The 144,179-nt window shown below is 43.3% G+C and overlaps 1 protein-coding gene and 1 long non-coding RNA gene across 2 annotated transcripts; both read right to left on the minus strand.

The window, feature by feature from the left end:
• Nucleotides 1-10,231: 10,231 nt before the first annotated feature.
• On the minus strand, nucleotides 10,232-77,131 carry LOC139180912 (uncharacterized). The gene is made up of 4 exons (XR_011565111.1): nucleotides 77,060-77,131; nucleotides 62,212-62,319; nucleotides 17,571-18,261; nucleotides 10,232-10,436 (listed from the first exon to the last, which is right to left on the minus strand). It is a non-coding gene; the product is annotated as an uncharacterized lncRNA (long non-coding RNA).
• A 62,249-nt stretch (nucleotides 77,132-139,380) lies between these two features.
• Nucleotides 139,381-141,232, minus strand: LOC109554802 (PWWP domain-containing DNA repair factor 4-like). The gene is given in 2 exon segments (XM_019955428.2): nucleotides 139,381-140,119; nucleotides 140,121-141,232. Coding segments are annotated over 2 exon segments (1,851 nt in total).
• Between the last annotated feature and the right edge of the window lie 2,947 nt (nucleotides 141,233-144,179).

A 144,179-nucleotide genomic window follows, 5' to 3' on the forward strand; every position in this document is an offset into this window, starting at 1 on the left:
CTGAAGGTCGGGTAGCAGGGCTTGATTCTCCAGCTCCTCTACCTCATCGGCATCTAGGTTTTCTGGGCACAGCAAAGCTTCCCCAGTTTCCAGGAGACCTGTGTGCAAAGACAGGACACAGAAGGAGAACAAGGTGATTTAAAGTCATGCCTGCTAGAGACTAAGAGGAAACCCAAGGTGAAGCGGGTCCCCTGGATGAGCATTTTCAGATGGGCTCACCGTTGGCGAAGGGAATTCGGTGCAAGGCCAAGCCAGGGAGGGAGTGAAATGAAAGGCAGAGGCCTGGTGCTTCCATGAACCCACCTGGCCATGGCCAGTTTCTCAGTCTGACCACTGCAGGCTGTAGGGACAGAGAAAGAGGGCTCTGGCAGGAGCCAGCAGCATCAGGTCCCCAAGGATTTACCAGCAGAGAGGTTTGCTGTGGGGCCTCACCCCTGGGGAATCATGGGTACTGTGCTCACGCTGGCTGCTGCAGTGTGGTTATTGAACCCAGGCTGGGTGCTTACTGCTGCTCTCACGGTCTCTGCCAGGCACACAGACATACGTGAGGACACACACACACACACACACACACACACACACAAAGTGCACTGTGCAGACCTAGACCCACCTCTGGCTCAGAGCACAAAATGGAGACTGACGCCAGGGAGGGGTCAGGCACCTCGTGCCATTGTCGACCCAGCCAAGTACCCTCGCTGTCCCTCTGAAGAAATCTTAGCCTCGCCCACCCCCCACAAACTGGTTCAACAGAAAACAAATGGACACAACCCGGCTGAGATCCAGGGCAGCACAGGGGGCCATTGCAGGCAGCATGGGGCAGGGCCTCACTTGCCCATGATCACTGAGGCTGAACTTGTCCCCATCCCGGCAGCAAGGCCTGGATCTGGGGCGAGGCTCATCCTCAGCCTCTGCCCCAGCAGCTCCCTCCAGGCCACATCCACCCAGTCCCAGTGTGCTATGTGGATGGCCAGGGTACAGTGCCAGTGGTCATGTAACACGGGCCGCCATTGCCTCTCCAGGGGCTTGACACCATTTAAGATGAAACCCACTTAAGGCTGTCAGGACAGACAGCTGAACTTCACCTCCCAGGGTTCCAAGGGCTTCACGTGGCTGTGGATACACAGAACCACAAAGGTCAGGAGCCTGACCCAGCAGCCTCCAAACTCACAGGCCTGGGCCGGACCTCCGCTCTACATGCCCGAGCACCCTCCAAGCCTGCTGACACAGAATGTGTGTGTGTGGGGGGTGGTCAGAGAGGTCTGGCTTTTTCCATCTGTCTCCATGGGGTCCACTGATGGGAGGGTTGTGCCCCAGAATACCCGTCCTTCACATGCAGTCTGTGGGGAAGTCAGCAAGGAGGGCAGGACAGCAAGAGAGAGGCACATGGTGAGTTCCAAGACAGAGGGCACCAAAACCCTAGGAGCACTGAGGAGGGAGGCTTCACTGGCTTCACAGTGCAGTGGGCAGGTTTTGGTCCTCTCCAGCATAGATGGGCACTGTCCTGGGCTTAGCTTACACCACCCCCAGCCCCTACCCCACCCCTCAGCTCCTGGGCCCATCCCTGCCCACGCTCTGCAGATCTACCATCTTAGACCAGGGTTGATGAGGGCAGATCTGTGCTAACCAACCTGGCTTCTGTCCTGGGGCTGCCCTGGACCTCAGACAGCCTTGCCAGGTATCTTCCCCATGCCTTTGGGAGCCACCTTCCTTGCAGCCCTTCCCACACCACGGCCTCCACTGTTATCAGATGCCCTGGCCCCTGCCCAGAGCCTAGAGAAAGAACAAAGAGAAGGAACCTCTGGGATGGGTGTGCTCCTGTACTTGCCAAAGTCTGGGACAGCACCACGCAGGGAAATACAGAATTCAAATAACCCGCTAGGTTACTGTCACCTCGTTTGACACCTGAGGAGGCACTGAAGGATAGAGAGATACCCCATAACTGCAAGGGACCTGACCACATGCACCTCTGTCCTCACTTCTTTCCTTATACCTTGGGAAGGGGGTCCCTGCTCATCTGGAGGGGTTGGAGGCAGAGGAGCATAGCAGAGGCGCTGGCCTGAACCTGTGCAGGGTCTCAGCACCTGGCTGGAAGCCTCTGTTTCCATGTGGCTGGTGAGGACGGGGACACGGGTCCGGAAGCACCCAGCCCAGAGCCTCCGGGGCATTTCCTTCCCGAGCACAGCAGCAGAGATGCAGGTTCTCACAGGCCCATCAAGGCCCCACATGATCTGGCTCCCACCCTGGTGGCCTGCTCTCCTCGACCCTGGATTTAACCGCCTGGTTGCCATGAAGGCCGTCCATCCTTGGAACATTCCATTGTGTTCCTTCCTGAGAGCCTTTGTAGGGTGTTGAGGAATCATATTGTGTCCCCTCAGAGTCAGGTGCTGGAGTCTCAATCCCAAGTACCTCGGTGTGATGTTACATACAAAGAAAAAGTCTTCACAGAGCTGATGGGGGTCAAGTGAGCTCAATAGGATGGATCCTCCTCTAACAGGATGGCATGTCCCCATACAAAGGACATATTTAGAGACAGACTGGCACACAGGAGATCCGGGGTGAAGAGGAAGGTGGAGATCTTCAAGCCCAGACATACCACCATGGCCAGCAATGCCCGGAAGTGAGGGGGGGAAGAGATGTGACAGACTCTCTCCACAGCCCTCATGAGAGCCAACGTCAGCCAACACCTCAACCTCGGCTGCTGGCCTCCTGAACCAACAAGGTTCATACTTTGAGCCACCAGGTGCCATCCTGATGCGACTGCCGGCAAAATGAAGCCAGACGATCAGCCTTGCCCTGACATCTCTCTGCCAGGGGAAATTGGGGCATGGGGGGATGTCCTTCTCTAGTCCCAGGACCTTAGGTACACTCCTCCTCTTCTGCACAACTTCATGTGCATGTTTTCATCACCTCACACGGTGTCTGTTTACATCTCCCAGTTTCAGGGATCCAACACAGTTACTGATGCTTCCCCCTGATGGAAGGGAAGGGAAAACTCATTCTGCCAATACAGCCACTCAAGATGACCACACACTCACTGAAGAAACCATGCAGGAGGAGGCCTGGGGCAAAGAACACACACCTGAGGTACTGACACACACCAGCAAATGGCCTTCTGCAAAGGCATCCCCCGTTTCCACTCCAGCAACAACAGGCAAGGGTGTTATGTCCTCACACCCTGGCTGGCCCTGAGCATCATCATTTGGTTGAAACTTTGCCCACCTGCTGAGTGACAAGGGTCACATTTTTCACTGGGTCTGGCTTGGTTCCCAGGTAGCCTGGCTGGCCCCCTGGGCTTGGTCATTGCTATGTCTTCTACTAGGGTATGTGACTGGATCCCAGGCTTGCCAGTTTCCACCATTCAGTTTTTTAGCCAACTCATCCCCTCCTGGGTGCCTCCAAATCTCATCAGTGTGGGTGGAATCCTGAGCAAAAAGGGGCTCAAGTACTTCTACCACTTGAAGCAGAGGGTGCCTGCTTGTTGGCCAGAGGGAGAAAACACACTTCTGCCTGCTTGACTGGGCATCTTCACTTGCACGAGGACCAGAGGAACAGGAAGGAAAATCATCAGTGACAATACCCAGTCTTGGACAAGCCACCACGGTCTTCTCCTCAGCAGATGCCTCAGACCACAAGGACACAGTAGGGCCCAACTGTGAGAAACACATGTGCATGTTCCCTTAGGGTTGGTTCTGCTCATCACAGCAGCTGGCCTGTCCTTATGTGGCTGGGTAGGGACCCCATCAATGCCTTAGTCAGCAGCACAGAAACCATCCCGCAGGAGTGATGGTGATTTATAGTCCAGGAGAACCCCCGCAAGGAACCAGAGAAAATGACTCCTCTCCTCACACTGCCACTCTGGAAGGATCCTGGGGTCACCATATTCCAACGGTCGGCCGCCCTCCATGGACTTGTGGTTGGGCCCCACCAGGAGGGGAACCATGAACAAGCAGCTGAGCCTGCAGGGTCAGGCCTGGGTGGGGGCTGCTCATAGGGGGAAGGTGGGGCTCGCTTGGGGTCCACAGTCTGGGGGTGGAGTATGAGGCTGGAAGGAGGTCAAGGATGCCTTCACACGTGTCCCAGGGCATCACCAGGACACACACATGGAAAGAAAGCAGGTGGGGACTGTGGCCATGGAGGGGACCTGAATGTGCTGCTCGGCCCGCATGCAGGTGCTCCTGGTCCAGAGCCTGGAAAGCCCTGTCTGGAGGTAACCTCCATGCATGAAGCAGGTCCCCCCTTCCTACAAACAGAGTGAGTCACGGGCACTTTGGGATGGCTGGACTGTGGCCGCCAGGCAGGACAGTGGTGCACCACCAGGACCGAGACTGCTGAGAGTGCTGGCTGGCCTCAGTTGCATGGCACCCACAAACACTGACACCTGTCATTTCTGGTGTGTACGGCTGCCTGTACACATGCAGGCACACATTTACATAGACACGCCCATATGCAGACACGCACATATGAACAAAGGCGCATTCCTTCACTGGCCTCTGTCTGCTAGGGAGATGAAACAGAATCCACCACACTCTGAGGGCACCTGGAAGGTCAGGCCGGGAGGAACCTGCAGATCAGCGGCCTGGAGAAGGACCCAGAGGAGGACCAGGAAAGTGAGCGGCTGGGAAGAAGAGAGGGGCGGAGGGCAGGAGGAACAGGGCAAGGAGTCAGAGGCTGAAGTGTGGGAAAGACCTGGGTGAGAAGGAGCTTCTGGAGAAGGAGGCAGGGTGGGGTGAGGGCTGGGCCTGGGTGGAGCCATCACAGGCGGGGTGAGGCTGACAGGATTGAAGTCCAGGGAACCCACGGAGAGTGGGTCTGTCCAGCTTCATGGCGGAGGCCAGACTGTGCCCTTTTGAGTCCTTGCCATAGGCGTCCAGTCCGTGAGACTCAGCCAGAGTCAAAGTGACTGCGACCCAGGGTCTTCAGCAACTGCATCTGAGCTTCAGAGTGGACCCCAAGGGCCAGGGAAGCAGGTAGAGGGGCAGCCTCTGGGCAGAGTTTTCCAATCTCTGGGCTGAAAAGCCCAGGCTGGCTCCCCTCCAAGCCAACCTGGGACTGGTGGCCAATGCTGAGCAACAGTCTATTTTTTTGAAAGGCAGAATAAAATCCTCACTGTGTTTCCTGCTGCCCCTGGGACCTGAGATGTCTCAGAGAAAGGCAGCTTCACCTTCAAACAGTTTCCTGTCTCTTCCTCTTCGTCTGGGGGCTCAGCCCACCAGGGCAGCCACCTGACTCTGCTCCTGACCGCCCCACCCTCCCTGCTGTGTCCCTGCCTCCCAAGTGACTGATCACAGTAAATACTCTTTTTCCTGTCCCACTGCTACTAGCTGAGCTCAGGCCTCATGGCCTGGGACTGGTGCTGTCAGCCTACAGCCCCCTATCAGTCTGGACCCCTCTTGTCTCTCCTCCTCCCAGACAGCATTGCACACACCACTGATTCTGTGTAACACCACAAGCACATCTGTCCTCAACCCTGGAAGGAAAGCACAGTGGAGCCCTCTCCTATTTAAGCCCCAACCCATCTGTTGGTACCTTGGGGGGCTTCCAGTAGTCCCAGGTCTCCTTCCTTGTCACCCAGCACTCTGTTAGCTGTGCTGGCCCTGGGCTCTGTACAGAGCTCATCTGGGCCCCCACACTTTCTCATGCAGTTCTGCCCCTGGACCATTGGCCAATCTTGTCCTGCCCCTGGACCTCTGGCTCCTCTTGTCCTGACCACCTACTGTCTTCCCTCCAGGCACGACTGTAACACCCCCTTTCTACATTTGCCCAAGTATCAGGCACTCTCATCTGGGAGTTCTGGGGCATCTTGCATCTTCCTGCTGCCCGCCTTTGTCCCCTACTTTCTCCCAGACTGTGGCAGTTGTGCACGAGTCTGGACCCCCACAGGGTCGCTGAGACCCAGGAAGGCAAGGCCAGGATCTCCTTGGTTCCTGTTAGCTGGGTACCCACACAACTGCTGCTGTGGGAATGTTGAAGTCAGCAGGCAGCCTGCTCTCTCCTTGCAGAAGCCTCCTGACCACAAGTTGAAGGGGCAGGGGGCTGCCTCCTGAATTTGAGGCCTCAGCACTGTGGGGACCCAAGCAATCAACACAAACTCCCTCATGCTGGCGCCCCACTCCTCGCCCCAAGGACTGGTTACCAGCTGCCTCCAGACACCCCAGACACATATGAAACCAGTAGTGGTTTCAGATCATGAGGGAGGGTCCTGTGAATAGTGGATGGGCTGCTGCTGTTCTTCCCACATCCTGGTTTTGAACTATACCTCGCCCAGCGAACTGGACACCCTATGAAGTGTGGCTGCTGATGGGTGGCAGCTGTGAGGCCCTGCTCCATGGCATTGCTCTGCACCTGTCCCTTCCCTGCTGCTGGCCCAGCTCTCCTCACGTGCCCAGATGTGAGGACTGAGCCATGTGGATTGCTGCCTCCGAACCCCACCTGGATCTCTGAGGCTTGATGAGGGTTCCATTTTGTCCCTGCTGTATGTTTGTGGGCAGCACTGACCTGGGACAGGCTCAACCCAGATTCTCGGTTTCCCTTGTGTCCTCCTTGGCCGATGTGTTTTCCTCTCTGAAATGCCTGTTACCCATCTCTCCGCTGAGCTCTGTGTCCTATCTGTACTGAGTTGTGGGCACTTCTTTCAGGGTGTGGGTGCTCATCCCGCCCTGGTGTTTGTATTGCAGATTCGTCCTCTTCTGTTTGGAGGCTAGCAGTGGACTCAGTATTTACCTAGTGTCTCGGAGCCATAGGTGCCCCACAGGTCAGCCTGTGTCTGTCAGGTCCTCCCACCGGGGGCCACCATCCACCCCAGGCTTGGCACCTGGAGTGAGCAGTCCCTGAGGAGACGCTGCCTTGGCATCCAGCACTCTGCCCGTGAGAGAGGGCTCCTTCACATCTGTTTCAGTCCCTTGGTACCTGCCTAGCTTTGGTTCTGGGCCTTAGACTCCCACATGCAGGACAAGCCCAGGGGCAGCCATGTAGCTTCAGGAGGTCAGCCAGACCTACTTCCCCTCTGTCCCCAGGGCAGCTCCTGTTGACTGCACCTCTCTCCATATGGCCCAGATGGAGGGGCCAGCCTGAGAACTGGATGCATTTCTGATTTAATCTCAGTTCTGATGCAGTTATTTGAGAAGATGTGGCACACATGGGACCTGTGGACATGGATGGCCACTCTGCTGCTGCTCCTCAGGGTGCTGACTGCCCAGGGGATGGGGCACCACCCAGGGGGGGCTGGGGGGTCTTCTGTGACCCTCTGACGCTGCCCTGCTTGCATTCACATCACAGGCTTTTATATCACGTCTGACCAGGGGATGGGAGATGCTGGTTTCCACATGTCCATCACTCCCAAGCTCTGGGGTCTATGGGGGCTTCACTGTCCTCCATCTGGGCAGGTTGGCCATGACCTGGGTGCCACAACCCTCAGCACTGGAGGGGGCTTCTGGACACCAGGCTGCGGCCCACAGAATGGATCCAGCTTAGTTTGTGAGAACGAGAAGCAGGGAGGGTGGACTGAAGTGTGCGTTGCCATCCCATACTCATGGTGAGAGGACTTCAGTGAGTAGACTCTCCTGCTCTGGGTGGGAGCCCCATCCAGCTACCTTTTGAATGCTGTGTGCCCACCATGGCGACTTGGCCAAGCACAGAGAGGGTGTGAGGAGTCAATAGCAGAGGATGCCCATAAAGTGTCACCATAAGTGAGAAGGTTTATCCAGTTCGTGAGTGGGGCGTGTATCCCCCCTCTTTTTCTATGCGTTTCTCTTTTAATCGATGGAGTTCACACAGGGTTTCCATTCGGCCTTACCATCTTTTCCTCACATCACATGTTCCCCCAGGTTCTGAAGGACTCCTCGACAGATGTCTCACTAAGCCCTGCACCTGGCTGTGGGGGATACTGCATTCCAGGTCCCCCAGCTCAAGACCAACTGACAAATCCTCAGGACTGGGCCCATGTCCCTTGCCCCTTGACCCCCTTATGCCCAGAAACCCCAGCCCAAGGGGTGGTCCAGAAGGGGTTGCAGAGTCAGAGTTAACAATGTTTCTCATGTTGTGTCACATTGACTGTGTGTCTGGCAACCTCCACCCCTCTGGTGGTCCCACCTCACTGTGTGGGTTCACCATCTCAGAGCCTGAGGTCCCTTTGGGAGGGGATGGGGTCATTCCCGTGTCTGTTTGCTGTGGTATGGCAGCATCCTTCTCCCGGGGTCCTGCCCCATTCCTGTTCCTCAGTTCCAGACCTGAGAACTAGCTCAGTGGCTGAACCTGGGCGAGGGATCTTGACCTGTTTACTGGGATGGCTGCCCTAGGCCTCAGTGTCATTTAGACTATACCTTGGTTGGTTACCCACCTATCTAGCTTCCAGGAGGCCGTGTTGTGTTGACTACTTGCCCTGCTCTGTGGGTCCGGCCTCCTGGGAGGCGGCAGCCTTCGTCATGGTCCCTGGCTCCTGGCAGCTCAGTGCAACCCATGACCTCTGCTGCAGCCCCTGGGCAGCAGGTATGGGGGAAGGGGGGTGTTGTCCATCTCCTCCATCACCCAGCCCGGAATGCCAGCCTGTGTTGCACAGTGATTTTGCTCTGCTTGGTGGCTGGGCAGTAGATGATCAGCTCTTCCCGCGCTTCCTTGGTTTTTGTGCTGGTAGTGCCGTGGGTCCTGCTGCAGATCAGGGCAGCCAGCTCCCCTGATTTCTGGGACAGAGGGGCACCTATGGTGGAGGACTCTGGTCCAGTTTGCTCCCTGGTGGGGGAACCAGCTCTTTATGGGGTGGGGAGGTGGGCTGCTCCTGCAGGCTCAGAAGTTCAGAGATGTCTGGGATGTCCCGGTCTTCTAGGGCCTGCCTCCCAGTCTCCCTGGCCTTCATGTCAGGGATGCATGTTTTCCCAAGAGGACATCCAATGCCAGTGGGTCAGGCCTGCCTTGGTGGAACATTCAGTGTCTTTGAGATTCAGCCACTCCTATTGAATCTTGGGCCGATGTTTGTCCACTGCCTGAAGCTTTGTCAGCTTCCAGGGAGACCCTGGCCACCATCCCACCTTGGTTCTCACTGTTCTTCATCCTGGGCTGGTCATCCGCCTGAAGACAGCAAAGATAAGAAGTCACTACCCTCTATTCACCCCACATTCCACATGCCTGGATCTTACTTGCTGGGGAATTCCTCTCCCCTTGCCAGCCCAGAAAAGTTCTAGCAGCTGGACTGTGGTCTTGAGCCCAGGTCTGAGTGCACATAGACTACCCCCAGGATGGGTCCTCATAACCAGTGGGACAGGGATGTCAACCAAGTACCGGGCCCATCTTGCCACTTCTACTTGGACCACTCCAGGGCCAGCCTTCTTGGTATGGGTCCTTTGTGAGGCTGTTCACACGGGTGGGGAGGGTGGGGAGTTGGTGCTGGAGGCTGGCTGGGGACTCACCACCAAGGGGACAGGGAGCAGGCATGGTTGAACAGGGCATCCCTTCACCTGTGATGTTGACCTGACAGTTCCTGCCAGCCCATCGGGAGGTGCATAGCACAGACAGGCATTGGAGGTGTCCACAGTGGGCCCTGGTGTTCAGGACCTCACAGTGCCTGAGGCCTCGTGATTGCTATTGACCGAGCAGGAAAACAGAAACCAGGATTTGGTGCCCAAGCAGTGGCTGTGTGTACACACAGGACACCAAGTGCTTTTGCCCAGGTGGCACCACACTCTGCCCTGCATGCAGCCTGGTGGGAGGGGCTCTTGGCATCTTTTGCATCAGACAACTGCTGGGTTGGGCAAGAGAACTGCTTCCAGTGTGCTGGTCACAAGCTGCCGAGGACCAGCCCCGGCTGATCCAGGGTACTCGAAGGAGAGACGGCGTCGGCGAGGGTCAGGATACGATAGCTTCAATTAGATATTAATTAGAGATATAAAGAGTAATAGAATAAGGATAGCTCAGTAGGAAAATTCAGTGGAGAAAAGAGGCTGAGTAGCTTGGTTTACGCGGGAGACCAATAAAACTTCAAGACAAGAAGCTTGCACCACTTACGTAGGCCGCAGGCGTCCTTCCGTTCTCCCGAAGGAGAGGAGACACTGAGGCCTCCCCGGTCGGATCTTAGAAGCCCAGGCATAATTAGTAAGCATGGTGGGTTCCGCGCTCCAGATGGAGACTCAGCCAGAGGGAGAGAGAGACATGGGGAGACCAGTATTTCGAGAAACTGATCCCAATTCTTTATTTTCCAGAGTCTGTTTTTATACACTAAGATGTTATACAAAAGTCACGTGGGGACAGCAGTCCTGACTTTTATTAAAGTCAGGTGCTTCACACAAATGTATACAGAGGTCTTAGGGGTGTTACATCATCTTCTGGCCAGGGGGGCCTGCTGACAATTTACGACCCTCTCCTTGTGACAGCGGTCAGTCAATCAGGACACTTATTTCTCCAGGGCTGATTATTCTCAAAACAGACGCCACCCAAATAAAGTTACATTCCTACAGGGTGAGGGTGTAGTGGGTTTTAGTTAAGGAAAGAATTTACTTAGCCTAAGGTCTAACGTGATTAATATCAAAGGTTAATTCTATATATTCATTAATGTGTGTAAGGGCAGGGGATGTGGAGACTTAGCAACAAACATTGGCTCAACAAATGAAAAACCCTTCACCAACACAATTTCTAATTAGCCCATTATACTTATACTAATAGTTTTCTAACTTTTCTAAGGAACCTGTTTTTAGAAGGTTTAAAGCATCTTGTGCTTCTCACGGTTGGGAGGCTGTGAGCGATCACATGTGGCCGGACAAGCCTGTCAGGCAGGCCAGAGAACCTTCAGAGGAGTTTGTAGGTTAAAACACTCTTATCACGCCCAGGAATTATTATAAACTGGAGCTCTAAGTTAACTCCTTCTCCAAAAGAGGTGGTGGGGGACAGCCCCCCGTAAAGTCAGAGGTGTAGGTGAGCACAAAGTAGTAAAGTAGGCAGGCTCTGGTTATGGGGGTAGATGCTCGAGGAGTTCCAGGGGGACTCCTGAGGCTCGATCCTGCCTTTGCGTATGTCGAGCCTCCTTCCTCATGACCTTTGTCACGGGCAGAGTACATCACTCTGGCCCCCAACATCTCCCCCTTTTTTATTTCTTAAAACAGCCAGATGCAGCTCAGTCGCGAGCCTCCGAATGCTCTGCCGGAGAATCCTGACAATACAAGGAAGAATGATTATGAGAAGTAGAATTAGAGACTAGGGATATTAGACAGAATATTTTTTCCAGAAAAAAAGTTAGAGAAGGTGTGAAAAAAGTCATTAGCTGCTCCAGTGGCGGTAAAATCCAGTCGAGAGTGTTCCAAGGTCTGTATTTGATTATGAAGTTTCCCTAAGTCCAGGCCAATATCAGAACTGTTCCAAACACCTGAGATATGATTTTTAATCTTTTCCCATTCATAATCTGTCTCGTTTACTTTCAAAGATGTCACGCATATCCACCTGTAATCAGCGTGGCATGTCAAAGCCATCTTCACCTTCAAAGCCTGTAACTCAGTCCCAATATGCATAATTGCTTCTTCTAAGGCGTTTACTCTCATCTCCAATTTTCTATCTATAGCTTCCTGAGTTGCTAGAGTTAAAGAAACAATTTTAGACATGGTATCAACATATTGGGCGGTATGCACTTGTTGAGTCAATGATATTGCTGCTGCAGTAACAGAACTAATTGCTGCTATTAAAGCTGCTATTCCTAGGATAAGCAAGACCACAAACCGTCGCGATCGCATTAAATCCTGCAGTTGTTGTAACACAGTAAGACCATAGCTATCATATAGGCACCATAAGATAGGGTGGGCGTTGTAACACCACAAAGGAGCAAACATTACATTGAGGGTTTAAATAAGATGAAAGCATACATTGTTCACAAGTCACTACGTTAGGTCCACCTGAATAATTCATGCCTACATTAAGTTTGTTGGAGTCATTAGTAAAAAGGAAAACATAAGGCAAGGGTGGATAAGCTAAAACAGAATAAGTAGAATTATTTTCTGGTTGGAGTTCACGCTGCAGCTGCCCTGTCAGTCTCGCCGGGATCTCGATGTTTATCTTGTCTTCCCTGCCGGCGGGCTCCTCTTTTGTGATCGAAGCAATGGGGGAACTGGGTGTCTGGGGGTCTGCAACATGGAGAATCAACCTGTCCCGGATCTAAATTGGAGAATTTGCTTCCTGTGGAAAAATACAAGCACATCCTCGACCGCTAGTTAATAATGGGTCAGGACCCTTTCATTGTCCTGAGAGGAGGTCCTTCCATTTAACTAATGGTTTTACATTTAATTGCTCCAGGCATCAATGACGAAGCATTGCAGTAGTTCCAGCGGAATCGGCATTTAAAATATTTATTACAAAAAGAGCATGTTGCAAGATTTGATGGGGAGAGCTATACTTAAACTCCCCTTCTTTTAATTTTTGAATTTGAAGCTTTAATGTTTGATGTGCTCTTTCCACAATGGTTTGTCCCCGGGGATTATAAGGGATGCCTGTATTGTGTTTAATTTGAAACTGTAAACAAAATTCCTGAAAAGACTTAGAAATGTAAGCAGGAGCATTGTCAGTTTTCAGAGCTTTTGGTAGGCCCAAATATGAAAAACAAGTAAAGAGATGTTGTATAACACCTTTAACTGCCTCTCCGGTACGAGAAGTTGCAATAATGACATGAGAAAAGGTATAACAAAGGACAGTTTTCCAAATGAAGAGACATGAGTTACATCCATCTGCCAGAGTACGTTAGGTTTGAGACCATGAGGATTAACTCCCGTAGGTAGACTATATTATAAACAGTGGGGCAGTGTAAGCAAGAGTGCACAATCTCCCTAGCAGTTTCTCTGGGAATTTGGAATTGATATCTTAAGGCAGTAGCATATTGATGATGAAGTGAGTGAGAGGCTCTGGCTTCCTCAATCACCGTAGCCACTGCATTTCTGGTTAACAAGTCAGCCAAGTCATTAAAGGCATTTAAAGGGCCGGGCAATCCGGAATAAGCCTGAATGTGTCCAGTGAAAAATATTTTATTTCTTTTCCAAATTTGTTGCTGTAATTTAGTTAACAAATGAAATATGGTAGTTTTATTTTCAGACAAAAACCGCAGTTTCAATGTGTGGAAACAACCTGACAATATACTGAGAATCAGAATAAAGGTTAAATTCTTCATCTGCAAACATAGCAAAAGCCTCTATGACTGCTGTTATTTCAGCTTTTTGAGCTGAAGTTTCCCGTGTTTCTAAAACCTTTTGGTGATTTTTAGTGACTATGGAGGCTTTACCATTTGCTGACCCATCAGTAAAAACTATTTGAGCATTTGGAATAGGAGATTGTTTACATCTGACAGGAAAAATAACTGGATGTCTGGATATAAAATTTAGCAAAACATGTGAAGGTAAATGATGCAAAAATTTTGACCAAAATAATTTCCTACGGCAATCTGCCAGTCCTCATCAAACATTAGAAGAGCATCAAGTTGTTCCTTATTATATGGAATTACAATTTCTGATGGCTCTTTACCAAATAATTCAATGCTCCTCTTTCTCCCTTTTAATATCAACGTAGCTATCAGTCCTGGATAAGAAGCCACTACTTTTTTAGCTTGGGCGGGGAGATGGACCCATTCTAGGGGGCCGTTTTGCCATAAAACCAATTTTTTGTCTGGCTACCCCAATTACACCTACGGGGGTTTTATGGTAAAAGAATTGTCAAGCAGTTGTCAATTTAATTTTTAAAATTTACATTTTAAATTTTGGGATATGTTAATTTAGGTCTAATGTTTAGTTTAGGTCTGTGTATAAATTTAAATAATAAATGTATAACCTCCTTATCTCATTTTGGTATACAGATATATCTAAATGCAAAATGTATTTATATATGTATTTATACATGGCAACAAGTATAAACTTATTGACATAATCAATATACTTGAATTAATCTTTATAATTAATGTTAATTAATATATATTACAGCAATACAACACGTACACAGCTAATACCAGCCAACACAAACCAATGTACTGCAATAGTACATGTCACACATATATAATTATACAGTATATAGAACATATATCATCACAGCACATCAAACCATACCAATTAATATCAACCACACACATTATATTACTGCAATATATATTTGATTATACGGTATATATATAATATGCATATACAGTATACATACCAATTTATATACAGATTAATTAAGTATAGATCCATAAATAGAATTAGGTATACCTCTATTATATTTTATTTATACCCATACCTAATTAGGCGAACTGCAATTAGGCAAATATATTTATATTATGTATTTATAATAATATATATAGTATTATTAATTGTACCGCCTGTTGATCACTAAGAAATTGAGAAAACCCTTCTCTGAGTACCTCCTATTTGAGACAGCATGTCCCTCCCCCATAGGGTAAAGGGGAGCGTAGGAACTACGTAGGGTTGGAAAGTTCCACAGGTATCTTCAAACTGCCAATCTAACATTTTTGAACTTTTAACTACTGTGGGGGCTTGAGGGCAAATGAAACAAAATTTGACCCCTGAAATTTATCAGGGCAACTTGCCAACCATCACTACTTTGTAAAAGACTTGTAGTTGATCCTTATTGGGAATTACTATATTTGCTACTTCTTTTCTAAAAAGTTCCACACTTCCTTTTTCCTCCTTTTATAATTAATTGTGCCACCAAGCTGGGATAAGATAAAACTATTTTTCTTGGGGTCACTGGTAGATGGAACCAATGGGCCTTTTTGTCACAAGCATCCTGTAGGTGTATGTTTTAGGGCAAGAATAATTTAATCTCATCTTTTGGTAATATTAACCCTAATTAACTGACCATTTAAAGTCTCATACACTTCAACAAGAGCTAACTCTGTCTCATTAGTCAACTTTCTCTTAGAACTGGAATTAGGATCAATTTTTAAGCAATCAAATAAAGGCTTTAAATCTGCAGTAGTCAGTTTTAAATGAGGGCATATCCAATTAATGTCCCCTAATAATTTTTGGAAATCATTTAAAGTTAGTAAACAATCTCTCCACAGCTTCAAAGGGGCATTATCAGTTTTTAAAACTTTTGGCACACCTAAATATGAGAAGCAAGTAAAGAGGTGTTGCACAACATCTTTATAAGCTTCTCCAGTTTTTGTTTTGTAACCTAAATCTGGTCTATAGCTTTTTAGATGACAAGCAACCATCTAATCTTTGCTTGAATACTTCCAGCAACAGGAAACTCACTACTCTTCAAGGTTTTAAACTCTCCCTCACCTTTTTTTTTTTTTTTTCTACAGCATTCTCACCCCACATATCACTTTCTCTAATCCCACCAACTCATTTTTAGTAGTATGTGTGGGCCAGGAACTGGGCCAGTCTTTTCCAGCAATGCTAAGAGACGTCTGTTCTTGTGTCTAATAGCCCTGACATTTTATTTTCTTGAATTAAAAGATCTTTTAAAGGCCTTGGAGCTGTAATTCCCTGCACCCAAAAGGCTAGATCACTAAATCCAAATGTTCTGTGGCTCCTAGCCTGAGAAGTCAAGGTTTTTCCTTGTCTGATAATAAGGTAAAAAGCAAAAGCTGTGTTACTCTTTGACCTTTATTAATTTGCACAGTTTTAGTAGGCGGTGAGAACAAAACTTTAATTTCTCAATATAATCAGAATCTACTACACCATGCACCACCGAAATTTTCTTTTTCTTTTTCTTTATTTATTTATTCTTTTTCTTTCTTTCTTTCTTTCTTTTTTTTTTTTTTTTTTTTTTAGAAAGCGAGCTACGCCCTAGCACAAGTCCTACAATGCCCTCAGGTAGGGGGCCAGCCACTCCCGTTGGAATTGGAGTAACCTCGTCAAGGGTTAATATTGTTGCTAAATCCCCTTACCGTTTGGCTTTTCTCTTAGCCTGGGTGAGACCCCCCTGAGGGGGTTTTCTCCAAGGAGCATATTGTATACGCAGTCTGTTTTAAAAGCTCCACTGTTTAAAAAACTTTTTATCTTTTTCAGGCTTAGGCAACACTTTGAGAGGCTTTGGGGGCAAAGTGGGGAACTCTTGGGCCCTGGAAGGCACAAACGGAGGCGGCGGCTATCGCCCCAAATCAGAAAGTGGTGGATAAGTTTTGTTTTTTTTTAAAAGTTTGCGCAGAGGGGGAGGTAGCTCGCCAGGGCGTCTGGCCACAGTGTCCTGTAAGTCCTCTCCTCTCCTCTGCTGATTTTTTCTTACTTCTTCTCTTTAAATCTTTCTCAAGTTTTCTTTCCCTCACTCTCTTTTTTCCTTCCTTTTCTCTTTTCTTTTACTTTCTATCATTTCCTTTTTGTTTCCCTCTTTCATTCTCCCTTCTTCCTTCTTACTACCTTCTCTTTCTTTAGTTTCGTTTCCTTTACCCTCTTTCTCTCTAACTTTTTCTTTCCTCCTCCCTCTCTTTCTCTCTGTATCTCTTTTTCTAACTTCCTTTTTTTTTCTTTTTCTATCTTGCTGCATTCCCTGATTCCTTCCTCCTCCGATCCTCTCTCCTTTTCACTCTTTAGTTCTTTTTCTATCTTTAGATCTTTCTCTATATTCTTTCCTTTTTTCTTTTTCACTTTTTTCTTTTTTCTTTTTATTTTTCTCTCTTTCTCTCTTTTTTTTTTTTTTGCTTGGGTGAAGCCCCCCTGAGGGGGTTTTTCTGCAAGGAGCAGGCTCTGTATATTGTGTATTTTTTAAAAGCTGCTTTGTTTAAAAATAAAACTTTTTTTATCTTTTTCAACCTTAGGCAATGCTCTGGGAGGCTTTGGATGTAAACTGGGGAATTTTTAGGCCCTGGGAGGTGCAAGCGGAGGTGGAGTAGTCGCCTTAAATCAGAAATTGTTGGATAAATTTTTAAAGGTTTGTGTAGAGGGGGAGGGGGCTCGCCAGGGCGCCCGGCCGCAGCGTCCTGTAAGCCCTCTCCTTCCTCCGGAGGTAGAGCACAGTCTCCCTCCTTTTCTTCGTCAATGGCAGAAAATATGATCTGCGCAGAAGGTGGAGACCCACTACCATCCACCGCTATAGCCTCTCCCATAGGCTATCCCACAGCCTCATGATGAGGATCCAGAACATTTTTAATCATATTTATAGGATAAGTGTTTAGTTGTTTTTTTCACCTTCACCCAAGTATCTAAATTAACAGTAGCTTTAACAGTTTCAAGATTAATTGTATAAAGAGTTGCCATTCTTAGTTTCAGTGTTATCCATGTCAGAAAGTTAAATATAATAGAAGATAAAGCTTTTAGCTTTCAAAAGATCAGGCTTTTCTTTGGCCTTTTAACTTCAGAAACCATTTTTTCTCTCTAACTCTAACTCTTTAACACTTTCAACACTTCCCACTCCTCTCGCCCTGTCTATCCTACAGGGGGGTCCGTGGCACCCTTGAGTGGGGTCCTAGCCGTCCCGAACACTGGAAGAACAATAGGGCTGATGGCCCAGATTGTTCCGGGGGAGGAACAGTAGGCTGATGGCCCAAACTGTTCCAAGAGAGGAGCAGTAGGGCTGGTGACCCAAACTGCTCCGTGGGGGAACAAGAGGGCTGGTGACCCAGTTGTTCCGAGAACGGGGAGCAATAGGGCTGATGGCTCTGATTGCTTTGGGGAGCTTACCTTCGAAAATCCCTGTCTCGGGCGCCACCTGCCGAGGACCAGCCCCGGCTGATCCAGGGTACTCGAAGGAGAGACGGCGTCAGCGAGGGTCAGGATACGATAGCTTCAATTAGATATTAATTAGAGATATAAAGAGTAATAGAATAAGGATAGCTCAGTAGGAAAATTCAGTGGAGAAAAGAGGCTGAGTAGCTTGGTTTACGCGGGAGACCAATAAAACTTCAAGACAAGAAGCTTGCACCACTTACATAGGCCGCAGGCGTCCTTCCGTTCTCCCGAAGGAGAGGAGACACTGAGGCCTCCCCGGTCGGATCTTAGAAGCCCAGGCATAATTAGTAAGCATGGTGGGTTCCGCGCTCCAGATGGAGACTCAGCCAGAGGGAGAGAGAGACATGGGGAGACCAGTATTTCGAGAAACTGATCCCAATTCTTTATTTTCCAGAGTCTGTTTTTATACACTAAGATGTTATACAAAAGTCACGTGGGGACAGCAGTCCTGACTTTTATTAAAGTCAGGTGCTTCACACAAATGTATACAGAGGTCTTAGGGGTGTTACATCATCTTCTGGCCAGGGGGGCCTGCTGACAATTTACGACCCTCTCCTTGTGACAGCGGTCAGTCAATCAGGACACTTATTTCTCCAGGGCTGATTATTCTCAAAACAGACGCCACCCAAATAAAGTTACATTCCTACAGGGTGAGGGTGTAGTGGGTTTTAGTTAAGGAAAGAATTTACTTAGCCTAAGGTCTAACGTGATTAATATCAAAGGTTAATTCTATATATTCATTAATGTGTGTAAGGGCAGGGGATGTGGAGACTTAGCAACAAACATTGGCTCAACAAATGAAAAACCCTTCACCAACACAATTTCTAATTAGCCCATTATACTTATACTAATAGTTTTCTAACTTTTCTAAGGAACCTGTTTTTAGAAGGTTTAAAGCATCTTGTGCTTCTCACGGTTGGGAGGCTGTGAGCGATCACATGTGGCCGGACAAGCCTGTCAGGCAGGCCAGAGAACCTTCAGAGGAGTTTGTAGGTTAAAACACTCTTATCACGCCCAGGAATTATTATAAACTGGAGCTCTAAGTTAACTCCTTCTCCAAAAGAGGTGGTGGGGGACAGCCCCCCGTAAAGTCAGAGGTGTAGGTGAGCACAAAGTAGTAAAGTAGGCAGGCTCTGGTTATGGGGGTAGATGCTCGAGGAGTTCCAGGGGGACTCCTGAGGCTCGATCCTGCCTTTGCGTATGTCGAGCCTCCTTCCTCATGACCTTTGTCACGGGCAGAGTACCTCACTCTGGCCCCCAACAACAAGCCATCTGCTAGCCATGGTGTAAGCACAATCTGATGGGAGAGGGCAGGTTTGGGTGCCAAGAAAAAGTGCATTCAAGTCCAAGGACACCTGTCCTGTAAGAGGCTCCTCCACTGTGCAGGCCCTCAGGTATTCCCTCACACCTGCATCACTCAGGGCTCGGGGTGGAGAGGTTGGAGCACATCTTCCAGGCAGACCTGTAAAGTGCAGAGCTTGATACGAGGCAGAGGTTGGGGAGCATGAAATGTGGGGGACCAAACACTGACTCACATCAAGGGACCATGGAGGGCTTTTTAGACGGGAGGGCCATCTTGGCTGGGTCTTGTAGTGAAGAGGGTCTCCTTCGCTGGGAAATGGAGGAAGGCCCGCCAAGAGTTAGACCCATGGAGGGAACTGAGCCCAGGTGTGTAGCTGGAGCAGGCGAGCTTGTGGAGGGCCTGCAGCCTGACACCATCTGTATAGGTCCTCTGAGGGATTTTTAGCAAAGGATTTCTAGAGACTTTGATGTGCTGTGAAGTTTCATCCATTGCCTGCAGAGGCAAGTCTGCGAGCAGGTATGTGCAGCAGCCAGGAAGGCTGGGGAGGCTATGGTCCTCCACAGAGGTGGTGTGCAAGAAAGAAGACACTCTGTTCTGCCATCTCAAACCTGGATTGGTCCCCAGCACCACCACTTCTGGAGTGTGAGTCTCAGCAAATCACTCCCTCTCAGAGTCTCCATTTGTTTATCTGAAGGATGAGCACAGTGTGAAATGTGCCCATTACTAGTAATACTATTTATTTGTGTATCTGATGGGAGTGAGCCAGTCACTGGATGATTCACACAAAAGCAGTCTGTAAACCAGAAAGCACCTACTATGAATACTGGTTGAAGAGGCATCTCTTTTGCCAAGAAAGCTTTCCCCAGAATGAGTGGGAATGCAGGCATGTACCTTGAAGTCTGCAGCTGGGAGACAGGGAGACAGCAAGGATCCTCAGATTAGGAAAGGGGGAAGAGATGGACACCATTGGCCCCCAGTGTCAAAGGTTCTATAGGATGTGGCCTGGTTTGGGGCTTGAGAGCCACTGGTGGATTTTGAGCAAAGATGTATATAGTGGCCCCTGGAGACAGGCATTGTGAGCTGAGTCAAACTGCAAGGATTTGTGAACTGGGGGGAACCAGTGCTAGGACCACAAGTTCCTAGCAGGACTAGGAATCTATGAAGCTGTGAGCCTCTTCCCTGAACTGTGCAGGAGTCAACATCTGCCTGCTGCCTCAGGTCCATAATCTGCTGTCCACCATTCTATCACCCAGAACACTTCAGCAGCCAAGTGTTTTCACCAGATTGACCTAAACACTTTTGGTAGTAAAACAAAAAATGGATGATACCAAGAAGCTATTTATAGTATCCCGAATTTTCTCTATGTAGCCCACTTGGTATTAACAGTCATATGGTTCACTGCAGTCGTGTCAGTGTGTTTGCATGTGCCTGCCTGGGTGTTGATCTCTGTGTCACTATTAATGATTTCTAAATCCCTAAACTCTTGTGGCCCCCAAAGGTTTTGGACAAAGCATTAGGCACAAGTCATCTTAGCCCCAATAAGAGCCAACACTTTCAGAGACTGACGGAGGCCCAGGGGTACTGGTTCTGTTACCTTCCTCCAACCTTTGGCCTAGAGGGATACCCTTCCTGGGACAGGCAGGACCGAGGGCCAGCCCCAGGTCAACCTGGATGAGTATACACCACACCATCTGCCAAACAGCCTCAGGATGTGGAATCTTTTGGTACCAACCATGGTCTTCTGTGGTATAAATGGGTGGAACATAGAGCTAAAAAGAAGACGGACACTTGGCAAACTCGTGTATTCACTAGTTTGTAATTCTGGACACCTGTCCACAATCTTGTTTCAGGACAAGAGCTGAAGGAGCCCTGTGTGGTCTCCCAGTACAGCCCCAAAAAACCTGGGTCCACCCACACAATTCTGGGGTGTTAATGTGATTCAGAAATCTCTGGTTTTGAGACATAGGCAATGACACCAGAAGCTCAGCAGCATTAGGCTCACCTTGTTGACTTGCTTTCATACCACACTTCTCAAGTGCCAATAGGCAATGCAAGTAGAGGAGATGAGGAGAAAGGTCATTGTGCTGCTGCTGGTGCTGCTTGCCTTGCTGGGCGCCCCCCTCTGTCTCAGAGAAGCCTGTGTGTTAGCTTTGGACAGGATGGAAAGCTGCCTTTAGGAAGTGGCACCCAGGCCTCACTTACTCCATGCTTGGTAGCTAATATTCTTAGGATTAATCTTGACCCTAAATTGCAAAGGCCATGTTTTCCCTGCGCAAAATTGTGGTTTCCAATCAGCCCAATATCTGGAGGCTGTCTCTTGTTTGCCCACCCCAGCTTCTGTGCCCTAGTGTCCCTCCAGGTACCCTGGTTACCCATGAAGGTGTATGACCATCAGCCTCACAGCGCAGGGCTGAGCAGCCCAGATCAGTGTCCTTGCCTGGGTTTGTCCTTGGCCTTGTGGTGTCATGGCTCATTGGCCAGGGTTTAAGATCTTGAGCCAGTGATGACCCTTTTCCAGCCTCAGGTTTCACATCTGTATGCTGGGTGTAGTAACAGTGCAAAGTCACTAGGTCAGCAAGGAGGGTTCCATGAGTTGAAAGGTTGGGATAAACTTGGTGCACAAAGATGATATTGGGAAGGGAACCAGGAAAATTATGCCGTGGTCTTTCATCTGCTTTTGGGACCTACCATTGGTTGACAAGGGCAGAAAAAAGTGCTCCAAGTCACCTTGTTGCCAGCCTGCTATTGTGTCCCTCTGGGGTTCTGGGGACTATCTTTAAGCAGCTTGCTGTTGGCATAGCAACATTGCTGGGAGAAATATCAATTACCTCAGATATGGAGATGACATCACCCTTATGACAGAAAGCAAAGAGGAACTGAAGCGTCTCTTGATGAAAGTTAAAGAGGAGAGTGAAATAGCTAGCTTAAAACTCAACATTCAAAAAAATAAGATCATGGCGTCCGGTCCCATCACTTCATGGCAAATAGATGGGGAAACAATGGAAACAGTGATAGATTTTATTTTCTTGGACTCCAAAATCACTGCAGATTGTGACTGCATTCATGAAATTAAAAGACACTTGCTGCTCGGAAGAAAAGCTATGATAAACGTAAACAGTATAGAAAAGGTCTGTGTAGTCAAAGTTATGGTTTTGCCAGTAGTCATGTATGGATATGAGAACTGGATCATAAAGAAGGCTGAAGGCTGAAGAATTGATGCTTTTGAACTATGGTGTTGGAGTAGACTGTTCAGAGTCCCTTGGACTGCAAGGAGATAAAACCAGTCAATACTAATGGAAGTCAGTCCTGAATATTCATTGGAGGGACTGATACTGAAGCTCAAGCTCCAATACTTTGGCACCTGATGCAAAGATCTGACTCATTGGAAAAAACCCTGATGATGGGAAAGATTGAAGGCAGGAGGAGAAGGGGGTGACAGAGGATGAGATGCTTGGATGGCATTACTGACTCAAGAGACATGAGTTTGAGCAAGCCCTGGGAGTTGGTGATGGACAGGGAAGCCTGGCATTCTGCAGTCCATGGGGTCACAAAGAGTTGGACATGACTGAGCAACTGAACTGAACTGATGGGTCCAGATGCTATGCTAAGAAAATTACACATACTGAGTGGTTGCTATAGATTTGAGTATACTGTTATGCCCACTTAACAGATGAGGAAGCTAAGGTAGCATGTAGTAAAGTCGTAGTGACAAGATTTAAGCACAGAACCTGTTGACCTTTTTAGTCCTCTGACTCAGCATGAGACTGAGCCAAGTGACAGAGTCCCTGTTGCTCCAGGGCCCTGGCAGGCAACTTGAAGAAGTGAGGTCAATGGGTACAAACCACAGGAAGCGAGGGGGCTGGAACACATGCAGAGAGCACGATCTAGCCCAGAAGGAGCTGCCACTCACAATAGGAGGGTGTGTGGGCCAGGTGCCAGGACTTTTGATTTATCTAGAATGGCCAAAAAAGCTGAAGTTCAGTAAGAGATCTCCCGCTTTTTGCATGTTGGATCCTCATTTTATAAAGGCACTCTCCACGCCAGCCGCCTATACCTGCCACTCATGCAGAGCCTACAAGTAGCCCTCTCCTTCCTCCACTGCACTGGATCTGCACAGTGTGCCCCTTGCCAGGGATTTGCTCTCAGACTTTGATCTTCTGTCTGAAAGTGCTCCCGCCTGGCTTAAATGGTCTGCTCAGCTTCATGAATGCATGCTGTTGAAGAATGGAGGGAGACTCGGGGAACCCGACTGCTTCCATGTCTCCTCCTGCAGTTTACTCAGCTCAGTATGAACTGCACCTCCAAGCTTTCCCACATCCTCTCTGTTGGGATCAGTGTCCTCTTGGCCAAAGTTCTCCTGAGGCGTTGCACTGCATCTGGATGTATCCTTTCTTCCTTTTACCTGGTCCATTTCTCCTCTCTCCCAGTTACAGAGTCAGCCTCTGGGGACAAGTCCAAAGTCTTACTAATTATCTCACTCTTCTGATCTTTCCCCAAGTCTGATCTCAGTGCTTAATAGGTTTACCTTTAAAATATTTGCTGAATTAAATATAAAAATTGCAGTAAATGTGAGGCTTGTCTTCATATTCTTATTAATGACAAGGCAGGTTCAGTTCCTTTAATAAAGAACTAAAAATAGAGTTACTTTGCATCTTGAATCCTGTTTTCTCATCTATTAAATATTATCAAACCTATAAGAATCACTTAATAGGTGTAAATTCCATAACACAGTGCCTGATGCATAGAAGGCACTCAGGAGAGGTCAATTCATCTTGTTGTTACAGCTTTCATGATTTAATGCAATTGTTGTTTAGACTCTGTTTGATCCCATGAACTGTAGCACTCCAGGCTTCCCTGTCCTTCACCATCTACCAGAGCTTGTTCAATCTCATGTCCATTAGTCGATGATGCCTTCCAAGCATCTCATCCTCTGTCGCCCCTTTCTCCTCTTACCCTCAGTCTTTTGCAGCATCCGGTTATTTTCCAATGTGTCAAATCTTGGCATCAGGTGGGCGGAGTATTGGAACTTCAGCTTCAGCATCAGTCCTTTTTATGAATATTCAGGGTCAATTTCCTTTAGGGTTGAGTGGATCGATGTACTTGCAGTTCGAGGATCACTCAAGAGTCTTCTCCAACATCACAGTTCAAAAGCATCAATTCTTTGGCACCCAGCCTTTTTTTCTGGTCCAACTGTCACATGCATACATGACTACTGGAAAAAGCATAGCTTTGACTAGACAGACCTATGTCAGTAAAGTAATGTCATTGCTTTTTACTATGCTGTCTAGTTTGGTCATAACTTTTCTTCCAAGGAAGAAGTGTCTTTTAGTTTCATGGCTGCAGTCACCATCTGCAGTGATTTTGGAGTCCAAGAAAATAAAATCTGTCACTGTTTTCATGCTTCCCCCATCTATTTCCCATGAAGTGATGGGACCAGATGCCACGATCTTAGTTTTTTGAACGTTGAGTTTTAAGCCAACTTTTTCACTCTCCTCTTTCACTTTTATCAAGAGGCTCTTTAGTTGCTCTTCACTTTCTACCATAAGAGTGGTGTCATATCTGAGGTTATTGGTATTTCTCCCAGAAATCTTGATTTCAGCTCAGGCTTCATCAAGCCTGGCATTTCACATGATGTACTATGCATATAAGATAACCAGGGTGATAAAATACAGGCTTGATATACTCCTTTCCCAAATTTGAAACCAGTCTGTTCCATGTTGAGTTCTAACTGTTGCTTGTCTCTCAGAATATGTGTCTCTCAGTGTGTTTCTGTCTCTCTCTCAGTGTGTGTGTCTCGTTCAGTGTGAGTGTTTCTGGTTCTTAGCATGTGTGTGTGGGTGTGTGTGTGTGTGTGTGTGTATGTGTCTCCCTCTCTGTGTATGTCTATCAGTGTGTCTGTGTCTCCCTGTGACTGTCTCTCTCTTGTGTGTGTCTCTCAGTCTGCTTGTGTCTCTCTTGCAATGTGTGTGACTCTCAGTGTGTGTGTATATCTCTCTCTGTATGTATATGCCTCTAAGTGTGTGTGTGTGTCTCTGTGCCTGTGTCTCACAATGTCTGTGTCCCTTTCTCACTGTGTATGTCTCTCTCAGTGTGTGTGTCTCTCAGCGTGTGTGTGTTTGTATCTCTCTCAGTGTGCGTGGATAACTCTCAGTGTGTGTGTGTCTGTCTTTCAGGGTGTGTGTCTCTGTGTGTGTGTGTCTCTGTGTGACTCCCACAGTATCTCTGTTCGTGTGTCTCCCATTGTGTCTCTCAATGTGTATGTGTCTGTCTCACTGTGTGTCTGCCTCAGTGTTGTGTGTCTGTTTTTAGTGTTTGTGTGAATCTCTCAGTGTGTCTGTCTCTCAGTGTGTTTGTGTCTCTCAGTGTCTGTGAGTCTCTCTCTCTGTATGTCTATGTCTCTAAGTGTGTGAGTGGGTGTCACAGTGTGTGTGTCTCACAATGTTTGCGCCTGTCACTCAGTGTGTATGTCTCTCTCAGTGTGTGTGTTTCTCAGTTTGTTTTCCTCCTTCTCAGTGCAGATGTCTGTCTCTCTCAGTGTGTGTCTCTCTCTCAGTGTGTGTGTCTCTCTCTAAGTGTGTATGTGTCTCTGTGTGTTGCGTGTTCCCTCTTTCACAGTGTGTGTCTCTGTCAGTGTGTGTGTGCTTCTCTGTGTGTGTGTCTCTGTGTGACTCTCAGTGTCTCTGTTCTTGTGTCTCCCGGTGTGTCTCTCTCTCTCAATGTGTGTGTGTCTGTCTCATTGTGTGTCTGCCTCAGTGTTTTGTGTCTATTTTTAGTGTCTGTGTGTGTCTCTCAGTATGTGTGTTTCTCCCTCCCAGGTGTGTAGGTGGGTATCTCTCTCTCAGTGTTTGTGTGTCTCTCTTAGTGTGGGAGTTTGTGTGTCTCTCTCTCTGTGTATATTTCTCTCCCTCAATGTGTGTGTGTGTCTCGCTCTCAGGAATGTGTTTGTCTTCCTGGATGTGGGTGTCTCTCTCAGCATGTATGTCATTCTCAATTTGTGTGTCTTTGTCTGTGTCTCTCAGTATGTGTGTCTCTCAGTGTGTTTTTGTCTCTCTCTCAGTGTGTGTGTCCCTTTCAGTGTGAGTGTTTCTGGTTCTTAGCATGTGTGTGTCTCTCAATATCTGTGTCTCTCTCTCATTGTGTATGTCTCTCTCAGTGTGTGTGTGTTTTTCTCTCTCTCACTGTGTGCGTGGCTAACTCTCAGTGTGTGTGTATCTTTCAGTGTGTGTGTGTCTGTGTGTGTGTGCCTCTGTGTGTCCCCACAGTGTCTCTGTTCGTGTGTCTCCCATTACGTCTCTCCCTCTAAGTATGTGTGTCGGTCTCACTGTGTGTCTGCCTCAGTGTTGTGTGTCTCTTTTTAGTGTTTGTGTGAGTCTCTCAGTGTGTGTGACTCTCAGTGTGTTTGTGTCTCTCAGTCAGTATTTAAGTCTCTCTTTGTGTGTGTGTCTCTGTGTGTGTTTCTCTCTCTCAGTGTGGATGTCTCTTTCTCACTCAGTGTGTGTGTATCTCTCCCTGATGTGTATGTCTCTAAGTGTATGTGTGTCTCTCTCAGCGTGTGTGTCAGTCTCAATTTGTGTGCCTCTGTGTGTCTCTCAGAATGTGTGTCTCTCAGTGTGTTTGTGTGTCTCTCTCAGTGTGTGTGTCTTGTTTAGTGTGAGTGTTTCTGGTTCTTAGCGTGTGTGTGTGTCTCTGTCTCTGTGTATGTCTCTCATTGTGTGTGTGTCTCCCTGTGAATGTGTGTGTCTCTCTCTTGTGTGTGACTCTCAGTGTGGTTTTGTCTCACTCTCAGTGTGTTTGACTCTCACAGTGTATGTGTCTCACTCTCTGATGCTGTGGGTCTCGGTGAGTGTCTGTGGGCATGTTCTCTCAGTGTGTGTGTGTCTGTTTCTCAGTGTGTGTCTGTGTGTGTGTGTCTCTCTCTCTCTGTATGTGTATGTGTTTCAGTGTGTGTTTCTCAGTATGCATGTCTATATATTGTCTCTCTGTTTTTGTGTCTCTCTCTCAGTGTTTCAGTCTTTATCCATGTGTGTTTCTCTATCTCAGTGTGGATGTCTCTCTATCTCTCAGTGTGTGTGTGTCTCTCTCTGTATGTATATGTCTCTAAGTATGTGTTTGTGTCTCAGTGTGTGTCTCACAATGTCTCTGTCTCTCTCTCACTGTGTATGTCTATCTCAGTGGGTGTTTCTCTCTGCTTGTGTGTGTTTGTCTGTCTCAGGGTGCGTGGATAACTCTCACTGTGTGTGTGTCTCTTTCAGGGTGTGTGTCTCTGTGTAACTCCCACAGTGTCTCTGTTCCTGTGTCTCCCATTATGTCTCTCAATGTGTGTGTGTCTGGCTCACTGTGTGTCTGCCTCAGTGTTGTGTGTCTGTTTTTAGTGTTTGTGTGAGTTTCTCAGTGTGTCTGTATCTCAGTGTGTATGAGTCTCTCTCTCTGTAAGTCTGTCTTTAAGCGTGTGTGTGGGTGTCACAGTGTGTGTCTCACAGTGTTTGTGCCTCTCACTCTGCGTATGTCTCTGTCAGTGTGTGGGTCTCTCATTGCATGTTTCTCCTTCTCAGAGTGGATGTCTGTCTCATTGTGTGTGTCTCTATCAGTGTGTGTGTGTCTGTGTGTGTGTGTCTCCACAGTGTCTCTGTTCGTGTGTCTCCCATTATGTCTCACTCTCTATGTGTGTGTATCTGTCTCATTGTGTTTCCGCCTCAGCATTGTGTGTCTCTTTTTAGTGTCTGTGTGAGTCTCTCAGTGTGTGTGACTCTCAGTGTGCTTGTGTCTCTCTCTTAATGTATGTGACTCTCTCAGTCCGTGTGTCTTGCTCTCTGAGTGTGTGCGTGTGACTCTGTAGGTCCCTGTGTTTTTGTCTCTCATAGTGTGTGTCTGTGTCTCTGTGTGTGTGTCTCTCTCTGTATGCATATGTGTTTCAGTGTGTGTCTCTCAGTGTGCGTGTCTCTATGTTGTTTCTCTGTTTTTGTGTCTCTCTCTCAGTATTCTTTCTCCATGTGTATTTCTCTCTCTCAGTGTGGATGTCTATTTCTCAGAGTGTGTGTGTCTCTCTCTGTATGTATATGTCTTTAAGTGTGTTTGTGTGTCTCTGTGTGTGTGTTTCACATTGTCTGTGTCCCTGTCTCACTGTGTATGTCTCTCTCACTGTGTGTGTTTCTTAGTTTGTTTTCCTCCTTCTCAGTGCAGATGTCTGTGTCTCTCAGTGTGTGTGTGTCTCTCTCAGTGTGTGTTTGGCTCTTTCAGTGTGTGTGTGTCTCTTTAAGTGTGTGTGTGACTCTTTAAGTGTGTGTGTGTCTTTGTGTGTTGTGTGTTCCTCTATCACAGTGTGTGTCTCTGTCAGTATGTGTTTGTTTCTCTCTGTGCTTCTCTCTGTGTGACTCTCAGTGTCTCTGTTCTTGTGTCTCCCAGCGTGTCTGTCTCTCAATGTGTGTGTGTCTGTCTCATTGTGTGTCTGCCTCAGTGTTGTGTGTCTATTTTTAGTGTCTGTGTGTGTCTCTCAGTATGTGTGTCTCTCCCTCCCAGGTGTGTAGGTGGGTCTCTCTATCAGTGTTTGTGTGTCTCTCTTAGTGTGGGAGTTTGTGTCTCGCTCTATGTGTGTATGTTTCTCTCCCTCAATGTGTCTCGCTCTCAGGAGTGTGTTTGTCTTCCTGGATGTGGGTGTCTCTGTCAGCGTGTGTGTCACTCTCCATTTGTGTGTCTCTGTCTGTGTCTCTCAGTATGCGTGTCTCTCAGTGTGTTTTTGTCTCTCTCTCAGTGTGTGTGTCCCTTTCGTGTGAGTGTTACTGGTTCTTAGTATGTGTGTGTCTCTCAATACCTGTGTCTCTCTCTCATTGTGTATGTCTCTCTCAGTGTGTGTGTGTTTTTCTCTCTCTCACTGTGTGCGTGGCTAACTCTCAGTGTGTGTGTATCTTTCAGTGTGTGTGTGTCTGTGTGTGTGTGCCTCTGTGTGTCCCCACAGTGTCTCTGTTTGTGTGTCTCCCATTATGTCTCTCCCTCTAATGTGTGTGTCGGTCTCACTGTGTGTCTGCCTCAGCCTTGTGTCTCTTTTTAGTGTTTGTGTGAGTCTCTCAGTGTGTGTGACTCTCAGTGTGTTTGTGTCTCTCAGTCAGTGTTTAAGTCTCTCTTTGTGTGTGTGTCTCTGTGTGTGTTTCTCTCTCTCAGTGTGGATGTCTCTTTCTCACTCAGTGTGTGTGTGTATCTCTCTCTGATGTGTATGTCTCTAAGTGTATGTGTGTCTCTCTCAGCGTGTGTGTCAGTCTCAATTTGTGTGCCTCTGTGTGTCTCTCAGAATGTGTGTCTCTTAGTGTGTTTGTGTGTCTCTCTCAGTGTGTGTGTCTTGTTTAGTGTGAGTGTTTCTGGTTCTTAGCCTGTGTGTGTGTCTCTGTGTATGTCTCTCAATGTGTGTGTGTCTCCCTGTGAATGTGTGTGTCTCTCTCTTGTGTGTGACTCTCAGTGTGGTTTTGTCTCACTCTCAGTGTGTTTGACTCTCACAGTGTATGTGTCTCACTCTCTGATGCTGTGGGTCTCAGTGAGTGTCTGTGGGCATGTTCTCTCAGTGTGTGTGTGTCTGTTTCTCAGTGTGTGTCTGGGTCTGTGTGTGTATCTCTCTCTGTATGTATGTGTTTCAGAGTGTGTCTCTCAGTATGTGTGTCTCTATGTTGTCTCTCTGTTTTTGTGTCTCTCTCTCAGTGTTTCAGTCTTTCTCCGTGTGCGTTTCTCTATCTCAGTGTGGATGACTCTCCATCTCTCAGTGTGTGCATGTGTCTCTCTGTATGTATATGTCTCTAAGTGTGTGTGTGTGTCTCAGTGTGTTTCTCACAATGTCTGTGTCTCTCTCTCACTGTGTATGTCTATCTCAGTGTGTGTGTCTCTCTGCATGTGTGTTTGTCTGTCTCTCACAGTGTGCATGGATAACTCTCACTGTGTGTGTGTCTCTTTCAGGGTGTGTGTCTAGGTGTGTGTGTGTGTCTCTGTGTGACTCCCACAGTGTCTCTGTTCCTGTGTCTCCCATTATGTCTCTCAATGTGTGTGTGTCTGGCTCACTGTGTGTCTGCCTCAGTGTTGTGTGTCTGTTTTTAGTGTTTGTGTGAGTCTCTCAGTGTCTGTATCTCAGTGTGTGTGTCTCTCTCTCTGTAAGTCTATGTCTCTAAGCATGTGTGTGGGTGTCACAGTGTGTGGCTCACAAAGTTTGTGCCTCTCACTCAGTGTGTATGTCTCTCTCAATGTGTGGGTCTCTCAGTGCGTGTTTTTCCTTCTCAGGGTGGATGTCTGTCTCATTGTGTGTGTCTCTGTGTGTGTGTGTGTCTCTGTGTGTATGTATCTGTGTGTCTCCACAGTGTCTCTGTTCATGTGTCTCCCATTATGTCTCTCCCTCTATGTGTGTGTGTCTGGCTCACTCTGTGTCTGCCTCAGTGTTGTGTGTCTCTTTTTAGTGTCTGTGTGAATCTCTCAGTGTGTGTGACTCTCAGTGTGTTTGTGTCTCTCTCTCAGTGTGTATGACTCTCTCAGTATGTGTGTCTTGCTCTCTGAGTGTGTGTGACTCTTTGGGTCCCTGTGTGTGTGTCTCTCTCAGTGTGTGTCTGTGTGTGTTTGTTTCTCTCTGTATGCATATGTGTTTCAGTGTGTGTCTCTCAGTGTGCATGTCAATATGTTGTCTCTCTGTTTTTGTGTCTCTCTCCCAGTGTTTATGTCTTCCTCCGTGTGTGTTTCTCTCTCTCAGTGTGGATGTCTATTTCTCAGAGTGTGTGTGTCTCTCTCTGTATGTGTATGTCTCTAAGTGTGTGTGTGTGTCTGTGTGTGTGTGTCTCACAATGTATGTGTCCCTCTCTGACTGTGTATGTCTCTCTCAGTGTGAGTGGATAACTCTCTGTGTGTGTGTGTGTGTCTCTTACAGGGTGTGTCTCTGTGTGACTCCCACAGTGCCTCCTTTCGTGTGTCTCCCATTGGGTCTCTCAATGTGTGTGTGTCTGTCTCACCGTGTGTCTGCCTCAGTGTTGTGTGTCTGTCTCTAGTGTTTGTGTGAGTCTCTCAGTGTGTCTGTCTCTCCATGTGTTTGTGTCCTTCATTGTCTGTGAGTCTTTCTCTCTGTATGTCTAGGTCTCTAAGTGTGTGTGGGGGTGTCACAGTGTGTGTGTCACAATGTTTGTGCCTCTCACTCAGTGTGAATGTCTAAGTGTGTGTTTCTCCTCCTTAGTGTGCATGTCTGTCTCATTGTGTGTGTCTCTCTCAGTGTGTGTGTCTCTCAGTGAGTGTGTGTTTGTCTCTTTCTCTCAGTATGCATGGATAACTCTCAGTGTGAGTGTGTGTCTCTTTCAGGATGTGTGTCTCTGTATGTGTGTCTCTGTTTGACTCCCACAGTGTCTCTGTTCGTGTGTCTCCCATTGTGTCTCTCTCAGTATGTGTGTCTCTCAGTGAGTGTGTGTTTGTCTCTCTCTTAGTGTGCATGGATAACTCTCAGTGTGAGTGTGTGTGTCTCTTTCAGGGTGTGTGCCTCTGTGTGTGTGTCTCTGTGTTACTCCCACAGTGTCTCTGTTTGCGTGTCCCCCATTGTGTCTCTCAATGTGTGTGTGTCTCTCTCACTGTGTGTCTGCCTCAGTGTTGGGTGTCTGTTTCTAGTGTTTGTGTGAGTCTCTCTGTGTGCCTGTATCTCAGTGTGTGTGAGTCTCTCTCTCTCTGTATGTCTATGTCTCTAAGCATGTGTGTGGGTATCAAAATGTGTGTCTCACAGTGTTTGTGCCTCTGAGTGTGTATGTCTCTGTATGTGTGTGTGTCTTTCAGTGTGTGTTTCTCCTTCTCAGTGTGGATGTCTGTCTCATTGTGTGTGTCTCTCTCAGTGTGCCTGTGTCTCTGTATATTGTGTGTTATCTCTTTCACAGTGTGTGTGTCTCTCTCGTGTGTGTCTCTCTAAGTGCTTGTGACTTTGTCTCTCTCTCTCAGTGTGCATGGCTAACTCTCAGTACGTGTGTGTCTCTTTCGGTTTATGTGTGTCTCTCTCTGTGTCAGTCTATGTGTGACTCTCACAGTGTCTCTGTTCATGTGTATCTCTGTGTGTCTGTCTCTTAATGTGGGTGTCTTTCTCATTGTGTGTCTACCTCAGTGTTGTGTGTCTATTTCTAGTGTTTGTGTGTATCTCAGGATGTTTGTGTCTCTCTCACAGTGTGTGTGACTATCAGTGTGTTTGTGTGTCTCTCTAACTGTGTATGTCTCTCTCAGTGGGTGTGTCTCTCAGTGTGTGTTTCTGTCTCTCAGTGTGGATCACTCTCTCTTTCTCTCAGTGTGTGTGGGTCTCTCTCTGTATGTCTATGTCTCTATGTGTGTGTGTCTCTCACAATGTTTGTGTCTCTCTCACAATGTTTGTGTCTCTCTCTCAGGGTGTATGTCTTTCTCAGTGTGTGTTTCTAGTTTGTTTTCTCCTTCTCAGTGCAGATGTCTGTCTCTCTCAATGTGTGCATGTCTCTCTCAGTGTGTGTGTCTCTCTCAGTGTGTCTGTGTCTCTCAGTGTGTATGTGTCTCTGTGTGTTGTGTGTTTCCTCTTTCACAGTGTGTGCCTCTGTCAGTTGTGTGTGTTTCACTCTGGTGTGTCTCTGTGTGACTCTCAGTGTCTGTTCTTGCGTCTCCCAGTGTGTCTCTCTCTCAATGCATGTGTGTCTGTCTCATTGTGTGTCTGCCTCAGTGTTGTGTGTCTATTTTTAGTGTCTGTGTGTGTCTCTCAGTATGTGTGTCTCTCCCTCCCAGGTGTGTAGGTGGGTCTCTCTCTCTCAGTGTTTGTGTGTCTCTCTTAGTGTGGGAGTTTGTGTCTCGCTGTCTGTGTGTATGTTTCTCTCCCTCAATGTCTGTGTGTGTCTCACTCTCCAGAGTGTGTTTGTCTTCCTGGATGTAGGTGTCTCTATCAGTGTGTGCGTCACTCTCAATTTGTGTGTCTCTGTCTGTGTCTCTCAGTGTGTTTTTGTCTCTCTCAAAGTGTGTGTGTCCCTTTCAGTGTGAGTGTTTCTGGTTCTTAGCGTGTGTGTGTCTCTCAATATCTGTGTCTCTCTCTCACTGTGTATGTCTCTTTCAGTGTGTGTGTGTTTTTCTCTCTCGCACTGTGTGCGTGGCTAACTCTCAGTGTGTGTATATCTTTCAGTGTGTGTGTGTGTCTGTGTGTGTGTGTGTGTGCTTCTGTGTGTCTCCACAGTGTCTCTGTTCGTGAGTCTCCCATTATGTCTCTCCCTCTAATGTGTGTGTCGGTCTCACTGTGTGTCTGCCTCGGTCTTGTGTTTCTTCCTAGTGTTTGTGTGAGTCTCTCAGTGTGTGTGACTCTCAGTGTGTTTGTGTCTCTCAGTCAGTGTTTAAGTCTCTCTTTGTGTGTGTGTCTCTGTGTGTGTTTCTCTCTCTCAGTGTGGATGTCTCTCTCTCACTCAATGTGTGTGTGTATCTCTCTCTGTATGTGTATGTCTCTAAGTGTATGTGTGTCTCTCTCAGCATGTGCGTCAGTCTCAATTTGTGTGTGTCTGTGTGTCTCTCAGAATGTGTGTCTTCAGTGTGTTTGTGTGTCCCTCTCAGTGTGTATGTCCTGTTTAGTGTGAGTGTTTCTGGTTCTTAGCGTATGTTTGTTTCTCTCTCTCTCTGTGTATGTCTCTCAAAGTGTGTGTGTCTCCCTGTGAATGTGTGTGTCTCTCTCTTGTGTGTGACTCTCAGTGTGGTTTTGTCCCACTCAGTGTGTGTGACTCTCACAGTGTGTGTGTCTCGCTCTCTGACGGTGTGGGCCTCAGTGAGTGTCTGTGGGCATGTTCTCTCAATGTGTGTGTGTCTGTTTCTCAGTGTGTGTCTGTGTCTGTGTGTGTGTGTCTCTCTCTGTATGTGTATGTGTTTCAGTGTGTGTCTCTCAGTGTGCGTGTCTCTATGTTGTCTCTTTGTTTTTGTGTCTCTCTCTTAGTGTTTAAGTCTTTCTCTGTGTGTGTTTCTCTCTCTCCGTGTGGATGTCTCTCTATTTCTCGGTGTGTGTGTGTCTCTCTGTATGTATATGTCTCTAAGTGTGTGTGTGTGTGTCTCAGTGTGTGTCTCACAATGTCTCTGTCTCTCTCTCACTGTGTATGTCTATCTCAGTGTGTGTGTCTCTCTGTGTGTTTGAGGTTTTCTGTCTCTCTCCATGTGCATGAATAACTCTCAGTGTGTGTGTGTCTCTTTCAGGGTGTGTGTCTCTGTGTGTGTGTCTCTGTGTGACTCCCACAGTGTCTCTGTTCCTGTGTCTCCCATTATGTCTCTCAATGTGTGTGTGTCTGGCTCACTGTGTGTCTGCCTCAGTGTTGTGTGTCTGTTTTTAGTGTTTGTGTGAGTCTTCAAGTGTGTCTGTATCTCAGTGTGTGTGTCTTTCTCTCTGTAAGTCTATGTCTCTAAGTGTGTGTGTGGGTGTCACAGTGTGTGTCTCACAATGTTTGTGCCTCTCACTCAGTGCGTATGTCTCTCTCAATGTGTGGGTCTCTCAGTGCGTGTTTCTCCTTCTCAGGGTGGATGTCTGCCTCATTGTGTGTGTCTCTCTCAGTGTGTTTGTGTCTCTGTATGTGTGTGTCTCCACAGTGTCTCTGTTCGTGTGTTTCCCATTATGTCTCTCCCTCTATGTGTGTGTGTGTCTGTTTTATTGTGTTGCTGCCTCAGCATTGTGTGTCTCTTTTTAGTGTCTGTGTGAGTCTCTCAGTGTGTGTGACTCTCTCAGTCTGTGTCTTGCTCTCTGAGTGTGTGTGACTCTTTGGGTCCCTGTGTGTGTGGTTCTCTCAGTGTGTGTCTGTGTCTCTGTGTGTCTCTCTCTGTATGCATATGTGTTTCAGTGTGTGTCTCTCAGTGTGCATGTCTATATGTTGTCTCTCTGTTTTTTGGTCTCTCTCTCAGTGTTTAAATCTTTCTCCATGTGTGTTTCTCTCTCTCAGTGTGGCTATCTATTTCTCAGATTGTGTGTGTCTCTCTCTGTATGTATATGTCTCTAGGTGTGTGCATGTGTCTCTGTGTGTGTGTCTCACAATATATGTGTCCATCTCTCACTGTGTATGTCTCTCTCAGTGTGCGTGGATAACTCTCAGTGTGAGTGTGTGTGTCTCTTTCAGGGTGTGTATCTCTGTGTGACTCCACAGGGTCTCTGTTTGTGTGTCTCCAATTGTGTCTCTCAATGTGTGTGTGTCTGTCTCACTGTGTGTCTGCCTCAGTGTTGTGTGTCTGTCTCTAGTGTTTGTGTGAGTCACTCAGTGTGTCTGTCTCTCTGTGTGTTTGGGTCTCCCATTGTCTGTGAGTCTCTCTATATATGTATATGTCTCTAGGTGTGTGTGTGTATGTGTCTCTGTGTGTGTGTCTCACAATGTATGTGTCCCTCTCTCACTGTGTATGTCTCTCTCAGTGTGTGTGGATAACTCTCAGTGTGAGTGTGTGTCTCTTTCAGGGTGTGTATCACTGTGTGACTCCACAGTGTCTCTGTTTGTGTGTCTCCCATTGTGTCTCTCAATGTATGTGTGTCTGTCTCACTGTGTGTCTGCCTCAGTGTTGTGTGTCTGTCTCTAGTGTTTGTGTGAGTGTCTCACTGTGTCTGTCTCTCCGTGTGTTTGTGTCTCTCTTTGTCTGTGAGTCTTTCTCTCTGTATGTCTAGGTCTCTAAGTGTGTGTGGGGGTGTTAGTGTGTGTCTCACAATGTTTGTGCCTCTCACTCAGTGCGTATGTCTTTATCAGTGTGTGTTTCTCCTCAGTGTTCATGTCTGTCTCATTGTGTGTGTCTCTCAGTGTGTGTGTGTCTTTAGTGAGTTGTGTTTGTCTCTGTCTCTCAGTGTGCATGGATAACTCTCAGTGTGAGTGTGTGTGTCTCTTTCAGAGTGTGTGTCTCTGTGTGTGTGTCTCTGTGTGACTCCCACAGTGTCTCTGTACCTTTGTCTCCCATTGTGTCTCAATGTGTGTGTGTCTCTCTCACTGTGTGTCTGCCTCAGTGTTGTGCGTCTGTTTCTAGTGTTTGTGTGAGTCTCTCAGTGTGTCTGTCTCTCAGTGTGTGAGACACTCTCTCTCTGTATGTCTATGTCTCTAAGTGTGTGTGTGGGTGTCACAGTGTGTGTCTCGCAGTGTTTGTGCCTCTCAGTCTGTATGTCTCTGTGTGTGTGTGTGTCTCTTAGTGTGTATTTCTCTTTGTCAGTGCGGATGTCTGTCTCATTGTATGTGTCTCTCTCAGTATGCCTGTGTCTCTATATATTGTGTGTTCTCTCTTTCACATTGTGTGTCTCTCTCAGTGCTTGTGTGTTTGTCTCTCTCTCAGTGTGCATAGCTAACTCTCAGTACGTGTGTGTCTCTTTCCGTGTATGTGCGTGTCTCTCTGTGTCAGTCTATGTGTCACTCTCACAGGGTCTCTGTTCGTGTGTCTCTCGGTGTGTCTGTCTCTTAATGTGGGTGTCTTTCTCATTGTGTGTCTACCTCAGTGTTGTGTGTCTATTTCTAGTGTCTGTGAGTATCTCAGGATGTTTGTGTCTCTATCACAGTGTGTGTGACTATCAGTGTGTTTGTGTGTCTCTCTGTGTATGTCTCTCTCAGTGGATGTGTCTCTCAGTGTGTGTGTTTCTCAGTTTGTTTTCCTCCTTCTCAGTGAGGATGTCTGTCTCTCTCAGTGTGTGTGTGTGTCTCTCTCAGTGTGTGTGTGTCTCTCTCAGTGTGTGTGTGTGTTTCTCTGTGTATGTGTCTCTGTGTGTTGTGTGTTCCCTCTTTCACAGTGTGTGTCTCTGTCAGTGTGTGTTTGTTTCTCTCTGTGTGTGTCTACGTGTGACTCTCAGTGTCTCTGTTCTTGTGTCTCCCGGTGTCTCTCTCTCAATGTGTGTGTGTCTGTCTCATTGTGTCTCTGCCTCAGTGTTGTGTGTCTATATTTAATCTCTGTGTGTGTCTCTCAGTATGTGTGTCTCTCCCTCCCAGGTGTGTAGGTGGGTCTCTCTCTCAGTGTTTGTGTGTCTCTCTTAGTGTGGAAGTTTGTGTCTTGCTGTCTGTGTGTATGTTTCTCTCGCTCAATGTGTGTGTGTGTCTCGCTCTCAGGAGTGTGTTTGTCTTCCTGGATGTGCGTGTCTCTGTCAGCATGTGCGTCACTCTCCATTTGTGTGTCTCTGTCTGTGTCTCTCAGTATGTGTGTCTCTCAGTGTGTTTTTGTCTCTCTCTCAGTGTGTGTGTCCCTTTCAGTGTGAGTGTTTCTGGTTCTTAGCATGTGTGTGTCTCTCAATATCTGTGTCTCTCTCTCACTGTGTATGTCTCTCTCAGTGTGTGTGTGTTTTTCTCTCTCTCACTGTGTGCGTGGCTAACTCTCAGTGTGTGTGTATGTTGCAGTGTATGTGTGTCTCTGTCTGTGTGTGTGTGTGTGTCTGTGTGTGTGTCTGTGTGTGTGTGTCTCCACAGTGTCTCTGTTCATGTGTCTCCCATTATGTCTCTCCCTCTAAGTGTGTGTGTCAGCCTCACTGTGTGTCTGCCTCAGTGTTGTGTGTCTCTTTTTAGTGTCTGTGAGAGTCTCTCAGTGTGTGTGACTCTCAGTGTGTTTGTGTCTCTCAGTCAGTGTTTAAGTCTCTCTTTGTGTGTGTGTCTCTGTGTGTGTTTCTCTCTCTCAGTGTGGATGTCTCTCTCTCTCACTCAATGTGTGTGTGTATCTCTCTCTGTAAGTGTATGTCTCTAAGTGTATGTGTGTCTCTCTCAGTGTGTGTGTCAGTCTCAATTTGTGTGTCTGTGTGTCTCTCAGAATGTGTGTCTCTCAGTGTGTGTGTGTTTGTCTCTCTCTCTCAGTGTGCGTGCATAACTCTCAGTGTGTGTGTGTGTCTCTTCCAGGGTGTGTGTCTCTGTGTGTGTGTGTGACCCTGTGTGACTCCCACAGTGTCTCTGTTCCTTTGTCTCCCATTATGTCTCTGAATGTGTGTGTATCTGTCTCACTGTGTCTGCCTCAGTGTTGTGTGTCTGTTTCTAGTGTTTGTGTGAGTCTCTCCGTGTGTCTGTCTCTCCGTGTGTTTGTGTCTCTCAGTGTCTGTGAGTCTCTCTCTCAGTATGTCTATGACTCTAAGTGTGTGTAGGGCTGTCACAGTGTGTGTCTCACACTGTTTGTGCCTCTCACTCAGTGTGTGTGTCTCTGTGTGTGTTTGTGTGTCTCTCAGTGTGTGTTTCTCCTTCTCAGTGTGGATGTCTGTCTCATTGTGTGTGTCTCTCTCAGTGTGCCTGTGTCTCTGTATATTGTGTGTTCTCTCTTTCACAGTGTGTGTCTCTCTCGTGTGTGTCTCTCTCCGCACTTGTGTGTTTGTCTCTCTTTCAGTGTGCATGGCTAACTCTCAGTACATGTGTGTTGCTTTCCGTGTATCTGTGTCTCTCTCTGTGTCAGTCTATGTGTGACTCTCACAGTGTCCCTGTTCATGTGTCTCTCGGTGTGTCTGTCTCTTAATGTGGGTGTCTTTCTCATTGTGTTACTGCCTCAGTGTTGTGTGTCTCTTTCTAGTGTTCGGGTGTATCTCAGGAAGTTTTTGTCTCTCTCACCATGTGTGTGACTATCTGTGTGTTCATGTGTCTCTCTATCTGTGTATGTCTCTCTAAGTGGATGTGTCTCTCAGTGTGTGTTTCTGTCTCTCAGTGTGGATCACTCTCTCTTTTTCTCTGTTTGTGGGTCTTTCTCTGTATGTCTATGTCTGTCTGTGTGTGTGTGTCTCAGTGTGTGTGTCTCACAATTTTTGTGTCTCTCTCTCAGAGTGTATGTCTTTCTCAGTGTGTGTGTTTCTCAGTTGGTTTTCCTCCTTCTCAGTGCAGATATCTGTCTCTCTCAGTTTGTGTGTGTCTCTGTGTGTTGTGTGTTCCCTCTTTCACAGTGTGTGTCTCTGTCAGTGTGTGTGTGTTTCTCTCTGTGTGTGTCTCTGTGTGACTCTCAGTGTCTCTGTTCTTGTGTCTCCCAGTGTGTCTCTCTCTCTCAATGTGTGTGTGTCTGTCTCATTGTGTGTCTGCCTCAGTGTTGTGTGTCTATCTTTAGTGTCTGCGTGTGTGTCTCAGTATGTGTGTCTCTCCCTCCCAGGTGTGCAGGCGGGTCTCTCTCTCAGTGTTTTTGTGCCTCTCTTAGTGTGGGAGTTTGTGTCTTGCTGTCTGTGTGTATGTTTCTCTCCCTCAATGTGTGTGTGTGTGTCTCACTCTCAGGAGTGTGTTTGTCTTCCTGGATGTGTGTGTCTCTGTCAGCGTGTGCGTCACTCTCAGTTTGTGTGTCTCTGTCTGTGTCTCTCAGTATGTGTGTCTCTCAGTGTGTTTTTGTCTCTCTCTCAGTGTGTGTGTCCCTCAGTGTGTTTTTGTCTCTCTCTCAGTGTGTGTGTCCCTTTCAGTGTGAGTGTTTCTGGTTCTTAGCGTGTGTGTGTCTCTCAATATCTGTGTCTCTCTCTCACTGTGTATGTCTCTCTCAGTGTGTGTATGTTTTTCTGTCTCACTGTGTGCGTGGCTACCTCTCAGTGTGTGTGTATCTTTCAGTGTGTGTGTGTGTGTCTCTGTGTGTGTGTGTGCCTCTGTGTGTTTCCACAGTGTCTCTGTTCGTGTGTCTCCCATTATGTCTCTCCCTCTAATGTGTGTGTCGGTCTCACTGTGTGTCTGCCTCAGTGTTGTGTGTTTCTTTTTAGTGTTTGTGTGAGTCTCTCAGTGTGTGTGACTCTCAGTGTGTTTGTGTCTCTCAGTCAGTGTTTAAGTCTCTCTTTGTGTGTGTGTCTCTGTGTGTGTTTCTCTCTCTCAGTGTGGATGTCTCTCTCTCACTCAATGTGTGTGTGTATCTCTCTCTGTAAGTGTATGTCTCTAAGTGTATGTGTGTCTCTCTCAGCGTGTGTGTCAGTGTCAAATTGCGTGTCTCTGTGTGTCTCTCAGAATGTGTCTCTCTCAGTGTGTGTGTCCTGTTTAGTGTGAGTGTTTCTGGTTCTTATCATGTGTTTGTTTCTCTCTCTCTCTGTGTATGTCTCTCAAAGCGTGTGTGTCTCCCTGTGAATGTGTGTGTCTCTCTCTTGTGTGTGACTCTCAGTGTGGTTTTGTCTCACTCTCAGTGTGTGTGACTCTCACAGTGTGTGTGTCTTGCTCTCTGATGGTGTGGGTCTCGGTGAGTGTCTGTGGGCATGTTCTCTCAGTGTGTGTGTGTCTGTTTCTCAGTGTGTGTCTGTGTCTGTGTGTGTATCTCTCTCTGTATGTGTATGTGTTTCAGAGTGTGTCTCTCAGTATGTGTGTCTCGATGTTGTCTCTCTGTTTTTGTGTCTTTCTCTTAGAGTTTAAGTCTTTCTCTGTGTGTGTTCCTCTCTCTCTGTGTGGATGTCTCTCTATCTCTCAGTGTGTGTGTGTGTCTCTCTGTATGTATATGTCTCTAAGTGTGTGTGTGTGTCTCAGTGTGTGTCTCACAATGTCTCTGTCTCTCTCTCACTGTGTATCTCTATCTCAGTGTGTGTGTCTCACTGTGTGTGTGTTTGTCTGTCTCTCTCAGTGTGCATGGATAACTCTCAGTGTGTGTGTGTCTCTTTCAGGGTGTGTGTCTTTGTGTGACTCCCACAGTGTCTCTGTTCCTGTGTATCCCATTATGTCTCTCAATATGTGTGTGTCTGTCTCATTGTGTGTCTGCCTCAGTGTTGTGTGTCTGTTTTTAGTGTTTGTGTGAGTCTCTCAGTGTGTCTGTATCTCAGTGTGTGTGTGTGTCTCTCTCTGTAAGTCTATGTCTCTAAGTGTGTGTGTGGGTGTCATAGTGTGTGTCTCACAATGTTTGTGCCTCTCACTCAGTGCGTATGTCTCTCTCAATATGTGGGTCTCTCATGGCGTGTTCTCCTCAGGGTGGATGTGTGTCTCATTGTGTGTGTCTCTCTCAGTGTGTGTGTGTCTCTGTGTGTCTCCACAGTGTCTCTGTTCATGTGTCTCCCATTATATCTCTCCCTCTATGTGTGTGTGTCTGTCTCATTGTGTTTCTGCCTCAGCATTGTGTATGTCTTTTTAGTGTCTGTGTTAGAGTCTCAGTGTGTGTGACTCTCAGTGTGTTTGTGTCTCTCTCTCAGTGTGTGTGACTCTCTCCGTCTCTGTGTCTTGCTCTCTGATGTGTGTGTGAATCTGGGTCCCTGTGTGTGTGTCTCTCTCAGTGTGTGTCTGTGTCTATGTGTGTCTCTCTCTGTATGCATATGTGTTTCAGTGTGTGTCTCTCAGTGTGCATGTCTATATGTTGTCTCTCTGTTTTTTTGTCTCTCTCTAAGTGTTTAAGTCTTTCTCCGTGTGTGTTTCTCTCTCTCAGTGTGGATGTCTATTTCTCAGAGTGTGTGTGTCTCTCTCTGTATGTGTATGTCTCTAAGTGTGTGTGTGTGTCTCTGTGTGTGTGTGTCTCACAATGTATGTGTCCCTCTCTCACTGTGTATGTCTCTCTCAGTGTGCGTGGATTACTCTCCGTGTGAGTGTGTGTCTCTTTCAGGGTGTGTGTCTCTTTGTGTGTGTCTCTGTGTGACTCCACAGTGTCTCTGTTCCTGTGTCTCCCATTGTGTCTCTTAATGTGTGTGTGTGTCTCACTGTGTGTCTGCCTCAGTGTTGTGTGTCTGTCTCTATGTTTGTGTGAGTCTCTCAGTGTGTCTCTCTGTTTGTTTATGTCTCTCATTGTCTGTGTGTCTCTCTCTCCATATGTCTAGATCTCTAAGTGTGTGTGTGGGTGTCATAGTGTGTGTCTCACAATGTTTGTGCCTCTCACTCAGTGCATATGTCTCTCTCAGTGTATGATCCTCCTTCTCAGTGTGCATGTCTGTCTCATTGTATGTGTCTCTCTCAGTGTGTGTGTCTCTCAGTGAGTGTGTGTTTTTCTCTCTCTCTCAGTGTGCGTGGATAACTCTCAGTGTGAGTATGTGTGTGTGTCTTTCAGGGTGTGTGTATGTATGTCTCTGTGTGAGTCCCACAGTGTCTCTGTTTGTGTGTCTCCCATTGTGTCTCTGAATGTGTGTGTGTCTCTCTCACTGTGTGTCTGCCTCAGTGTTGTGTGTCTGTTTCTAGTGTTTGTGTGAGTCTCTCAGTGTGTCTGTATCTCAGTCTGTGTGAGTCTCTCTCTCTGTATGTGTATGTCTCTAAACATGTGTGTGGGTGTCAGAATGTGTGTTTCACAATGTTTGTGCCTCTCAGTGTATATGTCTCTGAGTGTGTCTATCAGTGTGTGTTTCTTCTTGTCAGTGTGGATGTCTGTCTCATTGAATGTGTCTCTCTCAGTGTGCCTGTGTCTCTATACTTTGTGTGTTCTCCCTTTCACATTGTGTGTCTCTCTCCTGCGTGTCTCTCTCAGTGTTTGTGTGTTTGTCTCTCTCTCAGTGTGCATGGCTAACTCTCAGTACGTGTGTGTCTCTTTCTGTGTATGTGTGTCTCTCTCTGTGTCAGTCTATGTGTGGCTCTCACAGTGTCTCTTTTCATGTGTTTCTCGGTGTGTCTGTCTCTTAATGTCGGTGTCTTTCTCATTGTGTGTCTACCTCAGTGTTGTATGTCTATTTCTAGTGTCTGTGTGTATTTCAGGATGTTTGTGTCTCTATCACAGTGTGTGTGACTATCAGTGTGTTTGTGTGTCTCTGTGTATGTCTCTCTCAGTGGGTGTGTCTCTCAGTGTGTGTTTCTGTCTCTCAGTGTGGATCACTCTCTCTTTCTCTCAGTGTGTGGGTATCTCTCTCTGAATGTCTATGACTCTATGTGTGTGTGTGTGTCTCAGTGTGTGTGTCTCACAATGTTTGTGTCTCTCTCTCAGTGTGTGTGTTTCTCAGTTTGTTTTCCTCCTTCTCAGTGAGGATGTCTGTCTCTCTCAGTGTGTGTGTGTCTCTCTCTCAGTGTGTGTGTGTCTCTCAGTGTGTATGTGTCTCTGTGTGTTGTGTGTTCCCTCTTTCACAGTGTGTGTCTCTGTCAGTGTGTGTTTGTTTCTCTCTGTGTGTGTCTACGTGTGACTCTCAGTGTCTCTGTTCTTGTGTCTCCCGGTGTCTCTCTCTCAATGTGTGTGTGTCTGTCTCATTGTGTCTCTGCCTTAGTGTTGTGTGTCTATATTTAGTCTCTGTGTGTGTCTCTCAGTATGTGTGTCTCTCCCTCCCAGGTGTGTAGGTGGGTCTCTCTCTCAGTGTTTGTGTGTCTCTCTTAGTGTGGGAGTTTGTGTCTCTCTCTGTGTATGTTTCTCTCCCTCAATGTGTGTGTGTGTCTCGTTCTCAGGAGTGTGCTTGTCTTCCTGGATGTGCGTGTCTCTGTCAGCGTGTGCGTCACTCTCCATTTGTGTGTCTCTGTCTGTGTCTCTCAGTATGTGTGTCTCTCAGTGTGTTTTTGTCTCTCTCTCAGAGTGTGTGTCCCTTTCAGTGAGTGTTTCTGGTTCTTAGCGTGTGTGTGTCTCTCGATATCTGTGTCTCTCTCTCACTGTGTATGTCTCTCTCAGTGTGTGTGTGTTTTTCTCTCTCTCACTGTGTGCGTGGCTACCTCTCAGTGTGTGTGTATCTTTCAGTGTGTGTGTGTGTCTGTATGTGTGTGTCTCTCTGTGTGTCTCCACAGTGTCTCTGTTCGTGTGTGTCCCATTATGTCTCTCCCTCTAAGTGTGTGTGTCGGTCTCACTGTGTGTCTGACTCAGTGTTGTGTGTCTCTTTTTAGTGTTTGTGTGTGTCTCTCAGTGTGTGTGACTCTCTGTGTGTCTGTGTCTCTCAGTCAGTGTTTAAGTCTCTCTTTGTGTGTGTGTCTCTGTGTGTGTTTCTGTCTCTCAGTGTGGATGTCTCTCTCTCACTCAATGTGTGTGTGTGTATCTCTCTCTGTATGTGTATGTCTCTAAGTGTATGTGTATCTCTCTCAGCGTGTGTGTCAGTCTCAATTTATGTGTGTCTGTGTGTCTCTCAGAATGTGTGCCTCTCAGTGTTTTTGTGTGTCTCTCTCAGTGTGTGTGTCTTGTTTAGTGTGAGTGTTTCTGGTTCTTAGCGTGTGTGTGTGTCTCTGTCTCTGTGTATGTCTCTCAGTGTGTGTGTGTCTCCCTGTGAATGTGTGTGTCTCTCTCTTGTGTGTGACTCTCAGTGTAGTTTTGTCTCACTCTCAGTGTGTGTGACTCTCACAGTGTGTGTGTTTTGCTCTCTGATGGTGTGCGTCTCAGTGAGTGTCTGTTGTCTTGTTCTCTCAATGTGTGTGTGTCTGTTTCTCAGTGTGTGTCTGTGTCTGTGTGTGTGTCTCTGTATGTGTATGTGTTTCAGAGTGTGTCTCTCAGTATGTGTGTCTCTATGTTGTCTCTCTGTTTTTGTGTCTCTCTCTCAGTGTTTCAGTCTTTCTCCGTGTGTGTTTCTCTCTCTCAGTGTGGATGTCTCTCTATCTCTCAGTGTGTGTGTGTCTCTCTGTATGTATATGTCTCTAAGTGTGTGTGTGTGTCTCAGTGTGTGTCTCACAATGTCCCTGTCTCTCTCTCACTGTGTATGTCTATCTCAGTGTGTGTCTCTCTCTGTGTGTGTATTTGTCTGTCTCTCTCAGTGTGCATGAATAACTCTCAGTGTGTGTGTCTCTTTCAGGGTGTGTGTCTATGTGTGTGTGTGTGTCTCTGTGTGACTCCCACAGTGTCTCTGTTCGTGTGTCTCCCATTGTGTCTCTCAATGTATGTGTGTCTGTCTCACTGTTTGTCTGCTTCAGTGTTGTGTGTCTGATTCTAGTGTTTGTGTGAGTCTCTCAGTGTGTCTCACCATGTTTGTGCCTCTCACTCAGTGTGTATGTCTCTCTCCATGTGTTTCTCAATGTTGTTTCTCCTTGTCAGTGTGGATATCTGTCTCATTGTGTGTCTCTCTCTCAGTGTGCCTGTGTCTCTGTATATTGTGTGTTCTCTCTTTAACAGTGTGTCTCTCTCTTGTGTGTGTCTCTCAGTGCTTGTGTGTTTGTCTCTCTCTCAGTGTGCATGGCTAACTCTCATACCGTGTGTGTCTCTTTCTGTGTATGTGTTTCTCTCTCTGTGTCAGTCTTTGTGTGACTCTCACAGTGTGTCTGTTCATGTGTCTCTCGGTGTGTCTGTCTTTTAATGTGGGTGTCTTTCTCACTGTGAGTCTACCTCAGTGTTGTGTGTCTATTACTAGTGTCTGTGTGTATCTCAGGATTTTTGTGTCTCTCTCACAGTGTGTGTGACTATCATTGTGTTTGTGTGTCTCTCTGTGTATGTCTCTCTCAGTGGATGTGTCTCTCAGTGTGTGTTTCTGTCTCTCAGTGTGGATCACTCTCTCTTTCTCTCAGTGTGTGTGGGTCTCCCTCTCTGTATGTCTATGTCTCTATGTGTGTGTGTGTCTCAGTGTGTTTGTCTCACAATGTTTGTGTCTCTCTCTCAGTGTGTATGTCTCTCTCAGTATGTGTGTTTCTCGGTGTGTTTTCCTCCTTCTCAGTGCAGATGTCTGCCTCTCTCAGGGTGTGTGTCTCTTTCAGTGTGTGTGTGTCTCTCTCAGTGTGTGTGTGTCTCTGTGTGTTGTGTGTTCCCTCTTTCACAGTGTGTGACTCTGTCAGTGTGTGTGTGTTTCTCTCTGTGTGTGTCTCTGTGTGACTCTCAGTGTCTCTGTTCTTGTGTCTCCCAGTGTGTCTCTCTCTCTCAATGTGTGTGTGTCTGTCTCATTGTGTGTCTGCCTCAGTGTTGTGTGTCTATCTTTAGTGTCTGTGTGTGTGTCTCAGTATGTGTGTCTCTCCCGCCCAAGTGTGCAGGCGGGTCTCTCTCTCAGTGTGTTTGTGTCTCTCTTAGTGTGGGAGTTTGTGTCTTGCTGTCTGTGTGTATGTTTCTCTCCCTCAATGTGTGTGTGTGTGTCTCGCTCTCAGGAGTGTGTTTGTCTTCCTGGATGTGTGTGTCTCTGTCAGCGTGTGCGTCACTCTCAGTTTGTGTGTCTCTGTCTGTGTCTCTCAGTGTGTTTTTGTCTCTCTCTCAGTGTGTGTGTCCCTTTCAGTGTGAGTGTTTCTGGTTCTTAGCATGTGTGTGTCTCTCAATATCTCTGTCTCTCTCTCACTGTGTATGTCTCTCTCAGTGTGTGTGTGTTTTTCTCTCTCTCACTGTGTGCGTGGCTACCTCTCAGTGTGTGTGTATCTTTCAGTGTGTGTGTGTCTGTGTCTGTGTGTGTGTCTGTGTGTCTCCACAGTGTCTCTGTTCGTGTGTGTCCCATTATGTCTCTCCCTCTAAGTTTGTGTGTCAGTCTCACTGTGTGTCTGCCTCACTGTGTGTCTGCTCAGTGTTGCGTTTCTCTGTTTAGTGTTTGTGTGAGTCTCTCAGTGTGTCTGTATCTCAGTGTGTATGAGTCTCTCTCTCTGTATGTCTATGTCTCTAAGTGTGTGTCTGGGTGTCACAGTGTGTCTCACAATGTTTGTGCCTCTCAGTGCATATGTCTCTCTCAGTGTGTGGGTCTCTCAGTGCATGTTTCTCCTTCTCAGTGTGGATGTCTGTCTCATTGTGTGTGTCTCTCTCAGTGTATGTGTGTCTATATGTGTGTTTGTCTCTGTGTGTCTCCACAGTGTCTCTGTTCATGTGTCTCCCATTATGTCTCTCCATCTATGTGTATGTGTCTGTCTCATTGTGTTTCTGTTTCAGTGTTGTGTGTCTCTTTTTAGTGTCTGTGTGAGTCTCTCAGTGTGTGTGACTCTATTGTGTTTGTGTCTCTCTCAGTGTGTGTGACTCAGTCTATGTGTCTTGCTCTCTGACTGTGTGTGACTCTGTGGGTCCCTGCGTGTGTTTCTCTCTCAGTGTGTGTCTGTGTCTCTGTGTGTGTCTGTCTCTCTCTGTATGCATATGTGTTTCAGTGTGTGTCTCTCAGTATGTTTGTCTCCATGTTGTCAATGTATTTTTGTGTCTCTCTCTCAGTGTGAATGTCTATTTCTCAGACTGTGTGTGTCTTTCTCTCTATGTATATGTCTGTAGGTGTGTGTCTCACAATGTCTGTGTGTCGCTCTCACTGTGTATGTCTCTCTCAGTGCGTGTGTCTCTCAGTGTGTGTGTGTCTCTCTCTCAGTGTGCGTTGATAACTCTCAGTGTGTGTGCCTCTGTGTGTGTGTGTGTGTGTGTCTCTGTGTGACTCCCACAGTGAGTCTCTTCGTGTGTCTCCCATTGTGTCTACTGTGTGTCTGCCTCAATGTTGTGTTTCTGTTTCTAATGTTTGTGTGAGTCTCTCAGTGTTTCTGTCTCTCTGTGTGTGTGAGTCTCTCTCTGTATGTCTATGTCTCTAAGTGTGTGTGTGGGTGTCACAGTATGTCTCTCACTGTTTGTGCCTCTCTCTCACTGTGTATGTCTCTCTCAGTGTGTGTCTCTCAGTGTGTGTTTCTCCTTCTCAGTGTGGATGTCTGTCTCATTGTGTGTCTCTCTCAGTGTGCCTGTGTCTCTGTATAGTGTGTTCTCTCTTTCACAGTGTGTGTCTCTCACATGTGTGTCTCTCTCAGTGCTTTTGTGTTTGTCTCTCTCTCAGTGTGCATGGCTAACTCTCATACCATATGTGTCTCTTTCAGTGTATGTGTGTCTCTCTCTGTGTCAGTCTATGTGTGACTCTCACAGTGTGTCTGTTCATGTGTCTCTCGGTGTGTCTGTCTCTTAATATGTGTGTCTTTCTCACTGTGAGTCTACCTCAATGTTGTGTGTCTATTTCTAGTGTCTGTTTGTATCTCAGGATGTTTGTGTCTCTCTCACAGTGTGGGTGACTATCAGTGTGTTTGTGTGTCTATATGTGTATATCTCTCTCAGTGGGTGTGTCTCTCAGTGTGTGTTTCTGTCTCTCAGTGTGGGTCACTCTCTGTTTCTCTCAGTGTGTGTGGGTCTCTCTCTCTCTGTATGTCTATGTCTCTATGTGTGTGTCTCAGTGTGTGTGTCTCACAATGTTTGTATCTCTCTCTCAGTGTGCATGTCTCTCTCAGTGTGTGTGTTTCTCAGTGTGTTTTCCTCCTTCTCAGTGCAGATGTCTGTCTCTCTCAGTGTGTGTGTGTCTCTAAGTGTGTTTGTGTCTCTGTGTGTTGTGTGTTCCCTCTCTCACAGTGTGTGTCTCTGTCAGCGTGTGTATGTTTCTCTGTGTGTGTGTCTCTTTGTGACTCTGTGTCTCTGTTCTTGTGTCTCCTGGTATGTCTCTCTCTCAACGTGTGTGTGTCTGTCTCATTGTGTCTCTGCCTCAGTGTTGTGTGTCTATTTTTAGTGTCTGTGTGGGTGTCTCAGTATGTGTGTCTCTCCCTCCCAGGTGTGTAGGTGGGTCTCTCTCTCAGTGTTTGTGTGTCTCTCTCAGTGTGGGAGTTTGTATCTCGCTGTCTGTGTGTATGTTTCTCTCCCTCAAATGTGTGTGTGTGTGTCTCGCTCTCAGGAGTGTGTTTGTCTTCCTGGATGTGCGTGTCTCTGTCAGTGTGTGTGTCACTCTCAATTTGTGTGTCTCTATCTGTGTCTCTCAGTATGTGTGTCTCTCAGTGTGTTTTTGTCTCTCTCTCAGTGTGTGTGTCCCTTTCAGTGTGAGTGTTTCTGGTTCTTAGCGTGTGTGTGTCTCTCAATATATGTGTCTCTCTCTCACTGTGTATGTCTCTCTCAGTGTGTGTGTGTTTTTCTCTCTCTCACTGTGTGCGTGGCTACCTCTCAGTGTGTGTGTATCTTTCAGTGTGTGTGTGTGTCTGTATGTGTCCCCACAGTGTCTCTGTTTGTGTGTCTCCCATTATGTCTCTCCAAGTGTGTGTGTCGGTCTCGCTGTGTGTCTGACTCAGTGTTGTGTGTCTCTTTTTAGTGTCTGTGTGAATCTCTCAGTGTGTGTGACTCTCAGTGTGTTTGTGTCTCTCAGTCAGTGTTTAAGTCTCTCTTTGTGTGTGTGTCTCTGTGTGTGTTTCTCTCTCTCAGTGTGGATGTCTCTTTCTCACTCAGTGTGTGTGTGTATCTCTCCCTGATGTGTATGTCTCTAAGTGTATGTGTGTCTCTCTCAGCGTGTGTGTCAGTCTCAATTTGTGTGCCTCTGTGTGTCTCTCAGAATGTGTGTCTCTCAGTGCGTTTGTGTGTCTCTCTCAGTGTGTGTGTCTTGTTTAGTGTGAGTGTTTCTGGTTCTTAGCGTGTGTGTGTGTCTCTCTTTGTGTATGTCTCTCAATGTGTGTGTGTCTCCCTGTGAATGTGTGCGTCTCTCTCTTGTGTGTGACTCTCAGTGTGGTTTTGTCTCACTCTCAATGTGTGTGACTCTCACAGTGTGTGTGTCTTGCTCTCTGATGGTGTGGGTCTCGGTGAGTGTCTGTGGGCATGTTCTCTCAGTGTGTGTGTGTCTGTTTCTCAGTGTGTGTGTGTGTCTCTCTCTCTATGTGTTTCAGTGTGTTTCTCTCAGTGTGCATATCTCTATGTTGTCTCTCTGTTTTTGTGTCTCTCTCTCAGTGTTTCAGTCTTTCTCTGTGTGTGTTTCTCTCTCAGTGTGGATGTCTCTCTATCTCTCAGTGTGTGCATGTGTCTCTCTGTATGTATATGTCTCTAAGTGTGTGTGTGTGTCTCATTGTGTGTCTCACAATGTCTTTGTCTCTCTCTCACTGTGTATGTCTCTCTCAGTGTGTGTCTCTCAGTGTGTGTTTCTCCTTCTCAGTGTGGATGTCTGTCTCATTGTATGTGTCTCTCAGTGTGCCTGTGTCTCTGTATATTGTTCATTCTCTCTTTCACAGTGTGTGTCTCTCTCGTGTGTGTCTCTCTCAGTGCTTGTGTGTTTGTCTCTCTCTCTTAGTGTGCATGGCTAACTCTCAGTATGTGCAGGTCTTTTTCCTTGTGTGTATGTCTGTCATTGTGTGTGTCTATGTGTGACTCTCACAGTGTCTCTGTTCATGTGTCTTCTGGTGTGTCTCTCTTAATGTGTGTGTCTGTCTCATTTTGTGTCTGCCTCAGTGTTTTGTGTCTGCTTTTAGTGTTTGTGTGTATTTTAGTATATTTGTTTCTCTCACTGTGTGTGTGACTATCAGTGTGTTTGTGTCTGTCTCTCACTTTGTATGTTTCCCTTATTGGGTGTGTGTCTTAGTATGTGTTTATCTCTCAGTGTGGATCTCTCTCTTTCTCTCAGTCCACGTGGGTCTCTCTCTCCATATGTCAGTCTTTATGTGTGTTTGTCTCAGTGTGTGTGTCTCACAATGTTTGTGTCTCTCTCTCAGTGTGTATGTCTCTCTCAGTTTGTGTGTTTCTCAGTGTGTTTTTATCCTTCTCCCTTTGGATGTCTCTTGTGTGTGTGTGTGTCTCTCTCTCTGTATGTATATGTATCTAAGTATGTGTGTGTGTCTCAGTGTGTGTGTCTCACAATATTTGTTTCTCTATTGCAGTGTGTGTCTCTCTCAGTGTTTGTGTTTTTCAGAGTGTGTTTATCCTTCTCAGTGTGGATGTCTCTATCTCAGAATGTGTGTGTGTCTCTCTCTGTAGGTGTGTGTCTCTCTCTATATGTGTGTGTCTCTCTCTGTATATGTGTATGTCTCTAAGTGTGTGTGTGTCTCAGTGTGTGTGTCTCACAATGTTTGTGTCTCTCTCTGTGTGTATGCCTCACTCAGTGTGTGTTTCTCAGTGTGTGTTTCTCCTTCTCAGTGTGGATGTCTGTCCTTCTCATTGTGTGTGTGTCTGTCTCATTGTGTGTCTGCCTCAGTGTTGTGGGTCTCTTTCATAGTGTCTGTGTGTTTCTCTCAGTATGTGTGTCTGTCCCTGTATGTTCTGTATATGTCTTTCTAAGTATGTGTATGTCTCTAGGTGTATGTGTGTATCTCAGTGTGTGTCTCTCTCAGTATGTGTGTCTCTCTTTCTCTGTGTGTCTCTGTGTGACTTTCACAGTTTCTCTGTTCGTGTGTCTCCCGGTGTGTCTCTCTCTCTCAGTGTGTGTTTATCTCAGTGTGTTTTTTCTCTGTCTCAGTGTGTCACTCTCAGTGTGTCTGTGTCTCCCTCTCAGTGTGTGTGACTCTCTCAGTATGTGTGTGTTGCTCTCTGACTGTGTGTGTCTCTGTGGGTCTCTTTGGATCTCTCTCTGTGTGTGTGTGGTGTGTCTCTCTCTGTATGTGTATGTCTATAAATGTGTGTGTGTCTCACAATGTTTGTGTCTGTCTCAGTGTGTATATCTCTCTCAGTGTGTTTGTCTCTCAGTGTGTTTCTCCTTCTCAGTGTGGATGTCTATCTCAGTGTGTGTGTGTCTCTCTCAGTGTGTGTGTGTCTCTGTATGTTGTGCATTAACTATTTCACGGTGTGTGTCTCTCTCATGTGTATGTCTCTCTCAGTGTGTGTGTGTCTCTCAGTGTGTGTGTCTCTGTTTGACTCTCACAGTGTCCCTGTTCATGTGTCTCCTGGTGTGTCTCTCTCTCAATGTGTTTGTGTCTGTCTCAGTGTCTGTGTCTATTTCAGTGTGAGTGTTTCTGGTTCTTAGCATATGTGTGTGTCTCTCTCTGTATGTGTATGTCTCTCAGTGTGTGTGTGTCTTACTGTATATGTGTGTCTCTCTCTCTTGTGTGTGTATCTCTCAGTGCATATGTCTCTGTGTGTCTCTCAGCGTGTGTAACTCTCAATGTGTTTGTGTCTCTCTCTCAGTGTGTGTGACACTCTCAGTGTGTGTGTCTCACAATGTCTGGGTCTCTCTCTCACTGTATATGTCTCTCTCAGTATGTGTGTCTCAGTGTGTGTGTGTGTCTCTTTCAGGGTGTGTGTCTATGTGTGTCTCTGTGTGAGTGTGTCTCCCATTGTGTTTCTCAATGTGTGTGTTTCTGTCTCACTGTGTCTGCCTCAGAGTTGTGTGTCTGTTTTTACTGTTTGTGTGAGTCTCTCAGTGTGTTTGTGTCTCTCAGTGTGTGTGAGTCTCTCTCTCTGTATATCTGTGTCTCTAAGTTTGTGTGTGGGTGTCGCAGTGTGTGTCTCACAATGTTTGTGCCTCTCACTCAGTGTGTATGTCTCTCTCAGTATGTGTGTCTCTCAGTGCGTGTTTCTCCTTTTCAGTGTGGATGTCTGTCTCATTGTGTATGTCTTAGTGTGTGTATGTGTCTGTTTCTCAGTGTGTATCTGTGTCTCTCTGTGTGTGTGTCTATCTCTGTATGTGTATGTGTCTCAGTGTGTGTGTGTGTCTCACTGTGCATGTCTCTATGTGTCTTTGTATTTCCTCTCTGTGTTTGTGTCTCTCTGTCAGTGTTTAAGTCTCTCTTTGTATGTGTGTCTCTGTGTGTGTGTTTCTCTCTCTCAGTGTGGATGTCTCTCTCTCTCAGTGTGAGGGTTCTCAGTGTGTGTCTCTTGTGTCTCTGTGTTGCCTCTCTGTGTTTTTGTCTCTCAGTCTGTGTTTAAGTCTCTCTTTTTGTGTGTGTCCATGTGTGTGTTTCTCTCTCTCATTGGGGATGTCTCTCTCTCTCTCTCTGTGGTGTGTCTCTCTCTCTATGTGTATGTCTCTAAGTGTGTGTTTCCCATTGTGTGTGTCTCACAATGTTTGTGTGTCTCTCTCAGTGTCTGTGTATTTCTCAGTGTGTGTGTCTCTCAGTGTGTGATTTTCTTTCTCAGTATGGATATCTCTCCCTCAGTGTGTGAGTGTGTTTCTCTCTGTATGTATATGTCTCTAAGTGTGTGTGTGTGTCTCAATGTGTGTGTCTCAGAATATTTGTGTCTCTCTTGCAGTGTGTATGTCTCTCTCAGTGTGTGCATCTCTCAGTGTGTGTTTCTCCTTCTCAGTGTGGATGTCTGTCTTTCTCAGTGTTGTGTCTCTCTCAGTGTGTGTGTGTCTCTGTATGTTATATGTTAACTATTTCACAGTGTGTGTCTCTCTCATATATATGTCTCTTTCAGTATGTGTGTGTCTCTGTGTATGTGTCTCTGTGTGACTTTCACAGTGTCCCTGTTCATCTGGCTCCCAGTGTGTCTCTCTCTCAATGTGTTTGTGTCTGTCTCAGTGTCTGTGTCTATTTCAGTGTGAGTTTTTCTGGTTCTTAGCATATGTGTGTCTCTCTCTGTATGTGTCTGTGTGTCTCTCTCTGTATGTGTCTGTGTGTGTGTGTCTCACTGTGTATGTGTGTGTCTCTCTCTTGTGTGTGTTTATGTCTGTGTGTCTCTGTGTGTCACTCAGTGTGTGTGACTCTCTCAGTGTGTATGCGTTGCTCTCTGTGTGTGTCTCTGTGGGTCTTTTTGTGTGTGTCTCTCTCAGTCTGTGTATGTGTCTGTTTCTCAGTGTGTGTCTGTGTCTCTCTCTGTGTGTGTCTCTCTGTATGTTTATGTGTCTCAGTGTGTGGGTTCTCAGTGTGTCTCTATGTGTCTCTGTGTTGCCTCTCTGTGTTTTTGTCTCTCAGTCAGTGTTTAAGTCTCTCTTTTTGTTTGTGTTTGTGTGTGTGTTTCTCTCTCTCATTGGGGATGTCTCTCTCTCTCTCTCAGTGTGTGGTGTGTCTCTCTCTGTATGTGCATGTTTCTAAGTATGTGTTTCCCATTGTGTGTGTCTCACAGTGTTTGTGTGTTTCTCTCAATGTGTATGTATTTCTCAGTGTGTGATTCTCTTTCTCAGTGTGGATGTCTCTCTCTCCCTCAGTGTGTGTGTGTGTCTCTCTCTGTATGTATATGTCTCTAAGTGTGTGTGTGTCTCAGTGTGTGTGTCTCAGAATATTTGTGTCTCTCTTGCAGTGTGTATGTCTCTCTCAGTGTTTGTGTTTCTCAGAGTGTGTTTCTCCTTCTCAGTGTGGATGTCTCTGTCTCAGAGTGTGTGTCTGTCTCTCTCTGTATGTGTATGTCTCTAAGTGTGTGTGTGTGTCCCAGTGTGTGTGTCTCACAATATTTGTGTCTCTCTCTCAGTGTGTATGCCTCACTCAGTGTGTGTTTCTCAGTGTGTGTTTCTCCTCAGTGTGAATGTCTGTCTCTCTCATTGTGTGTGTGTCTGTATCATTGTGTGTCTGCCTCAGTGTTGTTAGTCTCTTTCTTAGTGCCTGTGTGTTTCTCTCAGTATGTGTGTCTGTCCCTGCAAGTTTTGTATGTGTCTTTCTAAGTATGTGTATGTCTCTATGTGTGTGTGTGTCTCAGTGCATGTCTCTGTCAGTGTGTATGTGTCTCTGTGTGACTCTCACAGTGTCTCTGTTCGTGTGTCTCCCAGTGTGTCTTTTTCTCAGTGTGTGTGTATCTCCGTGTGTTTGTTTTCCTGTCTCAGTGCGTGTGACTCTCAGTGTGTTTGTGTCTCTCTCTGTGTGTGACTCTCTCAGTATGTGTGTGTTGCTCTCTGACTGTGTGTGTCTCTGTGGGTCTCTTTGGGTCTCTCTCTCTCTCAGTGTGTGGTGTTTCTCTGTATGTGTATATCTCTAAGTATGTGTGTGTCTCATTGTGTGTGTCTCACAATGTTTATGTGTCTCTCTCAGTGTGTATGTCTCTCTCAGTGTGTGTCTCTCAGTGTGGGTTTCTCCTCAGTGTGAATGTCTGTCTTTCTCAGTGTGTGTATGTCTCTCTCAGTGTGTGTGTGTCTCTCTCAGTGTGTGTGTGTCTCTCAGTGTGTGTTTCTCCTCAGTGTGAATGTCTGTCTCTCTCAGTGTGTATGTCTCTCTCAGTGTGTGTCTCTCAGTGTGTGTTTCTCCTCAGTGTGAATGTCTGTCTTTCTCAGTGTGTGTATGTCTCTCTCAGTGTGTGTTTCTCCTCAGTGTGAATGTCTGTCTTTCTCAGTGTGTGTATGTCTCTCTCAGTGTGTGTGTGTCTCTCTGTGTGTGTCTCTGTCTGACTCTCACAGTGTCTCTGTTCATGAGTCCCCGTTATGTCTCTCTCTCAATGCGTGTGTGTTTGACTCATTTTGTTTGCCTCAGTGTTGTGTGTCTTTTTAGTGTCTCTCTATTTTTGTGTGTCTCTCCATATGTGTCTCTCCCTCCCAGTTGTGTGTGTGTGTGTTTCTCTCTCAGTGTTTGTGTGTCTCTCTCAGTGTGGGAGTGTGTGTCTCACTCTCAGGAGTGTGTTTCTCTTCCTGGAAGTGGGTGTCTCTCTTAGCATGTGTGTCACTCTCAAATTGTGTGTCTCTCAGTATGTGTGTCTCTCAGTGTGTTTTTATCTCTCTCTCAGCATGTGTGACTCTCTCAGTGTGTGTGTCTCTCTCTCTGAGTGTGTGTTTCTCTGTGCATCTCTGTGTGTGTGGCTCTCTCATTGTGTGTGTGTCTGTTTCTCTGTGTGTGTCTGTGTCTGTGTGTGTGTGTCTCACTCTCTGTATGTGTCTCAGTGTGTGGCTTTCAGTGTGAATGTCTCTATTTGTCTCTGTGTTGTCTCTCGGTATTTGTGTCTCTCTGTCAGTGTTTATGTCTCTCTCTCTCTGTGTCTCTCTGTTTGTGTCTCACTATCAGTGTGTATGTCTCAGTGTGCGTTTCTCCTTCTCAATGTGGATGTCTCTATGTGTCTCTGTGTTGCCTCTATGTGTTTGTCTCTCTCTTTCAGTGTTTAAGTCTCTTTTTGCATGTCTCTGTGTGTGTTTCTCTCTCTCAGTGTGTATGTCTCTCTCTCTCAGTGTGTGTGTGTGTCTCTCTCTGTATGTGTATGTCTCTAAGTGTGTGTGTCTCAGTGTGTGTGTCTTACAATGTTTGTGTGTCTTTCTCAGTGTGTATGTCTCTCTCAGTGTGTGTGTGTCTCTGTATGATGTTTGTCCACTCTTTCACAGTGTTTGTCTCTCTCATGTGTGTTTCTATCTCAGTGTGTTTGTGTCTCTGTGTGTGTGTGTCACTGTGACTCCATAATGTCTCTGTTCTGTGTCTCACATTGTGTCTCTCTCTCGATGTGTGTGTGTCTGTCTCATCATGTGTCTTCCTCAGTGTTGTGTGTCAGTTTTTAGTAGTAGTCTCTAGTAGTCTCTCAGTGTGTGTGCCCCTCAGTAGGTTTGTGTGTCTCTCTCAATGTGTGTGACTCTCAGTCTGTTGGTGTCTCTCTCTCAGTGTGTGTATATCAATGTGTTTGTTTCTCTGTCTCAGGGTGTGGGACTCTCATTGTGTTTGTGTCTCTCTCAGTGTGTTTTTATTTCAGTGTGCATTTCTCCTTCTCTGTGTGGGTGTCTGTCTCAGTGTATGTGTCTCTCTCAGTGTTTTTGTCTCTCTGTTTGTTGTGTGTTCACTCTTTCACAGTGTGTCTCTCTCGTGTGTGTGTCTCTCTCAGTGAGTGTGTGTGTTTGTCTCTATCTCTCAGTGTGTGTGGCTATCATTGTGTGTCTGTCTCTATCAGTGTGTGTGTATCTTTCAGTGTGTGTGTATCTGTGTGTGTGTGTCCCTGTGTGTCTACACAGTGTCTCTGTTCGTGTGTCTCCCATTGTGTCTCTCCCTCTATGTGTGTGTCTGTCTCACTGTGTGTCTGCCTCAGTGTTGTGTGTCTCTTTTTAGTGTCTGTGTGAGTTTCTCAGTGTGTGTGACTCTCAGTGTGTTTGTGTCTCTCTCTTAGTGTGTGTTACTCTCTCAGTTTTGTGTCTTGCTCTCTGAGTATGTGTGTCTCTGTGGATCTCTTTGTGTATCTCTCTCTCTCAGTGTGTGTGTGTGTCTGTTTCTCAGTGTGTATCTGTGTCTCTGTGTGTGTGTCTCTCTCTGTGCGTGTCTCTATGTGTCTTTGTGTTGCCCCTCTGTGTTTGTGCCTCTCTGTCAGTGTTTAAGTCTCTCCTTGTGTGTGTGTCTCTGTGTGTGTGTTTCTCTCTCTCAGAGTGGATGTCTCTCTTTCAGTGTGTGGTGTGTCTCTCTCAGTGTGTGTGTGTCTCATTGTGTGTTTCTCACAATGTTTTTGTATTTCTCTCAGAGTGTATGTCTCTCTCAATGTGTGTGTCTCTCAGTGTGTGTTTCTCCTTCTCAGTGTGGATATCTGTCTTTCTCAGTATGTGTGTGTCTCTCTCAGTGTGTGTGTCTCTGTATGTTTTGTGTTAACTCTTTCACAGTGTGTATCTCTCTCATTATTGTGTCTCTCTCAGTGTGTGTGTGTCTCTGTGTGTGTGTGTCTCTGTGTGACTCTCACAGTGTCTCTGTTTGTGTGTCTCTGGTTGTGTCTCTCTCTCAGTGTGTGTGTCTGTCTCATTTGTGTCTGCCTCAGTGTTTTGTGTCTATTTTTAGTGTCTCTCTATATTTTGTGTCTCTCAGTATATGTGTCTCTCCCTCCCAGTTGTGTCTGTGTGTCTCTTTCTCAGTGTTTGTGTGTCTCTCTCAGTGTGGGAGTGTGTGTCTCACTCTGTGTGTGTGTTTCTCTCCCTCAATGTGTGTGTGTGTCTTGCTGTCAAGAGTGTGTTTGTCTTCCTGGATGTGGGTGTCTCTCTTAGCATGTGTGTCACTCTCAAATTGTGTGTCTCTGTGTGTGTCTCTCTGTATGTGTGTCTCTCAGTGTGTTTTTGTCTCTCTCTCAGTGTGTGTGACTTTCTCAGTGTGTGTGTCTCGCTCTATGAGTGTGTGTTTCTCTGTGCATCTGTGTGTGTTTGTGTCTCTCATTGTGTGTGTGTCTGTGTCTCTGTGTGTGTCTGTGTCTCTGTGTGTGTGTCTCACTCTCTGTATGTGTATGTGTCTCAGTGTGTGGTTTTCAGTGTGCATGTCTCTATTTGTCTCTGTGTTGTCTCTCGGTGTTTGAGTCTCTTTGTGTTTATGTCTCTCTCTCTCTGTGTCACTCTGTGTTTGTGTCTCACTCTCTGTGGATGTCTCAGTGTGTGTTTCTCCTTCTCAGTGTGGATGTCTCTCTGTGTCTCTGTGTTGCCTCTATGTTTTTGTCTCTCTCAGTGTTTAAGTCTCTCTTTGTGTGTGTCTCTTTGTGTGTGTTTCTTTCTCTCAGTGTGGATGTATCTATCTCTCTCAGTGTGTGTGTGTGTGTGTCTCTCTCTGTATGTGTATGTCTCTAAGTGTGTATGTGTCTCAGTGTGTCTCACAATATTTGTGTCTGTCTCTCAGTGTGTATGTCTCTCTCAGTGTGTGTTTCTCCTTTCAGTGTGGATGTCTCTCTCTCTCTCTCAGTGTATGTGTGTGTCTCTCTCTGTATGTGTATGTCTATAAGTGTGTGTGTGTGTGTGTCTCTGTATGTGCCTCACAATGTTTGTGTGTCTCTATCAGTGTTCATGTCTCTCTCAGTGTGTGTGTGTCTCTGTATGATGTTTGTCCACTCTTTCACGGTGTGTTTCTCTCATGTCTGTGTCTCTCTCGGTGTGTGTGTCTCTCTCTCTGTGTCTCTGTGTGACTCCACAGTGTCTCTGTTTGTGTGTCTCCTATTGTGTCTATCTCTCAATGTGTGTGTGTCTGTGTCTGCCTCAGTGTTGTGTTGGATTTTAGTGTCTAGGAGTCTTTCAGTGCGTGTGTCCCTCAGTGTGTTTGTGTCTCTCTCTCAGTGTGTGTGACTCTCAGTGTGTTTGTGTCTCTCAGTGTGTGTGATGCTCTCAGTGTGTGTGTGCTGCTCTCTGACTGTGTGTCTCTGTGTGTCTTTTTGTGTATCTCTCTCAGTGTGTGTGTGTGTCTGTTTCTCAGTGTGTATCTGTGTCTCTCTGTGTGTGTGTCTCTCTCTGTATGTGTGTCTCAGTGTGTGTGTCTCTCACTGTGCATGTCTCTATGTGTCTTTGTGTTGCCCCTCTGTGTTTGTGTCTCTCTGTCAGTTTTTAAATCTCTCTTTGTGTGTGTGTCTATGTGTGTGTGTTTCTCTCCCTCGGTGTGAATGTCTCTCTCTCTCTCAGTGTGTGGTGTGTCTCTCTCTGTATGTGTATGTCTCTAAGTGTGTGTGTGTCTCATTGTGTGTCTCACAATGTTTGTGTCTCTCTCTCAGTTTGTATGTCTCTCTCACTGTGTGTGTATCTCAGTGTGTATTTCTCCTTCTCAGTGTGGATGTCTTTCTCAGTGTGTGTGTGTTTCTGTCAGTGTGTGTGTATGTCTCTGTATGTTGTGTGTTAACTCTTTCACAGTGTGTGTCTCTCTCATGTGTGTTTCTCTCTCAGTGTGTGTGTCTCTCTGTGTGTCTCTGTGTGACTCTCACAGTGTCTCTGTTGGTGTCTCCCGTTGTGTCTCTCTCAATGTGTGTGTGTCTGTCTCATTTTGTCTCTGCCTCAGTGTTTTGTGTCTATTTTTAGTGTCTGTCTATTTTTGTGTGTGTCTCTCAGTATGTGTGTCCCTCCCTCCCAGTTGTGTGTATGTCTCTGTGTGTTTGTGTGTCTCTCTCAGTGTTGGAGTGTGTGTCTCGCTCTCTGTATGTATGTTTCTCTCCCTCAATGTGTGTGTGTTGCTCTCAAGAGTGTGTTTCTCTTCCTGGATGTGGGTGTCTCTCTTAACATGTGTGTCACTCTCAAATTGTGTGTCTCTGTGTGTGTCTCTCAGTATGTGTGTCTCTCAGTGTTTTTGTGTCTCTCTCTGTGCATGTGAGTCTCTCCTTGTGTGTGTGTCTCTCTCAGAGTGTGTTTTTCTCTGTGCGTCTCTGTGTGTGTGTCTCTCTCATTGGGTATGTGTCTGTTTCTCTGTGTGTGTCTGTGTCTCTGTGTGTGTGTCTCACTCTCTGTATGTGTATGTGTCTCAGTGTGTGTGGCTTTCAGTGTGCATGTCTCTATGTGTCTCTGGCCCTGAGTTCCCTACTTTTTCTCATTTTACCTTCATGCCACCAAGGTATTGTTCTCAATGGAGCTGTGTTATTTCAGGGTGCAAAGTAAGCAATCCTTGGTTTTAGGCTTTCATTGTATTTTATGAAAACCACGTTTTTCCAAAGCCAGTACTTCATAACCCACTTAAGTAAGCAGCTAACAGTTCTTCTTTCGCTATTCATTCTTAAGTATTAGCATATAGCATAGTCAAAATCTCCTTTCCCTTCAAGGGTGAGTGGCACTGTAAGATTGTCTTGTCACTCTGCTGACTCCGCTGAAGACAGCCTTAGGGTCCATTGTGGCTGCCAGCAAGAGGGAAGATTTGCTTCTCCTACCAGTTTGATAAGAATTTCCTAACCAAATTCAGCCGTATATCTGACCTATGTTTGTTTAAAAGGCCTTCCTATGAATTTGCTTGAAGATTAAGCAATTTTGCAAAGCACAGCTTAACTGTCTATTAAAGACTTAAAAGGTGAGGTTGAAGATCTGATCACAATGTGTTGACAAAGAAGCTGAATTAAGTTGCTGTGGTAGAACCAGAATTATGGCTGATAGATTATACCAGGACATATAGTAAACTTTACCCATACAGTATAATCTTGGAAGGCTTATCACCCTTTGAAAACACTTCCCATGTAATTCAACATATCAAAAGAAACTAATTCAATAATCCTCCTTCAGATGCCTTAAGGGCTCCCTAAAGAACCTTAAAGTCAGCTGGAAGTCAAAAGAAATTTAATTAAAATTTGACATTTGGGAAGTTTGTCAAAAAGTCTCAAAACACTTGGTCAAATAAGATCATTGTTCACTGTAAGACAATGCAAATATAATCTAAAAGTTAAATAAATTATGGCCTAAGATCTGGCACTCAAAAAATACTTAAATAAATGGATGACTGAAGGATAAATGCAGTGAAATTAGTTAATACTGCAATCACCTATGTCTTCACTAGCAATCTTGTAAAGTAATTGAGCCCAGATTCCTCCAAGTTGCTCCTCCCAAGTGGATCTTTGCTTAGTGGTTGAAAGTTTTGGAGGAAATCTGAAATGCTCATGACTATAGGTTCAAAGGAACCTCCTCTGAAAATACATGTTGGTATTATCTCATCTTAGGAGATTAAATCTCCTTTAAGCAATAGCATTTTACTCTAGTGCTGGCTGCACAGAAACTTTCCAGCAGTATAAGTTTCTTAAGCAGTGCTTATTCTGGCAACAAAGGAGAACTCTTTAATTGGCAGATCATAGGCAACTATTTTCTGACAAGGAGGAACATGTCAAAACTTTATGTCAGGAGGATACTACTGAACTATAATGCTGAAGCTGATCTCTTTGGGAAATATATTTCAGCCATTGAATGACTGCCTTTTTAAAGCAAAACAAAAACAGAAACTAAAAGAAAAAAAAAACAGCATCTTGCATCAAGTCTGCAAGTCCAAACATCCCATGCTGTTAGTCACTGCAAGATTAATTCCAGGCCCAATGCTTGCTTTTTTTCTATTATAAATTTTATACATGCAGAAAATTTGAAAGAAGAAAGCAAAATCATTCTCCATTCAAAGAGAGTAAGCATTAAAATCTGAAGAATTTCCCTCTTGTCATTTTTCTATGAATATTTTAGTATAATTATGTTTGTGTATTATATGTAAAGAGTTTACATTCTGAGTCTTTACAGTTTAATGTGATAACATAGCAGTTTTACATGTGTTTTTGCAAATTATTCACAGATATTAGTGAGATCCATTTACCAAAGTTTAATCTAATCTCACCCTGACCGTGCATAAAACTCCTTTTTTTTTTTTTTTACTTAAAACATATATCCTACTTCCCTACTATATACTGATAATGTTTTCCTTTATTCTTAGTAGCTTTAATTACATACTTAGATGCAAATCCTCAACTCTTTTTTTTAAATTTTATTTTATTTTTAAACTTTACATAATTGTATTAGTTTTGCCAAATATCAAAATGAATCTGCCACCTTAATTTTTAGTGAAAACTAAGATGCAAGTAATTGTGAACTGTTTGTCATACCAGTATTTTCTGATTGGAAACTTATGCTTTAGTTTTCCTCTCCTAATAAGGCAGAGGTTGGTAAACTTAGATTTGTCCAGCAACGAATGTTCCAATATTTTATCCTATTTGAAGTGTGACCCAAATAGTCAATGAATTCTTGCCTTTTAACTTGGATCACTTTCAAGTTACCAAAATCTGGAGAAAGCTATTTTAGGTAGACTTAATATTTCATCATATAACATTATTGATATGTTCTTGCTGACACATTTGCAACAGATATAAGGTCTTATTTGATCTCTAAAAAACCTAGGTACAACAGTTGCATTACATTTAGAAAACCAACAAACTTAAGCTAGCTTCAATACCAGATATCAATTCAGTACTGAATATTTCCCAGATCAAGAGGTTTGACATTCATTTTGGTCAATTTTCTAAATAATAGGAAGTAATATTAGGAAAAAATATTTCATAAAGCCAAATTTTTTCCAACTGCATATGCAGAAAGAACCAGTGTGAGAATTTCAGACGTTTCATCTTAACTAATTTTTTCCTTCACCATAGTCTAGAGAAGATAGTGGCCAGGCAGTATCAAAAGAAAAGTCATCTTACTCATACTCTAGAGTGACTATAGGATGGAACAAAGCTCTTATTATCACAGCTGCTGCTGCTGCTGTTGCTTCTGTCGCTTCAGTCATGTCCAACTCTGTGCGACCCTATAGACGGCAGCCCAACAGACTCCCCTGTCCCTGGCATTCTCCAGGCAAGAACACTGGAGTGGGTTGCTATTTCCTTCTCCAATGCATGACAGAGAAAAGTGAAGTTGTTCAGTCGTGTCTGACAGGTATTATCAAATACAGAACAAATAAATGTAATGCAAAACAAGCTTGAGTGACTTACCCTAGGTGACACCAAATCTGGACAATAGTTCTGGACATCTCTCGGCTCCAAACAGCTTCTTGCATTGGGGGGTGGGGAGCAGCTGGCGCCTGTCAGGAAGATTCCCTCCTAGTTACACAGAGCAAAATAAACTTAGGCAGGTCTGCTAGAAACTTGGGAAGTGGATGCCTCTGGTCAAAGTCAGTTTGCCACAGGCACAGATTTACTGTTGAGCTTGCCATGAATTGAGAAAGAAGGGGAGAGCCTCAGGAATCAGGCTCCATGACTTCATATGACACTACAAAGCTATGGTCATCAAACAGGCATGGTATTGGCAGGAAAACAGACACATAGACCAGTGGAACAGAAGAGGGAGCCTAGAAACAGAGCCAGGTGCATATGGTCAATTCATCTATGTCATAGGAGACAAGGGTACATGACAGGGAAAAGACAGCCTGTTCACCAGGTGCTGTTGGAGAAACTGAACAGCTACATGCAAAAGGATCAAACTGGACCATTTTCTTACACAAAAATGGATTAAATGTATAGCCTGAAACCATAAAACTCCTAGAAGGAAACACAAGCCATAAGCTCTTTGACATTGAGAATGACAGTGATATTTCTGAATAGAGGCCAAAAGCAAAAGCAATGAATCAGAAGTCCAAAGGAGGTAATGTACAAGATAGGAAATACAATCACATTGTAATAAGTCTGTATGGTTGCAGGAGGTAACTAGATTTGTCATGGCAAAACAGAATTACTAAGTCCTGCACCTGAAATGAATATAATACTGTGTGTCACATATAATTCAATAAAGGTTATTTAATAGCACAAGTGTGCATGTGCTTATGTGTGTGTGTATGTGTGTGTATGTGTACCAAATGTGGGAACCATAGTGTCTGCTTGTGTGCTTTCTTGGGCTTCTAAACTAATACCAAGTGGGCTTTCACAGACTCTGAAACATGCAGAGACCAGACACTGTATGCAGAGTACATCTGGCGAAATGTTGGGCTAGATGAAGCACAAGCTAGAATCAAAATTGCTGGGAGAAATATCAACCACCTCAGATACGCAAATGACACCACCCTTAAGGCAGAAAACGAAGAGGAACTGAGGAGCCTCTTCATGAAAGTGAAAGAGGAGAGTGAAAAAGCTGGCTTAAAACTCAACACTCAGAAAACAAAGATCATTTGTTGGCAGGAAAGAGGAGCATTGTGCTAAGTGGGATCATTCCAGGAATCGAAGAAAGAGCTATAATCATCATTTTTATTTTTCTCTTTGGAGTTGTTAATTATTCACCATCTACAAGACAACTTCAGCTTACTCTACTATGATTCCAACTGAGAACAGCCAAGTAGCAATGCCTCATTAAGAATGTTGTGACTTTTTTTCTGCCTGGGTAGACACACTTCTCCAGCTTGCTGAACCTGAGTACCAGCCCAAGAGCTCTTGCCTCTGAAAGGCAGATTACTGCCCTGCTCGCACCCATGCTGGCTCTCACTCTGTAGGGAGCAGGCCCTACTTCTACAGGGAAGAAAGAGAAGAGAAAATGGATCCTTAGAGAGGCTAAGTAACATGCTCAAACTCATGACACAGTGGATGGAGAAGTCTTGAGGCTACTGTAAAAATAAGACTGAAAACCAGAAGCAGGAGGCTTAAGTCCAAATCCTGAGAACACCAGAGGACTCCGGACTCCAGGGAACATTAATCGACAGGAGCTCATCAAATGCCTCCATACCTACACTGAAACCAAGCACTACCCAAGACCCAACAAGTTCCAGAGCAAGACATACCATGCAAATTCTCCAGCAACACAGTAACACAACCCTGAGCTTCAATATACAGCATGCCCAAAGTCACTCCAAACCCATTGACATCTCATAACTCATTACTGGACACTTCATTGCACTCCAGAGAGAAGAAATCCAGCTGCACTCACCAGAATACTGACACAGGCTTCCCTAACCAGGAAACCTTGACAAGCCACCTGTACAACCCCACCCACAGTGAGGAAACTCCACAATAAAGAGAACTCCACAAACTTCCAGAATACAGAAAGGCCACCCCAAACACAGCAATATAAACAGGATGAAGATACAGAGGATTACCCATCAGGTAAAGGAACAGGATGAATGCCCACCAAACCAAACAAAAGAGGAAGAGATAGGGAATCTACCGGATAAAGAATTCTGACTAATGATAGTGAAAATGATCCAAAGTCTTGAAACCAAAATACAATCACAGATAAATAGCCTGGAGACAAGGATTGAGAAGATGCAAGAAAGGTTTAACAAGGACCTAGAAGAAATAAAAAACAGTCAGTATATAATGAATAATGCAATAAATGAGATCAAAAACACTCTGGAGGGAACAAATAGTAGAATAATGGAGGCAGAAGACAGGATTAGTGAAGTAGAAGATAGAATAGCAGAAATAAATGAATCAGAGAGGAAAAAGGAAAAATTAATTAAAAGAAATGAGGAAAATCTGAGAGACCTCCATGACAGCGTTAAATGCCCCAACATTCAAATCATAAGAGTCCCAGAAGAAGAAGACAAAAAGAAAGACCATGAGAAAATACTTGAGGGGATAATAGTTGAAAACTTCCCTAAAATGGGGAATGAAATAATCACCCAAGTCCAAGAAACCCAGAGAGTTCCAAAAAGGATAAACCCAAGGCGAAACACCCCAAGATACATATTAATCAAATTAACAAAGGTCAAACACAAATAACAAATATTAAAAGCAACAAGGGAAAAACAACAAATAACACACAAAGGGATTCCCAGAAAGATAACAGCTGATCTTTCAATAGAAACACTTCAGGCCAGGAGGGAATATCAGGACATACTTAAAGTGATGAAAGAAAATAACCTACAGCTCAGATTACTGTACCCAGCAAGGATCTCATTAAAATATGAAGGAGAAATCAAAAGCTTTACAGACAAGCAAAAGCTGAGAGAATTCAGCACCACCAGACCAGCTCTCCAACAAATGCTAAAGAATATTCTCTAGACAGGAAACACAAAAAGGGTGTATAAACTCAAACCCAAAACAATAAAGTAAATGGCAATGGGATCATCAGATCAGATCAGTCGTTCAGTCATGTCCGACTCTTTGCGACCCCATGAATCGCAGCACGCCAAGCCTCCCTGTTCATCACGAACTCCTGGAGTTCACTCAGACTTGAAAGGTTGTTGTTGAATCACGCTAATACACCGGGATTCTAGGCCCCCGGAGGAGAAGAATTCAATCCGGGGCCAGAGACGAGGCTTGATCGCTCAGAGCTTTTGTGTAATAAAGTTTTATTAAAGTATAAAGGAGATAGAGAAAGCTTCGGACATAGGCATCAGAAGGGGGCAGAAAGAGTACCTGCTTGCTAGTGTTAACAATGAAGTTATATATTCCAAAGAGTGTCTGGAGGTTGTAAACACCTCATCAGACCTACTCCCATAATTTACATTTTAAGATAACAGAATTGCCAGAAGGTTTAATCCAAAGACTATCCTCAGGCAGGATACACTATTGCTATATAATCCTAAGGAATGTAAAGAAGGAAAAAAAGTTTGTTCTTTCTTCCTCCTTGAGAATTCCAGACCCCTCTCTCCTCGGGGACCCCTAGACTCCTTATCAACCTGCCTAGGAACTGACTCTCTCAGACTCACGTCCATCGAGTCAGTGATGCCATCCAGCCATCTCATCCTCTGTCGTCCCCTTCTCCTCTTGCCCCCAATCCCTCCCAGCATCAGAGTCTTTTCCAATGAGTCAACTCTTTGCATGAGGTGGCCAAAGTACTGGAGTTTCAGCTTTAGCATCATTCCTTCCAAAGAAATCCCAGGGCTGATCTCCTTCAGAATGGACTGGTTGGATCTCCTTGCAGTCCAAGGGACTCTCAAGAGTCTTCTCCAACACCACAATTCAAAAGCAGCAATTCTTCAGCACTCAGCCTTCTTCACAGTCCAACTCTCACATCCATACATGACCACAGAAAAAACCATAGCCTTGACTAGACGGACCTTTGTTGGCAAAGTAATGTCTCTGCTTTTCAATATACTATCTAGGTTGTTCATAACTTTCCTTCCAAGGAGTAAGCGGCTTTTAATTTCATGGCTGCAGTCACCATTTGCAGTGATTTTGGAGCCCAGAAAAACAAAGTCTGACACTGTTTCCACTGTTTCCCCATCTATTTCCCATGAAGTGATGGGACTGGATGCCATGATCTTCATTTTCTGAAGGTTGAGCTTTAAGCCAACTTTCTCACTCTCCACTTTCACTTTCATCAAGAGGCTTTTTAGTTCCTCTTCACTTTCTGCCATAAGGGTGGTGTCATCTGCATATCTGAGGTTATTGATATTTCTCCCGGCAATCTTGATTCCAGCTTGTGTTTCTTCCAGCCCAGCCTTTCTCATGATGTACTCTGCATATAAGTTAAATAAACAGGGCAACAATATACAACCTTGACATACTCCTTTTCCTATTTGGAACAAGTCTGTTGTTCCATGTCCAGTTCTAACTGTTGCTTCCTGACCTGCATACAGATTTCTCAAGAGGCAGGTCAGGTGGTCTGGTATTCCCATCTCTTTCAGAATTTCCCACAGTTTATTGTTATCCACACAGTCAAAGGCTTTGGCATAGTCAATAAAGCAAAAATAGATGTTTTTCTGGAACTCTCTTGCTTTATCCATGATCCATCAGATGTTGGCAATTTGATCTCTGGTTCCTCTGCCTTTTCTAAAGCCAGCTTGAACATCAGTAAGTTCACGGTTCACATATTGCTGAAGCCTGGCTTGGAGAATTTTGAGCATTACTTTACTATCATGTGAGATGAGTGCAATTGGGTGGTAGTTTGAGCATTCTTTGGCATTGCCTTTCTTTGGGATTGGAATGACAATTGACCTTTTCCAGTCCTGTGGCCACTGCTGAGTTTTTCAAATTTGCTGGCATATTGAGTGTAGCACTTTCACAGCATCATCTTTCAGGATTTGGAGTAGCTCAACTGGAATTCTATCACCTCCACTAGCTTTGTTCGTAGTGATGCTTTCTAAGGCCCACTTGACTTCACATTCCAAGATGTCTGGCTCTAGCTCAGTGATCACACCATCGTGATTATCTGGGTCATGAAGATCTTTTTTATACAGTTCTTCTGTGTATTCTTGCCATCTCTTCTTAATATCTTCTGCTTCTGTTAGGTCCATACCATTTCTGACCTTTATCGAGCCCATCTTTGCATGAAATGTTCCCTTGGTATCTCTAATTTTCTTGAAGAGATCTCTAGTCTTTCCCATTCTGTTGTTTTCCTCTATTTCTTTGCATTGATCACTGAAGAAGGCTTTCTCTTCTTGCTTTAATAATTATCTTAAACGTAAATGGGTTGAATGCCCCAACCAAAAGACAAAGACTGGCTGAATGGTACAAAAACAAGACCCCTATATATGTCGTCTACAACAGACCCACCTCAAAACAGTGGACACATACAGACTGAAAGTGAAGGGCTGGAAAAAGTTATTCCATGCAAATACAGACCAAAAGAAAGTAGGAGTAGCAATACTAATATCCGATAAAATAGACTTTAAAACAAAGGCTGTGAAAAGAGACAAAGAAGGACACTACATAATGATCAAAGAATCAGTCCAAGAAGATATAACAATTATAAATATATATGCACCCAACATAGGAGCACCACAATATGTAAGACAAATGTTAACAAGTATGAAAGAGGAAATTAACAATAGCACAATAATAGTGGGAGACTTTAATACCCCACTCACACCTATGGATAAATCAACTAAACAGAAAATTAACATGGAAACACAAACTTTAAATGATACAATAGACCAGTTAGACTTCAGTCAGTTCAGTTCAGTTCAGTCGCTCAGTCGTGTCCGACTCTTTGCAACCCCATGAATTGCAGCATGCCAGGCCTCCCTGTCCATCACCAACTCCCAGAGTTATAAGGCATTTCACCCCAAAACAATGAATTTCACCTTTTTCTCAAGCGCACACGGAACCTTCTCCAGGATAGATCACATGCTGGGCCATAAATATAGCCTTGGTAAATTCAAAAAAATTGAAATCTTTCCAAGCATCTTTTCTGACCACAATGCAGTAAGATTAGATCTCAATTAAAGGAGCAAAACTATTAAAAATTCTAACATATGGAGGCTGAACAACACGCTGCTGAATAACCAACAAATCACAGAAGAAATCAAAAAAGAAATCAAAATATGCATAGAAATGAATGAAAATGAAAACACAACAACCCAAAACCTGTGGGGCACTGTAAAAGCAGTGCTAAGGGGAAGGTTCATAGCAATACAGGCATACCTCAAGAAACAAGAAAAAAGTCAAATAAATCATCACCTAACTCTACACCTAAAGCAACTAGAAAAGGAAGAAATGAAGAACCCCAGGGTTAGTAGAAGGAAAGAAATCTTAAAAATTAGGGCAGAAATAAATGCAAAAGAAACAAAAGAGACCATAGCAAAAATCAACAAAGCCAAAAGCTGGTTCTTAGAAAGGATAACTAAAATTGACAAACCATTAGCCAGACTCATCAAGAAACAAAGGGAGAAAAATCAAATCAGTAATATTAGAAATGAAAATGGAGAGATCACAACAGACAACACAGAAATACAAAGGATCTTACGAGACTACTATCAGCAATTGTATGTCAATAAAACGGACAATTTGGAAGAAATGGACAAATTCTTAGAAAAGTATGACTTTCCAAAACTGAACCAGGAAGAAATAGAAAATCTTAACAGCCCCATCACAAGCACAGAAATTGAAACTGTAATCAGAAATATTCCAGCAAACAAAAGCCCAGGTCCAGAAGGCTTCACAGGTGAATTCTAACAAAAATTTAGAGAAGAGCTAATACCTATCCTACTCAAACTCTTCCAGAAAATTTCAAAGGAAGATAAACTTCCAAACTTATTCCATGAGGCCACCATTACCCTAATACCAAAACCAGACAAAGATGCCACACAAAAAAGAAAACTACAGGCCAATATTACTGATGAACACAGATGCAAAAATCCTTCAACAAAATTCTAGCAATCAGAATCCAACAACACATTAAAAAGATCATACCCCATGAGCAAGTGGGCTTTATCCCAGGGATGCAAGGATTCTTCAATATCCACAAATCAATCAATGTATTACACCACATTAACAAATTGAAAAATAAAAGCCATATGATTATCTCAATAGATGCAGAGACAGCCTTTGAAAAAAGTCAACATCCATTTATGATAAAAACTCTCCAGAAAGCAGGAATAGAAGGAACATACCTCAACATAATAAAAGCTATATATGACAAACCACAGCAAACATTATCCTCAGTGGTGAAAAATTGAAAGCATTTCCCCTAAAGTCAGGAACAAGACAAGGGTTCCCACTCTCACCACTACTATTTAAATAGTTTTGGAAGTTTTGGCCACAGCAATCAGAGCAGAAAAAGAAATAAAAGGAATCCAAATTAGAAAAGAAGTAAAACTCTTACTGTTTGCAGATGACATGATCCTCTACATAGAAAACCCTAAAGACTCCACCAGAAAATTACTAAAACTAATCAATGAATATAGTAAAGTTGCAGGATATAAAATCAACACACAGAAATCCCCTGCATTCCTATACACTAATAATGAGAGAATAGAAAGAGAAATTAAGGAAACAATCCCATTTACCATTGCAATGAAAAGAATAAAATACTTAGGAATATATCTACCTAAAGAAACTAAAGACCTATATATAGAAAACTATAAAACACTGGGGAAAGAAATCAAAGAGGACACTAATAGATGGAGAAACATACCATTTTCATGGATTGGAAGAATCAATATAGTGGAAATGAGTATACTACCCAAAGCAATCTATAGATTCAATGCAATCTCTATCAAGCTACCAATGGTATTCTTCACAGAGCTAGAACAAATAATTTCACAATTTGTATGGGAATACAAAAAACCTCGAATAGCCAAAGCTATCTTGAGAAAGAAGAATGGAACTGGAGGAATCAACCTGCCTGACTTCAGGCTCTACTACAAAGCCACTGTCATCAAGACAGGATGGTACTGGCACAAAGACAGAAATATAGATCAATGGAACAAAATAGAAAGCCCAGAGATAAATCCACGCACCTATGGACACCTTATGTTTGACAAAGGAGGCAAGAATATACAATGGATTAAAGACAATCTCTTTAACAAGTGGTGCTGGGAAATCTGGTCAACCACTTGTAAAAGAATGAAACTAGAACACTTTCTAACACCATACACAAAAGTAAACTCAAAATGGGTTAAAGATCTAAACATAAGACCAGAAACTATAAAACTCCTAGGGGAGAACATAGGCAAAACACTCTCTGACATAAATCACAACAGGATCCTCTATGACCCACCTCCCAGAATATTGGAAATAAAAGCAAAAATAAACAAATTGGACCTAATTAAAATTAAAAGTTTCTGAACAACAAAGGAAACTATAAGCAAGGTGAAAAGACAGCCTTCAGAATGGGAGAAAATAATAGCAAACAAACCAACTGACAAAGAACTAATCTCAAAAATATACAAGCAACTCCTGCAGCTCAATTCCAGAAAAAATAAATGACCCAATCAAAAAATGGGCCAAAGAACTAAACAGACATTTCTCCAAAGAAGACATACAGATGGCTAACAAACACATGAAAAGATGCTCAACATCACTCATTATCAGAGAAATGCAAATCAAAACCACAATGAGGTACCATTTCATGCCAGTCAGAATTGTTGCTATCCAAAAGTCTATAAGCAATAAATGCTGGAGAGGGTGTGGAGAAAAGGGAACCCTCTTACACTGTTGGTGGGAATGCAAACTAGTACAGCCACTATGGAGAACAGTGTGGAGATTCCTTAAAAAACTGGAAATAGAACTGCCTTATGACCCAGCAATCCCACTGCTGGGCATACCCACTGAGGAAACCAGAATTGAAAGAGACACATATACCCCAATGTTCATCACAGCACTGTTTATAATAGCCAGGACGTGGAAGCAACCTAGATGTCCATCAGCAGATGAATGAATAAGAAAGCTGTGGTACATATATACAAGGGAGTATTACTCAGCCATTAAAAAATATTTTGAATCAGTTCTAATGAGGTGGATGAAACTGAAGCCTATGATACAGAGTAAAGTAAGCCAGAAAGAAAAACACCAATACAGTATACTAACGCATATATATGGAATTTAGAAAGATGGTAATGATAACCCTGTATACGAGACAGCAAAAGAGACACACATGTATAGAACAGTCTTTTGGACTCTGTGGGAGAGGGAGAGGGTGGGATGATTTTGGAGAATGGCATTGAAACATGTATAATATAATATATTAAATGAATCTCCAGTCCAGGTTAGATGCATGATACAGAATGCTTGGGGCTGGTGCACTGGGATGACACAGAGGGATGGTACAGCAAGGGAGGTGGGAGAGGGGTTCAGCATGGGGAACACATGTATACCCGTGGTGGATTCATGTTGATGTATGGCAAAACCAATACAATATTGTAAAGTAAAAAAAAAAATAATAATAAAAAAACAAAAATCCTAAAAAAAAGAAAACAAAGATCATGGCATCTGGTCCCATCACATCATGGCAAATAGATGGGGAAACAATGGAAACAGTGACAGACTTTATTTTCTTGGGCACCAAAGTCTGCAAATGGTGACTGCAGCCATGAAATTAAAGACACTTCCTCCTTGGAAGAAAAGCTATGACCAACCTAGACAGTATATTACAAAGCAGAGGCACTACTTTGGCAACAATGATCTGACTAGTCAAAACTATGTTTTTTCCTGTAGTCATATATGAATGTGAGAGTTGGACCATAGATAAGGATGAGTGCTAATGAACTGATACTTTTGAACTGTGCCAATGGATGCCAAAGAACTATGGAGTTGGAGAAGACTCCTGAGAGTCCCTTGGACTGCAAGGAGACCACACTAGTCAATCCTAAAGGAAATTAATCCTGAATATTCATTGGAAGGACTGATGCTGAAGGTGAGACTCCAATAGTTTGACCACCTGATGCGAAGGGCCAACTCTTTAGAGAAGACCCTGATGCTGTGAAAGATTGAAGGCAGGAGGAGAAGGGGACAACAGAGGATCAGATGGCTGGATGGCATCACTGACTCAATGGACATGAGTTTGAACAAACTCTGGGAGATGGTGAAAGATAGGGAAACCTGGCATGCTGGGTTCCATGGGGTGGCAAAGAGTCAGACACAACTGAGTGACTGAACAACAACACAGACAGTGTAGATACTCACTATCAGAAGGGTGGTTGCATCCATATACACATACCTGCATGTGTTAGCTGGGGCCACCTTTCTTCCCTCAAGAGCACACTTGATCACTGTTTCCTGTGAATGCCTACTTTTCATGCCATTTTGTCAACTTTCTTTACAGCATGGATGCCCTGATGTTCAAAATATTTGCTTTCATAAATTTTTACCATTTAGATGAATGCAATGCAGAAGATGCAGTTGTTGTCTCAGTCCCTCTCTTCACACCCAGAAATACATTGTTAGTAGGTCCTCCTTCTCTGTGCACATTGTACAAACATGTATTAATGTTCACCTACAGATTTTAGCTCATTCATTATCAGTAGCAAATGTTGTGTTCATGACAGGAGCTATCATTTCCCTAATAGAGCCACGTGTGTACGACTTTGTTCACACATACCACTCATAGATCTAATATGAAGTAGATGATGGCCACACAGATATACTTTGGGCATCACCAGCACAAACTTTTTCCTGGTCGAGGTTTCGAGTCTTGTGCTCCAGGGAACTCTGTGTTCTGGCTCTCAGAGCACAGGTGTCATGTGATGACTCAGCAAAAGGGAGAAGGAGAAACTGGTGAGTGAGCCACTGCAGTCTCCCTGCATTAGCCCATCACACAAACTCAGGGATGGCTGAGTTACCTCAGCCCCAACCAGTGAGCTCCCCATACCACAAGATACACACACATGCACTTACACACACTTTCTCTCTCTCAGCATGACATTAGAGACCTAAGATACCCTATATGGTTGCATATCATCCATGCTTTCTGCCCCTACACATGCATGCACATGATTCTGCTTCCAGGGTAGATGTTATTTTCAGCTCCTTCTAGTTTGTGATTTTAAAAGGACACTTGGGAAAATGTAAAATCATGCTCACAATCCTAAAATAGCACCAGTAAACTAATCACCTAGGAATACTTAATGTAGGCACATCAGTCCAAGGACTCTAGAATTTTTATTCTAGCCATACCTGTGCTGTATATTAAAAAGTTTCTAAAAATTGTATGACCTACTTCAGTATTCTCTCATATTTAGTTTTGTGTACATTCTTTCAAGAATGAAACACTTTCTTTGAGTGCTTTCAGTGCACAACCAAGATGCCAACTGCAGTTCTTTTTTTCTGATTACTACAGCAATGCTCCTTAAGCTGGACCATCAGAAGGGAAGGGTGTTAGGTGAAAATATTATGCATTAAATGTCCCTCCCAGCATACGCTTTGGCACATTGCCCAAATACCTTCCATTCAGGTTTGGTACACAGACATGCAGAATAATTTCTTTTCATATTTTGCACTAACTGGAGTGCAATACTCTTACAGGTAAGATGGATGACAAATGACAACAAGATAGATAATGACTTGTCAATATGGATCACCTTATGCACAGGAGGAACTATGTGTTAACAACAGAACTTTGAACTAACCTTTAAAGTAGCCTGAATTTTCATAGGGCTTGGAAAAATTAAAATGCATTCAATGTTTCAGTTCACAATCAAATCAAATGTGTCTGTAGAGACAGAATGCACACAGGACAACAGATCGGAGGCTGAATTAACAGTCACCCTGCTGCCAGAACTTCACTGTCAATTTCAGACCATGGTAAAGCCCTCAAATGCACAAGCTTCAAGTTCCTAGGTCCCGGTGCACCTCTTGTTCTATTCCAGTTGTGCCTTAGGTGAGGGACCCAAGAACATGATGGCACAGAGCTTTTATTTCTCCAATCAACAAGCCTGATGCTATACAACTTACCAGAGGACATGAAAGACGTGTAAATGCAGTGGAAAAGTCTAGAAAGGCAAACAGGAATGTCATGACATGGTTCCATCAGAAAGAGAAGAGGAACAAGGATGGAAATGTGTGGTGAGGGCAGATGTTACTTTTCAAATCACTTTGCAAGTCAGTACGGGGAATCACACATTTACATGTCCACAGGCACCAAAATCTTAATTTTACAAAGTTGCTGAGGGGATAGGAAAGGAATAGGAAACATTAGGCTATGTGAACAAACAGAAAGCAAGTGTAGAAAACGGTTCCATACCATTACATAGAATGCAGTGAGGATACATTTGAAATGTTTGGCATGTCTTCTGAGGTACATTTTTATTCAGAAAAGGAAATATTCACTTTTAAAATGTGTGTACACCTAGCCACATAAGAGATGTTCAATTGAAGAGAGAGAGGGGATACAGAACATGCATACTGAAGGAGCAAAGAGCCGACAATTTCACAAATAGAAAATTTCCAATGTGGGGGAAAATATCACCTCAATGTGCTAAACTCCAAGCATAATATGTTCACACACACACACACATACACACATGCGTGTGCACACACACACATGAGATATGCAAATATACACACAAGCAGTAACAGTAAGGCTTTACAAAACCAAAGCAAAAGGAAAGACCTTAAGAAATAAAGACAGCACAACTCACCTGATTATTAGGCAGGGTCCACTTATTATTTTCATTAGAGGGAGCTTGATAGAATTATCTGGAGTCCGAAAAAGACAAAAAGGGAGCAATGGGACCAGAAGGAGGGCACCCTGGTAGGAAGATTGGGGCACTGGTCTTTCTGGAAAAAACTCTGGAAGATACGTCAGCTCCTAGAACCCATGATCTTGGAAGAGAAGGCCTCAGAGCTTGGGCTCAGACTTCTGAGGAAAGGGGCTGTCCAGCTCTGTGAGGTTCCTCAAGGATGTCAGGGGAAGGGTGCATGAAACTGAGACCCCTCACAGGGAAGTTGGGAAAAAATGATGAGCCTGCACCACAGGGTCAGGATCTGAGAGGAGGCCCTTCTACCCTGTCCTCCCCACCAACTCCCCTCTGGGGCTCAGATCCTTTAGGAGAGAGTTCTCCAGTTTACTGATGCTGGTCTTTCTGTGGGCAGCCATGGAGACAGCCCTTGGAGTTTGGAGGTGAGCCACATTATGGACCAGTTGCTCCTACTGAAGTCACACGTCCCTATCCCTGTTGTGTGAAAGGGCAGTCGTGGGGGTGACCCTGAGAGGAGCAGGAACAAACAGGAAGGTAGAGCCAGTTGTCTTGCTTCCAGACCACCTGTCACACCCCACCAACCCCACTGGCTGACCCTCCCGGGGAGCCAGATGGCAGAGTGAAAATGGGGTTGGCAGAACCCCGTCTCAGCACCACTCAGCAGCACACAGAGCTGGAGATGAGAAGCGTGAAACATCCTTTACCTGGAGCCTGATTCTCCTGACAGCACTTCCCTACCCTGATGAAAACTGCAACAGTATATCCTGTAAATGCTGTTGCAAAGAACTGACTCATTGGAAAAGACCCTGATGTTGGGAAAGATTGAAGGCAGGAGGAGAAGGGGATGACAGAGGACAAGATGGTTGGATGGCATCACCGACTTGATGGACATGAGTTTGAGCAAGCCCCAGGAGTTGGTGATGGACAGGGAAGCCTGACGTGCTGCAGTCCATGGGGTAGCAAAGAGTCGGACATGACTGAGTGACTGAACTCAATTGACATCCTATAAATGCTCCATTTTCTCTAGGAACAAAGAAGACACCCCCAAACCATAACATCAGCAGCATCCATTTCTAAACATGCTGCTAAGTCGCTTCAGTCATGTCCGACTCTGTGCAACCCCATAGATGGTAGCCCACCAGGCTCCGCCATCCCTGGGATTCTCCAGGCAAGAACACTGGAGTGGGCTGTCATTTCCTTCTCCAATGCATGTAAGTGAAAAGTGACAGTGAAGTTGCTCAGTCGTGTCTGACTCTACTGGGGTCGCTAGGAGCCCACCAGGAACCCACCAGGCTCCTCTGTCCATGGGATTTTCCAGGCAAGAGTACTGGAGTGGGGTTCCATTGCCTTCTCCGATTTCTAAACATAACCACGACCAAAACCAAACAAAATAAACTTACCCCACAGTCTTTTAAGAAGGAGCTTGTGTTCATGCTTCCATAATAAAGGAGCCACTTCACTGCTTTTAATCCAATTTACCTAACCGTAATTAGTGGCATGCTACAAGGAAATCTGACTTTTAGAGAACATGTTTCTTGGTTTGCCTGTGCCAGCTACTCAGGGTAGGTAGCTGATGATGTCCTCCCCTGGGCTATGCAAAGTTACCTTAGATCTTTCAATCCTGTTCACCTGTCCCATTTGCTGACTTCAAAATTTCTCCCTTATATCATACACATCAAAACACTTCACTCTCAGTAGGTGTAAATGATGAGCAAACTGAAGATCTGTAAGAGCTCACACAACAGACAACCATTGTGAAGCAAAGGTGTAGGATGAGAAGTGTTTGGGGATGCCTGCTTTCAGGGACTCAGGTAACAATGTCCTCACACAACAGGTGTGACATGACATGGGGCAGGGTATGACAGGTTACTCAGGCACCTTAGCACCCCACAAAAGGAGGAGCTTCCATGCTCTCTTTTAAATCAGGAGGGATCAGAGCTCTTAATATCCAAGTAAAGACCACACCACCGGCATCACACATACACACACACACACACACACAACTCACATTGAGAGCAGACACCAACTAGTGTCCATGTCTCTACACTTACTCCATCTCTCCAGTCAGTTTTCTTGTGAAATGTTTCTGCCTCTGGGAAAGAGTGCCTTACCCTGGTTGTCATGGAAACAAGAATGCGATCACAATGTTCTCTGTGCTATTAGCTTTCTGTGGAAATCAGGAAGGATTAATACATCAGATGCAGAGTGTTGGTCTCCTTTTTAGACAATGACCCCGCAGATAATCCAATGAATGAATGAATGAATGAATGAATGAACAAATGAACAACCAGACCATTGGACTATTAGAGACAGCATCTTCATGGAATAGGCAGTGGGGGACAGGAATTGTCACCAAATGGGTTATGTAGGGAGTAAAGTGAAAGCACAGGAGCTTCTGTTTCCCTTGAGACACATACTCTTAGGATGCAGGTCCCATTAAGGACCACCTTTCAACCTGCCATGACACACGAGGCCAGGGATGTTTGTGCAGATGGGATCCAAGGACTCAGGGTCAACTAGAAAAGACCCGCAGAGGGGAAAACGTGTGAGGATGACACACCTGGATGTCAGGGGGAGGCGAGTGAGAAACTGGAATGCCCGAAGTCAGCTCTCCTGAGGCGACCTCTAGTTAGAGACAGCCCCAGGACCACCCCGGACTCAGGACCCCAGAGTAAGACAAAAGCATGCTGCTCCATGTGCAACTCACAGGAGGAGAGCCAGCCAGACTTTCATATCACTGTGTACCAACCAGGTGAAGGCTTTCACCAGCTTCTTAGTGTGGAGAAAAGAGAGGGACATACCAGGAAGTGCCATCTAGCCTGTCTATTTTTGTTGCTATTATTCAGTTGCTAAGTCGTATTTGACTCTTTCCGACCCCGTGGACTGCAGCCTGAAAGGCTTTCCTGTCCTTTGCGATGTCCCAGAGGGTGCTCAAATTCATGCCCCTTGAGTCAGTGGTGCTATCTAACCGTCTCGTCCTCTTCTGCCCTCTTCTCCTTTTGTCTTCATTCTTTGCCAGCATCAGGTGCATGTACGTGTGCCTTGTGGTATGGGGAGCTCACTGGTTGGGGCTGAGGTAACTCAGCCATCCCTGAGTTTGTGCTATGGGCTGAGAGGTCCTGATTCAGGGAGACTGCAATGTCTCACTCACCAGTTCTCCTTCTCCCTTTTGCTGAGTCATCACATGACACCTGTGCTCTGAGAGCCAGAACACAGAGTTCCCTGGAGCACAAGACTCAAAACCTCGACCAGGAATAAGTTTGTGCTGGTGATGCCCAAAGTATATCTGTGTGGCCATCATCTACTTCATATTAGATCTATGAGTAGTATGTGTGAACAAAGTCGTACACACGTGGCTCTATTAGGGAAATGATAGCTCCTGTCATGAACACAACATTTGCTACTGATAATGGATGAGCTAAAATCTGTAGGTGAACGTTAATACATGTTTGTACCATGTGCACAGAGAAGGAGGACCTACTAACAGTATATTTCTGGGTGTGAAGAGAGGGACTGAGACAACTGCATCTTCTGCATTGCACGCAGCTAAATGGTTGAAATTTATGAAAGCAAATATTTTGAACATCAGGGCATCCATGCTGTAAAGAAAGTTGACAAAATGGCATGAAAAGTAGTCATTCACAGGAAACAGTGATCAAGTGTGCTCTTGAGGGAAGAAAGGTGGCCCCAGCTAACACGTGCAGGTGTGTGTATATGGATGCAGGGGAACTGTGTGGGATCCCATATACCACCATATTGAGAGTGAGCATCTACAGTGTCTGGTCTCCTGTATATATCTCTCTGCACGTTTCATATTCTCTGAAATCCCACTTGATTAGTTCAGAAGCACAAGGAAACATACAAACATTATGGGTCCTGTGTTTGGTACACACACACACACACACACTGCTGCTGCTATTAAATCTCTTTTATTGAATTATAACTGACACACAGTATTATATTTTTTCAGGTACACTACTTAGTGATTCTGTGTTTTTATACATTACTCCATGATCCCCATGACAAGTCTAGTTACCTCCTGCCACCATACAGAGTTATTACAATATGATTGACTGTATTCCCTATCCTAACATTACATCCTCAGGACTTTTGATTCATTGCTTGTTCTTTTGGCCTCAATCCAGAGACATCACTTCCAATCCCAATGTCAAAGAGCTTATGGCCTATGTTTCATTCTAGGAGTTTAATGGTTTCAGGCCTTGTTTTGGTGTGATAAAGGGGTCTAGCTTGATTCCTTTGCATGTAGCTCTCTGGTTTCTCCAACAGCACCTGTTGAAAAGGCTGTCTTTTCCCTGTCATATACCCTTGCCTCCTATGGCATAGATGAATTGACCATGTGCCCCAGGCTGTATTTTCTACTAGTGTGTGTGTCTGTTTTCATGCCAGTACCATACCTGTTTGATGACCATAGCTTTCTAGTGTCATCTGAAATCAAGGAGCCTGATTCCTGAGGCTATATCCTTCTTTTTGAAGGCTGCTTTGCCGATTCAGGGTCTTTTGTGGCTGCTCCTACTAAACATATGTGTGCATGGCAGATGAAGGCTCTCATGGAGCTGGTCATCCCTACTCCTCTGAGACAGGAGGGAGTAGCAGAAAGTCAGTAGCTTACCATGGAACTATTTCAAAATGCAACAGAAGGGAGAAGTAAACATGAGCCCCACATTATAAGTGAGATTTAACTAACTTTTCTGTTTTAGAGTGGCATGCATTCCAGACTTGGGGAAGGGAGTATGACAAACTAATCCCTGGTTCAGTGGCTTAATTTCCTATCTTCTCTTGCATTTTCTAGATCCACTTTGGAGGTGCTCATGTCCTGGGTCTGTACAGCTGATGCTGTTTGACCCCTGAGAGAACTCTGTGCACTTCAGAAGCACTGAGCAGGGTGAAGGGTCTGCCAGACATGCAGTTCGAGTCTGGGAATTGACAGATCCAGCTCCAGAACCACACCTGCCACAATCCACACTCCCAGGGTAAGCCTTTTCCCTTCTCCTAAACATTTCATCTGGAATCAGTTCTCTATGCACCTCTGGATTTCAAGCTCATGCTCTTTAACAAAGCAATGCCCTGACACCCAGTATATCTGTATGCTGGTGATCACCTCTGGCTCCCCTGGGTGCACAGGCAGTGGGGGCACTGGCTCCATAGCAAAGAAAAAGTGAAGAGTTGCCCTGGGATCAGCTGCAGGAGTACAGAAGGCACAGGATATCAAGTGACACAAATGAAATCCTGGTCATGAGACTCCCTCCCCACATGGTTGCCCTTTAATGCACAGTAGTAACAAATAAGGCAAGGCATTGGGTTTGAAGGGCTTATAAAACGCCTCTGGAATATTGGCAATTTCTCCCCATGTATCTGCCATGTGCCTACGCCATAGGCACATGGATGCATGGCCTTTATACTTCTTTGCTTTATTGCTCATCACTTCTCTTTGGCTAAGCCTTCTGCTTTCACATCCCTTGTGGCTCAGCTGGTAAGGAATCTGCATGCAATGCGGGAGACCTGGGTTTGATCCTTGGGTTGGGAAGATCCCCTGGACAAGGGAAAGGCTACCCACTCAAGTATTCTAGCTTGGAGAATTCCATGGACTGTATTGTCCAAAGGGTCACAAAGTGTCAGACACGACTGAGTGACTTTCACTTTCTGCTTTCACAAAAGGCATATCTACTGCCAACCTCTGCCCCATCCTTAGACATTTCTTCTTTTTGACTTAAACATGTGGTGTGTAGAACTGGATTTGTAGCTAGTTGGGTATACTCAGCCTTTCCAACCTAAACCTTTGCTAAGGCAGCTCTAAGTCTGCCCTAAGCTGGTTCTCCATCAGGGGTGTATGTACCTTATGGGAAAGCCCGACCTTTCACCCACCCTAACCTAGTGGATTAGGGAGGCCTCCTCTCCTCTGGTCTCAAGTCAGATGACTGAACATCAGGCTCTATCCCTAATATTTGGTTGGCAAAGGTGCATGGAGAAGGCATGGACAGCATTTAAGGTCTCTATATCCATGTTCAAATCTGACAACGACTGGAACCTTTGAGGCCAATTCATCACATCCCAGCCTTGGGGAAGCCAGGGGCCACATGCTCCAAATAGAAAGTTACTATCTGGGGCCCCAAGGTTGACCTGAGATTCTGTGCAATCCAGTCCAACACCTCCTCATCCTTTGCCTGCTTTCAATCTACACCCCACTCCCCTGCCCTTCTGCCCCAGTAGAGTGGGACCCAGTCTGACCTGGAGGTAAGCTACTCTCTGCAACTCTTCATCACCTCCACGTCCTCACTAATTCCACGTACACCCTGAGACTCTTGCAAGTCATGGAGGGCTCTCAGTGCCTCAGGCACACTGAGGCATCATGCCTCAGTCCCAAGCCCACCCAGAGCCTCTCACCATGCCCTCGATGATCTGCCAAGCTCACTGACCCAGGACTGTAACCATCCTGAGCCTCCCCTTTTCCCTGGAAGGGCTTTCAAGATCAATTCCCCAATCTTATATCCACCCCTATCAGTGTGGAGTGATTGTCTCTGTCCCTGCAATCCAAGCAACCTTCAGGCTGTCACCCTAGGCCAGAAGCCATAGCTGTCAGATGTACCAACAGTCAGGTGCTTTGCACCCTGGGAATGAAACACAGCCATCCTGGTGCTGCCTGGCACAAGGACTTCTGACCTCATTAACCAAGCCTGAGATGACCTCTGGGCAGTTATATACTCACTTGTTTCCCAATGAATGTACTAGTAAGCCTCAAAGCTTGGTGGACCCCTTAGAAGTGCTAACAAATGTCAGTGTTCTGGAACCAGAGCATTGTGGCAAACCCAACATCTGCCCCCCACCTCATACTGTAAATAATATTGCTTGGTGATGTGTGAGCTTCTCTTGTGGCACAGACAGCAAAGAATCTTGCTGCAATGCTGGACATAAGGGTTCAGTTCCTGTGTTGGGAAGATCCCTTGGAGGAGGGAATGGTTACCCAATCAAGTATTCTTGCCTGGAGAATCCCATGGACAGGGAAGCTTGGTGGACTAGAGTGCATGGGGTTGCAAAGAGTCAGACACAACTGAGCGACTAACACTTGGTGACATTTAAGCACCTACCCAGGGCTACCATTGGCTGGAAGGGTGCCTTGATGACCAATCAATGCCCAAAGGTGTGGATGCTTGTTGCCCTGGGGAGAGTTTCTGCCGGGAGCCAGCATGGGAGTTCCCATCCATGACAAAGGTCATGAAGAGAGGATCTGACATGCAAAGGCGAATCAGAACTTGAGAGGCCCCCTGGACCTGCCCGAGCATCTACCCCCAAACCAAAATCTGTCTGTTTTACTATTTCACGACTTTCACCAACTCTTTTGACATTAATGGGGGTCTATCCCCGACCACCTTTCTCTGAAGAAAATCAACTTAGAGCTCTAGTTAATAAGTCTCATGGGCATAATAGGAGTGTTTGAATTCAAACCCCTCTGATGACTTTCTAGCTTGCATGGCAGGTTTGTTCGGACTCCTGCAGCTACGCATGTGATTGTTCACAGCCTCCCAACCACGAGAGGCATGGGAAGCTTAAGATATTCTAACAATGCAGAGCTTCTCAGAGCGTTAAAATTGTTAGAATTGAACTAGTAGAGGATTTCTTTGTTGAGCTAATGCTTGCTGCCAAGTTTCCATATCCGTTACCTACTGTGTCCCTGGGAGTGTATTGATTAATATAGTTGGTATATAGAAATGTAAGTAGTATCTTTAATGTTTGTAACCTTGGACCCTTGAGTTAATTCTTTTCTTGTTATAACCCACCACACTTTTGCCCTATAGGAATGCAACTTTATCTAATGCTTTCAGAGGGTGGCACCTGACTTTAGAATAATCACCTTTAGAGAAAAATAAGTTTTCTGAAGAAAGGGTCATAAAATGTTAACAGGCCTCCTGGCCAGAAGATGATGTAAATCACCTAAAGCCTTTGCATATGATAAGTTTGCAGAAAGAAAGCCTGGCTTCGATAAGGGCCAAGGACTGCTGACCTTGCATGGCTCTACACCCCCTATTATCCTCTATACACAACTCAAGGTATAAAAGCTACTTTGGAAAATAAAGTTGTGGGCCATGCTCATCAAGCTTGGTCTCCCCATGTCGTTCTTTCTTGCTTCCTTTTCTCTCCTTTTCTTTTCTGTTCTTCCTTCAGGATAACTAATTTGGAGCGCGGGGGCCCTCTGAGACCACTTATTTGCCTGGGCTTCTAAGACCCACTCGAAAAGGTGCCTAAGGTGGGGCACTTTCCGCGATTTGAGAGGGTGCCTGTGGCCTCCGTGGTCAGTGAAAACCTGATATCACAGGTTTTATTGGCTTTCTTTCTGTGTAAACCAGTTAGTTCAAGCCTCTGTCTCTTTCTCCTTTTATCTATCCCTTCGCCAGCGCTGTCCTCCCGAGAGAATCCCTGGATCCAACCGGGGCTGGACCCCAGTAAGTTTCAGTGAAGGAAGCCATGAGCCTGGGATAGGCCACTAGGAGACTATGGCCATGGTGACCCAGAAACCACAGTGACTGAAAAACTGACCCCAAGCAACAAAGGGAGGAAGAAAAGAAAGCCCTTCCCCCGTCAACCCAGGTGCACAGGCACTTTCATAGTGAGATGACCCCATCCAAGCTCTTCATCCTCTTTCCCAATGAATCCTCCCCTCCCCTCCAAGACTCCTTCCTTGTCCTGACCGGACACACACCCACTCCTTAGCCCCCATCCTTTCCCTTGGAGCCTTTGTTCCTCCACACCAATGCCCTTCTATGCTCACCTTGTTGTCCTTCCAGAGGCCCAAGACAGCCATTTGACTCTTAAGAACTATACCATCAAAACAGAGCATGGTTACAAATTCATGAACACCATCCTTGTGTACTTTTTCTATTTGCATGCTTGAGAGGCCAGTGATCTAATGAGCATGTGTGGTACAAAACAAAGCTTCTATATTTGCACAGGCTGCATTAACTGTGAAAAGTAAACGTTTCAAGAAAGCATATTCTCAGTATAAACAGTTGGAGAATGGAAAATCATGACTGGAGATAGGTTGTCATTTGGTGTTCTTCCATTTCTCCCTAAGGGAATCTCGGATGAAGGAAGAAGCATATCAGCCAGTCCTTAAGGAAGGGATGTTTTTGTTTTCTAATGGTCTCTTCTGTTCTCTGTTCTTCCCTCCTCTTTTCCTACCTTCTTTTTGACTGGGTTCTTTGGTAGCTCAGATGTAAAGAATGTGCCTGCAATGCAGGAGACCCAGGTTCAATCCCTGGGTCAGGAAGATCCCCTGGAGAAGGGAATGGCAACCCACTCTGGTATTCTTGCTTGGAAAATTCCATGGACAGAGAAGCCCGGAGGGCTACAGTCCATGGGGTTGTGATGAGTCGGACATGACTGAGCAACTTTCATTTCACTTTTGACTGGGTACTTTTTATGACAACTTTCTTCTACACTCTCTGTTGTGTATGGGGATCAACAGGTTCTAAGGGCCTTTGGGAAGGTAGGCAGACAGGGAAGTGAGGATGAGGATGAGTTTAGACAGTAAGAGGGGGAATAGGGTTGAAGATTCTTTTTGGAGAGTAGTAAGAGAAGGTGCTGGATTCATAAACTGATGGATAATCTTGAGTTTCATCTACACTGAGAAATTTGGCCATAATCCATTGCAGATAAAACTAAAGGCAATAAAGGGTGAAGTCAATGTAAAATATGCTAACAGTTCATTCATAATGAACCCATTTAACCCCTAAACTAAGATTTATTCAGCACGTACCATGATCCAGACACTAGGTTGGGAGCCAAACAAAGGCTAATAATGACTGTCATGAACAAGTGGTTTGTATATCTGATCTTTACACCAATTCTGCAAGGTCAACGGGGGTTATCTCATTTTACAGAATGGGACACTGAGGACAGACAGAGTTGAGTCGTGTGCTCCACATCACCTAGTGTTGAGTCTACATTTATCTGTGTCCAAAGCCCACACATTCCCCATTCACACACCACATGGCCAAAAAGAGCCAAGAAGCACTGAGAGGTTTTCTGTGGCAATTGGCCGTGCTTTTTGAAAGTTGTCAAACATGCATAAAGGTAGAAAGAACACTAATGATCCCCACCTATACACCACCCAGCTTCATCCATTAAATTATACCTCATTCTGTTTCACATATATGCTGTTCGAGCTCTGTCACTACCCCACCCCCATTCAGCCATTTTAAAGCAAATCCTAGATAGCCTTTTATTCACAGCCCTTGCATACATATATCCATTTCTTAAAACAACAGGCTTGATGAACTGTCAATAATTCCTAACATTATCTAATATCTGGTCAGTGTTTAAATTTCCCAGATTATTCTATAAATGTCTTTTAATTCTCAGCTTATTCAAATCAGGATTCAACCAATGTCTGCACCCTGCCTCTGTCATGCTTGTTAGTCTCTTAAATCTATTATCAGTATGTCTCCTCTTGCTTTTCCTTCCATTTTATTTGTTGAAGAAATGAAGTCCTCGTGTCCTAAAATTTCAGAAATCCTGGGTTTGGCTGGTTGCATCCCTCTTGTGTTCCTTTACCTGTTCTTCTAGCCACAGTTATTTACTGTAAACTTATGAGATTCAACAGACTCAGGTTTGACATTTCGGTGAGAATACATCATAGATGTTACTTTGTACTTCCGTTTGCATCCATGTCCCATCAGGAAATATAGCTAAAGACTGAGACATGACTTAGCTATGAAGGAACAAGAACAAAGGTTAAAAAAAAAATTAAGCCAAGCCTGCTGATATTTCTACAATTTTGGTGCTTAACACCGGATCAACTGTCCTCCAAGTTTAGCAATTTTATGTACAAACCTCATTTCTATTATTTTGTTTACTCTTCCATCTTAGAATTGTTGTAACTGAAATTCAGGTAGCTTCAGTGACCATCTTTGTGATATCTGCCTTTTTAGGGGCAACAGATCAGATCAGATCAGTCACTCAGTCGTGTCTGACTCTTTGCAACCCCATGAATCGCAGCACGCCAGGCCTCCCTGTCCATCACTAACTCCTGGAGTTCACTGAGACTCATGTACATCGAGTCAGTGATGCCATCTAGCCATCTCATCCTCTGTCATCCCCTTCTCCTCCTGCCCCCAATCCCTCGCAGCATCAGAGTCTTTTCCAATGAGTCAACTCTTCGCATGAGGTGGCCAAAGTACTGGAGTTTCAGCTTTAGCATCATTCCTTCCAAAGAAATCCCAGGGCTGATGTCCTTCAGAATGGACTGGTTGGATCTCCTTGCAGTCCAAGGGACTCTCAAGAGTCTTCTTCAACATCACAGTTCAAAAGCATCAATTCTTTGGTGCTCAGCCTTCTTCACAGTCCAACTCTCACATCCATACATGACCGCAGGAAAAACCATAGCCTTGACTAGACGAACCTTTGTTGGCAAAGTAATGTCACTGCTTTTAAATATGCTATCTAGGTTGGTCATAACTTTCCTTCCAAGGAGTAAGCGTCTTTTAATTTCATGGCTGCAGTCACCATCTGTAGTGATTTTGGAGCCCAGAAAAATAAAGTCTGACACTGTTTCCACTGTTTCCCCATCTATTTCCCATGAAGTGATGGGACAGGATGTCATGATCTTTGTTTTCTGAATGTTGAGCTTTAAGCCAACTTTTTCACTCTCCACTTTCACTTTCATCAAGAGGCTTTTTAGTTCCTCTTCACTTTCTGCCATAAGGGTGGTGTCGTCTGCATATCTGAGGTTATTGATAGTTCTTCTGGCAATCTTGATTCCAGCTTGTGCTTCTTCCAGCCCAGCGTTTCTCATGATGTACTCTGCATATAAGTTAAATAAACAGGGTGACAAAATACAGCCTTGACGAACTCCTTTTCCTATTTGGAACCAGTCTGTTGTTCCATGTCCAGTTCTAACTGTTGCTTCCTGACCTGCATACAAATTTCTCAAGAGGCAGGTCAGGTGGTCTGGTATTCCCATCTCTTTCAGAATTTCCCACAGTTTATTGTGATCCACACAGTCAAAGGCTTTGGCATAGTCAATAAAGCAGAAATAGATGTTTTTCTGGACTCTCTTGCTTTTTCCATGATCCAGCAGAAATGTGGGCCTAAATGGTAAATCTGAGTATGTATATTTACTATGGGCACTTGAAAAACATTCAGCAGAAAAACAGTGTCCTGGTTACCTTCTTCAAAAATTCTTGCACTGTATTTAATGTCAGTTCCATCTCTTGGCCATTTTTCTTTGTTTTATAATGTTGTTACTGTCTATACTGTGCTATAGCACTTTCCCCTATGCCTGAACATATTACCATATAAAAGAGGCTAACCCAGTTTCCCTAACACAAAGTTCAATACACTAGTTCAACTTTTACAGGCCAAAATGTATCTCATAGAGTAAATTTTAAAACAAATATGTCCATTATAATAGTTTATATTTGAAACATGTTTCTCAGCATTGGGAAAGAAAAGTTGCTACTTTGCATTTCTATAAATTTCTATAAGGTTAAGATCCCCACAATGAGAAGTATTTTTGTTTTCTGCTTGGTTTGTTGGTTGGTTGGTGAACTCAGTATGTTGATAAAAGTGGGTTCATGGGGACAAGATGGCAGAGGAGTAGGTGGATGTGGAGTACATCTCTCTCTGTGGATACATCAGGAATGTACCTTCAGACACAGAAGTGCAGGCAGAACACAAGCTGAGAGTAGACAGGAGTACCTGACCAGTGGAAAAGAACGTATAGAACCAGGAAAAACTCTGTAGGACAAAGGAACTAGGGGGAAAAACAGAAGTGTCAGTAGGACTGGACCTGCCCTCGGCAGGTGGGGGAACTGAAGCAGGGGTCCGATTCCCACATTGGGGCAACTGTCTGAGTTAGAGGAGAAACATTTAAGGCTGAGAGTGAAACAGCTGATCTGTGGCAGCCTAAATGGGATGAGAATCAGACAGTCCTTGCTGTAGCCATACATACTTCAGACAGGGACACTGGTGCCTTGGAAGGCACAGCAGCTGGGAGCTGGAGTTTAGGGATTGTGGAGCAATCTCAGGGTAAGACCTGCTGTTTACTGTGGAGAGACAGATTGAGGGCATGTGAGGGAGGAGATGGTGTTGGGATATGCTGGTGGAGAAAAACCGGGCAGCCATGGAAACAAGGTGATACTGCTGAGTCACGCATAGGGGGTGGGGCCATCACCACATCTGCTCTCTCCCCACACACCAGCATCAGCAGCTGAATAAAAGAGAGGCTGGCCCATCAAACACCTAATGCACTGGACTGCAGTGTAGGACCACACCCAGGGCACTCCTTTAAGTGACTGACACACCAATCTACAGAGTAGGACCCCAGCCAGGGGGTTCCCTCTATGTGCCTGATGTGCTGATCTACAGAGTAGGACCCCACCCAGGGTGCCCCTTTAAGTGCCTTATGTACTGATCCACAGAGTAGGACCACAGTCAAGGGAGCCCCGCCCCATGTGCCTGATATACTGAACAACAGAGAAGGACCTCAGGCAAGGGAGCCCTCTAAGTGCCTGAACGGGTGGAGCTTTGGAGAAAGACTGGCTAGAGAGGCCTTCTGATCGCCAGCTACCAGAGGCTCGAAAAAAGTGTCTAGTTAGGGCCATAACTTCTGCACTGGAGGCAATCCGTGTCTCTGCACACTTGGTGCTGCCAGGGTCTCCTCAAGCCAGGGAGCTGCGTTACTGTCACGCTCAACTCTTATTGGGGCAGAGCTGCCACAGGCAAAAAAAAAACCTAGCATCTATGCAGGCAAGGTCATTTCAGTTATGTCTGATTCTTTGCAACCCTGTAGACTGTGGCCTTCCAGGCTTCTCTTTCAGGGAGAGGGGGTTTGCCAGGCAAGAATATTAGAGGGTATTGGACCATACTGGTTGTCATACCCTTCTAGAGCACTATATTTCCTGCTGCCCTAGCCACCAACTCCCCTGAGTACCTGGTGCTATCAGAACTGCTGCGACCCAAAGAGCTCCACCACCTCCACACTTGGCCCTCACAGGAGCAAACTGAAGTCTTCCGGGCAGCCTCAGGAGCAAACCCAGTGGATGACCCACATGTAGAGGTGGAAATAAAACCACAATTGAAACCCAGGGGCAGTGTGGCTAAGGAAGAAGACTCTAAATCTTGCCACCAGCTGTACAAGTGGCAGATTAAATCCGCATGATCAACTAGGCAGACTCTAGGTCTATGGAATATATAAAAGGTCATTGAGAGCTCCCACAAGAGAAAACACACTAGTTCTGATAGTTGTGGACACTGGAGGCAAGAACACACAAGAGGAGGACCAGATTAGAATATGAGCTTCCCCTACAGCAGGTCCAGAGGTCAGCAGAATGTTGGCAGTTATCCTAGGTAGGTAAAGTGGACTGTGACTCCCAGCAAGGGAAAGGACTCTGACAGCAGACACTCAAGAAAAACATTTCTTAATCTTAATTTTTTACTTGTTCTGTAGATTCTTTTTTTTTTTCTCTTTGTTCCCCATCTGTTGTAGTTGTTGATTTTGTTGGCACTATGAAATCCAATGAAACTTTTGAGCTTTGTTGTTTTCCTCAGTCACATTTTTTATTGTTGTTATAAATCTCTGCCTCTACATTGGGCTTTTGCAGTTCTGTGGGGTTTTCCTTTTTTTCTTTTCTTTTTAAAAACCTATTATTTTTTTTTATACATTTATTCTTTTGCTTGCTTTTCCTAATGTTCTTTCCCCTTGCAGTTAATCTTTAATGTATATAAATCTTCTTTATTTACCTCTATCTAATTTTGGTATCTATTCTTTGTTTTCTTTCTCTCCTTTCTTCTCATCATATTTCATTTTCATTGCTTAATTCCAAAATTGACACCTTGCTTTAGTTTTGTTTCCCAGTTTGTGCTTTAGTTAGTTTTGTTCTGGAGGATATAATTCTTGGTTTCCTTTGTTTGTTGGGTCAGTCTATTAAAGTACTGGGTTAGTACTTTATTTTTGTTGGACTGTTTTGATTCTACTTATGGGTGTATATGTATATGTGTATATTCAGTCATACTTTTTATTGTTGTTATAAAACTTTGCCTCTATGTTGGGCTTTTGAAGTTCTGTGGAGCTTTCCTTTTTTTTTTCTTTGTTCTTTCTTCCATTCTTTACTCTACTCTTTTTCATATTTTTAATTTTTAAACCTATTTTATTTTTCTACATTTAGTCCTTTGTGTGCCTTTCCTACAGCTCTTTTCTCCTTGCAGTTAAAATTTCCCCAACATGGAAAAGGAAATAGTCAATCAAGTCCTAGAGGCACAAACAGTCCCATACAGGATAAACCCAAAGAGAAACACACCAAGACACATACTAATCAAACTAAAAAACACTAAACACAAAGAAGAATATTAAAAGCAGCAAGGGAGAAACAACAAGTAACATACAAGGGAAACCCCATATGCTTAACATCTGATCTTTCAGCAGAAACTGCAGGCCAGCAGGGGATGGCAGAACATATTTAAAGTACTGAAAGGGAAAAATCTACAACCAAGATTACTGTACACAGCAAGGATCTCATTCAAAATTGGTGGGGAAATAAAAAGGTTTCCAGACAAGCAAAAGTTAAGAGAATTCAGTACCACCAAACCAGCTTTACAACAAATGTTAAAGGGGCTTATATAGTCAAGAAATACAAGAGAAGAAAAAAGATCTACAAAATCAACCCCAAACAATTAAGAAAATGGCAATAGGAACATATATATCTATAATTACTTTAAATGTTAATGGATTAAATTCTCCAACCAAAAGACACAGACTGGCTGAAGTGATACAAACACAAGACCCATATATATGCTGTCTACAAGAAACCCACTTCAGACCTAAAGACACATATAGGCTGAAAGTGAGAGGATGGAAAAATATATTCTATGCAAATGGGAAGCAAAAGAAAGCTGGAGTAGCAATCTTCATATCAGACAAATAGACCTTAAAATAAAGAAGATGACAAGAGATAAGGAAGGAAACTACATAATGATCAAGGGATCAACCCAAGAGGAAGACATAACAATTGTAAATATCTATGCATCAACATAGGAGCACCTCAATACATAAGACAAACACTAACAGAGATAAAAGGAGAAGTTGACAATAACTCAATAATAGTTGAAGACTTTAACACCCCACTCACACCAATGGACAGATCATCAAAATATAAAATTAATAAGGAAACGTAAGTCTTAAGTGATACTTTAGGTGAGATGGATCTCATTGATATCTTCAGGACATTCCATCCAAATGCAGAGGAATACACCTTCTTCTCAAGTGCCATGGAACATTGTCCAGGAAGAGAAAACATCTTGGGTCACAAATCAAGCCTCAGTAAATTGAAGAAAATTGAAATCGTATCAAGCATCTTCTCTGACTACAACGCTATGAGACGAGATATCAAAAAAAACAACGGTAAGCAACACAAACACATGGAAATTAAACAACACGTTTCTAAATAACCAACAGGTTACTGAAGAAATAAAAAAATTTCCAGAAACAAATGACAATGAAAACATGACAACTCAAAACCTATGGGATGTAGGAAAAGCAGTTCTAAGAGGAAGTTTATAGCAATACAATCCTACCTCAAGAAACAAGAAAAATATTGAACAGACAACCTAACTTTACACCTAAAACAATTGGAAAAAGAAGAACAAAACCCCCAAAATTAGTAGAAGCAAAGAAATCATAAAGATCTGAGTGGAAATAAATGAAAAATAAATGAAAGTAACAATAATAAAAATTAATACAACTAAAAGCTTGTTTTTTGAGAAGATAAACAAAATTGTAAAACCTTTAGCCAGACTCATCAAGAAAAAAAGAGAGAAGAATCAAATCAACAAAATTAGAAGTGAAAAAGGAGAGATTACAACAGAAATTACAACTAAACAGATCAAAGCAAGATCCTCTATGACCGACCACTTACCACTTAGAGTAATGGAAATAAAAACAAAAGTAAACAAGTGGGGCCTGATTAAACTTAAAAGCTTTTCCACAGCAAAGGAAACACTAAACAAGGTGAAATGACAACCCTCAGAGTGGCAGAAAATAATAACAAAGGAAACAACTGCCAAAGGAGTAATTTCCAAAATACACAAACAGCTCATGCAACTCAATACCAGAAAAACAAACAACCCAATCAAAAAGTGGGAAACAGACATAAACAGACATTTCTCCAAAGACGACATGCAGATGGCTAACAAACACATGAAAAGATGTGCGACATCGCTCATTATTAGAGAAATGCAAATCAAAACTACAATGAGATGTCACTTCACACTGGGCAGAATGGCCATTATCAAAACGTCTACAAAGAATAAATGCTGGAGAGGATGTGGAGAAAAGGGAACGCTCTTGCACTGTTGGTGGGAATGTAAGTTGATACAGCCACTATGGAAGACAGTATGGAGATTCCTTAAAAAATTAGGAGTAAAACCACCATATGACCCAACAATCCCACTCCTAGGCATATACCCTGAGGAAACAAAGATTGAAAAAGACACATGTATCCCATTGTTCATTGCAGCACTTTTTACAGTAGCTAGAACATGGAAGCAACCTAGATATCCATCAACAGATGAATGGATAAAGAAGTCGTGGTACATATACACAATGGAATATTACTCTGCCATAAAAAGGAACACATATGAGTCAGTTCTAATGAGGTGGATGAACCTAGAACCTATTATACAGAGTGAAGTAAGTCAGAAAGAGAAAGATAAATATTGTACTTTAATGCATATATACAGAATCTAGAAAAATGGTATTGAAGAATTTATTTACAGGGAAACAATGGAGAAACAAACATAGAGAATAGACTTATGGACATGGGGAGGGTGGAGGAGAGGTGAGATGTATAGAAATAGTAGCATGGAAACTTACATTACCATATGCAAAATAGCGAAAGGGAATTTGCTATATGGCTCAGGAAACTCAAACAGGGGCTCTCTATCAACCTAGAGGGGTGCGATGGGGAGGGGGATGGGATATATGTATACCTATGGCTGATTCATGCTGAGGTTTGACAGAAAACAAAAATTCTGTAAAGCAATTATCCTTCAATAAAACAAAAATTAAAAAAAAAGTAGGTCCATAGGAGGCCAAGGTCATGAAATCAACCTTTACATAACAAGAAAAGTGGTGGGAAAATTAACCCAAATTGGTTGGGTACCACATATTTTATCCACATAGCTGGATGACAGTCTCATAGTTTTGTGTCCATGGTGTTCAGAAGATTAATGAGGCAATGGGTCACTAGCAACTAACATTTTTTCTGCATGTAATTTGTGCCTACACTTTTCACCCTCACTGTTTCATCTGACACTCCCAGTAATCATATGGCATAGGGAATACCAACATTTTCTGCTCTACAAATAAACAAGAATAAAGCTGTTTTAATGCACACAGATGGTTCTGGATTTAGTGAGACTCAACACTTAATTTGTCCCTTTATTTGTTTTGGAGGAGCAGTGCTAAGAGAATCCTGACTCACATGGATAAAAGTGTAATGGGTTGCCTTGTAGAATTTTACATTTCAGACACTTGAAGTCAGAATGCAAAAAACAGAGAGACAGACAGAGAAGGGAGGGCTGATGTGTGGGCAACATTCCAGGGAAGAGCTAAACTCCTGCTAATCACTAATTTGGACATTTTTATAGAACCATAGATCAAATTGCCAACACCTGTTGGATCACAGAAAAAGCAAGAGTTCCAGAAAAACATTTACTTCTGTTTTATTGACGATGCCAAAGCCTTTGACTGTGTGAATCACAAAAAAGAGTGGAAAATTCTTCAAGAGATGGGAATACCAGACCACTTTACCTGCCTTCTGAGAAATCTGTATGCAGGTCAATCAAGAAGCAACAGTAAGAACTGAACATGGAACAATGGACTGGTTCCAAATTGGGAAAGGAGTATGTCAAGGCTGTATACTGTCGCCCTGCTTATTTAACTTAGATGCAGAGTACATCATATGAAATGCCAGGCTGGATGAAGCACAAGCTGGAATCAATATTGCCAGGAGAAATATCAATCACTTCAGATACACAGATGACACCACCCTTATGGCAGAGAATGAAGAGGAACTGAAGAGCCTCTTGATCAAAGTGAAAGTGGACAGTGAAAAAGCTGGCTTAAAACTCAACGTTCAAAAAATGAAGATCATGGCATCTGGTCCCATGACTTCATGGCAAATATATTGGGAAACAATGGAAACAGTGACAGACTTTATTTTCTTGGGCTCCATAATCACTGCAGATGGTGACCGCAGCCATGGAATTAAAAGACACTTGCTTCTTGGAAGAAAAGTGACCAACCTAGAAAAATGAAAAATGACCAGCCTAGATAGTGTATTAAAAAGCAGATGCATTACTTTTCTCACAAAGGTCCATCTAGTCAAAACGTTGGTTTTTCCACTAGTCATGTATGGATCTGAGAGTTTAACCATAAAGAAAGCTGAGCACCAGAGAATGGATGCTTTAGAAGTGTGGTGTTGGAGAAAACTCTTGAGAGTCCCTTGGACTGCAAGGAGATCCAACCAGTCATCGTAAAGGAAGTCAGTCCTGAATATTCATTGGAAGGACTGATTTTGAAGCTGAAACTCCAAAACTTTGGCCACCTGATGTGAAGAACTGACTCATTGGAAAAGACCCTGAGTCTGAGAAAGATTGAAGGCAGGAAAAGAAGGAGAGGACAGAGGATGAGATGGTTGGATAGCATCACCGACTTGATGGACAAGGATTTGAGCAAGGTCTGGGAGTTGGTGATGGATAGGGAGGCCTGGCATGCTGAATATTCATTGGAAGGACTGATTTTGAAGCTGAAACTCCAAAACTTTGGCCACCTGATGTGAAGAACTGACTCACTGGAAAAGACCCTGAGTCTGAGAAAGATTGAAGGCAGGAAAAGAAGGAGAGGACAGAGGATGAGATGGTTGGATGGCATCACCGACTTGATGGACAAGGATTTGAGCAAGGTCTGGGAGTTGGTGATGGATAGGGAGGCCTGGCATGCTGCAGTCCATAGGGTCCAAAAAGTTGGACACGACTGAGTGAACTAAACTGAAGCACACTGTAGAGATCTGGGCAACAGTGTAATAACTAGCAACCACTGGGTTGGTGGCCTTCAACATAGTAAAATATGTATAGAGTAAATCCCTTTCTTTTCTGCTAGTCCGTCACTGACATAAAACACTGTGTATATAAGATTGACCCAAACCTACATGACCTCTGAGTAACACCATGAGGCTCTTTGGAAATTTAGAAAGTATAGATCTGGTCTGGTTACTCCTTTAGGTTATGTGATTCACCTTACTGCATGCACTATTACATACTATTACTGCATGCAGTTGGGAAGATCCCCTGGAGGAGGGCATGGCAACCCACTCCAGTATTCTTGCCTGGAGAATCTCATGGACCCAGGAGCCTGGTGGGGTACAGTACATAGGGTCACAAAGAGTCAAATGAGAATGAAGCAAATTGGCATACATGCATATATTAACGAAACACTTTTTAAAAAATTTTATTTTATTTTTAAACTTTACAATATTGTATTAGTTTTGCCAAATATCGAAATGAATCCGCCACAGGTATACATGTGTTCCCCATCCTGAACCCTCCTCTCTTCTCCCTCCCCATACCATCCCTCTGGGTCGTCCCAGTGCACAAGCCCCAAGCATCCAGTATCGTGCATTGAACCTGGACTGGCAACTCGTTTCATACATGATATTATACATGTTTCAATGCCATTATCCCAAATCTTCCCACCCTCTCCCTCTCCCACAGAGTCCATAAGACTGATCTATACATCAGTGTCTCTTTTGCTGTCTCGTACACAGGGTTATTGTTACCATCTTTCTAAATTCCATATATATGCGTTAGTATACTGTATTGGTGTTTTTCTTTCTGGCTTACTTAACTCTGTATAATAGGCTCCAGTTTCATCCACCTCATTAGAACTGATTCAAATGTATTCTTTTTAATGGCTGAGTAATACTCCATTGTGTATATGTACCACAGCTTTCTTATCCATTCATTTGCTGATGGACATCTAGGTTGCTTCCATGTCCTGGCTATTATAAACAGTGCTGCGATGAACATTGGCGTACACATGTCTCTTTCCCTTCTGGTTTCCTCAGTGTGTATGCCCAGCAGTGGGATTGCTGGATCATAAGGCAGTTCTATTTCCAGTTTTTTAAGGAATCTCCACACTGTTCTCCATAGTGGCTGTACTAGTTTGCATTCCCACCAACAGTGTAAGAGGGTTCCCTTTTCTCCACACCCTCTCCAGCATTTATTGCTTGTAGATTTTTGGATCGCAGCCATTCTGACTGGCGTGAAATGGTACCTCATAGTGGTTTTGATTTGCATTTCTCTGATAATGAGTGATGTTGAGCATCTTTTCATGTGTTTGTTAGCCATCTGTATGTCTTCTTTGGAGAAATATCTATTTAGTTCTTTGGCCCATTTTTTGACTGGGTCATTTATTTTTCTGGAGTTGAACTGTAGGAATTGCTTGTATATTTTTGAGACTAGTTGTTTGTCAGTTGCTTCATTTGCTATTATTTTCTCCCATTCTGAAGGCTGCCTTTTCACCTTTCTAATAGTTTCCTTTGATGTGCAGAAGCTTTTAAGTTTAATTAGGTCCCATTTGTTTATTTTTGCTTTTATTTCCAATATTCTGGGAGGTGGGTCATAGAGGATCCTGCTGTGATGTATGTCAGAGAGTGTTTTGCCTATATTCTCCTCTAGGAGTTTTATAGTTTCTGGTCTTACGTTTAGATCTTTCATCCATTTTGAGTTTATTTTTGTGTATGGTGTTAGAAAGTGGTCTAGTTTCATTCTTTTACAAGTGGTTGACCAGTTTTCCCAGCACCACTTGTTAAAGAGATTGTCTTTAATTCATTGTATATTCTTGCCTCCTTTGTCAAAGATAAGGTGCCCATATGTGTGTGGATTTATCTCTGGGCTTTCTATTTTGTTCCATTGATCTATATTTCTGTCTTTGTGCCAGTACCATACTGTCTTGATAACTGTGGCTTTGTAGTAGAGCCTGAAGTCAGGTAGGTTGATTCCTCCAGTTCCATTCTTCTTTCTCAAGATAGCTTTGGCTATTCAAGGTTTTTTGCATTGCCATACAAATTGTGAAATTATTTGTTCTAGCTCTGTGAAGAATACTGTTGGTAGCTTGATAGGGATTGCATTGAATCTATAGATTGCTTTGGGTAGTATACTCATTTTCACTATATTGATTCTTCTGATCCATGAACATGGTATGTTTCTCCATCTATTAGTGTTCTCTTTGATTTCTTTCACCAGTGTTTTATAGTTTTCTATATATAGGTCTTTAGTTTCTTTTTATATCCTGCAACTTTGCTATAATCACTGATTAGTTCTAGTAATTTTCTGGTGGAGTCTTTAGGGTTTTCTATGTAGAGGATCACGTCATCTGCAAATAGTGAGAGTTTTACTTCTTCTTTTCCAATTTGGATTCTTTCTATTTCTTTTTCTGCTCTGATTGCTGTGGCCAAAACTTCCAAAAGTATGTTGAATAGGAATGGTGAAAGTGGGCACCCTTGTCTTGTTCCTGACTTTAGAGGAAATGCTTTCAATTTTTCACCATTGAGGATAATGTTTGCTGTGGGTTTGTCATATATAGCTTTTATTATGTTGAGGTATGTTCCTTCTATTCCTGCTTTCTGGAGAGTTTTTATCATAAATGGATGTTGAATTCTGTCAAAGGCTTTCTCTGCATCTGTTGAGATAATCATATGGCTTTTATTTTTCAATTTGTTAATGTGGTGTATGACATTGATTGATTTGCAGATATTGAAGAATCCTTGTATCCCTGGGATAAAGCCCACTTGGTCATGCTGTATGATCTTTTATATGTGTTGTTGGATTCTGATTGCTAGAATTTTGTTAAGGATTTTTGCATCTATGTTCATCAGTGATATTGGCCTGTAGTTTTCTTTTTTTGTGGCATCTTTGTCAGGTTTTGGTATTAGGGTGATGGTGGCCTCATAGAATGAGTTTGGACGTTCACCTTCCTCTGCAATTTTCTGGAAGAGTTTGAGCAGGATAGGCGTTAGCTCTTCTCTAAATTTTTGGTAGAATTCAGCTGTGAAGCCGTCTGGAACTGTGCTTTTGTTTGCTGGGATGTTTTTGATTACAGTTTCAATTTCCATGCTTGTGATGGGTCTATTAAGATTTTCTATTTCTTCCTGGTCCAGTTTTGGAAAGTTGTACTTTTCTAAGAATTTGTCCATTTCTTCCACGTTGTCCATTTTATTGGCATATAATTGTTGATTGTAGTCTCTTATGATCCTTTGTATTTCTGTGTTGTCTGTTGTGATCTCTCCATTTTCGTTTCTAATTTTGTTGATTTGATTTTTCTCCCTTTGTTTCTTGATGAGTCTGGCTAGTGATTTGTCAATTTTATTTATCCTTTCAAAGAACCAGCTTTTGGCTTTGTTAATTTTTGCTATGGTCTCTTTCGTTTCTTTTGAATTTATTTCTGCTCTAATTTTTAGATTTCTTTCCTTCTACTAATCCTGGGGTTCTTCATTTCTTCCTTTTCTAGTTGCTTTAGGTGTAGAGTTAGGTTATTTATTTGACTTTTTTCTTGTTTCTTGAGGTATGCCTGTAGTGCTATGAACTCTCCCCTTAGGACTGCTTTTACCGTGTCCCACAGGTTTTGGGTTGTTGTGTTTTCATTTTCATTCGTTTCTATGCAAATTTTGATTTCTTTTTTTTTTTCATCTGTGATTTGTTGGTTATTCAGCAGTGTGTTGTTCAGCCTCCATATGTTGGAAGTTTTAATAGTTTTTCTCCTGTAATTGAGATCTAATCTTACTGCATTGTGGTCAGAAAAGATGCTTGGAATGATTTCAATGCTTTTGATTTTACCAAGGCTAGACTTATGGCCCAGGATGTGATCTATCCTGGAGAAGGTTCCATGTGCACTTGAGAAAAAGGTGAAATTCACTGTTTTGGGATGAAATGTCCTATAGATATCAATTAGGTCTAACTGGTCTATTGTATCATTTAAAGTTTGTGTTTCCTTGTTAATTTTCTGTTTGGTTGATCTATCCATAGGTGTGAGTGTGGTATTAAAGTCTCCCACTATTATTGTGGTGTTGTTAATTTCTCCTTTCATACTTGTTAGCATTTGTCTTACATATTGCGGTGCTCCCGTGTTGGGTGCATATATATTTATAACTGTTATATCTTCTTCTTGGATTGACCCTTTGATCATTATGTAGTGACCATCTTTGTCTCTTTTCACAGCCTTTGTTTTAAAGTCTATTTTATCTGATATGAGTATTGCTACTCCTGCTTTCTTTTGGTCCCTATTTGCATGGAAAATCTTTTTCCAGCCCTTCACTTTCAGTCTGTATGTGTCCCCTGTTTTGAGGTGGGTCTCTTGTAGACAACATATGTAGGGGTTTTGTTTTTGTATCCATTCAGCCAGTCTTTGTCTTTTGGTTGGGGCATTCAACCCATTTACATTTAAGGTAGTTACTGATAATAATGATCCCATTGCCATTTATTTTATTGTTTTGTGTTCAAATTTATACACCATTTTTGTGTTTCCTGTCTAGAGAATATCCTTTAGTATTTGTTGGAGAGCTGGTTTGGTGGTGCAGAATTCTCTCAGCTTTTGCTTGTCTGAAAAGCTTTTGATTTCTCCTTCATATTTGAATGAGATCCTTGCTGGGTACAATAATCTGGGCTGTAGGTTATTTTCTTTTATCATTTTAAGTATGTCTTGCCATTCCCTCCTGGCTTGAAGAGTTCTATTGAAAGATCAGCTGTTATCCTTATGGGAATTCCCTTGTGTGTTATTTGTTGTTTTTCCCTTGCTGCTTTTAATATTTTTTCTTTGTGTTTGATCTTTGTTAATTTGATTAATATGTGTCTTGGGGTGTTTCACCTTGGGTTTATCCTGTTTGGGATTCTCTGGGTTTCTTGGACTTGGGTGATTATTTCCTTCCTCATTTTAGGGAAATTTTCAACTATTATCTCCTCAAGTATTTTCTCATGGTCTTTCCTTTTGTCTTCTTCTTCTGGGACCCCTATGATTTGAATGTTGTAGCGTTTAATATTGTCCTGGAAGTAGCTGAGATTGTCCTCATTTCTTTTAATTCGTTTTTCTTTTTTCCTCTCTGATTCATTTATTTCTACCATTCTATCTTCTAATTCACCCATCCTGTCTTCTGCCTCTGTTATTCTACTATTTGTTGCCTCCAGAGTGTTTTTGATTTCATTTATTGCATTATTCATTATATACTGACTCTTTTTTATTTCTTCTAGGTCCTTGTTAAACCTTTCTTGCATCTTCTCAATCCTTGTCTCCAGGCTATTTATCTGTGATTCCATTTTGATTTCAAGATTTTGGATCAATTTCACTATCATTATTCGAAATTCTTTATCAGGTAGTTTTCCTATCTCTTCCTCTTGTTTGGTTTGGTGGGCATTTATGCTGTTCCTTTATCTGCTGGGTATTCCTCTGTCTCTTCATCTTGTTTAAATTGCTGAGTTTGGGGTGTCCTTTCTGTATTCTGGCAGTTTGTGGAGTTCTCTTTATTGTGGCATTTCCTCGCTGTGTGTGGGTTTGTACAGGTGGCTTTTCAAGGTTTCCTGGTTGGGGAAGCTTGTGTCGGTGTTCTGGTGGGTGGAGCTGTATTTCTTCTCTCTGGAGTGCAATGAAGTGTCCAGTAGTGAGTTATGAGATGTCTATGGTTTTGGGGTGACTTTGGACAGCCTGTATCTTGGAGCTCAGGGCTGTGTTCCTTTGTTGCTGGAGAATTTGCTTGGTATGTCTTGCCCTGGAACTTGTTGGCCCTTGTGTGGTGCTTGGTTTCAGTGTTGTTATGGAGGTGTTTGATGAGCTCCTGTCAATTAATGTTCCTTGGAGTCAGTAGTTCCCTGGAGTCAGGGTTTGGACTTAAGCCTCCTGCTTCCAGTTATCGGTCTTATTTTTACAGTAGTTTCAAAACTTCTTCTATACAGCACCATTGATAAAAACATCTACGTTAAAGATGAAAAGTTTCTCCACTGTGAGGGTCACCCAGAGGGGATCACAGCGTTACATGGAGAAGAGAAAAGGGAGGAGGGAGTTAGAGGTGACCCGAATGTAATGAGGTGGAATCAATAGAGGAGAGAGTGGGCTAGCCAGTAATCACTTCCTTATGTGCACTCCACAACTGGGCTGCTCAGAGATGTTCACGGAGTTATACAGAGAAGAGAAGGAGGAGGAAAGAGACAGAGGTGGCCAGGAGGATAAAAGGGGGGAAAGAAAAGGAGGGAGACAGATCCAGCCAGTAATCAGTTCCCTAAGTGTTCTCCAACATCTGGAACACACAGAAATTCACAGAGTTGGGTAGAGTAGAGAAGGGTTAGGGAGAAGAAACAGGCGACCTGGTGGAGAAAAAGGAGAATCCAAAGGGAGAGAGAGCAGTCAAGCCAGTAATCTCGCTCCCTAGTGAAAAATGGGTACTGAAGATTGGGTTCTTAAAGGTACAAAATTGGTAACAAATACATAAAAGCAAAAATTAAAAATCTAGAGTAGAGTTTGGAATTTCAAAAATACGATGTTAAAGAAAAGAAGAAGGAAAAGAAAGAGAGAAAAAACGAACAAACAAAAACAAACAAGGTCGCGAAAATTATAAAGAAAATATAGGTACAAAATTGATAACTAATACCAAAAAGCAAAAGTTAAAAATCTAGAGTAGAGTTAGGAATTTCAAAAATACAATGTTAAAAAAAAGAAGAAGAAAAAGAAAGAGAGAAGAAAACAAAAAGAAAAACAAAAACAAACAAAGTCGCAAAAATTATAAAGAAAATACAGGTACAAAATTGATATCAAATACCAAAAAGCATAAATTAAAAATCTAGAGTAGAGTTTGGAATTTCAGATATACAATGTTATATAAAAGAAGAGAAAGAAAAAGAGAAAAAAAAAGTCACAGAAATTATTAAAAAAAAAAAAAAAAACTACAGGTACAAAATTGATAACAAATACCAAAAAGCTAAAATTAAAAATCTAGAGTAGAATTTGGAATTTCAAAAATACAATGTTAAAGAAAAGAAGAAGAAAAAAAAAAAACCATGGTCAAAAAACTATAAAAAATATATATATGAAGTTTGCTGTAAAAAAAAGGGGTCTTTTTTTTTTTTTGCAAAGTAATAGGTTATAAAAGTGAAAATTAAAGGAATAATAGAGGACTTAAAATTTTTTTTAAAAATTAAAAAAAAAGAGAAAGAACGATCGTAAAAATAGTAAAAATATATCTAGGACTTTCTGGGTTTTTTTTGTGAGTATTGTGGGTTCAGTTCATTTTTAGCTAGTTCCTTGGTCCGACTTATATTTCTCAAGATCTATCGGCCCCTTCCTATGTAGTCGGTAGTAACCACAGGGTTTTAATCTATTGCCTGTAGCTTCCAAGGTGCTTCCCTCTGTTATAGCTTCTTCTGTTTGCTGGTCTCTTCAGTGTCTGGTTTCTGCCCTGACACAATGGGGACGGTGGAGGACACTTTTTTTTTTTTTTTTTTTTAGGCTCACTTGTTCAGTCGCGCTGTGGGGAGGTAGGGAGGGATGCTGCAAACAAATAACACTGGCGTGTGCTCGCAGTGCCTCAGCCACACTGGGTCTGCCCCCGCTCACGGTGTGTGTAGCCTCCTTGCCCACACTGCTCAGGCTCTAGTTTGCTCCGCCGGGGACCATCCATGGCCGGCCCTGGGCTGCCTACACCTCCCGGGTCCAAGCCACTCAGGTTCAGGCACTCGGGTAGTCCTCAGAGGCGCAGACTCGGTTGGGCCTGCATTTTGTGCCCTTCCCAGGTCCGAGCAGCTCAGGTGATGAGGTGTTTGGCAGGCGCGATTGCTGCAACTTATCGCCTCCCCGCCGCTCAGTTATCTAGGTGTACAACCGGCGCACCTTCTCAGGCAGATGTTGACCGTCCAGACCCCCAAGAAGTTTTAGTTAGCAAAGAAGCCTGCTTACAGTTTTATCGATAATGTCTCTCTGGGGCTGTGATTGCCCCCTTCCAGTTCTGGCTGCCTGTCACTGGAGGGGGAAGGTCTGTAGCCAGCTATCTCTGTTCAGTCCTTTGTTCCGTGCACGGGCCTGGCAGTGTCTTAGGTTAGGGCTGGCTTTTCGTGTGGTAGATATCCCACAGTCTGGTTTGCTAGCCCAAATTATTTCGCTCAGATAGCGCTCAGGGTATTCTGGCCAGGTCCTTACTCTAAGCGATGCAGCTGGCGCCGCACCTCCCTGCCCAGCCCCCACTTGCTAATGGTGTGTGCAGGCGTCTGTGCTGCTTCTCTGCTGGGGGAGTTACCGTAGGGCTCGCAATCTGTGGGTTTTAATTGTTGATTTATTTTTCCTCCCTGTTATGTTGCCCTCTGTGCTTCCAAAGCTCGGCACAGATTCGGCAGTGAGAAGGTTTCCTGGTGTTTGGAAACTTCTCTCTTTTTAAGACTCCCATCCCAGGACGGAACTCCGTCTCTCCCTCTTTTGTCTCTTTTTTTGTCTTTTATATTTTTTCCTACCTCCTTTTGAAGACTTGGGTTGCTTTTCTGGATGCCTGATGTCCTCTGCCGGCATTCAGAAGTTGTTTTGTGGAATTTACTTGGTGTTTAAATGTTCTTTTGATGAATTTGTGGGGGAGAAAGTGTTCTCCCCATCCTACTCCTCCGCCATCTTGGCTTCTCCCCATGAAACACTTTTGATCAATGCTAAGGCCAGGTGTCATTTAACAATGAAACAGCTCAAATGGTAAAAATCTGCCTGCAATGCTGGAGGCCTGGGTTTGATCCCTGGGTCGGGAAGATCCCCTGGAGAAGGGCATGGCAACCCATGCCTGTATACTTGCCTGAAGAATTCCATGGACAGGGGAGCCTGGGGGGCTACCGTCCATGGGATTGCCAAGAGTCAGACATGACTGAGTGACTAATACTCTCACACCAATTAAAGTAACATTTTGATGTCTCTGTGGAAATGACATACTCACAAGCCCATGTCTCAGCACTGATATTTATGTATTTCAGTAGCTAGGTCTGTTCTATTACTGATATTTTAAGCAGTTCAGTTAATTCGAAAACAGAAATGTAAGTTGCTTTTAATAATTTTTATAAAGCAATGGGGTAGATTTTTCCTTTGAAAACATTTTTTTTCCTTTGGAGGTGGGGTGCACAGGTAGAATGGATCTTATATTCTTTCAAACTTAGAATTAAATCACCTTTATTGCTAAAAGTTTATTTGACAGTGTTAGGTACAAAACATCAACATTACTAATGAAAAGAGCTGACAGCTTGATGCTTATAATTTGAGAATTGCTGATTATAATCACAAACTCTTTAGGCTTTATATGGGCTTTAACACACAGGGGGTCTTGCACGGAAAAAATGTGCTAAGATAAACAAGATGTACCCACTTCAACTTCAATTTTAAAATAATGTGGTTCAGTGTGGCTGATGTTGCACTTGTATCGTACAACTTGGAATCAAGCTCTTTCTCCAAAGCCCTCAGAATAACAGGGACAGGAGAAACTTTTGAAGCATTTGCAGCTCATTCTGAAGCTGTTTCAGGAAAGTAAAGAAATATTAAACATCTTCATATTATTGAGGTAATTGTTGTATACACTTCATTAGAAAAATACTCCAATGCTCACATCCCTCCATAGTACTTGGTATTAAATACACACTACTTACAGCTTCAACGGTAATTTTGTCTTGCAGCATGGCCATTCCTTGTCTAATTTCACTTTGCTCATCATTCAGAAAATGTTTATGATCCTTCTCTAACTCCTCCATACTCTAAAAAATAAAGTCTAGTTCAATGAGAAAGCACCACTTTTCATATCACGTTCTAAATGGATACGATTAAAGTTCAAAAGTAATAACACTTAATAGTCAAAGGATGCTCATTATTTATTCCAAATAAAAGCTCTCTAATGAGCTTTCTAAATAATAAGTAACAATGCATGTATAGTGAATAATAATGAGTGCAACATGGTTCCATTGGTGGGAATAGAATGAGCTCTACTATGACCCCACTATATGATGAAAAACAAATTTACATTCTAAATCTTTACCATTCATTTGACAAATATTGACCTAGTGCATCCTATCTAAAAATAAGAGTAGTCCTCCTTTCATCCTATCTAAAAAAAAAAAAAAAAACTAAGGGGAGTTTGTAGGCCCAGCTCTGTTTTTCTTTAAATATTTTTTAAAATTAAAAAATAAAAGACAAAAACATTATAACAATTCAGGAAGCATACTCAGCCATGGATATGTAGTGGAAAAACAGGATTGATTCTGACTTTGTTGACAAAAGAATAAGATGTCAACTGGTAAAGGAAGGAGGGAATCAAGCCTATTGTAGGTGAGGAGCATATGCAAAGCAAGGAGATAATGGTGAATTAGTGCAGAGAAAGCAACCCATCTGGACAGGTGGGAGGAGACAAAGAATGTATGCAGGAAATCACAAAAGGGGGGGGTCTTGTTATGGGGGACACGTTGAACACCTGAGACTTCAAACTCAGAAGCTGTTATGACAGGTTTGCAGGAGGGAAGGGTAACTTTTTAGAAGATCAGATTACAGAAGTGTGAAGGATGGACTGGAGAAGAGAGAAATCTCTTTTTGCCATTCCATGGACCGTAGCCTACCAGGCTCCTCCATCCATGGAATTTTCCAAGCAAGAGTCCTGGAAAAGGCTGCTATTTCCTTCTCCAGGGGATCTTCCCAACCCAGGGATCGAATCCAGATCTCCTGCATTGCAGGCAGATAGTTTACTGTCTGAGCTACCGGGAAGCCCCCTCATTACAGAAGTGTGAAGGATGGATTGGAGAAGAGAGAAATCAGGCAAGAGTTTAACAGAACAAGCAAGGGATAATAAAGCCCTGAATCAGGTAGGGCAGCAGCAGTGGGAATTCAAAGGAAGAAATGAAACAGCTGCAAACTACTGTACTATACATAAAACAGATAAACAACACAGGATTTACTGTAGCACAGGGAACCATATTTACTATCTTATAATAAGCTACAACGAAAAATGATCTAAATGTATATATATATATATATATACACACACACATACATCTGTATGTATATATTTAGATACATAAATCTATCTATTTATCTATAATCTCTCTCTATATATGTATATGTATCTAAATGTATATGTATGCATAACATCTACATATATACCCAAGCCAGGCTTCAACAGTACGTGAACCATGAAATTCCAGATGTTCAAGCTGGATTTAGAAAAGGCAGAGGATTTCTGTGTGTTGATTTTATATCCTGCAACTTTACTATATTCATTGATTAGCTCTAGTAATTTTCTGGTGGAGTCTTTAGGGTTTTCTATGTAGAGGATCATGTCATCTGCAAACAGTGAGTGTTTTACTTCTTCTTTTCCAATTTGGATTCCTTTTGTTTCTTTTTCTGCTCTGATTGCTGTGGCCAAAACTTTCAAAACTATGTTGAATAGTAGCGGTGAGAGTGGGCACCCTTGTCTTGTTCCTGACTTTAGAGGAAATGCTTCCAGTTTTTCACCATTGAGGATACTGTTTGCTGTGGGTTTGTCATATATAATTTTAATTCTATTGAGGTATGTTCCATGTATTCCTGCTTTCTGTAAAGTTTTTTTTTTATTTTTTAATTTTAATCTGTGGCTGATTCATGTTGATATATGGCAAAACCAATACAATATTGTAAAGTTTAAAAAGGAAATAAAAAAAAATAAAATTCTAGAAAGTTTTTATCATACATGGATGTTGAATTTTGTCAAAGGCTTTCTCTGCATCTATTGAGATAATCATATGGCTTTTATTTTTCAATTTGTCAATGTGGGGTATTACACTGATTGATTTGCGGATATTGAAGAATCCTTGCATCCCTGGGATAAAGCCCACTTGGTCATGATGTATGATCTTTTTAATGTGTTGTTGAATTTTGATTGCTAGAATTTTGTTAAGGATTTTTACATCAGTGATATTGGCCTGTAGTTTTCTTTTTTGGTGGTATCTTTGTCAGGTTTTGGTATTAGGGTGATGGTGGCCTCATAGAATGAGTTTGGAAGTTTACCTTCCTCTGCAATTTTCTGGAAGAGTTTGAGCAGGATAGGTGTTAGCTCTTCTCTAAATTTTTGGTAGAATTCAGCTGTGAAGCCATCTGGAACTGTGCCTTTTTTTTGTTTGTTTGTTTGCTGGAAAATTTCTGATTACAGTCTCAATTTCCTTGCTTGTGATGGGTCTGTTATGATTTTCTATTTCTTTCTGGTTCAGTTTTTGAAAGTTGTACTTTTCTAAGAATTTGTCCATTTCTTCCAAGTTGTCCATTTTATTGGCATATAATTTGTGATAGTAGTCTCTTATGATCCTTTGTATTTCTGTGTTGTCTATTTTGATCTCTCCATTTTCATTTCTAATTTATTGATTTGATTTTTCTCCCTTTGTTTCTTGATGAGTCTGGCTAATGGTTTGTCAATTTTATTTATCTTTCCAAGAACCAGCTTTTGGATTTGTTGATTTTTGCTATGGTCTCTTTTGTTTCTTTTGCATTTATTTCTGCCCTAATTTTTAGGATTTCTTTCCTTCTACTAACCCTGGGGTTCTTCATTTCTTCCTTTTCTAGTTGCTTTAGGTGTAGAGTTAGGTTATTTATTTGACTTTCTTCTTGTTTCTTGAGGTATGCCTGTATTGCTATGATCCTTCCCCCTAGCACTGCTTTCACAGTGTCCCACAGGTTGTCGGTTGTTGTGTTTTCATTTTCATTCATTTCTATGCATATTTTGATTTCTTTTTTGATTTCTTCTGTGATTTGTTGGTTATTTAGCAGTGTGGAATTTTTGATAATTTTACTCTTGTAATTGAAATTTAATCTTACCGCATTGTGGTCAGAAAAGATGACTGGAATGTTTTCAATGTTTTCGAATTTACCAAGGCTAGATTTATGGCCCAGGATGTGATCTATCCTAGAGAAGGTTCCGTGTGCACTTGATAAAAAAGTGAAATTCATTGTTTTGGGGTGAAATGTCCTATAGATATCAATCAGGTCTAACTGGTATATTGTATCATATAAAGTTTGTGTTTCCTTGTTACTTTTCTGTTTAGTTGATCTATCCATAGGTGTGAGTGGGGTATTAAAGTCTCCCACTATTATTGTGTTATTGTTAATTTCCCCTTTCATACTTGATAGCATTTGTCTTACATACTGCGGTGCTCCTATGTTGGATGCATATATATTTATAATTGTTATAACTTCTTCTTGGATTGATCCTTGATAATTATATACTGCCCTTCTTTGTCTCTTTTCACAGCCTTTTGTTTTACAGTCTATTTTTTATCTGATATGAGTATTGCTACTCCTGCTTTCTTTTAGACTCTGTTTGCATGGAATATCATTTTCCAGCCCTTCACTTTCAGTCTGTATGTGTCCCTTGTTTTGAGGCGGGTCTCTTGTATACAACATATATAGGGGTCTTATTTTTGTATCCATTCATCCAGTCTTTGTCTTTTGGTTGGGGCATTCAATCCATTTTCATTTAAGGTAATTATTGATAAGTATGATCTGTTGCCATTTACTTTGTTGTTTTGAGTTCAAGTTTATACACTCTTTCTGTGTTCCTGTCTAGAGAAGATCCTTTAGAATTTGTTGGAGAGCTGGTTTGGTGGTGCTGTATTGTCTCAGCTTTTGCTTGTCTGTAAAGCTTTTGATTTGTCCTTCATATTTGAATGAGATCCTTGCTGGGTACAGAAATCCCTTGCATTCTAATTATCACACTAATAATGAGAAAATAGAAAGAGAAATTAAGGAAACAATTCCATTCACCATTGCAACAAAAAGAATAAAATACTTAGTAATATATCTACATAAAGAAACAAAAGACCTATATATATAGAAAATCATTGAACACTGGATAAAGAAATCAAAGAGGACACTAATAGATGGAGAAATATACCGTGTTCATAGATCAAAAGAATCAATATAGTGAAAATGAGTATACTTCCCAAAGAAATCTATAGATCCAATGCAATCCCTATGAAGCTACCAATGGTATTTTTCACAGAGCTAGAACAAATAATTTCACAATTTGTATGGAAATACAAAAAACCTCGAATAGCCAAAGCAGTCTTGAAAAAGAAGAATGGAACTGAAAGAATAAACCTGCCTGACTTCAGGCTGTACTGCAAAGCCACAGTCATCAAGGCAGTGTGGTACTGGCACAAAGACAGAAATATAGATCAATGGAACAAAATAGAAAGCCCAGTGATAAATCCATGCACCTATGGACACCTTATCTTTGACAAAGGAAGCAAGAATATACAATGGATTAAAGACAATCTCTTTAACAAGTGGTGCTGGGAAAACTGGTCAACCACTTGTAAAAGAATGAAACTAGACCACTTTCTAACACCATACACAAAATTAAACTCAAAATGGATTAAAGATCTAAATGTAAGACCAGAAACTATAAAACTCATAGAGGAGAACATAGGAAAAACACTCTCCAACATAAATCACAGCAGGATCCTCTATGACCCACCTCTCAGAATATTGGAAATAAAAGCAAAAATAAATGGGACCTAATTAAAATTAAAAGCTTCTGCACAAGAAAGGAAACTATAAGCAAGGTGAAAAGACAGCCTTCAGAATGGGAGAAAATAATAGCAAACAAACCAACTGACAAAGAACTAATCTCAAAAATATACAAGCAACTCCTGCAGCTAAATTCCAGAAAAATAAACCATGTAATCAAAAAATGGGCCAAAGAACTAAACAGATATTTCTCCAAAGAAGACATACAGATGGCTAACAAACACATGCAAAGATGCTCAACATCACTCATTATCAGATAAATGCCAATCAAAACCACAATGAGGTACCATTTCATGCAAGTCAGAATGGCTGCTATCCAAACGTCTACATGTAATAAATGATGGAGAGGGTGTGGAGAAAAGGGAACCCTTTTACACTGTTGGAGGGAACGCAAAGTAGTTCAGTCACTATGGAGAACAGTATGGAACTTCCTTAAAACCTGGAAATAAAACTGCCATATGACCCAGCAATCCCACTTCTGGGCATACACACCGAGGAAACCAGAATTGAAAGAGACACGTGTACCCCAATATTCATCACAGCACTGTTTATAAATAGCCAGGCCATGGAAGCAACCTAGATGTCCATCAGCAAATGGACACTAAAGCTGTGGTACATATACACAATGGAGTATTACTCAGCCTTTAAAAAGAATATATTTGAATAAGTTCTAATGAGTTGGATGAAAATGGAGCCTATTATACAGAGTAAAGTCCAGAAAGAAAAACACCAATACAGTATAACAGCGCATAGGTATGGAATTTAGAAAGATGGTAATGATAACCCTGTATGTGAGACAGCAAAAGAGACACATATGTATAGAACAGTCTTTTGGACTCTGGGAGTGGGTGAGGTTGGGATGATTTGGGAGAATGACATGGAAACATGTATATTATTGTACATGAAATGAGTCACCAGTCCAGGTTCGATGCATGGTACAGAATGCTCAGGGCTGGTGCACTGAGATGACCCAGAGGGACAGTATGGGGAGGGAGGCGGGAGGGGGATTCAGGATGGGGAACACATGTACACCTGTGGCAGATTCATGTCAATGTATGGCAAAACCAGTACAATACTGCAAAGTAATTAGCCTCCAATTAAAATAAATATATTTATATTAAAAAATAAATAAAAATCTAAAAAATGAAAGAAAAGGCAGAGGAACCAGAGATCAAATTGCCAATATCCCCTGGATCATTGAAAAACTGAGAGAGTTCAAGAAAAACATCTACTTCTGCTTTATTGACTATGCCAAAGCCTTTGACTGTATGGATCACAACAAACTGTGGAAAATACATATGTATGTATGTATGTATATATATATATATGTGTGTGTGTGTGTGTGTGTGTGTGTATGTATGTGTGTATATATATATGTGTGTGTGTGTATGTATGTATGTGTATATATATATATATATATATATATATATATAACAAATCACGTTGCTGTATACCAAAAACTAAACACAATGTGGTAAATCAATCATACTTCATTTTTAAAAAGAAAGAAATTGCAGTTGCAGAGCTAAATATTGTAGGACCCAGTAATTGCTGGTGTCATAGATAACATTAAAGTTAATACCATAAATGCTGACATTTAGCAATAACCTTTAGAAGCAGTCTTTGGTACTTTATCAAATCTTCACACCAATTAGTAGTAAATGGTTCTCAGGGAACATTAGAGCTACACCTTGTCTACTTAGAAACATGTTCAAGTAACTTTCGCATATATATGATTTTAAAGCTCTTTAAAGATTATCTATTTAAAAGCCTTTAACTATTTTACTTAAGCCATCTCAATTAGTTTAAAAAGAGTGACACATTAACATCTTGTGTTTGGACAAGATGATCGTTCAGAAGAACACTTCTGCTTCCCCTACCAGCAGCGGACAATGGGCACTGAGGACAGTTTGCTAATTTGCAAATATCACAGCAGATCACTTTCAATCCACAAACATCTAGTCCTCTTCTGGGTTTTTCATTCAGTTATACACTTATACTTTCTCATGTAATTATAAATTTGCATATAACGTCACTGTTAGTTACTCACATTCTAAAAGCAAATATGCCATAAACGCTCATACAATGCATTTGAAAACAAAAAAAGATCTTCACAATTACAACTGCCTGCCTTCATATGTAGCAGCAACAGTTAATAGGAGAAAGGTAAAAGACACCTAGAGATGATTTACAAAATTGCTAAATTTCCACTATGTATTTGTCCTCAGCTGATCGCCTACTCATTGCTGAACAAAATAGTTATGATTAAAGGTTTAATCAAGTATCAATTTTCTTCACCATTTGTATACATCTAGATTAAATTCACAGTTTGCAGTTCCCCATTTTAAATGACTCCCACAAAACTATAGGCTTCCCTGATGGCTCAGATGGTAAAGAATCTGCCTGCACTGTGGGAGACCTGGGTTCAATTCCAGAGTCAGGAAAATCCTCTGGAGAAGGGAATGGCAACCCACTCCAGTATTCTTGCCTGGAGAATTCCATGGACAGGGGCTACAGTCCATGGGATTGCAAAGAGTCAGACATGACTGAGCTACTAACACTTTCACTTTCACAAAAATATAAAGGAATCCTATAACTAAAAACACATTTAGCAATAAGGCTGTATTTAGAACAATGAATTCAAAATGGAGAATTGTTTACAAGTTAAAGACAGGCACAACCTAAATGATGTCCCCCCCGCATATGTTTGGATAGACACAGACTATCTTCTACTTTTATATACATATTGTTTTAATGAGAATGTACTCTGTTACCAACTACAACAGACTTTCAGGAATTGCTCATATGAATTTTTAATTTTTTTCAGCCCCTGGCTCTGAAGAAGTCTAGCTTGTTGAAGAATCTTTCATTGCTCTCGAAACATACACTACAAATATAAAGGAAAAAAGTGGTAAAATGTGGGCAATGTTTAATATTTGGAAAGCATGTTTATACATTAAGCTTTAAAGGAACTCTCTCTAACTCAATGCTTGTTAACATTTCCTGTTTTGAAAACTTTGATGACCAAGTTGAAGTAACTGTGTTCACCACTACAAGACAGAAACCATATAATAATCCGACCCTATCAGTCACTGAGTAGGAGATTTTCTTTCTTAACAATCTTCAAAACATGTCATTCTTGATGTCAAAATCCACAAATGACCCTTCCAATACTGTGTTTATCACGGGTAGGCAAAATCTACACAGTAATTCTTCCTAACAGTAATTGCTGAGGAACTATTCTTTCTTAATAATACTCAAAATATATATTAATTCTTGGCCCTTTCAGTATGAACATAGATGATGCTTCTGATAACACTATCCTTTCTGTTCTTTGACCTAAACTCCAACAATAATCTTACACTCTTCCTTACATTAGCCACTCACTTATATAGTCATACCCCATAGTCATGGGATTTGGTCATTCCCAAGAACTGCCCTAGATACATGATATTAATAAGAGCAAGGACTTACTCAGGAACTATGGGCAAGGTATGGTTCCAACCACTTTATGATCTCATTTTTTTTTTATTCCTCAAAACAACTCTGTGAGGTACATACTCTCACTGTCTCCCCTTCCATAGATGAGGAAACTGAGGTATACAGATAAGCAGTCTGTCCTTGGTTTCACAGCTAGCACTGGTCAACCAGAATTGGATCCCAAACATTTACCGTTCCGGGGTCTGGGCCCTAGACCACTGTACTATATATACTCTTTTTGCATTTCCCCCAGCATTCAACCACTACCTCCCTGTTTCGTACTTCATTCCCTTTCTTGCTACATACAGGTCAACACTACATCAGGATTAACATCTTTTGATGCCAGGACTGTTCATTGTCCCCAACCCCCACTCTCTTGACTTTCTCTTTCCTCCTTCTCAGCTTAAATCCTGCCAACGATCATTACACCTATGCCCTGGCGATGTACCTTGGCCCCTTCTCTGTCAGTCTTCATGACTAAACCCCAGTCCTCGGAAATCCATCTCTCCAGCTGCTCTGCATCAGCCATGTGGAGTGGTCTCACTTTAAATTCATGATCACTTTGACAGCAACCTAAGTTGCACCCGTAAATACTGCTTGGCAATTATATCTCCTTGGTCCTCTCGGGAAACAATTCCAGGCCTTCTTCTCTGTCCCCCAAAAGCAACAACTTATCCACCATCCTTACTCCTAAACAGTGAACTTACTATTTCACTAAATAAACTGAGGCACTCCCAACAGAACACTCATTCTCCCTTCGCTACATCTCCCATCCACCTTCATCCATATGAGTTCAGGGACTCTACCTTCTCTCCTGAGTATCATTCCTGAGCGATTGCTAATTGAAACTTTGATACAATAAGCTGATTTTAAAGCTAGGGCTGATACTAACAGCTAGTTTTTCTTCCTGTTCTCGGGCTTTCTGCATGTCTATATCCCACTCCTGAAACAAAGTCTGAAACTGCTGAGCATAATTGAGATAAAGATTCTGCCTGTAAAACATAAGAAAGAGCAATGTCAAACTCCACAAAGATACAAACAAATATCAACTGTATTTAAAACAAAATTGATTTGAAACAATTTACACTATAAAAGGAAAAGGCAGTAATAGCACAATAGCAGCTGAAATATTCTCATGGGAAACAGAGAGGTTAAGTGGATAACTTACTCTTCAATTCCAAAAGTACTGCTCCTGACTGAATAAAAACAGACACTATCACACATGCTCTCTGTTGAGGTCTTTTAATGGACCAGAACCTGGTGGTCTGGAGTCGGCAATAAGAGAGTAAAGGAGAGAGAAAGAGGCTGATATTCCTTGGTTTACAGAGAAAACCAATAAAGCCCCTGGTACGGGGCTTGCACTGCTCACAAAGGCACAAGGCACCTTCTCGAAGGGGTGAAGGCACAGGGCGCCTTCTCGAGAGGGTCTTAGAAGCCGAGGCAAGAAAGTGAGCTCAGTGAGCCTCTGTGCTCCAGAGAATTAGCCTGAGAGAGAGAGGGAGAGAAAGACACGGGGACCAAAGCTCTGATGAAGCAAAGGTGTTTTATTCAACATTGTGTGGGTATTTATACTGTCTTACAAGGCAGCTATTTTCAGCAGCTGCTACAGCTAAGTCGCTTCAGTCGTGTCTGACTCTGTGTGACCCCAGAGATGGCAGCCCACCAGGCTCCCCCATCCCTGGGATTCTCCAGGCAAGAATACTGGAGTGGGTTGCCATTTCCTTCTCCAATGCATGAAGGTGAAAAGAGAAAGTGAAGTCACTCAGTCATGTCCGACTTTTAGCGACCCCATGGACTGCAGCCCACCAGGCTCCTCCGCCCATGGGATTTTCCAGGCAAGAGTACTGGAGTGGGGTGCCATTTCCTTCTCCATTTTAAGCAGAGATAAAATAAAAACTTACAAGTTATCAAGGAAACATGAGGTCATCCATATGAAAGAGAGAGGGTTGTAAATAATCACTTTTACATATGGTTCATAAAAAGAAAGAGGGTTGTAAATAGTTATTATCACCGTATGGAAAAACCAATGAAGGAAATGCATGCATTCTTAAGCCTCTGGGAGCAGTTTGCTACTCCACTTAATAAGGGACAGAGGATTCATGACAGATCCAAAACAGCACACAGGAATCCTCCTGTTAAATGCTTCCTGACAATTCCTCCTATTTTATTATATTTATAAAAAAGGTCCTGACCAATTGAGTTTGTTTGGTATTAACCACCTTATAGAAAGGCAAAGATAAACAACAAATATAATTTCCAAGACAATCACCAAAGTTATAGTTCCAGACCCGATGCTGTCGGTAATACTTTGAAACTGTCCTCGTGGGTCTAGCCCAGATAATTGATCAGCTAGTTGTTTGGCTAACGTTTCCAAATTCGTGGAAGAGGGGAGACGTTTAGAAAAAGTTTCAAAGATTTCCTTTTGCAGTAATTGTAGATTCAGAGAGGCATTATCATGTATATTTTGTAAATGAAATTTGATTTGTTCCCAGTTGTAGACACTGATTAAAATGAACAGGAGCAACACAAAATTGAAGTAATCTGGAAGCAAGTCCAGTCATGGGACCTTCTTCCCAGGGTCGTTCAAGATTTACTGGTAACCAGAAATTGCGTTGAGATCGAAGAATCAAAACTGAATCATTTCTTAAATAGATCGAGGAGTTAAGACAAGTATACAGTTTGCAATTAATGCAAGTTATAGAACCTAAAGTCTTATTAAATTGTAAATTTCCTATGGCTATAACAAAAGGAAGTGAGACACAGGCCTGTATAAAATATGACTGATTATAGCAAAAGAAACAGTTACTATGAACACAACTGGTCCCTGTGAAATGTCCAGTCCAAGTTCCAAGTTCTTCAGTGCTCGCAGCAAGTTTCCAAATGTCCCATTGTTCAGGCCCACTCCGTTTATCAAGGACAATCTTAGGACAAGGTGGGGCTAATCTACCATCAAGCCACCCAAGAAGTCCTTTGTCATGGTAATGCTCCATCACAGTGTCAGTGACCTTCCATGTCACTTGCATAACATAGTAATACACCATGCTATTAACCTCTTTTGAGCAGTTAGATAACCACATACCATGGGGAACCTGATCAACAATTGTATAATTAGCCACAAACATTAATTTTGCTGATTTGGCTTGACATTTGTCCCAAGGAACAGGAGTATATGTAAAGTTCTTATAAGTAAACCCTTTGCATAATGTTATTTGTTCTTTCCCTAACACTTTTCCTAAAGTCTCAGTACTGTAAACATGGTTCACAGACAAGGAAAGGGCAATAAATAGTCAAAGCAACGTCCGAAAATCCTTTTTGGGAGGCAGGGCGAAAGCCCAAGTTTGTTGGCTAACATTTCTGCACAATTCTGCTGGGCCCATGCACAAGGGAAGGACTTCATAGCCTAAAGAAATGTTAATTAGTTTTCCCTCCTCCCCAGGGTGTGAGGGCTCTTTCACATTCCAGGGAGGGGGCATATGGAGTCATTGGTTGATAGGATCGGTCTTTTCTCTGTCCATTCTATGACCTACAATAGAGGGGGGTTGGGTATGTAAGCTCAGTAAGTGTGATTAGTCAGAGCTCGAGCGGGGAGATGTAGAGGCCAAGAGACTGAGCATTGCCAGGAGAATGTATTCAGGTCTCTGAGGCATTCCCTGTTGAGAGACCAAATTTTCAGCTCGATTAGTAAGGGTTTTTATTCATCCCCAAGTGTGGAGATCATAAGGGTGATGCCATCGAGGGTGGTGCTTCCTGGAGATCTTTAGAGCCGCCATGGCCCGTATTGAAATTTCTTCCTCCTGGGATCTTTGTTGTCCCATCTCCATTTTGAAGGCCGGGGCCTGCCGGGGTCCTGCCCTGGTGGATCCAGGGAATTCAAAGCAGGGACGGCGTCAGCGAGAATCAGGAAACAATTGCTTAATTAAACGTTAATTAAGGATATAAAGAGTGGTGAAATAAGGATAGCTCAACGAAGAAATTCAGTGAAGAAAAGAGGCTGAATAAAATTCCAAAGCAAGGAATTTACGTCACCTACATAGGCCGCAGGCGTCCTCCCATTCTCCTGAAGGAGAGAAGACACTAAGGCCTCCCCGGTCAGATCTTAGAAGCCCAGGCAGTTAGTAGGCTTGACAAGCTTCCCCACCCCAGAGGAAAATTCAGCCAGAAGGTGAGAGAAAGAACGACATGGGGAGACCAAAATTTGGTGAACAAAAAAGGGGGTACTTTATTTTCCAAAGTAGTTTTATACCTTAAGTTGTGCATAGAGGATAATGGGGGAAGGGGTAGAGTCATGCAAGGACAGCAGTCCCTGATCCTAATCGAAGCCAGGCTTTCAAACTTATCATATGCCAAAGTTTAGGTTATTTACATCATCTTCTGACCAGGAGGCCTGTTAACATTTTAAGAAACTTATTTTTCTCTAAAGGTGATTATTCTAAAGTCAGGCGCCAGCCTCCAAAAGCATTAGATAAAGTTGCATTCCTATAGGGCAAAGGTATGGTGGGCTAAATCAAGAAAAGAATTAACTCAAGGGTCCAAGGTTACAAACATTAAAGCTACTACTTACATTTCTATACACCAATTATATCAATCAATACACTGCCAGGGACACAGTAGGTAAGGGATATGGAGACTTAGCAGCAAACATTGGCCAAACAAGTGAAAAACCCTTCACCAATACAATTTATAATCAATCTTTTAACTGCTCAAAGGAATCTGTATTTAGACAGTTTAGAACATCTCATTCCTCTCGCAGTTGGGAGGCTCTGAACAATCACATGTGGCCGGAAAAACCTATTCAGGCAGGCTAGAGGACTTCCAAAGGAGTTTGTAGGTTGAAACACTGTCACACCCAGGAATTATTAACTGGAGCTGTAAGTTAACTCCTTTTTTTCAGAGAGAGGTAGGGGGGGACAGCCCCCCGTAAAGTCAGAGGTGTAGGTGACAGCACAAAGCAGAAAGTAGGCAGACTCTGGTTTTGGGGGTAGATGCTCGAGAATTTCCAGGTGGACTCCTGAGGCTCAATCCAGCCTTTGTGTATGCCGAGCCTCCTTCCTCATGACCTTTGCCATGGGCGGAGCTCCTCACGCTGGCTCCTGGCAGGGGCCCCCTTGGGTCTACTCTTCTGAAGAGGAAGCCATGTGAGTTCGTTGGATCCATCTGGGGAAATACAAGCATACTCCTTTTCCTGTAAGATTAGCTTCCCCGATTTCCATTGTTTCGTTAACCCGTCTTGGTACCAAATGGGCAGAGGAAGAGAAGAGTCCTTCTGTTCCTCAAAATGCTTTTCTGCTATCATTAAAATATCTCCCTGTGGTAAGTTTAAAAAATTTAAAACAAATAAAGCTGTATTAACAATAGTTATGGGTTTAGAAAATATCTTATGTTGGAATCTAGTAAAGTCTGCTTTAGATGAGGAAGACAGTTAGTATTCCTGTGTATTCCCCCTTTAAAAATTTTTTATTTGCCACTTTAGTCTGTGATGTGCTCGTTTGACTATGCCTTGTGCCCGTGGATTATAAGGAATACCTTTAATATGTTTAATAGAAAAAGATTGTAAAAATTGTTTAAAGTGTCTAGAAATACAGGCAGAGCCATTGTCTGTTTTTATAGAAGTAGGAGTTCCCATTACAGCAAAACAAGCTAATAAGTGAGTTATAACGTGTTATGTAGCCTCACTGTAAAGAGGTGTGGCCCAAATAAAAGAAGAATTAGTGTTGATACAGACATGCAAGAAAGAAGATGGAGAAAGTTCAGGGCAATGAATTACATCCATTTGCCATAGTTCATTAGGTTGCAAACCGCGAGGATTAATACCTTGGGTGATGGGTCAAAGATGTAGGGGTCTACAAGTAGAGCAATTACTAATAATTTCTTTAGCCTGGTGGTAAGGGATTTTCCATAGCTGATGTAGGGAGCCAGCTTTGTTATGCAACAGAGCATGCTGTTCCTCTGTTGTAGCAAAGTAAAGCAGTTTATCAACCATTCTCATTACCATAAGTCATGGGGCCAGGAAGACAAGAATGTGCTCAAATATGTGTAATATAAATGGGAGAATTGTGGTTTCTAACAACAGATTGTAGTTTGAAAAAGAATTGTTGAATAACAGGTTGATTGGAGTTTATGGTGGAGGTTTCTATATTTTTTAATACAAAAACAGAATATATAGAGTCAGAGACTATATTAATGGGGTAAGGATGTAGGCAAATAACTTGAATAAAAGCATATAATTCATTTTGTTGAACAGAATGAAATTTAATATAAAAGACTTTATATCCCTTAAGAGACCAGAATGAAGCTTTGGCATTTTTAGTCCCATCTATATAAAAAACCCTGGCCTGTGGTATAGGCTTTGAGCTGATAATGCAAGAAATAATAAATTCAGTATTTTTGAAGAAATTCCACAGCTTTCTAGAAGGATAATGAAATGAAATTTCTCCAAAATATTCCAGAAAAGCTATTCAGAGATCAGTAGAAGTTTGTAACACGTTCTCAAATTGAGATTTATTCATAGGTAGTACAATTTTATGAGGATCCGAGCCAATTAGAGTTTTAGTCCTATTTCTTCCATTGATAGTGCTTAGAACAATTAAATCAAGGTAGGGTGTAAGTGACTTTATTCCCCTAAAACGGGTATAGATCCATTCTACTGGGTGTTCTTGTTGGGCAAGAAGTCCTGTGGGAGAATGAGGAGAGGGGAGTATACACAATTCTAGAGGTACATCTAGTTTGATGCGTGTAAGAAATTATTTTTGTAGTTTATTTTGCTCCAAATAGAGTTCCTCTCATGCCTCTTGAGAAAGTGAACGAGGGCTATTTAAATCAGGATCTCCTTTTAAAGTATTAAATAGGTTATTCAGTTGATAATTAGCAATGCCTAAAGGTCGAATACAATTTATATCACCTAAGAGCTTTTGATGGAGAAGGCAATGGCACCCCACTCCAGTACTCTTGCCTGGAGAATCCCAGGAACGGGGGAGCCTGATGGGCTGCCGTCTATGGGGTCGCACAGAGTCGGATACGACTGAAGCGACTTAGCAGCAGCAAGAGCTTTTGAAAGTCATTTAAGGTTGACAATTTATCAGTATGGACGAGTTAGTTGGGGAGTAATACGTTGTCTACTAACAACAAACCCCAAGTAATGGTAAGGTGTAGAGGTTTGAATTTTTTCAGGGGCAATGATTAATCCAGAGTTTTTTCAGCATAGTTGAGCTATATCAAACATGTGTTGAGTTTCTAAGATAGATGGAGCCGAAAGCAATACATCATCTATATAGTGAATAACAATAAAGTTAGGAAATTGCTTTCTCAGAGGCTCAAGGGCTTTGGCTACATAGTACTGACACATGGTGGGAGAATTCATCATCCCTTGTGGGAATACAGTCCATTGATACCTTTTATGAGGTCCAATATGATTAGGATAAGGGAGAGAGAAAGTGAATCTCTCTCGGTCTAAAGTGTGTAAAAGTATATTTAAAAAAAGCAGTCTTGTAAATCAATAATAATAATATGCCAATTTTGAGGAATAGTGGTAGGTGATGGGATTCCTTGTTGTAATGCACCCACTCTTTCAGTGTGTGTCTCTCTCTTTGTGTGTGTTTCTCTAAGTGTGTGTGTGTTTCTCTCTCAGTATGTGTATGTCTCTAAGTGTGTGTATGTGTCTCTGTGTGTGTTTCTCTATGTGTCATTGTGTGTGGCTCACGGTGTTTGTGTCTCTCAGTGTGTATGTCTCTCTCAGTGTATGTGTCTCTCAGAGTGTGTTTCTCCTTCTCAGTGTGGATGTCTCTCTCTCAGTGTGTGTGTCTCTCTCAGTGTGTGTGTCTCTGTATGTTGTGTGTTCACTCTCACAGTGTGTATCTCTCATGTGTATGTCTCTATCAGTGTGTGTGTGTGTTTGTCTCTTTCAGTGTGCATGGCTAACTCTCAGTTTGTTTGTGTCCCTTTCAGTGTGTGTGTCTCTCTCTGTGTGTGTCTCTGTGTGGCTCTCACAGTGTCTCTGTTTGGCATCTCCCATTGTGTCTCTCTCTCAATGTGTGTGTGTCTGTCTCATTGTATGTCTGTCTCAGTGTTTTGGGTCTCTTTCTTAGTGTCTGTGTGTGTCGCTCAATGTGTGTATCTCTCCCTCTGTTGTGTGTGTGTCTCTCAGTGTTTGTGTGTCTCTCTCAGTGTGTGAGGGTGTGTCTCACTCTCTTTGTTTAAGTTTCTCTACCTCAGTGTGTGTGTGTGTGTGTGTGTTTTGCTCTCAGGAGTGTGTGTCACTTCCTGGATGAGGGTGTCTTTCTCAGTGTGTATGTCCCTCTTAGTTTGTATGTCTCTGTGTGACTCTATGTGTGTCTCTCAGTATGTGTGTCTCTCAGTGTGTTTTTGTCTCTCAGTGTGTGTGTGTCTCTCTCATTGTGAGTGTGTCTGCTTCTTAGTGTGTGTGTGTTTTTCTTAATGTATGTGTATGTCTCTCAGTGTGTGTGTGTGCCTCACCCTGTATGTTTGTGTCTCTCTCTCAGTGTGTATATCTCTGTGTGTCTCTCAGTGTGTGTGTCTCTCAGTGTGCATGTATCTCTCTAAGGGTGTGTGTGTGTGTGTCACTCAGTGTGTATATGAGTGTTTCTTGCAGTATGTATGTCTCTCTCTCTCAGTGTTTAAGTCTCTCTCAGTGTATGTGTGTCTCTCAGTGTGTGGTTCTCTCTCTCAGTGTGGATGTCTCTATCTCAGTGTATGTGTGTGCCTCTCTCTCAGTGTGTGTGCATCTCTCTCTCAGTGTGTGTTTCTCCATGGATTTATCTGTGTGTCTCTCTCAGTGTGAGTGTGTCTGGTTCTCAGTGTGTGTGTGTGTGTCTCTTAGTGTGTGTGTATCTCTCTGTATGTGTATGTCTCTTAGTGCATGTGTGTCTCTCAGTGTGTGAATGTGTGCCTCTTTGTATGTGTATGTTTCAGTGTGTGTGTCTCTATATGTCTGTGTGTGTGTCTCTCAGTGTTTGTCTCTCTCTCTCAGTGTGTATCTCTCTCAATGTGTGTGTGTCTTGCACTGTCTGTTTCTTTCTCTCATTGTGGATGTCTCTCTTTTTCAGTGTGTGTGTGTGTGTCTTTCTCAATCTGGGTGTGTCTGTATGTTGTGTGTTCAATCTTACACAGTGTGTGTGTTTACTCTCACATAGTGTGTGTGTCTCTCTCAGTGTGAGTCTGTCTCTCAGTGTGTTTTTCTCTCTCTTGTTGTGGATGTTTCTCTTGCTCTCAGTGTGTGTGTATCTCTGTAGGTGTGTGTCTCTCAGTGTGTGTCAGTATTTCTCTCTGTGTATCTCTGTGTGTTTCTGTCTCAGTATATGTGTGTGTCTATCTCTCAGGGTGTGTGTGTTTCTCTTCCAGTGTGTGTGTGTGTGTCTTTCAGTGTGTGTGTATCTCTCCATATGTGTATGTCTCTCATTGGAACAAACACTGAGAGATGTACAAATACACAGACATAAATACACACACAGAAACACACACAAAAAACACTCAGTAACTGAGTGAAATACACACACACACATGACTAACACACATGCACTGAGAGACATAAACACACTGAGACACACACAGAGAAAGACAGACACACAGACACTAACAGACAGACACACACTGAGAGAGACAAACACAGAGACACTGAGAGATATCCACATACGGAGAGAGAGACACACACACAGTGAGAGAGAGAAACACACACACACACAGAGACACACACATCCTGAGAGATGGACACACACACGCGCTGAAAGACACACACACACAGACACACACAATGAGACAGAGACACCCACACACACTGAGAGACAACACATACACAGAGTCTCACACAAACACACTGAGAGACACATACACTGAGAGACATACACATACAGAGAGAGACACACACACACACTGAGAGACACACACACACTGAGAACCAGACACACTCACACTGAGAGAGAGACACACAGTGAGAGACATACACATATAGATAGAGAGACACAAACACTGAGAGAAACACACATAGACACTGAGAGAGACACACAAAGACACACGTAGTGAGAGAGTGTTACATACATCTGAGAGATAAGAACAAACATACAGTAAGAGAGAGAGTCACAGAAACACACTGAGAGAGACACAAACACAAACACACTGAGGGAGAGACATACACATAGAGACACACACACTGAGAGACACACAGAGACACACAAAGACTGAGAGACAAACACATACAGAGAGAGACACAAAAACAATGAGAGAAACATACACACAGAGAGAGGCAAATACACTGAGAGAGAAACATAGACACTGAGAGAGAGACACACACACACTCAGACACACACATACACAGAGACTCAGAAACATAGAGACACACAGAGAAAGACAATGAGAGAGACACACACTCACACTGAAATAGAGAGACACACACACTGAGAGACACACAACATACTGAGAGACACACACACAGATACCCACACAGTGAGAGAGATGCACACACACTGAGAGACACAAAAACACTGAGAGATAGACATATACACACTGAGAGAGGGACGTACACACAGAGAGCCACACACAGACGCTAACAAAGAAACACTGAGACACATACACAGTGAGAGAGAGACACACACACTTAGAGAGACACACACAGAGAGACAGACACCCACTGAGAGAAAGACAAACACACTCACTCAGCGAGAAACACACACACACACACACGCACTGAGAAACAGACACAAACACACTGAGGGAGAGAGAAACATACACATTGAGACAGAGAAACACACACAGCCTGAGAGACACAAACACACATTGAGAAACAGACACACACAGAGACAGAAACATACTGAGAAACACACACATACTGCGAGAGAGAGAAACATAAAACTGTGAGAGTAAAAGGCACACACACTGAGAGACACACGCAGACAAACAGTGAGTTGGATACACACACACAAGAGATAAAGACAAACACACACAATGAGAGACACACACACATACTGAGAGAGGCACACACACTCAGAGACACACACACAGACAGTGAGAGAGACACCCAAAGACACATAGGGTGAGAGAGATACATACAACTGAGAGAGAAACACACACACACACAGTGAGAGAAAGTCACAAAAAGACACTGAGAGAGACACACACAAACTGAAAGAGACACACAGAGGCTAAAAGACACACACACAGAGACACAAACACAATGAGAGAAACATACACATAGAGAGAGACAAACACAATGCAAGAGAAACATATACACTGAGACAGAGCCACATACTCTGAGAGCCACACACAGACACTGACAGAGAAACACTAAGACACACACACAGTGAGAGAGAAACACACACACACACACTCTGAGAGAGAGACAAACAGAAAATTACAGAGACACACACGCACTTAGAGAGAGACACACACACACTGAGAAAGAGACACACACTGAGAGACACACACAGACACTGACAGTGTCACACAAAGACACACACAGTGAGAAAGAGATACATACAACTGAGAGGGAAACACACACACACACTGAGAGAAAGAGTCACAGAAACACACTGAGACACACACGTACACACAAAGAGAGACACACAGAGACACACAAACTGAGAGAGACACACACAGAGAGACACACACACAATGAGAGAGAGACACAAAAACAGAGAGAGACACACACATACTGAGAAAGAGTCACGCAGTGAGAGACACACATAGACACTGAGAGTGTCACACAAGTACACACATAGTGAGAAAGATACATACAACTGAGAGGGAAAAACACACACACACTGAGAGAGAGAGTCACAGAAACACACTGAGAGAGACACACATAGACACATATGGAGACACACAGAAGCACACACACAGAGACACACAATCTGAGAGAGACACACAGACTGAGAGACACAGAGAGAGAGACACAAACACAATGAGAGAAACATACACATAGAGAGAGACAAACATACTGAGAGAGAAACTTACTCACTGAGAGAGACACACATACACTGAGAGGCACACACAGACACTGATAGAGAAACACTAAGACACACATAGTAAGAGAGAGATAAAACTGAGAGAGAAAAACACACACACACTTAGGGAGAGAGTCACAGAAACACACTGAGAGAGAGACACATACACACACTGAGAGAGAGACACACACACAGAGACACACACACTGAGAGACACACAAAGAGAGACACACAGAGACACACAGACTGATAGACCAACAGATACAGAGAGAGACACAAACACAATAAGAGAAACATACACACAGAGAGGCAAACATACTGAGAGAGAAACATGGACACTGAGAGAGAGAAACACACACATATACAGAGAGAGACTCACAAACACAGAGACACACAGAGACAGACACTGAGAGAGAGACACACTCGCACTGAAATAGAGAGACACACACACTGAGAGGCATACAACATACTGGGAGACACACACACAGACACCCGCACAGTGAGAGAGAGACATACACACACTGAGAGACACAAAAACACAGAGAGATAGACACATACATACTGAGAGAAGGACATACACACTGAGAACTACACACGGACACTGACAGAGAAACACTAAGACACACACACAGTAAGAGAGACACACACAATGAGAGAGAGTCACACAAACTGAGAGAGACACACAAAGACACACACTATGAGAAAGAGAGATATACATCTGAGAGAGAAACACACACATACACACACGCTGAAAGAGAGAGACACACACAGACTGAGAAACACACACATACAGAGACACAAACCCAATGATAGAAACAGAGAGAGAGAGAGAGAGAAACACACTGAGAGATAAACACACACACTGAAAGAGAGACACACACACTCAGACACACACATATACAGAGAGAGACTCACAAACACAGAGACACACAGAGACAGACACTGAGAGAGAGACACTCACACTGAAATAGAGAGACACACACACAATGAGAGACACACACAGAGACACACATAGTGAAAGAGAGAGACACACACTGAGAGACAAAAAACACAAAGAGATAGAAACATACACACTGAGAGAGAAACACATACTGAGAGCCACACAAAGACATTGACAGAGAAACAGTAAGACGCATAGACAGTGAGAGACACACACACAAACTGAGAGCCACACACAGACACTGACAGAGAAAAACTAAGACACACACTGAGAGAGAGACACACAAACACACTGAGAGACACACACATACACCGAGAGAGAGAAACACACACACACACACTGAAAGAGAGAAACACAAATTACAGAGACACACATACTGAGAGAGAGATGCACACACACAATGACAGAGTCACACACACACACTGAGAGAGAGAGAATTATCCATACTGAGAGGAAGGACTGATGTTGAAACTGAAACTCCAATACTTTGGCTGCCTCATGCAAAGAGTCGACTCATTGGAAATGATCCTGATGCTGGGAAGGATAGAGGGCAGGAGGAGAAGGAGATGACAGAGGATGAGATAGCTGGATGGCATCACTGACTCGATGGACATTAGTTTGGGTAAACTCCAGGAGTTGGTGATGGACAGGGAGGCCTGGCGTGCTGCTGTTCATGGGGTTGTAAAGAGTTGGACATGACTGAGCAGATGAACCCAAGTGAACTGATAATGAGTGATGTTGAGCATCTTTTCATGTGTTTGTTAACCATGTGTATGTCTTCTTTGCAGAAAGGTCTGTTTAGTTCTTTGGCCCATTTTATGATTGGGTTGTTTATTTTTATGAATTGAGCTGCATGAGCTGCTTGTATATTTTTGAGATTAAGTCTTTGTCAGTTGCTTCCTTTGCTATTATTTTCTCCCATTCTGAAGGCTGTCTTTTCACCTTGCTTATAATTTCCTCTGTTGTGCAAAAGCTTTTAAGTTTAATTAGGTCCCATTTGTTTATTTTTGCTTTTATTTCCATTAGTCTGGGAGGTGGGTCATAGAGGATCCTTCTGTGACTTATGTCAGAGACTGTTTTGCCTATGTTTTCGTATAGGAGTTTTATAGTTTCTGGTCTTATGTTTAGCTCTTTAATTCATTTTGAGCTTATTTTTGTGTATCATTTGAAAGTGTTCTAGATTCATTCTGTTACAAGTGGTTGACCAGTTTTCCCAGCACCACTTGTTAAAGAGATCATCTTTCCTCCATTGTATATTCTTGCCTCCTTTGTCAAAGATAAGGTGTCCATAGGTGCGTGGATTTATCTCTGGGCTTTCTATTTTGTTCCACTGATATATTTCTGTTTTTGTGCCATTACCAAACTGTCTTGATGACTGTAGGTATGTAGTATAGCCTGAAGTCTGGCAGGTTGATTCCTCCCATTCCATTCTTCTTTCTCAAGATTGCTTTGGCTATTCGAGTTTTTTTTTTTTTTTTTTTTGCTGCTGCTGCTAAGTCACTTCAGTCATGTCTGACTCTGTGCGACCCCATAGACTGCAGCCCACCAGGCTCCCCCGTCCCTGGGATTCTCTAGGCAGGAACACTGGAGTGGATTGCCATTTCCTTCTCCAATGCATGAAGGTGAAAAGAGAAAGTGAAGTCACTCAGTCGTGTCTGACTCTTAGCGACCCCATGGACTACAGCCCACCAGGCTCCTCCGTCCATGGGATTTTCCAGGCAAGAGTACTGGAGTGGGTTGCCATTGTATTTCCATACAAATTGTGAACTTATTTGTTCTAGTTCTCTGAAAAATATCATTGGTACTTTGATAGGGATTGCATTGAATCTATATATAGCTTTGGGTAGTATACTCATTTTCACTATATTGATTCTTCTGACCCATGAACATGGTATATGTCTCCATCTATTTGTGTCATCTTTGATTTCTTTCATTAGTGTTTAATAGTTTTCTATATATAGGTCTTTTGTTTCTTTAGGTGGATTTATTCCTATGTATTTTATTCTTTTCATTGCAATGGTGAATGGAATTGTTTCCTTAATTTCTCTTTCTGTGTTCTCATTGGTAGTGTATTGGAATACAAGGGATTTCTGTGTGTTAATTATATATCCTGCAACTTTACTATATTCATTGATTAGCTCTAGGAATTTTCTGGTGGAGTCTTCAGGGTTTTCTATGTACAGGATCATGTCATCTGCAAACATTGAGAGTTTTACTTCTTCTTTTCTAGTGTGGATTCCTTTTATTTCTTTTTCATCTCTGATTGTTGTGGCCAAATCTTCCAAAACTATGCTGAATACTAGTGGTAAGAGTGGGATCCCTTGTCTTGTTCCTGACTTTAGAGGAAATGCTTTCAATTATTCACCATTAAGGGTAATGTTTGTTGTGGGTTTTTCATATATAGCTCTATTATTTTTGAGGTATGTTCCTTCTATTCCTGCTTTCTGGAGGGTTTTTTTTTTTTAATATCATTAATGGATGTTGACTTTTGTCAAAGGCTTTCTCTGCATCTATTGAGATATGGTTTTTATCTTTCAATTTGTTAATGTGGTGTATTACATTGATTGATTTGCGGATATTAAAGAATCTTTGAATCCCTGGGATAAAGCCTATTTGATCATGATGTATGATGTGTTTAATATATTGTTGGATTCTGTTTGCTAGGATTTTGTTAAGGATTTTTGCATCTATGTTCATCTGTGATATTGGCCTATAGTTTTCTTTTTTTGTGGCATCTTTGTCTGGTTTTGGTATTAATGTGATGGTGGATTAATAGCATGAGTTTGGCAGTTTACCTTCCTCTGCAGTTTTCTGAGACAGTGTGAGTAAGATAGGTATTAGTTCTCTAAATTTTTGGTAGAATTCGTCTCTGAAGCCATCTTGTCCTGGGCTTTTTTTTTTTGCTGGAAGATTTCTGATTACAGTTTTAATTTCCGTGCTTATGATGTGTCTGTTAATATTTTCTATTTATTCCTGGTTTAGTGTTGGAAAGTTACACTTTTCTAAGAATTTGTCCATTTCTTCCAACTTTTCCATTTTATTTTTGGCATATAGTTGCTGATAGTAGTCTCTTATGATCCTTTGTATTTATGTGTTGTCTGTTGTGATTTCTCAATTTTCATTTCTAATTTTGTTGATCTGATTCTTCTCCTTTGTTTCTTGATGAGTCTGGTTAATGATTTGTCTATTTTATTTATCTTTTCAAAGAACCAGCTTTTAGCTTTGTTGATTTTTGCTCTGGCCTCTTTTGTTTCTTTTGCATTTATTTCTGCCCTAATTTTTATGATTTCTTTCCTTTTACTAACCCTGGGGTTCTTCATTTCTTCCTTTTCTAGTTGCTTTAGGTGTAGAGTTAGGTTATTTATTTGACTTCTTTCTTGTTGCTGGACGTAAGCTTGTTTTGTTATGCACCTTCCTGTTAGCACTGCTTTTATGAGTCCCATAGGTTTTGGGTTGTTTTCTTTTAATTTTCATTTGTTTCTATGCATATTTTGATTTCCTTTTTTATTTTGCCTGTGATTTGTTGGTTATTCAGATGAGTGTTATGTAGCCTCCATATGTTGGAATTTTTAATAGTTTTTTCCCCAGTAGTTGATATCTAATATTAATGCATTGTGATCAGAAAAGATGCTTGGAATGATTTCAGTTTTTTTGAATTTACCAAGGCTAGATTTATGGCCCAGGATGTGATATATCCTGGAGTAGGTTCCGTGTGCACTTGAGAAAAAGGTGAAATTCATTGTTTTGGGGTGAAGTGTCCTATAGATATCAATTAGGTTTAACTGGTCCATTTTGTCATTTAAAGTTTGTGTTTCCTTGACAATTTTCTGTTTAGTTGATCTATCCATAGGTGTGAGTGGGGTATTAAAGTCTCCCACTATTATTGTGTTACTGTTAATTTCCCCTTTCATACTTGTTAGCATTTGCCTCACATAATGTGGTGCTCCTATGTTGGGTGCATATCTATTTATAATTGTTATATCTTCTTCTTGGATTTATCCTTTGATCATTATGTAGTTTCCTTCTTTGTCTCTTTTCACGACCTTTATTTCAAAGTCTATTTTATCTGATATGAGTATTGCTACTTCTGCTTTCTTTTAGTCTCCATTTGCATGAAATATCCTTTTCCAGCCCTTCACTTTCAGTCTGTATGTGTCCCTTGTTTTGAGGTGAGTCTCTTGTAGACAACATATATAGGGGTTTTGTTTTTGTATCCATTCAGCCAGTCTTTGCCTTTTGGTTGAGACTTTCAACCCATTTACATTTAAGGTAATTATTGATAAGTACTATCCCGTTGCATTTACTTTGCTGTTTTGGGTTTGAGTTTATACACATTTTCTGTGTTTCCTGTCTAGAGAAGATCATTTAGGATTTGTTGAAGAGTTGATTTGGTGGTGCTGAATACTCTCAGCTTTTGCTTGTCTGTAAAGCTTTTGATTTGTCCTTCATATTTGAATGAGATCCTTGCTGGGTACAGTAATCTGGGTCGTAGGTTTTTCTTTTTCATCACTTTAAGTATGTCCTGTCATTCCCTTCTGGCCTGAAGAGTTTCTATTGAAAGATCAGCTGTCATCCTTATAGGAATCCCCTTGTGTGTAATTTGTTGTTTTTACCTTGCTGCTTTTAATATTTGTTCTTTGTGTTTGATCTTTGTTAATTTGATTAATATGTGTCTTGGGGTGTTTCTCCTTGGGTTTATCCTGTTTGGGACTCTCTGGGTTTCCTGAACTTGGGTGATTATTTCCTTCCCCATTTTGGGGAAGTTTTCAACTATTATCTCCTCAAGTATTTTATCATGGCCTTTCTTTTTGTCTTCTTTTGGGACTTCTATGATTTGTATGTTGGGGCATTTGGCATTGTCCCAGAGGTCTCTGAGTTTGTCTTCATTTCCTTTAATTCTTTTTTCTTTTTTCCTCTTTGCTTCATTTATTTACACCATTCTATCTTCCACCTCACTTATTATATCTTCTGCCTCAGTTATTCTACTGTTGGTTCCCTCCAGAGTGTTTTTCATCTCAGTTATTGCATTAGTCATCATTGATTGACTCTTTTCTATTTCTTCTGGGTCCTTGTTAAAAATTTCCTGCATCTTCTCAATCCTTGTCTCCAGGCTATTTATCTGTAGCTCCATTTTGTTTTCAAGATTTTGCATCATTCTTACTATCATTATTCTGAATTCTTTTTCAGGTAGACCCTGTATCTCCTCTTCTTTTGTTTGGTTTGGTGGGCATTTATCCTGTTCCTTTACCTGATGAGTATTTCTCTGCCTTTTCATCTTGTTTAGATTGCTGCATTTGGGGTGGCCTTTCTGGATTCTGGCAGTTTGTAGTTCCTCTTTACTGTGGAGGTTCCTTGGTGGGGGTGGGGTTAGACGGGTGGCTTGTCAAGGTTTTCTGGTTAGGGAAGCTCGCATCTTTGTTCTGGTTGGTGGAGCTAGATTTCTTCTCTCTGGAGTGCAATAAAGTGTCCAATAGTGAGTTTTGAGATGTTTATCGGTTTGGTTTGGCTTTGGGCACCCTGTATGTTAAAGCTCATGGCTATGTTCCTGTGTTGCTGGATAATTTGCGTGATATGTTTTGCTCTGGACCTTGTTGGCTCTTGGATGGAGCTTGGTTTCAGTGTAGGTATGGAGGCTTTTGAGTGAGCTCTTATCAATTAATATTCACTGGAGTCAGGAGTTCTCTGGTATTCTCAGGCTTTGGATTTAAGCCTCCTGCCTCTGGTTTTCAGTCTTATTCTTACAGTAGCCTCAAGACTTCTCCATCCATAGAGCACAGATGATAAAACATCTAGGTTAATGGAGAAAAGATTCTCCACAGTCTGGAACACTAAGAGAGGTTCACGGAGTTACACAGAGAAGAGAAGAGAAGAGGGAGGAGGTAGATAGGTTGGCCAGGATGAGGAGAGGGGGAATCAAAAGGGGAGAGAGCAATCTAGCCAGTAATCCAATCCCTATGTGGTCTTCACAGCCTGGAATACCCAGAGAGGTTCACAGAGTTACAAGGAGAAGAGAAGAAGGAGGAAAGAGAGAGAGGTGACCAGGAGAAGAAGGGTGGGTTCAAAAGGAGAGAGACATATCCAGCCAGTAATCAATTTCCTAAGTGTTCTCCACAGCTCACAATACCGTAAGAAATTCACAGAGTTGAGTAGAGAAGAGAAGGGGGAGGGAGGAGATAGAGATGACCTCGGGGAGAAAAAGGAGAGTCAAAAGGGGGAGAGGGCAATCAAGCCAGTAATCACACTCCCAAGTAAAAATGGAAGTGAAGATTGGATTCTTAAAGCTACAAAATTGATAACAAATACCAAAAAATAAAGATTAAAAATCTAGAGTAGAGATTAGACTCTCAAAAATACAATATTAAAAAACCCAAAATCACAAAAATTATAATATATATATATGAAATTTGCCTTAAAAATGAGGTCTTTTTGCAAGGTAATAGTAGGTTATAAAATGAAAATTATTCAGAAAACTAAGATCATGGCATCTGGTCCCATCACTTCATGGGAAATAGATAGGGAAACAGTGGAAACAGTGTCAGACCTTGTTTTTTTGGGCTCCAGAATCACTGCAGATGGTGATTGCAGCCATGAAATTTAAAGACGCTTACTCCTTGGAAGGAAAGTTATGACCAACCTAAATAGCATATTAAAAAGTAGAGATATTACTTTGCCAACAAAGGTCCATCTAGTCAAGCCTATGGTTTTTCCAGTGGTCATGTATGGATGTGAGAGTTGGACTGTGAAGAAAGCTGAGCATCGAAGAATTGATGCTTTTGAACTGTGGTGTTGGAGAAGACTCTTGAGAGTCCCTTGGACTGCAAGGAGATCCAACCAGTCCATACTAAAGGAGACCAGTCCTGGGTGTTCATTGGAAGGAATGATGCTGAGGCTGAAACTCCAATACTTTGGCCACCCCATGGAAAAAGTTGAGTCATTGGAAAAGACCCTGATGCTGGGAGGGATTGGGTGCAGGAGGAGAAGGGGATGACAGAGGATAAGATGGCTGGATGGTATCACCGACCCAATGTAAATGAGTTTGGGAGAACTCCGGCAGTTGGTGCTGGACAGGGGGGCCTGGCATGCTGTGATCCATGGGGTCACAAAGAGTCAGACATGGCTGAGCAACTGAACTGAAGTAAAAGGACTTAAAAATTTAAAAAAAAATTTTTTTAAATGATAATAGTAAAAATATATCTAGGAATTTCTCTGGAACTGTTGTGGGCAGTGGGGGGGGGGGTGTCAGTTCAGTTTCAGATAGTTCCTTGTTTCAGCTTATACTTCTCAAGGTCTATAAGCCCCTTCCAATGTAGTCGGTGCTAACTACATTGTTTTAATCTGTTCCACCTGTCACTTCTAAAGCGGTTCCCTCTGTTTATTTTGGTTTCTTCTGTTTTCAGGTCTTTTCAGTGTCTAATTTCTGACCTGACACAAGGGGGCAAAGGTAGTCACTTATTTAGGCTCACTTGTTCAGTAGTGCTGTGGGGAGGGAGGAGCACTGCAAACAAATATCACTGGTGTACACTGGGTTTGCCCCTGCTCACGGTGTATGTGCTTTCCCAGTTTACTCTGCTCAGGTTCCAGGTTGCTCTGCAGGGGTATTCTCTCAAGTGGGCCCTGGGTTGCATGCACTTCCCAGATCTAAGCCTCTCAGGTTCAGGTTCTTGTGTACTCCACAAAGGTGCAGACTCGGTTGGACCTGCATTTTGTGCCCTTCCCAGGTCTGAGCAGCACAGGCTACCAGGTGCTTGGTGAGCACACTCTTCCTATCTGGGTGGGACATCTTATCACCACCCCTGGGTGCACAGTGGAAGCACCGTCTCAGCTGTGCCATGTATCTCCTCTGGGGAGCTGATCTCTGGCTGTGACCCTCCTGGCAGATGTCAACCATCCAGGATCCCAGGAAGACTTGGTTAGCAACTGGGAGCCTGCTCGCAGTTTGGTAGAGGATGCTGTCTCTGGGGCGGAGATTGCCCCTTTCTGGCTCTGGCTGTCTCCCAGCTGCCTGACTGCCTCTGGTGGAGGATGGGCTGGTCCGCAGCCAGCTAGCTTTCCTCTGATATTGGCTCAGTCCTTTGTTCTGTAAGCAGGCCCAGCAGTGCCTTAGGTTAGAGCTTTTCGTGGGAAAGTTCTCTCTGTCTCTTTTTTCTTCTCTCTCTCTGGCTATTCCACTGTTTGGGTTGCTATCTCATGTTAGCTCCCTCAGATTGTCCTCAGGGCATTCAGGCTCAGTCACTACCCTAAGCAATGCAGCCCGCGCCTCCCTGTTCAGCCCCTGCTTGCTGGTGGCAGATGTGAGTGTCTGGGCTACTTCTCGGCTGAAAGTTGCCATTAGGCATGTAATCTGTGGGGTTTTATTTATTTATTTATTGATCCTCCTTGTTATGTTGCCCTCTGAGACTCCAAAACGGCCCGCAGACCAGCCAGTGAGAGGGTTTCCTGGTGTTTGGAAACTCTCTTTTATGACTCCCTTTCCGGGATGGGACTCCATCCCTAACTCTTTTGTCTTTCTTTTTATCCTTTATATTTTGTCCTACCTCCTTTCTAAGACAGTGGGCTGCCTTTCTGGGTGCCTGGTGTCCTCTGCCAGCGTTCATAAGTTATTTTGTGAAATTTGCTCAGAGTTCAAATGATCTTTCGATGAATTTCGAGGAGAAAGTGGTCTCCCCATCCTATTCCTCCACCATCTTAAGACCGCCCCCAGTTATAAAAATTAGAATTGAGGTGCTAGTAACTGAAAGATTATACAGAAAAAAAGGAAATACGTACTTGATTTTTGACATGATGCCTTTTTAAAAATGGTGATTGTATTTCCAATACTACTGAATCAATACTAAATGGAAATATATTTGTTTAATATAGATGATATTAAGGTTCTTCACACAAAGAGAAAAAAAAAAAAATTATAATGAATACCGACGCTTCTGTCCAAAGCATTAACCTGATAATTGAGCATGTTTGGAAAACTCAGGAGGAGCAAAGGTAACAAACATTGGTGGATTTTAGAGCCAGAACCTGGGTGCCATATCTTAGTGATTGTGAGTCCAGCTTAATTAAAATAATGCTGTTATCCTCTATTAATCGGAGTCTCTGTTGAGAAATATGCAGTTTTTTATTGAAGTCAATACTTCCTTTAGTCCTATAACCTTACACCTTAATTTAAAAGAGAGGTATTACTAAAGGTCAGTAATGGTAACCTATTTTCTCCTTTAAAATTATAGCTGAATTTTGTTAGTATTTAAGAAAAAACTATATTCACTCTTGGAATATGCTAGCTGAATAAAAGAGAAGTGTCTTGTGATATTTAGCTGTATTCAACTGTGTGGAAAGGGTTAATCTTATACTTGAATAATTTTGAAATTTATCGTCATCAGGTCCACTGTTCTTTTGGGCAAAATCTTTATTGTGACAGGTTGGGGGCAGGGTAAGTGAAATATAAAGTTTAGAAAGCTTATATGACATCTTCATTGAATCTCTTTATCATGTCATAGCCTATATGTTATTCAGTAAGAGAAAAAAAAAAAAAAAAAAAAGAACTTACAGATAAAGTGCATTTGGGGGGAAGTTTATACTGCATTAAATCTTCCTTAGTTCTAAAGAGCGAAGGCATGTGAAATGTTACCTTGGTATCTCTAATTTTTTTGAAGACATCTCTGCTAAGTTGCTTCAGTCGTGTCTGACCCTGTGCGACCCCATAGACGGCAGCCCACCGGGCTCCCCCTACCCTGGGATTCTCCAGGCAAGAACACTGGAGTGGGTTGCCATTTCCTTCTCCAATGCATGAAAGTGAAAAGTGAAAAGTGAAAATGAAGTCACTCAGTCGTGTCTGACTCTTAGCCACCCCATGGCCTGCAGCCTACCAGGCTCCTCTGTCCATGGGATTTTCCAGGCAAGGGTACTGGAGTGGGGTGCCATTGCCTTCTCCAATAGGTCAGCCGGGCCTTGGGAAATGGACAGTTTCCCACCAGTAGACCTACCTGAGAGGAATGGCTTTGTTTGTAGTAATGCTTTCTAAGGCCCACTTGACTTCACATTCCAGGATGTCTGGCTCTAGGTGAGTGATCACAACATCGTGATTATCTAGGTCATGAACCTCTTTTTCGTACAATTCTTCTGTGTGTGCTTGCCACCTCTTCTTAATATCTTCTGCTTCTGTTAGGTCCATAACATTTATGTCCTTTATCAAGCCCATCTTTGCATGAAATATTCCCTTGGTATCTCTGATTTTCTTGAAGAGATCTCTAGTCTTTCCCATTCTAATGTTTTCCTCAATTTGTTTGCATTGATTGCTAAGAAAGGCTTTCTTATCTCTTCTTGCTATTCTTTGGAACTCTGCAATCAGATGCTTATATCTTTCCTTTTCTCCTTTGCTTTTCACTTCTCTTCCTTTCACAGCTGTTTGTAAGGCCTCATCAGACAGCCATTTTGCTTTGTTTGCCTTTCTTTTTCTTGGGGATGATCTTGATCCCTGTCTCCTGTACAATGTCACGAATCTCCGTCCAGAATTCTTCAGGCACTCTGTCTATCAGATCTAGTCCCTTAAATCTATTTCTCACTTCCACTGTATAATCATAAGGGATTTGATTTAGGTCATACCTGAATGGTCTACTGGTTTCCCCTACTTTCTTCAATTTAATTCTGAATTTGGCAATAAGGAGTTCATGATCTGAGCCACAGTCAGCTCCTGGTCTTGTTTTTGCTGACTGTATAGAGCTTCTCCATCTTTGGCTGCAACGAATATTATCAGTCTGATTTGGGTGTTGACCATCTGGTGATGTCCATGTGTAGAATCTTCTCTTGTGTTGTTGGAAGAGGGTGTTTGGGTCGTCCCAGTGCACCAGCCCCAAGCATCCAGTATCGTGCATCGAACCTGGACTGGCGACTCGTTTCATACATGATATTATACATGTTTCAAAGCTATGGGGAGGGAGGAGGGAGGAGGGTTCATGATGGGGAACACAGGTATACCTGTGGAGGATTCATTTCGATATTTGGCAAAACTAATACAATATTGTAAAGTTTAAAAATAAAATAAAATTAAAAAAAATAATAAAATTAAAAAAAAGAAAGAAAGAAAAGGAAGAGGGTGTTTGCTATGACCAGTGTGTTCTCTTGGCAAAACTCCATTAGCCTTTTCCCTGCTTCATTCGGTACTCCAAGGCCAAATTTGCCTGTTACTCCAGGTGTTTCTTGACTTCCTGCTTTTGCATCCCATTCCCCTATAATGAAAAGGACATCTTTTTTCGGTGTTAGATGACACCACCCTTATGGAAGAAAGTGAAGAGGAACTAAAGACCCTCTTGATGAAAGTGAAAGAGGAGAGTGAAAAAGTCTGCTTAAAGCTCAACATTCAGAAAACCAAGATCATGGCATCTGGTCCCATGACTTCATGGGAAATAGATGGGGAAACAGTGGAAACAGTGTCAGACTTTATTTTTTGGGGCTCCAAAATCACTGCCAATGGAGATTGCAGCCATGAAATTAAAAGATGCTTACTCCTTGGAAGGAAAGTTATGACCAACCTAGATAGCATATTCAAAAGAAGAGACATTACTTTGCCAACAAAGTTCCATCTATTCGAGGCTATGGTTTTTCCAGTGGTCGTGTATGGATGTGAGAGTTGGACTGTGAAGAAAGCTGAGTGCCAAAGAATTGATGCTTTTGAACTGTGGTATTGGAGTAGACTCTTGGGAGTCCCTTGGACTGCAAGATCAAACCAGTACATCCTAAAGGAGACCAATCCTGGGTGTTCATTGGAAGGACTGATACTGAAGCTGAAACTCCAATATTTTGGCCACCCCATGCGAAGAGTTGACTCATTGGAAAAGACCCTCATGCTGGGAGGGATTGGGGGCAGGAGGAGAAGGGGACGACAGAGGATGATATAGGTGGATGGCATCACCGACTCGATGGACATGAGTTTCAATAAACTCCAGGAGTTGGTGATGGACAGGGAGGCCTGGCATGCTGCAATTCATGGGGTCGCCAAGAGTCGGACAAGACTGAGTGACTGAACTGAACTGAGCTGAACCTGGGGCAGTGACAGTTGATTCTTTCTAAGAACAAAAACACACTCAGGTCCACGTTAAATCTTTAATGTTTATTTTCCCACTGGGTTTTACAAAATAAACTGGCTTTTCTAGCACTTTTCTTCCTCTTAAAAAAAAAAAAAAGCAATAATGAAATCTTATTTCGAGTAAGTATAACAATGCATGAGCTTCAGAATTTACCTGTTAAACTACCTTTCACTGTATTCTGACAGCAGCCATGTTTAGCTGAATGGAGACTTTTTTGTAACCCATTTCCCAGACCCTCCTGGTCCACCTACTGCTCAGGCAGCCTGGAATGACTTACACATCTGCACTTACACTGCTGGAACCTGTTGGAGCTAGTTGATGAAGAAGTCAAGGGATCAAGCTTGCTTGGTTTGGGACAAATGACTGCCTTTTTGGGGGGATGTAGGTCCAGAGCAAAGCGCCTGCTTTCCTACAATGTCTGCCAACTGGATGGGCCCCCATCAGTCAGCATGGACTCCCAGGTTTAGAGAAGCTGGCCTGAGTCTATGATGGCTTGAGTCATCTTTCACAAGGGGACAGATGATGGATGGCATGCAGGGGATCCAATCACTGTCATATAGGAAGACAGCCAGGAGTCTATCTATTTGGGGAAACCATTCAGCCATTGAAGAAGAGCACCTCCCACAAATGGAATCTCAGGAAAGCCAAGGGTGAACATTCTTGCAAGGGTTGACAAAACATTTACTGCACGCCGAGGTTTCATTCAGTCTCACATGACCACATGCAGACCACCCGTTAACTTCGTTTGGATTTCAGACTGCTTTTCCAAGAACCATTGGAAGGTAGTGGTAGTATACAGGAAACATCTCTGTCACTTGCTTCATCTCTCAGGGATTTTTTTCCAGATGGATAAGCATGGCAAGGGAAAGTCAGGGCTTATGTTAAGAAGAAATCCAATCAATCATGTATACCGATGTGCCACAGTAGGAATGGGAAGCCCATGTGGCTTTTCTGTAAGAAACATGCCTTAGATCTTAAACACGATTGCTGCTTTGTATCTGATATAAGGCTTTTTCATCTAATAAAAAAAATGCATGTCCACCTTTAAAATATTAAGTAGAGTCAAAAGCCACATAGTGAAAATATCTGGAAAACTACACATCTGGGCAAGTAGAGGGAAGTGCAGCTGTTTACAATATTTTAACCACTTAGTTGTGTGAGAGTATTCAGAAGAAGAAACTCAGGATGACTCTGCCACTCGCAGGCGCTGGAGATGGATCCAGAGTGAATTCAAGAGTGTTCCAGAGGCCTCAGATTTCCAGAAGGTGTTTTCATGCCATGTGGAGTGGAAAGATCATGCAGTTCATACAGACGGGGATTGTTGCTAATGGTGTGGCTGAGACGTCTCCCCGATGCCCTGTTGGGCACAGGGGGAGAGTTTAGCCTTGTACCTCTCAGCTGATCTCTTTCTTATTTTCTTCAGTATTTTCTTATCAAACAGTTCTTTTTCCCGGGAATGCACAGGTGGCCCTTGCAGGTACTTTGCTTCTGCCTCCTTGTACTCCAATCCATCCAGTGCAGTAATTGAACAAATGATTGCTTCTGGCAGAAGAACGTCCAGAAGGAAGCTCACTGGGTCATCTCTCATCAGAGCCAGCACTTTCTTGTCTACGTGTTTGTAGATTTCTCGTAAGTGGCTTACCACCACATCCAGCTGATCGTCATCCTCCAGGTATGTTTCAATGGGGATCATGTACCTCTGTGAATTCAGAAATGATTCAAGCCACCTGGATTCTTTCCTGCCTTTGACGATGTCCAGAAGATGTGGGTCAGCCCCCTTTCTTTTCATGATGAAGTCCACCAGCTTCTGGTTGGCTCAGTCCCAAGCAGCCCTCATCCGGTCAGGGAGGATTCTCTTGCAGTGCCTCTTTAAAGCTGCAGAGGTCTCCTCCTCAGAATCTTCCAGGTCAGAATAATTCACCTTGGGGAAATCCATCTGCAGATCTCCTTCCTGGATGGCTTTCCTCAAGGGGTAAGTGATGTCAGCAGCATAATAGTCCAGGAAAGAGCCCACAAAAGACCCACTTACGAGCCCTTCTCTGTAGTTGGAAATCAGTGAGAAATACTTTGCTGGCTCTCTTCATTAGCTTTTCTTTGCCATTATAATCCAGATGCTTCAACCTTTGAAGAGGAACTTGAATACTGCTCTTCTCACAATGCATGTTGGCCTCAATCAAAAGCACCCTTGTGGTCTGCTCGGTTGGGCTGACACTCTTGACCATGGCTAGCCAAAATGGATGATTCTGAAACTTAAACCAGACCAACATTCCTCTCTCAATGGGACACAGCTCCTCTGGGAACGCCATGCTTGTCAGCTGTCCCGCTTCCTTGCCCCCGCCCTTCTTGATGGCACTGGTGTGCTTAATAGCCTTTGAGCCAGCTGAGGGTTGAGATTCTTGCCGCTCTTCCTCACACCCTGGGACCTGCAGCTTCCTTTTTCTGTTTGTTAGGCAGAGTGAATAACGCAGGCCCAGGTTAGGGGCATTGGAGGATGCCTCTGTGCCTTCTGAGCCTGAGTTGCAGGTGCCCTCTCCAGGGTCAACATTCCCTGAGAACGTAGCATGTTCAGGGCACACAGCTAGGGACTTCAGGCAGGTGTTTTGTGCCCGCTCTTCCAGAGCCTTGGGCACAATGAGGATGAAACCCGGTGCAAGTGATGGAAGCACACATCCACCTCTAACATCTACACCCACCTCCTTCACTGTACAGGGCAAGGATATAACTTTTGAGGTGTCCCCCTTTTTCTTGGCCTCTTTCTCATGGTCATCTTCTGAAAGTGATGGGAAGTTTGGGTGCACCCCAAAGCTCTGATATGACTCTGTTTGCATTTCACTTGGGATCTGGGCAATGGGTGTGCACACCTGCGACTTGTCAGGATATGGGCCATCCTCCCTCTCTGAAGGTACCACGGGTGATTTGGAGCTTTTCTTTTTCCTCACACTCCTCTGTAAGCCCCAATTGGGCTCCCAATGCCTTCTACGAGGTTGCTTTTGTGGTCTCCTTGGAGACTGCTTCTTGGACTCTGGATAACCCATGACTCTTGCTGTAGTGTAATTTCCTTTCTTATTCAGAAGGTCCCAAGCCATTTTAATAGCAGATATGTAGGCCATTTCCTCTTCTTCTGGGGCACTGGGCTCCGGCTGGGCTGCTAGTGAGGTGGCGAGGTTTTCAATCATGGACTCATTTAGGGTCTTTATGTTTGTGCTTTTCACACTGATATTTTCATCTACTGAGAGTATCTGAACTTCCAGAGAAAGGGCCCTTTTTCTCTTCTGTTGTGGTGAGACGCTGCGTCTGGACAAGATCTTGGCTGGCCAAAAGCGGCCTTTCCAAATGCAGAGGACATACTAGGCATCCATCATGATTCAACTTGGGCACCAAGGATTAGATAGCCGAGGTTGAGTGGTCTGGCCATCATACCCACAGCTATGGCAGGTCTCCCTTAAACAGTATGCTTGCTCACACCTTTTGCCTAAGACTACGAAGCATCTATAGCTTGTGTAGCCTGTGCTTTTCTACCCAAATCTTTGAAAGATGCCCGGAGTTGTGTTTTCCATGGCCTATAATGGAGAATTCTGGAATATGGGAAAGAAGAAAAGAGTCAGCACGGGTTGGGGAGAGGGGGTATGCCTTTTGTAAAAGTGGAAGGCTTGGCCAAATATAATTGATGAGAGATAAAGCAAAGAAGTATCAAGGCTGTGTATCCATGCACCTAGGGGTTATATATATATGGAAGATACGTGGGGGGAAAATACCAAAAGAGTCATATATATATGATAGATACGTGGGGAGAAAATACCAAATGTACCAGAGTTTTATAAGCCCTCCAAACCCAACACCTTGCCTTATTTGTTACTGTGTGTGTGTGTGAATTAGTTGCTCAGTCCTATCCAACTCTTTGCGGCCACAAAGACTGTAGCCCACCAGGCTCTTCTGTCCATGGAATTCTCCAGGCAAGAATACTGGAATGGGATGCCATTCCCATCTCCAGGGGATCTTCCTGACCCAGGGATAGAAGCCTGGTTTCCTGCACTGCAGGCAGATTCTCTGCTATCTGAGCTACCAGGAAAGCCCCACTATGCATGAAAGGACAATCATGTGGGGAGGCAGGCATCTCATGACTGGGACCTTGTTTGTGTCACTGGACATCCTTTGCCTTGTGTACTTCTTGGGGCCCATACCAGGAGAAAGCTTCACTTTTTCTTTCCTAGAGAGCCAGTGCCCCCACTGCCTGTGCACCCAGGAGAGCCAAAGGTGATCACCAGCATACAGATATACTGGGTGTCAGCTATTGCTACGTTAAAGAGCACAAGCTTGGAATTCAGAGGTGTGTAGAGAACTGATTGCAGGTGAAATGTTTAGGGAAAGGGGAAGGCTTACCCTAGGCATGCAGATCGTAGCAGGTGTGGTTCTGGAGCTGGATCTGTCTGTTCCCAGACTCAAACTGCACGTCTGGCAGACCCTTCACCCTGCTCAGTGCTTCTGAAGTGCACAGAGTTCTCTCAGGGGTCAAACAGCATCAACTGTACAGACCCAGGACCTAAGCACCTCCAAAGTGGATCTATAAAATGCAAAAGCAGGTAGCAAGTTAGGCTACTGAACCATGGATTGGTTTGTTATGCTCCCTTCCCCAAGTCTGGAATGCATGCCACTCTGAAACAGAAATGTTAGTTAAATCTCACTTATAATGTGGGAGTCACATTTATTTCTCCCTTCTGTTGCATTTTGAAATGCTTCCATGATAACTTACTGACTTTTTGCTACTTCATGCTATCTCAGAGGAGTGGGGACAACCAGCTCCATGAGAGCCTTCATCTTCCCTGAACACATAGGTTTAGTAGGAGCAGCCACAAAAGACCCTGAACCACCAAAGCAACATTGAGAAAGAAGGGTTGAACCAGGAAAGAAACCTTGAGAAAGGAGCGTCAGAAATCAGGCTCCCTGATTTCAGACAACACTACAAAGCTCTGGTCATTACCAGGTATGGTACTCACACAAAAACAGACACAAAAAGCAGTGGAACAGAAAACAAAGCCCTGAGCAGATAACCTTAGTAGCTCATCTGCCTGCTTTAGTAGTTTGTCTCCCCTGAACACATACTTAGTAGTAGAAGCCACAAAAGACCCTGAATTGCCAAAGCAACCTTGAGAAAGAAGGGCTGAATCGCCAAAGCAACCTTCAGAAAGGAGCCTCAGGAATCAGGCTCCCTGATTTCAGACAACTCTACAAAGCTAGTCATCAAACAGATATGGTACTGGCATGAAAACACACACAGTCCAGTGGAACAGAAGACAGCCGAGAAATACAGCCCAGTGCATACGGTCAATTCATTTATGACAAAGGAGGCAAGGGTAGATTTTCACTGAACATCACCAAGTCCATGTGCCCAACACACAGCAAGGCCAAACAATACTCAAACTTTGGAGCTTGGAACAGAGAAAGGTTTATTACAAGGCCATGCAAGGAGATGGGTGGCTCATGTCCTACAAATCCCAACGTTACTGAAAGCTTTCATCAAAGCCCTTTTAAAAGCACTAGTTGAGTGAGGGATGTGGTTAATTGTTACAAACTTCTTGGTGTCAGAGTCTTTGTTCTTGAGGTTAGGTCATGGTCAGATGAGGTGTTCCTATAAATCTCTACCAAACAAATGTTATTCTCTGCCCTGATAAGAAAGGGCAATGTCCCAAGGAGCAACTTTCACCCTCCAAGGTCCTGGGCCTGGCTAGGAGGAGGCAGAGCTCAGCTGGTAGCTCCCTCAGGACCAGGTCTCAAGACCCTCCTCATCCATCATCACTGAAGGAGCCAGGTGCCCAACCCACATGGCCCTCAGGCTCCTCAGGACTCCCCAGTGGGGAGAGACCAGGTCCCACAGACAGCAACCCAGGCAGACGGCCACTACTATGGGGTCAAAGACACAGGGACAGGGGAGAGGTTCACTGCTTGCCTCAAAGGCTAGTGGGGGCCCTTGGTGAGGGCTCTGGAGCCATACAGGACACAGACTTCAGCCTGTTCTCTGGGGTGCCAGCTAAAGCCAGGTGAGCTGGAGGGCCTCAGGGAGAAGGCCCAGATCTGCCTCTTACCTCACTCTCCACTTCTCTGACCATCACGGCACTGTTGTTTGAA

The sequence above is a fragment of the Bos indicus genome, chromosome X (assembly GCF_029378745.1).
Source record: "Bos indicus isolate NIAB-ARS_2022 breed Sahiwal x Tharparkar chromosome X, NIAB-ARS_B.indTharparkar_mat_pri_1.0, whole genome shotgun sequence".
Classification (NCBI taxonomy): Eukaryota; Metazoa; Chordata; class Mammalia; order Artiodactyla; family Bovidae; genus Bos; species Bos indicus.